The 112,909-nt window shown below is 47.7% G+C and overlaps 1 protein-coding gene across 2 annotated transcripts; it reads right to left on the bottom strand.

The window, feature by feature from the left end:
- Nucleotides 1-3,965: 3,965 nt before the first annotated feature.
- On the bottom strand, nt 3,966-110,508 carry SPTB (spectrin beta, erythrocytic). Of its 2 annotated transcripts, XM_036906051.2 has the most exons (37): nt 110,294-110,508; nt 71,853-71,997; nt 61,434-61,632; nt 47,404-47,555; nt 46,020-46,193; nt 44,908-44,999; nt 44,456-44,536; nt 44,106-44,221; nt 43,545-43,657; nt 42,560-42,747; nt 40,832-40,949; nt 40,028-40,186; nt 38,833-39,135; nt 37,953-38,103; nt 36,489-37,359; nt 35,311-35,448; nt 31,908-32,664; nt 31,255-31,457; nt 31,054-31,144; nt 29,664-29,810; nt 28,195-28,455; nt 27,606-27,812; nt 27,075-27,164; nt 23,710-23,988; nt 23,014-23,144; nt 21,829-22,033; nt 21,192-21,566; nt 19,521-19,765; nt 18,231-18,369; nt 17,688-17,772; nt 16,810-17,006; nt 16,488-16,537; nt 15,887-15,965; nt 6,881-7,131; nt 4,612-4,785; nt 4,283-4,325; nt 3,966-4,133 (listed from the first exon to the last, which is right to left on the bottom strand). In XM_036906051.2, exons 3-37 carry the CDS (start codon nt 61,579-61,581, stop codon nt 3,966-3,968), a joined length of 6,981 nt encoding a protein of 2,326 aa, XP_036761946.2. In that variant the 5' UTR covers nt 61,582-61,632; nt 71,853-71,997; nt 110,294-110,508. The 2 variants fall into 2 exon arrangements, with proteins under 2 accessions (XP_036761946.2, XP_036761947.2); XM_036906052.2 differs by lacking the exon at nt 71,853-71,997.
- Nucleotides 110,509-112,909: the final 2,401 nt, after the last annotated feature.

The following is a 112,909-nucleotide window of genomic DNA, read 5'->3' as shown; positions in this document are numbered from 1 at the left end:
TTCTGGGATGGGTCCTTAGTTTTCACCCCATTCTCAAAAGTGTCTTTGAGTCAAAAGTGCGAGGAATGCCTTTTTCTGGGTTTTCTGCCCTTTCTGGCAGACCAACTTGGGTTCATCCTGTTTCTCGTAGTGGGGTCTGGGAGGAGTGGGCCTGCAGGAACATCTAAGTGTTCCCCCAAGTCTGCTGGGTCAGTGCCTGAGTCTTGTGGCCCAGGAGGATGGACTCAACTTGAAGAGGGGTGTGCTGAGCCTAATGAGGTCAAAGGAGGATTGGAAGTGGGTGGAGGCCTCCTGGGCACAGGTGGACGGGGCAGATCTGCCCATGTTCTGCCAGCTGCCCTGAATGTTCTGTGGCTACTCCCACAGTCGCTGAGGAGAGAGCTGGCTCCTACCCGCCAAGTTTCAGGTTATGATGCTCAGCCATCATAGATGGAGTGGAGTGAGTCAGGAGACCTGGGTTCTCGTCCCAGCCCTGCCATTAACTACCTGGGTCACCTAAACTCCTACTTTTTCTTCTATAAATTGAAGGAGATGGATGAGTCACTGCTTCTTGAACTTCCTGACTCAGACTCTTCCAGGGGCAAGGCCTGGGAAGTTGTGAACATCTTCCTCAGGTCATGCTTATACAACCATCTAGGTATGTCTGAGAACCTTGGTTCAGCTCAGTGGTTCTCACTGGCTGCCTATTAAAATCATCAGCAGAGCCTTTTGAAAAATGGTGATGCCTGCAAACCATCCACCCGGATCAGATGGAACCGCCCTCAGGTTGAATCCCAGCCATGGGGTTTCTGGTGATTCTGATGTCCAGTGGGGGCTGAGATTTCTGTTCTGAGCTCTCTGGGGAAAGGCCCCCAAGATGGTTGAAGGCGTGAATGAGCAAGCTTTCCTCAGGGTCTCAGGTGGGGCACAAGACCTGGGTGCCAGCATGAGACTCCCGGGGACAGCCAGAGGGTCTGCATGTCTCCTGGTCTCCCTGGTGGGCCTGTGGACACAGATCCCTCTTCACTCATGCAACTAGTACTCCTCGGTCGGTTCAAAGGGAAACTAGTCAAATGAGAAACAGAGAAATAAGGAGTGTTACTGATTTATTAGAAAAACTAGTAAATGGGTTTCCTCTGGTTAGTGGAAGCACATTTGAGCAGGTGGAGGACAAGGCCTGCTGGCCCCAGGGCCTTCCCCAGATTGCATGGCCTGTGCCCAGCAGGCTCGCAGTCCTCTGCAGCTGCCTTCTCACTGGCGTCCTCCCTGAGCTTGCTTGTCCAAGGGACCAAGCCATGTGGTCTCTTGGGTCTCTGCCCCCCCACCACTAAAGGGAGGAGGGAGATGCAGGACCAGCCTCAGGGACCCTAGTTGCCCTCTGATAGGGGGAGTGGTATGGGGACACAGCCTTACACAGGCCTCCTGTTTTGAGTGCTGGCAGGGGGAGGGAAGCCTGAGGACCCTCCGTGCCCACCTCAGCCAGTTGAGGCCAGGAGCTGAAGGAGAGGAGGACCGCGTGACCATGTCCAGAAGGTACTTCCTCTAAACCGCCCTGGGCAGGAAGCCTGTATGCTGGTGTGGACTGGAGCTGTGTCAACCTAGTTTGGGAAAACTGTCAAAAGAAAAGTCTGCAAAGTAGAAAATGTAAGGAGAAAAAAACCCTTGCCCCAGGGCACCAGGAGCTTAGCTCCCACATGGCACAAATTTTCCCAAAGCTGAGCGTCTGCAGTTTCAGTCAAGTGTCTTGGGGCCTGTGTGACACGGGAGGGATGTTTGGGGAGCTGGTAATCGGTGGTGGATCACATGCAGGGGGCCACCCTGGCCCAGTCTGGGAGTCCTGAGGTGGTGGTGAAATCCTAGCTCCTTGGGGCCCTTTCATTCCTGGGACTGTGGAGTTGCTGGAAACTCCCCACTTAAGAAGTGCTACTCCGGCACACAGGGAAGGGAGAGGGTGGCCCTTCACTCCTAGAGACTGGCCCAGGGAAACACTTGAAGGAGGCTCTTGCCATCTGCTCTTCAGCAAGGAGCGTGCCATATGCCCTGGAGCGGGATGTGCTCAGGTGCACTGGGGCCTTCTTTATTGCTAGGGGAGTGTAGCTACCTCACTGCCTCCTGCCGTGGTTTCCCCAGGTGTAGAAAGAGGCTGGTGAATGGTATATGCTAGGTTCCCTGTGGATGCAAAGAGGGCTGCAGGGTTAGATGCAGAGGCCAAATGAAGACCCTGGCTATAGAGTTGGGACTCTGTGATGGGGGAAGTCAGGTTCTAGTCTGCTGAAGTTGGCTTCACCTTGACATGGTAGTGTTGGTCTCTGAGCTGTTCCTGCACCGAGGGCTCCTGGGATGCCTGCCCCTGTGGTTTCTACCTGAGTCTCACCCACTTTCAGAGGAAACATCTTGGGGTATCTAAGGCTCCTTCCCATGGGGAAGGTGATAGAAACAGCAGCCTTAGGCCCTAGGGACCTTTTTGGTCTCCCCAAGGGGAAATGCCTGCTGCCTCCAACCTGACCCCTTTTTTGGACCTGACCCAGTTGGATGCTGGGCTGGAGCTGTATTGCTCCCAGAGTGGCTGATAAAATCCCTGTTGGAATGAGCGCCCTCTTCCGCCTAGAAGTCCGACCTCAGCGCCATGGGGCACAGTATCCCTGGGGATATGCTGTGCAGGGCCTTTTTGGACTGTGCTCAGGGAAGGGGGGCTAGATGTGTGGGGATCTTTGCACCCATGTGCTGCCCCACCCACTAAGCCCAGGACCTTCAGGAGAAAGAGGAGCCATGCTGCCTCAGCTCGGGCCCCAGCGTCTGTCCCAGCCATCCGGGGCTTGTGTTGCATGGCTGGGTGGTAATACCCAGGTGTGGCCATGTTTGCCGCTCTGGCTGTCAGTCCGCCAGTCCCCTCAGATGGTACCCGCTGCAGACAGGACCCACTGGGCATTTAGTTGTAGGATGCTTTACTCCAAGTGTTAGGGTGTCTGTCTTGTATGTGGGGACCTGTGCTGTCTCCCGAAGGGGCCCTGGGTCTGAGGTGGGTATTGCTGGCTTGGTTGCTACTGGGAGTTGGTGAGGGTCCCAGAGTGGAGAGGTCAAGCCTTAGGCAGTGTCAAGACCTATCTACCTCCTTCAGGTCTCAGCCCTCAGCTCTCGCTGTAGTTCTCAAAGAGGAGCAGCTTGACAGCTTACTGATCCTCCCTTCTACCCTGTGGTGGTGGCTAAGGGTGCAGGAGGCTGCAGGACGTCCCCTGTACTTAGGACCCACGGACCTCGGTGTGCCCCCCCTATTCTTTTTGATAGGAGGAGGGAGAAAGGGATGTGGTGGCCCCTGAGTCAACAGTCCCAGTTCTGAGGAAGCCCAGTGGGGGAGGCCCACTGAGTCCCCTTAATCCCCAGCAGCCCCTTGCCCAGAGCTAGGCCCCATGTTCCTACCTGAAGGCCCCTTCCTCATGCCCTTAAAGGGCAGGTCAGGCATTTCCGGTGTCTTCTTTCCGTCCCCTGTCCCTGGCTGTGGCCAAGTGGGAGGTGACCCAAGCAAGACTTGCTTTGGGAGTAGGCAGCATCTGAGGAACCTCATTAGCCTCCTTCCTCAGTTTTTATGGGGCTTGGGGGGCTGGCGTGCCCTCAGCCCAGGAGCAGGGAATGGGGAGAGGTGGGTGTGTGCCTCGGAAAACCTTTTCCTGCCCCCCAGCTCAGAGGCTGAGGGTCCTGGCCTAGCTGGGAGCCTCTCCCTGTCCTGGCACTCGCCCTCAGTGAGGAGCCAGAGCTGCGTGGTGGTAGAGGGCGCAGAGGCAGGCGGCGGGCAAAGGCAGCTAATGCGGTGCAGTGTGGGCCGCGGGCCTGGTGCCTTGGAGCAGGCGGGCAGCAGGCAGCGGCTGGCCCAGGTGGCAGGTGGGAGGAGGGCCAGGCCGTGGCCAAGGTCAGGGCCAAGAGGGGTGCTCCCTGCACTTCCTGACACCCCGCGGTGCCCACCACCTGACCCCACACAGGCCCCAGAGAGGCTACTTCTTTTTGGGGAAGAAGCTGAATCTCTTCTCCTTGTCCTTCTTGCCAAGGCTGGCGTCAGGGCCGGCGATGGAGGGCAGAGGCAGGCTCTGGGCCTTGACACGGATGCTCTGGGACTCGTTGATGGCGGCGCTCAAGCCCTGCAGCCAAGAAAGCATCTCCTCCTGCAGGGTGGGGAAGGCCAGAGCTCCAGCAATGATACTGGGGCTGCCCCTGTGACTGACTGTTCTGGGGGAGCCTTGAGGTCAAGTGGCTTGGGTCTCCACCTGCCTCTTTGTTAGCAAGGGTCCAGGCTAATCCCCCCTCCACTTACCTCATCTTTGCCGTGGAAGAGCCACTCGCTGCCATTGCTCAACCTAGGAGGACAAAAAACTTTTGCCATGTGGCTCCCTCTGAAGTTGTCTGCCTGGGCAGAGGGCTGGTTCTGATCGTACAGCTCCCGAGCTTCCCTGTGACCAGAGCCCTCTCAGGCAGCACAGTCCCTCTGAGAGAGGTGAAAATCTGGACTCTTGCCTCTTTGATTTGAAAAATCCCTGAGGGTCAACCCAGGCCTGGAGCTGGTCCCATTCAGTGGGCTTCTGTCCAGCCACTGATGCCAAATCAGGCCACCAGGGAAGGGGCAGTGGACAGGAGGAGCCTCACCTCAGCTTGAAGACGTGTTTCTTCTTCTTATAGTTGGTAGCAATCTCACAGATGGCATGTCTCAGGGCCAGGGGATACTCCCCATGGTACGGCACCCCCAGAGCCAGGTTCTTGGCATCCTTGTAGAAGGTCAGCTCACTATTCCTGAGCACACAGTACAGGTTGTTCCAGGACCTGCAAAGATGCAGACAGGCAGGTCACCCACCGTCCTGATACAGCATTTCTGTAATCCCTATAGCTTCATCATTACTTTTTTTTTTTATAATACACCATTTTTGCCCTGTTAAGTGGTAACACATTTTACTGTAAAAACAACAAAACACCTGGAAGTAAAAATCAGCCACCAAAAAAAGTTAACGTTTTATGTATTTCCTTCTAGTCTTTTTTTCTATTTACATATTTGTATTTTTCTATTCACATTATAGCTAAATTGGGTTCTATTGTATATTCAATTTTGTGTTCTTCTAAGATAAATACTGTATTGTATTTCTATCAAGCATTTCTTGAAAATAATTTTGAATAGCTAATGGTATCTCATATATATAAAAATCCCTTTATTTGGTGGGTCTTACAATACTGGAGATTTAAGTTGTAAACATCAATGTAATGAACATTCTTGTGTATAAATTTTTGCCTCTAACCCTGATCTTACCTTGAGATACATTTCTAGAAGTCGAATTACTGAGTCTAAGACCAACAGTGCAAACTTTTCAAAACATTCCCCGTCCATTAGCATATTTGATTCTCACAGAACTGGGGAGTGAACAGAGTGGGGTTTTATTTGAGTGGTTATTTTTTGTTTTGTTGATGATATATGCCCAGAATACTGTACTAGCACTTTTTAAAGAAACCCAGTCGTGCAAATCAAGACTGAGCTAGTACGTTTGGTGACAACAATAAGCTTATAAGCTAACGTACCGGCCAACCTGAGCCCCTTCACTGACAGACTGGGATCACGTTGCATTTTCACAGTAATGAAACAGAAACATTAAGCTCTTCTTCCTCCTCCTTTCTTCTCTCCCACTCTTATCCTCGCCTCTTCCTCTTGGTCATCTTTCTTCCTTTCCCTCCCTCCCTTTGGGTGGCAGGAAGATGGAGGACCAGTTGGGCACACGGGGAGGAAGGACTGGAAGGTCCCAGAGAGAACTTGACCTGTACCAAGCCGGCTGCTGAGCCACTTTATGAGGCCCAGACTTTGGAGCCAAGCTCCGGGATCTTTCCTAGACCTCACCGCCTTTGAACGTGTAGTCCAAGAAAGGCGATTGCTAAGGAGCTGGTTCTTGGAGTGAAATACAGCTTTGAACAAATGCCTTGACCTCTCTCCAATCTGCTTCCCCGTCTGGAAGATGGAAACCTCAACATCACAGGGTGTTTGTGAGGATTTTGATCAGTCTTGACATAATGTCAGTACATAGTAGGTGCTCAGTTAATGGTAGTTTCCCCTTTCCTGGTAGACTCTCCATATAGGCAATAAATCTCTTCAGGGCAGTTGGGTCCCCAAGTTCATTTTTGGAATTTGAATGAGCTTTGGCATGTCCTCCAGGATGGCTCTGTGTGCCACCAGCTGGCCCTGGGGGTATGGCTGGCTTTGACCTTTTGATGCTGCACTGTTTTCTCAGGACCTTGGACTGCTGCCTGAAGGCAGAGGCCCCTGGAGACCTCGGGCAGAGACATCCCTGGATAGACTGAACCCAAAGACATGACTGTCTGGGGTCAGGAAAGGACACAGGCTCTGAATGAATTCCTCAGGGTCACAGACTCCCTGTATGACAGCACTGGGAGAGAATTCCAGAGGGCACCTATGCCAACCCACTCTTCCTCTATTTTACAGCTAGGGAAACAGGCCCAGATTGGTTAAGAAGTGGAACTTGGTCAAGGATTTGTTAGTGCTAAGATCTACCTACCTGTTACACGTCCCTGAGATCAGAATAACAGCAACTAGTGTTCATTGAGTCCCTACTCTGTGCCAGGTGTCTGTGCCAAAGAGGCATGCTGTTATCATCACCCTCATTTTACAAATGGGGAAACTGTCTGAGCTGAGAAACCTAAATCCACAAGTCATAGGATTTGCCTTGTGACAAGAACTGAAGATAGCCTTTTCCCATCAGGCCAAGTAGCCCCTGGACTGTTACAGAGGGGTGCCTGGGGCTCTCAGGCCAGTGGCGGAGCTGGGCACCCTCTCCTCCTGCGCCTCACCCTGCTGAGGCTCTCTTGGTGACGTGCCTGGGAGCTGTCCACCCCTCCCAGCCAGTGGCCCCTCCCTGCACACCTGTTGGACGCCTTCTTGTTGGGCCCCTCCAGGTCATGCTTGCGGCCCAGGTAGCCCTCCATCTGCACACCGTGTCCGTGGTCCTGCTGGGCTGGCAGCATTGTAGGCTCATCACCCTCGCTCAGAGGTGTGTCCAGGACCTTAAAGAGAGGCTCGGTGGCAAGCCTCTCATCTCTGCTGGATTTCTCCCCATGTGGCCCCAGAGGGGGTGGTGGCTGCAGGTCCTGAGGCCACTGCCTCTCTTCTTCCCCCTGCTCAGGTGCATATGGGAGGAGCACACTTTGCTGGGGGTTCAGACCCAGAGGTGGCTATGTGAGGCAGAACTGGGAAGTCAAAAGGCACCTCACCGGCGCCCCCACCCTCCACTTCCCCAGCCTGGTTCCTTTCTGCTGTGTGCCTCCTGGCCTGCCCTGCCTCTTCCTTGACCTGCTGTGGGTACCCACCTGGCCTGCTTCCCTAGACTCTGCCCATACCTCTGACTCTACCCCTCTACAAACACCCCCCTCACAAACTAACACAGCAACAGAAGGTTTTCAGAGTGAGCCGGGGGGCCTGAGGGTTTCATCCAGAGGGGTCCAATGCTGCTAGCAAGGCCCGGGATTGCTGGCAGGTTCAGGCCTCTACTGAGTGCCAGCCAGATACTCCAACTCCGACTGAGTTATACGTGGGCTCTGGCAAGATTTCATAGGAAGAAAGGGTTCTGCTGCTAAGACAGGTTTGAATGAAAAATCTGTTACTTCCGTTTGTGTCTAAAGCTCCAAAGCTAAGGACACCAGGCCCTGAGTCTCCCCCATCACCTTATAAAGGGAGAACCTGCAAACTCCTGGTCATGGTACAGGGCTAACTGGTCCTGAGCCCATTGTTTGACAGGGTTTGTTGGAATAGGGCAGTGGTTCCTAACCCTGGCTGCCTTTTACAATCACCTTAGGAGCTTTAATAGAATGTGCCCGGGGCCCACCCTGCAAGGTGTTGGGTTAACTGGCCTGGAGGGGGTCAGTGCACTGGTTTTTCTTGATCAGGCTTTTATGTCCTCTAATGTGCAGCAAGGGTGCAGATCACCAGGAGTCGCTGCCCTGGGAGAGGCTGTGGCTTTTCCCTCTCTGCACATCCCCCTCTGGAGGGCGGGGTGCTCCCAGCCCCTGCCCAAGCCAAGAAGGGGAAGCTGCTCTCCTGTTCCCCAGCTGGGCGCCTCCTTAGGCAGAGGCCTTGCTGATTTGCTCTGCCTGCTGCTGAAGAAAAGGAAGAGGGGCAGATTGGGGCAGCCAGCCTCCCACTGCCAAGGGTGTAAGAATAGGTCTCCTATGTGCCAAAGCAGCACTGAGGAAGGTGGCCCAGGTTGAGTCCTCAGGGTGGAACCCTGTCTCACTCCTGACTCCTGTAGACCTCACAGCACCAGGGGGAGAGGGCCCCGCAGGCCCCCAGGCAGGGTGGACACCTGAAGGACCAAGGGCATCATCAGCCCTGGAGGAACAGAGCCACCCCAGGCAGTAAAAGGCCTTCCCCCCTTTTCTACTCTCTGCCCCAACAGCTGAAGATGGAGACCAGAAGAGCGTTGGGAGGAGCCAGGAAAGAGGACCCTGTGTCCCCCAGTGTGGGTCCTTCAAACCATGGGTCAAACCTAAAATAGAAACACGGAGGATTGGGGGATGTGGGCACCATGTTGGACATCAGATGGAATTTTTAAGCTGGAATAGACTGGGCAGACTTTCTAACAGCTAAGAGTGTCCAAGGTCTTTCTAAGATGGCACTAAAGAGTGGGAAGGGGGTGCTCAGTGGAGATGTTTCAGTGGTTGGAAGGAAGGTAAAGCTGATCATGTTTGTATCCCCTCAAATTAGGGCTAGTCAATAAAAATAAACTGGGGTTTCAGCAAGAGCTCATTTAAGGAAAGGATATGACTGGAAAAGTAAAAACCACTATCCTAGTCTAACACCTTCAATCTCTAATGAGAAAACCTATTCTCAGAGACGTTAAGTGACTTACTCAGGGTCATGCAGCTAATGTAATGGAGGCAATTAAGAGCATGCACTGCAGAAGTGGACAGGCCTGAGTTTTGACCACACATCTTTAGGGCTCTCGTTTCTTCCTTAAGCCCTTTCAGCCAGGTCATACTCATCTATATGCATCTCCATATTGTATTTGTGTCTTCAAGTGTCTGCAGTGTGCCAGCATTGGTCACAAGGATCTGGAGACCCCAAAGCCCTGCCTGGATCATCCTCTCGCAGGGACGAAGGCTGGAAGGGATGGGGCTGGAAGGCTCAGTTTGGGGTCCTGCTGTGGTCCCAGTCTGGCCACCCTCTGACTTGAGTATAAAGGTTGGGGGTTAGTAATACAGAAAATGGATTAGCAATACAGAAAATGAAGCTTCTTTTTATCCCACCTCTGGGGATGGCTGGGCTGCTCTCCTGGTGATGGACCAGAGCCTGCCCCATGCCCACCTGGGCTCTCAGTGAAGATGCCATGGCAGCTGCTGGGAGGGAAGCCCAGTGGGCCCTCATGGCCATGTTTGCCCCACTCACCCAGCCTTTACCACTCTGGGAGGGCTTTTGCTAGAGACCTGTGTCCACATTTCTTCCTACACTTTCACTTCCATTCTCCTTCCTTTCTGGATCTGTCCAGGATTACCTCTCAACTTATCCCACCTTTCTTATGCCTCTTCCTAATGAGTGCCTGACCCACATTCCCTGGCAGGTACATTTAGATGCCATGGCCAGTCCAGTGTGAGCAAAAGTTAAATGGCCAGGCCATAGGTTGACTTTGGAAAATGAGAGTTTTCCAACACGTGCAAAGATTCATTCTGTGCTCTTAAGCATTCATGTGGAGGCCTTTAAGATCTGCCCTGCCCCCTCTATCTTGAAGGTCAAAGCCTGAGGAGGAGCCAAGAAGGTGGCTGGGAGGTGGATGTGTTTGGCAGCCGTGGCCTCTCTGCCCCATCCAGGGCCCAGAGCTGGCAGCCCTTCTCTTCCTTCTGGGCTGGGGAGGGGACACAGATGAGAAAGAGGAGGGCATGGTTCTGGCAGAAGGGTCTTCATTTCCCAGGCCCCAGGGGGAATTATGCTCTGTGCTGGTCTTCTAATAGAGATCCAGGGAAGGGCGGGGAGGTGGCGATAGTCCTGCCGCTCCGGAACCGGGCCATGCTCTTATATGGAGATTCTTGCCCTACAGGCAGAGGGTGCGTGGACAGCAGCACTCCAGGAGATGTGGCTGAGGAGCTGGGGCGCACAACTGGCTACTCCTGTGGCTGCAGGGACAGGCAGGTTCTGCCTAAAGGCCCTGGATAGGTGGGATGATCTAAGAGTCCCTCCTGTCCTCTGTGCTGAAGGCGGAAGGCTGCTGCTTGGCTCTCAGGTCCTTAGGAAGGGGCACCAATGACACCCACACTGTGGAGGTCACCCAGCACGGAACACCTCCCAGATGGGCTGGGGACACCTGAGGCGGGGGCTCCAGCTGCTTGGAGGGAATTCTGGGCATCATGCTGGGGTGGCTGGGGTGTCCAGAGTGACAGCAGGAGGGAGACTGGCCCAGGGTCAGAAAGAGGAGGCACTGCCCACCGTGCAGAGCCAGGCCCTTTGGCTTGGGGCAGTCGGGCCGGTACGGGTGCACTGGCTACTGGTTGGCAGACATTAGAGGAGGAAAGGGCGCAGTCAGGAGAGCCTCTCAGAACCTCACAGGAGTGTAGTCAAACAGGGGAGGCCCTAGCTCCTGGCGGGAAGGGAGAGCCACCTCAGAGTCTTCCAAACTTGACTTTTTAGGCTCCTGCCTTGCAAGGAAGGGTGGGGGTGGGGAAAGCAGGCAGACTTGAGGGTCATCTCCACAAAGGAAGTTCAAGAAGAGAGGAATTGGGGTAGGATGGGGGATGTTTCTTCTCAGGACTAGAGGAGTAGCAGGTGTACTTCCAGGCTCAACCAGCAGGTGGCAGAGGGCCCCCCCCACAGACACCCCTCAGCTCCCCGGAGAGCCTGAGTGGGACCACAGGGTGTTCTGAAGGTTCTAAAAGATGCTCAGTGAACCCAGATACATTAATAAGTAAGGAAACACAAGAGAGGGGGCTTCTCTCTAAAGGAAATGCTGGCAAGAGAGTACCAGGGCATGAGGATACACTCCAGAGACTCTACGGCCTTAGCCATGCAGTGGTCTTGCCCACCTATCTCACCACGAGGACTGAGACCAGAGTGTGTGTGCAGGGTTCTCAAGGGAGGGGCACTCCAGGAAGGTTGGTGTGGAAGGGCTTTGGCAATGGACGTTAGACTTCATATGGAGGATACGTTCTTTTACGTGACAAAGGACTTCAATGAGGAATGGAGAAATTATGAAAGGAAAAGTGAAGACTTAAAATAATCACCTACTAGGTGCCAGGTGTTCTACCTACAATCTCTCTTCCAATCCTCACTCCCTCTCTGCAAGGTGGGGATCATCACTAGCCCTATTTTACAGATGTAAGAAGTTGGGGGTTAGGGAGAGCAAGTAACTTGCTCCCAGTCACATTTCCTGAATGATAGGTTGAGGATACAGATTTGTCTGGTCCCCAACTCTGTGCTCTTACCACTAAATCCTGCAGCAAGACGTGGGGTGGTACTGTTGTTCCAGAGGAAAGTACCTATCTGATGGGGTTCATGGCCTGTATGAGACAAGCTTGGCTTAAGTAAAACTCGTGGCTGATTGGCTGAGGCAGCCTGATCATGTCAGAACCACACTGGAAGGGGCTGGAAGAGGGGCGTGGGGCCAGACAAGACCTTTGGCTGAATACCTTAGGCAACCAAATAGCACCTCAAGACCGGAGGGTGGGGGCAGCTGGCCACTTTGCAGTCAAGAATTTGTACCCTCTCCTAGTGTCTGATGTCTGGGCTCTTGTCCTCTGGGAGAGGAGTGGACGGGCTGGCAGAAGGCAGGTGGGAAGGCTGTTCAGTGGACAGTTGTTTGCAAGAGAAGAAAAAGATGGTTTGTTGGGTTGAGAGTAGCTAAAGAGATGGTAACTTACGGTGAGCAGAGACCGATGCCTCCAGAGAGTGACCAGTCGCTGAACAGGGGAAGGAGCTCGGGAGGAACAGGGGCTGGAGCAGACAGTGAGGGGCTCTCATGACGAGTGGGGTGAGGGAGCAGGGTGGCTCAACACTGTGCCCAGAGCCCTGCTTAGATGACAACTGGGGAACCAGAAGATGGCAGGAGGGCACAGAGAGCAGAAAGTCACGAGGTAAGGTGAGGGGAGAGGAGTGTGCAGGGTCCCCTTGCACGGAGATGGGGAGACTGGGCCACTGCCTCATGAGTGGGAGAAAGGCTTCCTTGACCCTTCTTCAGCATTCCCATCACTGGGGTGGGCACCTCCTGGAGGAGCTGGGGGGTCCCTCGGTGACTCGGGGCCAGCCATTCAGTTAGAAGAGTTAAAAGATGCTGATCCCTGTGCAGACCCGACACCAGAGGCCAAGTCGGCAGCTTCAGACCCATTTCTGAGAGGCCTCCAGTGTTAAGTGAGTCCTGTCCTGAGTCCATCAGGACCTGGGATGCTCTGAAGAAAGAACAGCTTGGAAGAATTTAGGATCCTCAGAGCAGCAGGGCTAGAAAGATCATGTCTGACCACAGCATAGAGAGCTGGGCACAGCCAGCTGTGAACAGCTGTCCAGAAAAAGCCAAGAGCAAGTTTCTCTGGGGAGCCAGGAGGCCCAGAGCGTGATGCCAGACTGCAGGCAGACATGCCCCTGTCACACTGATGCAGGCATCCTGGGGAGACAGGGACACTCCCAGGTTTAGGAGAAAGCTTACATTCTTTCCAGGCCAGTCTGCTGGCTCATTAGGAATACACACATGATTTGCATTTGCTCTAAAATGCCTGAAACAGCAGCTCAGTTCAGCCCCGTCAGGGGAGGGGGAAGGACTGGGAAAGCTTGCTCAGGCAAGAACCACAGCTGCTGCCTCCGCACCCACAGACCTTCTGGCCAAGGCTGTCAGAGCCCAGCCTCCGGCCACTGATTAAAGCCCCAGGCTGCCTGCCAGGGAGACCACTGCTGCTGGAGGGAGTTGCCCAGGTTGCCAAGGGGGCAATAGCAGCTGGAGCCAGCAGAGCACTGGCTGCTTCCCTGTGCCCGCTCAGCCCCTTGGGCACAGACCCTCGTGTTTGCAAGAGTTGGGGACTTCCCTGGAGCCACAGAAACCCCCAGCACTAGGGAAGGAAGGGGCAAGGGGCCCGGGAGTCTTGAGTCCCCATGTTCATCCCTAATGAGATGCCCGGTCCTCCCTCCAGGAAAGCCAGCTGCAGGCAGTCTTGGAAGGTCATGGCAAGAGTGACATCTGTACACTGTGCTTGGGAAAGAGCTTTCCCTGACAACTCTATGGAGGGGCCTGATAATGAATGGCACACAGCAGGTGCTCTCTGGAGGGGAGTCACACCCTAGAGGCCCCCCGCACTGCAGACAGGATCTAGCTAAACCCTTAAGGCAGACTTTTTCTTACTGTCAAAGCCCAGGAGCACCAACCCCTTGCAAGAATGTCACTCATGTCATTACAGTGCCGTTTCCAGAGCAGGCCCCACTTCCCACCCAGCCCGTCCATTTATTTAGGTGCATTGTTGACATTTAGGAATGTCCTGGACTTTTTATAATCCCACAGAGATAGCATGGAGACCCGTGAGAATTAGGCTGTTTGTGTAAAATCATACAAGAAATTTCCAGCAGAATTAAGGACGAGAACCCAACATCCCGACTTCTGCTTCAGGCATTTGGTTTTTATAGTATTTTCTTCCTTCTGCTTGGCCTCTCATACACCAGCATACTTCCTTGTATGAAGGGATTGGTTTTTGCCAGAACACTGTCTAATGAGGAAAGGTAAGAGGTGGGGGAGGTGATGTGTGTATAATGATGTGCTTGAGGAAAAGACTGGTGCGGGAATGGCAGCCTAGTCCCTGTGTGTACACGTGTGCATGCACACACCTGGGAAGGGAGGACTAGGCTCAGGCCTTCAGGCGGGCTGCCCTGGGGTGTGCAGTGCACTGGACAGGGGTTCAGGTGCCAAGTCCACTCGTGTATGCTCCCCCAGCAGGAAGCTGGCATGCACTAGGGATGGGTTCCACATGAAGCAACACCACACGGATCCACAGGACACTGATGCCGGACCACACACATGGACAGCAGGAGAGCCACTGTAACCCAGGCCTATCCCTGAAAGAAGGTTCAGAAGATAGCCAGCCCTTTCTGGGAGAGACCTGTGGTTTCTGTAAAGGTTTCCCACCTGCATGGGACCCATTCTCCTCTCTTCTCATATCAAAGTCCAACTGGGTATCAGATCAGGCCCACCCTTGGAGTTCGGTGATCCTCATGAAAACTCACCAGCAGCTGCCAGAAATCTGTTTCCATGAGGCCTTGGGCCTAGTGTTCATCGATTCAGCATTTGGTTTCTCCCTGGCCCCAGGCACAGGCCTGTGCTCCGTCTGGGGGGCGGGCTGGCTCTCGGGGAAGGCTCTCAAAAGCGGTCACACTCCTTCCCAGAGACACACTCAGGTCCAAGCAGGTTTTATTTCCCCCCAAACCCAGAGACACTCAGGTGTAGGGTGGAGGCAGCTCTGATACACATGTAATCACATTCCACAGACATACACGAGACAAACAGTGGATGGAGTCCCACAGGCGGTCCCAGAGGAGCCCGCAGACCCAGGACACCACTGCATGCAGACACACGAGGTGTACAGCTGAAGCGCAGGCGGTACAGGAGACAGGCACAGTCCGTACCCCCAGAGTTCTCTCTCCTTTCGGTGGGGGCTGTTTCTGGGAAAAGGGGGCTGGGACCTAGTCCACCAGAGACCCCACACGTGATGACAGGCGGTTTGGAGGGAACTCAGGGGAGAGACCCTCTAGCGCGGGCTCAGGATTGCCCTCTGCTGGACACGAAGGGCCGGTGCAGCTCAGAAAGTAAGGCCTCTGGCCAGGCTAGAGGCAGCAGAGGGAGCTCGGAGCGTGAGTGTGTGTCTCACAGACGTGTGGGGAGAGCTGAAATCTGGACCTGACAAGGTCCTCACAGGAAATGCTCACTCTATGTCCATTTTTTTTGTGGGGGGGGTCGTGTACCAGAAATTTCCACGTAGGATACCAATCTCCCTAAACCCCTGAAGGTTCAGGCAAGTTCGACTGGGCAGCTGGAGAAGTGGGGTCCATGCAGTGGTGGAGCCATGCAAGGCACATGCTGAATTCTTGCTTCCTTCTAAGCCGCTCCCCCGGGCATTTCCCCAAAAGCCGGCTTACCTGCTCCCTGCACAGAGCCCACTACCCCAGGTCCATTTAGTTAAGGGACCTATTCCAGGCAAGGTTCTGAAACTAGATGCCCCGGCCCCTGGGAGCTGCTCTGTCTTGTCCCACCTTCCTCCCCTTAGCCAGGACTCTGACACACCCTCCTTTTCTACAGGCTGTGCTGACTTGCCTGGGACCCACAGCCCTGGGGCTCTCCCTCATTCCACTAAGGCTCCATCAAGTCTGTTACTGCCTCAGAATCAGCTTGCTTTATATCCAAACTCATTGATCCACAGGCATCAGGCCTGGAAGGTGCAAAGGGGAGAGGGCCCTGCTGGGATGGAGGACTCTGCTGGAAGTGGGGGTGTCCCCATTTCACTGCCTTATGTGCCCATGGCTGGGACAGATGAGACCTGATGGTCCCTGGGAATGTGTGTGTGTAGAGGGTACTGTGCTAAGGATGGAGTGAGACGGAAAAATGGGGGAAGGAAGGTGTATAAAGATGAATCATCCCTGTGTAAACTGTTTCCCCGATGTAGAGGTGATGTATTTATACAATAAAATTTATTAGACTAGATAAAACCAAACTAAGAGTCATGTCAGTGGACTGGCATGTCAGTTTCTTCTGGGTTGAAAGGAGAAGGTGAATTATTCCAGGAATCAATAAAAACCTAAGGTCCGAAGGAGCTGGGGGAGGCAGCAGTGCATGTCTGTCCTCGCCCTCTGCCCCAGCAGAGCCTACTAGAGATAAGACTGCAAGGACTCCAAGGAGCCAGACATAAGGGACAGGACACTGACCGGGGACGTTCTCTTGGTGGCCGTGTGATGGGGGCCTTGGGGATCCTCCCCTGCTGTCTCGCCTTCCTCCTCTTGAGGCCTAAGGAAGACACAGCCCCTCTTTAGAAACAAGCACCTCCCGAGGCCAGTGCCCACCTCCAAGGCCTGGCTTCCCATTCTCTCCCACAGGGAACACGTAATGAGTAGCACCCTGTCCAGGCCTCCTGGCAGCCTGGCAGGTGTTTAGCAAGGAGTCACTTGATCTGCCTTACTGCAAAGGCAGATGCTTTAGAAATGGACACAGTTCCACACAGAATGGCCTCTGGGGCACATGTTCCGGTGGTTCCCGGGGCAGGGGGAGGAGATTCTGCAGCTCCCCACTGAGTCCTGCTTGTGCTGGGTCTTCAGGTCACCCGTGATTTGGGGGCAGCTTCTCTCTGCCTTCAGACTTTAAATACTTCATATTTCTCTGACTAGTGAGTGGCCCAGGTGTGAGAGGTCACAAGGGTACTGTTCAGACATCAGGGGGCCTGTTTCTGATTAAAAGTACTCTCTCCCTCCTCCTTCCCAGCCATCCCCCTTGGCAGAATGCTCAGTTAAGCCCGGTCCTCCCCTCACTTACCCCGTCTCCTCCTCGGGTCTCTCCGGGGTCTGGCGTTCCTTTAGCTCAAGCTAGGGGAGGAAAAGGCCCAGGGGTCAGAGCAGCTGTGGAGGGGAGCCTGCCTCAGACAAGCTTTCTCTAAAGACGGCTCCCCCCACAACAATACACATTTGGGTGCGGCATTTGCTCCTTTTGTCTTTTGCACTCAAAAGGCAATACTTCTACCTCTCCTGTTTCCTTCCCACTCCCCTCCCTTGCCAAGCTTCTGACACTGTCCGTAGGTGCCTGATCACTAAAAGTTTCTGACTGGAGGTACCCTACCACATGGCTGCCCTCAGCTCACCGTGGTGGGCTTCTCCAGGGCGGCAAAGCGCTCCGCCCAGCTGGCTGTGGATTTCTCAAAAGCCTCATGCCTCTTGAGGAGCTTCTGCACACCGTCCACTGTGTGTCCAAAGTCCTGGCTGGCCAGGTAGGGCTCCTGGGCGATCAGCCATGCTTCAGCCACGGAGGCGTCCCTTGAGAAGCGGCACACTTCCAGCACTGCCAAGAAGAAGCAGCCCCAGGCCCAGCACACATCAGTTCCCAGTCCAGTGCTCTGCTCCTGCCGGGACCTCAGGGACTGCTCAGCAGGCAAACATGTGGCTGGCATCAGGCACCATGCAGACACCCTGCACAGGGGTGACCTGCTGCCCGAGGCCACTCCTTCCTCATCTCCATTGAAAGTTATATATGAAAAACACATTAATTAAAATCAACTCTAGTTAGAAAACAAAATGTAGTTTAGCTGTCTCCCTTTGAGGAGTGGTTCTATGACCTGGACACTCTTTCCAGCCCTCGCCTGTCTCACGTAATCATGTTTAAGCAGCCAGAGCACCAGTTCAGGCTTTGACTTGCAACTCCTACCTGAGGGTGGGCTTTTCTCTCCTTAGTCTCCAGCTGTGGAGTGGAGCTGGGAGGCACTAGAGCCAGACCTGACCCCTCCCCAGGCCACAGCTCTATGGGGATACCAGCCTGGCATGAGGTGGGGGATGGGTGGAGCAGAGAAGGGTGCGCTGGGCTGGCTGGAGGCGGGCTTTCAACAGCGTGTCTTCTGTGTGGACCCTTGAGGCCCTTGGCTGATGAGTGGTGCAGATCACTGAGCTGTGACACCACCCCTCCCTGGTGCACCCCACAGGGGTCTGGCCCCTGCCCTCCCAGGTCCCGCCTCCAGGCCATACTCACACATGTAGAGATGCTCCTGACGGGCCTCCCACTTCTCGTTCATCTCCTTCCTCTTGGACACCACCTGCTCCAGTTTCCGCCTGATCTGTGGGGGCAGAATGGAGAAAAGCTCAGGCTCTGGTAACTCTCCCTGCTGTCTGAGGAAGTGCAGATGGGTCTTGCAAAGAATGCTGGGCTTGGTCACACAGACCAGGATTCAAGTCTTGGCCCTGCCACTGGTGAGCTGTGTAACTTCGGGCAAGTTATTTAACCTCTCTGAGGCACATGCGTCTGACCTAGGAAATAGGCTGTTGCCAACTTCAAAGCCTGCCCACAGGTAGGAGCCAGGTGGTTATGGACTTGCTTGCCCTGCCAACGCCTTGGATGGGTTTGGTGGGGCTTTGCTCCATGGGCCTAAGCACAGCCCGCTGCTCCATGAGGGAGACGGGTATGAGCTGTCTCAGAAAACCACAGTCCACAGCTCTCTCCCAGGAAGCTGTCTGGCCCAGCAAGAGTGGAGCTAGGACACAAAGGGGCTTGTCTCTGACTCACTGTCCCACTCACCTCCTCTGGGGCCTGGGGCTGCCGCCGCAGCAGGGACTCGCCAAGCTCTAGGCAGATGCTAAAGTTCTTGCTCCGGGTTTCAATCTCTGCCTTGATACCCTGGTGATACTTCATGAGCAGCTCCACCGAGGAGACATCCCTGTGGGGTAGAGGATGGGGGTGGGGGGAACGCGGGAGGGAGTTTGGGGAAGAAGGAAACTGAATGCCTCTGGCTTGCTTAATGCCAGGTCCTGACTAGGGGGCCTCTTGCCACCTGCCTGGAGTCTGACCAGCCAGGATGCCCTCTGCCAGCCCAGCCCTATAGCAGGAACACTGATGCTCTAGTGTTTTCTGTTGGTCAGCTGGCAGGGTGTGGACAGGGATGCAGGGACCCCAAAAGAAGCCTGGGAATATTATTTGGCAACTAAAAGGAATGAAGTACTGATACATACTGCAGCATGGATGAACCTTGTTGTGTGAGCCAGTCACCCAAGACCACAATTACATGATTTTATTTGTATGAAAAGCCCAGAATAGGCAAACCAGGGAGATAGAAAGCAGATTAGTGGCTGCCAGAGCTGGGGAAAGAGGGCAATGGAGAGGGATCTCTGCTAAGGGGTACAGGGTTTCTTTTTTGGGGTGAAGAAAAATCTTCTAAACTTCTATTATGGTGATAGTTGTACAATTGTGAATATACAAAAAAACCACTGATGGGACACTTTAAATGGCTAAATCTTAGGGCATGTTAATTACATTTCAATGAAGATGTTACATATAAAAGCTTGGCCATCAGGACAGGCATCCAGGGGCAAAGGGACAGAGATGGGCCAGCAATAATTGCTAACATGACACAAAGTACGCAGATAGCGGATCCCTGCTGAGGCTCTCACTGTCCCTGCGCCTGCCCCTACCGCTCATGCACAATAAGCTACTTTCTGAGTTTTGGGGGAGTAACCCCCCATATCCCAGGACTGGGAGAAAAGTAAACAGTTTTGGATCTGCCTAGCTTTGGATGCATGAACCGCTTATTTTCACTGACAGCCCTGGTCATTGCCCACTGCCAAATCTAAATGATGGAGGTCTTTCTCGCCATTCTCAGGGCTCCCTCCATTCTGAAATGGTCGGCTCTCCTAGCAGAAGCTGAGCCACTCAGTTTCTGCCTGGACCCAGCCTACGGTGGGCCCCTGAGGATTCCTGTGTCCCCACCAATCAGGGCTGTCCCTCTATGTCCCTCTAAGGAGGAGCCCCAGGGCAGCGCCCTAGCCCACCAGCATCTGGCACAAAGTAGCTGCCTTGAGGACACCCCCTCACCTGGGCTTCTCCTGGGTGTCCATCTGCCGGATGATGCTCTCCATCCAGGAAAGGAGGTCTCGGGCCATGCTGAAGAAGCGGAATGTATCAGCCGTGTCCACCAGCTGGGCGCGGCGTCCGGCACAGGCGTCGAGCAGCGCTTGCCAGGCAGCAGACACCTCCTGCTCCTTGCCCTGGATGGAGTCTGCCTTCTCCCCAGCATATGCCGCCTGCAGCCGGGTAGCCACGTCCTGGAACTGCTGCACCTGTGGTCAGGCAAAACAGGACGTTGTTCCCCAGAGAGATGTGTCTAAGGCTCCGATGGTGAGAGGGTCTGTCTGCTCCTGGTCTCCCACCTCAGGGCACTGCTGGAAGGCAGGACCTTCGGCCTCCTACCCACTCAGGGCTGGGGGAGAAGGCTCCTTGCTTTGGCTTTACCAACCCAAGCCACCACTTGGGCCTTGATGAGCATTTGGGAGTGACAGGGACTCCATGCCTTTTGGCCTCCTCAGAAGTACTGCGGTAAGAGTAACTATGTACCAGCCACTGCTCTAAACTCTATGTCTAATGCTCTCTTCATATCTCTAACAACCCTATGAAAGAGGTACTATCATCATTCCTATTTTTGAGATGAGGAAACTGAGGCATGGGGAGGCTAATCACTCACAGTAGTAGAGGGGTACAGCCAGGACCAGAGGGCTCCTGAATCCCTGTTCTTAACTGCTCTGCAGGTGGCCTTTCCAGGGAGGGACTGTACCAATCCGCCTGAGGCTGTCCCCATGGCAATGAGGCCTCATTCCTGAGACCTCAGTGGGGCTGCACCTGCCCCAGGGGCTCCTGCACAAGAGCAGCAGACCAGTCTCCACCGGTGGGAGGTCCCCTTCCAGAAAAACCAAGGGCCCAATCTACCTTGGTGTTCTATCCCCAAGCCCCGCTGATTGGGTGTGGGACTGCCCAGCCCAGCCCTCTCTCCTACTCCACAGAAGCCAGGGGAGCCCCCAGCAGCTGGGGCCCCTTGTCCCTGCCCTTTCTATCACACCAACTTTGGTGGAACCCTATGGACCTGTGGAGGTGCCTCTGGGGACCACCCCAGTGATGGGAGGAAGGGGTCTAAGCAGATCTTGGGGCCCCTCCAGCTCCCATGGGGACAGACTGAACAGCCTGGTGGCTGAGGGCACAGAGTCTGTAGCCAGACTGCCAGGACCTAATCCTGGCTCACTGCTTATCTGCATGTTTCCGTGCAACTTATTTTCCCTCTCTATGCCTTGCTTTCCTCGTCTTTTAAATGCAAACAATGTTTGCCTCAGAAGGTGGCTATGAGGACTAGGTGACCACCTGTAATGCTTAGACCAGTACCTGGTGCTACAAAAGTGCTACACATGTGTTCATGAACAATGCTGTTGTGCAGCCAGAGAAGGTGCATTTTCAGGTATTTTATACCTAGGGTTTTTGTGAGGTTTTAGTTTAAAGAACTACTTTAGAAGCTAAAAAATATGTCTGAAAGCCACTACTCCACGCTTTCCTGCCATGAGCTGTTGCCTCTCGAAGGAGGTGAAATCTCCCGGTGACCATCCTAGAGGTTTCACCTCCAGAAGCTGGGAGAGGACCTGACATCTCTGGGCCCCAGGGAGTTGGTCTTGGGAAAGACCAGGTCCTGGAGCCTGCAGGTGGGCAGCAAGGGACAGAAGGCACCTGCACGCCCAGCAGGTGAAGCTCCCGCTCAAAGGCAGTGTGCACCCGGTGGAAGGACTCGGCGGTGCTGGCGTCCAGTGCCACATCCTCAGGCAGTTCACGGTGCTTCTCATCAATAAGGCCCAGGATCTCGGTGCCTGTGTAGAAGTAGCGGTGCAGGTCGTAGGAGGTGGCCAGCAGCTGCATGCGTGTGTCAATAAGCTCCAGCAGGTCTGCCCACATCTCATTTAACCCATCCTTCCACTCGGCGATGGTGGCCGCCTCGCTGTGGCCTGCATCAATGAGCTGGTCAATGATGGCATTCACGTAGTCCACCCGCTCCTGTCCGATCGCCCCCGTCTCCCGGGCAAAGTCCCGGAACTTGTCCCGGAGCAGCTGCATAAACAGAAATGCACTTACTGGGGCTCAGCGGTGGGGTGGGGTAATCACCCTAGCTGAAGACTGTCCCAAGTGGAGCTGTGCCCTCACACACCTTCCTCAGGTGGCCTGCATTCACACTGGTGCACCCGTATCTCTTGGCAGCACTTTGCAACTGGCAGGGTGTGTGTGTGTGTGTGTGTGTGTGTGTGTGTCTGGAATGATGGCTCCTGTGTCTACTGCATTCGAGAATGACAAAGCAGTCACAGTGAGTACTTACAGTAACATGGTCAAAGTCTTGCCCCATTTCTTGGGAAGAGGCCACCAGCTCCTTTTCTGCAATCCACTGCTCCAAGTCATCTGTCTCCCTCTTCAGCTGGAACAGGTGGTACATGTTCTCCAGCTTCCGCTTGCGTTCCTCTGCCATGAATTTTAGCCCTGCGTAATGCTTTTCCACTTGCCCCTGAAGTCTGATGATCTGTTCCCTAGAATTCAAAACAGGAGGGCACTCAGAGACAGACAGAGAACAGGAGCAACCGCTCAGAGGAGCCAACCTACCGACTCCTCCCCAGCCCTGGGGCAGTGAAAGATAGGGAAGCGAGGTTAGAACAAATGGCTACAACTTCCCTGGAGAAGTGCTGGGGACAGAAAGAACCATCCCTTAGACTATGATGCCTCAGGGGATGACAGATATGTGTCCCCTTGTCCCCCCACCCCAGGTGGTGCCTCCTGCCATTGTCTCTCACTCTGGGAAGCTCAAAGAGACAAAGTGGAGGGCCTCCATGCTTCTTGCAAGGAGGCTGATGGGCAGCAGCATCTGAGCTGGGCTCCAGGAGCAAAAGGCCCTGCTTAGCTCCTTAGGGAGGGACCTGAAGTACCATGGGCTCATTCTTAGGGCTCCTTGGGAGATGTTGGGGTGGTTGCCTAGGGCCTACTGCTGTGGATGCCCTGAAAGTGGCTGAGGACAGGGCCATGTCTGTGCGGCAGCCTGGGAGTGTGGCTCAGTAGGCTCCCATTTACACACAACCACCGCAGCTGAATAGTTTAGACAGGTAGGGGTTTTCTACCTTCACTCCCATGTGAGGATTTTGTTAAGACACTGTGAGATCCTGAAGTACCTTCTGGGCCGTAAAGAGAAAAGCAAAGTTAGCCTTCAGTGTCTCTTAGCATAGTCTCACTCCTAAAAGAAGTGGAGCTCCTGGTTCACCAAGAGGGTAGTTTTGCTATTCCATTTTCTAATCATTTTGCAAAATAAGCCTTGGCTGGTCCTATTTGAAGTTAATCAGACAACACAAAGGCACAAAATGGAATTGGGACAATCAGCCATCCAGAAAGCAGCCTTCTCAAACCCATAGTTTTCATGAGAACTGTTCCTGTTTACCCACTTGGACCTGAAGGGATCCTGGTTGGTGGGTCCCTGGCCTGCTGCCCATGCCTGCCAAGCTGTCCCAGCAGGCACACTCACTCTTCGGGGTGGCCTGCAGACATCAGGCTCTGGGCCCTGCTGGCCAGCTGCTTGATGTTCCTCTCATACTCCTCCAACTTGCGCTTCTGCCGCAAGTGCCGCTTCAGCATCACAATGGCACCCTCTTCATCCTAGGGGACAGCGACTGTCAGTGACAATCCAGCTCCTAGCGATGCCCAAGAGGGGACAGAGCCAGTTGGCAGGACGCCCACAGGAGAACCGTGCCTTCCTATTACTCTGGTTCCCAGCAATGCCCACACTCTACTCCTCTTGACTCCCAATCCTGATCTGATACCCAGCTTCCCAAGCCTCACTCCAACCTTCTGCCCCATGCAATATTCCTATACCACTCAGCTTACAGAGACCCCCTCACCTCACCTCTCACCCCTTCCCACAGCAGTTCATCAGTACAGAATCAATGGCACAAAACAGGTGAAGAACTCGGGTTAGAGCAAATCTAAGATGGCAAACAGGGCACCGGCTGCAGTATGCATTGTAGGGGGTGTTCTCAAAAGGAGGGGTGCCTTGAGAAGGATGCACTGAGAGACAGCAAGGAGAGCTAGGGGGTTCCTCTTACACCCTCCCTGCCTTCACTCCCTGCACACCTGGACTTACACGGGATGGGACTGCTCACTGACTGCCCACCCTCAGCTCTCCCTCTCAGCACCCAGCCTGGCACTCCCTGCCGGAGCTGACCTCGGGAACCTCATCGGAGATGACGTAGTACTCCTGCTCGCTGATCCAGGCCTGGGCCTCGCCGGCGTCCAGGTAGTACTGCTGCGCCTCGTTGGTATCCCGCAGGCGCTGAAGCCGCCTGGCTGCTGCCTCCCGCAGCGTGTCCCATGAGCTCTGCAGGTGTTCCAGGTGCTCCTTGATGTCCTCGCAGTCAATCTCCCCTGCCTCCACCAGCTGCTGCCCTCTCTGCAGCACGTCCTCCACCCGTGGCGCATGGCCCAGGATCTCATTCTGCAGCGTCTGTGGTCAGTGGGGCAGGACTCAGAGGTGGGGCCTTCCCACCAACAGGACAGTGGACAGCACCTGGCACCTCTCGCCCCCTCCCTCCCACTCAGGGAAGCCAGAACAGAGCAGGTGGTGGCCATAAAAACTGCCAAGACAACGTGCCAGGTTCTGGCACCAGGCACTTCATATTATTCTCCCTTCTAGTTCCTGAAGCCTTCTGGGTTAAGAGGAAACTGCACAGTTAAGTACCGGGAGGGCAGCAAGTAGCAAAGCCAGGATTTGAGCACTGCTGTCCCTGACCCCAGAGCCTGTGCTCTTGACTGCAACCTATTCTTCTATGTTTCAGCAGAGCTTGAATTCTTAGCTCTATGTGTTGGAGGAAAGGAAAATAATTTTTCAACAGCCTTTTGATATCTTATTTTAGCGGCTTTCGCTCTATATGCATACAGTTTACAGTTGCCCCTGGTTCACAGTTTAGGGTTTTGTTTTGTTTCTCTCCATTTCTATTTCCCAAATCTTCTGTGAGCCTTGTATTATTTCCTGTTTGAGTCTTTGATCACCAACATGGCATTTCCCTCCCACTCTGGTGACTGGGTCCATGGCCCATGCATTACTGGCTTTCTGGGTCCTAGAGGCCTGAGCCCTGTTGCTTCTTGCAGGTGGGCTCTTGGCTCCTCACAACCTTTCCAAAATTTCTCCATGGCTTTTAAACCATCTGGAGGGCGGGGGCAAGAGCAGTACGAGTGGGCAGTATAGTGACTGTCAGCATTCACAGTATATAGAACTAGCAATTAGCACAAGTCACCTGACTTGCTGGGATGCTTTGTTCTCTTTATACCCCTGTGCAGCATGCTTATGGTGTACTCTTTCCTGATTTCACTCATTTGCCACATATTTAAGTAATTTCCTAGGTGCTGGACCCTGTCTATATTCTAGGACAAGCAGGAATAAGATAAGCAAAACCCCTGCCCTCATAGAGCTTACACTGTTACCGAGGAAACAGATGGTAAACCTGTCAATAAATGAATAAATGTAGATAATGGGCGCTGTGAGGAAAACACACCAACGAGATAAAGAATGTCTGCTGAGGTATGATGGTCACCTTTGCTGGGGAATGGGGAAGGGCCTTTCTGGGGAGACATCTGAGTGAGACCTGAGTGATGAGAAGGAGGCAGCCACATGGGATCTGGGGCGTGAGCGCTGCTGGGGAGAGGGAAGAGCAGGCACGAAGTTCCTGGGGTGTAAGTAAGCCTGGACTGTCTAAAGGCCAGAGAGAGGCCCAGAAAAACTAGGAGGCTGTGAAGGAGGCCCAGAGTGATGGGAGAGGAGGTTTAGAGAGAGCCAGGAGCCAGGCTGGGCAGGAGAGTGGTCCTAACCATGGCTGCACATTGAAGAATCTGCAGGGGCCCATTGCCAGAGATCCTAATTAATTGATCAGAGGTGGCACCTGGGCATTTGTACGTTTAAAAGATCCCCCAGGTGATTCTAACATCCAGGCAGCGTTGAGAAGCATTTATGTGGCACCCTGCAGGACCTAGTCAAGTTGCAATGGGTAGCCATTAGTGGTTCTCAAAGTAGGGTCCCAGACCATCAGCATCAGCCTCACCTAGGGTCTTGAGGGAAATATGAATTATCAGGCTCAACTCCCATAGGCTGAGATTCAGTAGATCTGGGATGCAGCCTGGTGAACAAGCCCTCTGGGTGAGTCTGATGCCCACTGAAGTTTGTGAACCATTGCAATTGAGTGCATGACTAAATGCGAGTTAAGCTTTAGCTGGGCTAGCCTAGAATAGTCTTTGCTACAGCAGCCAGGCTCTCTCAAGAGATTATCTTTCGCTTCTTGGTTAGGGAAACCCCACCCATATTTGTCTTGCCCTTTTCCTGCAATAACAACCGTCAGTCATAGGAGTCAAAAATCTTTCGGCAATAACACTTACTGAGGCTAGACAGAGTTGAAAGTCTCCAGTACTGGAAGGACTGAAGTTGGCTCACTTTAGTTGAGGACGCTGGGGCCCCAAGGATACTGTCTTCTACCAGCCTCCTTCCTTTGACTGAAGGTTGTAATGTTAACAGAACCCCCACCTACTACCTTCTAGACCGACTCCCTGCATGTGGCTACTGGAGCTTCTGTGACTAGATCCTGTCAACTGGAAGCAAATGGCCTAAAGGAACTTTTAAGAAACCTCTTTGAATATAATTCAGGCCAATGCACAGGCTCTATGAACAGATGTCAGCTGCTGCTACTTTGGGGAAGGAAGTACTGTGTGCCATGACCTTCCTTCCTTCCCCAAGGGACTGCAAGACCAACTGGCATTCTAGGGTACACTGCTCTTCTTTGGGGTACATTCCGAGGCTCTCCTTGCTCATGGCTGTGGCTGCCCCACTTCCTGACCCAGAGAGTGGACCAGGCAGGAGGAGGGACTCTCTACCCAGAGTCAGGGTCTGCAGTCAGCCTCCGGCCAGACATGGAGGCAGCCCAACCCCATGCAGCTGGCCTGTTTGGAAGATACAAGAGGAAGTGTGGCAATGCTCACTTCCAGGGTTCTGACCAGGTCCACGGAAGTTACCAATTAGGCCTCAGAGAGAGCAAAACAGCAAATGGACGTTGGCTTCAAAGGCTCCAAGTCCAAGTTTAGTGGCTTCTTAGTGGGGTTTGAGCCCAAGTACCCTCAAGTGTCCAGAGAAATGGGGCCTACTTACCCAGAGGACACCTAATGGTCTGAGCTCAGCCCTGGAAGAGGGGCAAGGCAATGCTGGGAGAGAAACCAGGAGCTCTTGGCCTCCTCTCAGGAAGGCCGTGGGATACAGAAGCTGTAATGCACATTACACCCCAGGGCCTCTGGATCCTGCACTCACCTGTGCCCTGATGGGTCTGAGTGGCCTTAAATCCCAAAGCACCTGGCTTCTCCCCCACCTGGGTTTGTCCCAGCATTCTCTCTGCCATCACCAAAGCTACTCTTTTCATGGGATCTGGGAACTGCAGAGCTACCAACAGGAGCAATTATCTGCTGTTGTTGGCCTTGTATAGGTCAGGGCAGGGCAGGGCAGGGGCAGGAGCAGGGAGCAGGCAGGGGGGATTGACCCGATGAGGCAAGACTCACCTGGTTCTTCTTCATGAACAGCTGCACAGTTTGCAGGTTAGTGCCGTAGTCATCCGACTGGGCCAGAGGCAGCCTCTCCTCCACCCAGAGCTGCAGAAACCAGAAGGGGACAGCTGATGACACTCACGGCCACCCTTTCCTGAGTACTCACTGTGGGCCAGAGCCTTGCCTGCCATGTCTCCCTCGTTTGTCCCAGTACTCCATCACAGTTTTGTCTCCATTTATAGATGGGGACATTTTGGTATTTTGAACTGAGGTTCCAAATAACTTGCTCCTGGTCACATGGGGGAAGGTAACATAGCTGGACCTTGAACATAAGTCTGTAGGGCCCTAAAGTCCATGAGTGAGTTCCTATTCAAAAACCACTGGCTTTACTTTTATATTTAATGCAATCAACACAACAAGCCTATGAGATAAGGGGGTAGGATGGCCAGACGTGTGCTACCAAGTATTTCCCTGGGTGACTGCCAGTCATCTGGATGGCAGCAGCTGGCTCAGCTGTTGGGTGGTTGAGGGCTGTGGCCCACTCACCGTCTCATCCTCTAAGTCCCGGCTGATCTGCAGCTTGTCTCTGGATGATTCCAGCTGCTTCTTCCTCCTCCCCAGGGGCTCCAGGAGGTCCAGGAACCTCTTCTCCATGTTCAAATCTGCATCTCCCACCTCCTCTCTCTGGGAGGGCGCCTCGGCAAACAGCTCCCCCAGCTCCTCCTTCCGCACATTCACTTGGTCCTCCACGCGCTGGGATGCAAGGGATGGTGTTGGCACCAGCCGTGGCACCCAGCAGCCCCTTGTCCTCTTCATCATTCATGTCCCACCTGCCCTAAAAGCTCAGTTTGAGCCCAGCCTCCCCCAGGAAGTCTCCTTGGATGACCCCACTCTTCTTTCTTTCCCCCCAGATGCCTGTCCTATACTTCTCCTGCATGCTTTCATTAACCAACTGGATCCCATTCTTACCCACCGCAAAGGGGTAGGAGATAGGTTATGAACCAGGGGACATGTTTGTATGATAAAGGCCAGCCCAGCTAAGAGGAACAGAAGGAATACTTACTTTAAGGTTCCAGATATGCTCCCCAAGATCTCCCCTATCACAACATTCCCAGTCTACAACCCGCTCACATGCCTTCAGCTTAGCCAACATCCGGTTGACACTGGTCAGGTCCTTTCCTGGGTCCGACTGCAGCTGGTCCTCCATGGCACTGATCCACTTACTGAGGTCAGCATGGATCTGCGAGCGCAGGTAGGAGTTCCAGGCAGCTGAGAGGTGTTGGGCCTTTTCCTGTGTGGTGGTCTGAAGCTCATTCCAGAGCTGGTGCAAGGCTTCCAGCTTCTGGGATACCTGGTCTTTGAACTGGGGCTTCTCCTCCATCAGCTGCTTTCCTTCCTGTGTGGGGAGGGAGGAGAGTTCACCCTTTGAGGCTGGTCAGCCTTGGAGCAGCCCTGCTCCATGTGGCTGTCAGAGGTTAACCAACCAGAGGTCAGTAAGGCAAAGAATCTGCCTAGAACTTGGGAGAGACTCAACTAAAAGACTATACACCCCTAGAGTTATTTGCAGTAAAAGGAGGGACAGGAAGGGCCATGTTTGGGGCAAATGACTCAGATTGTACTATGGGGAGCTGTAGACAAGGGTCAGGTTGTACTAAAATTTTTTTTTTATTAAAAAAAAGATTTAAGATTCATCCAGGTGCAACCAGGATAGAAACATCCCTAAGTTCCAGCCGCTCTTGTCTTCCCAGAGGCTGTGTGCTAACCTTTGGTGATGTCTTTTAGTTACTGAGTTTGTCTCATCTGGTTTCGCCTGCATAGATGTACCTTCTTTGGGTGGTACAGTATGATCTGACCCGGGCCTAGGAATACACGCTGCTAGTAAAGTTAATATTTATTGAGTGCCCAATAATTGCCAAATACTATTCTAATGCTTTAATGTAACAGTACCCTTGGTGGGTGCTGTTATTATCCTCCTTTCACAGATGGAGAAACTGAGGCATAGAGAAGTTAAAGAGTCAGACAGTCCAGCTCAGAGCCTGCACCCTTACCACTATGGACACAGCCCTGTATGGACCATAAGCCTGCCTCTTCCTGGATGACCACATGAGGAGGATTTGACTCTAGCCACACTTTGACTTGGGCCCCTGGGCGAGCTTGTTTAGAGGGGACTCTTGGTTCTCAATCTCCAAGGAGTGTGAATGACGGCTCCTTGGTGGTTCTGCCCACCACCAATGAGGGTCAGTGGTCCCCTGGACCACTCTGCTGCACGTGGGCAGGACACTGCTGGGGCCCTGGTGAGGCTAATGGAAGGTGAACAGAGATAACTGCTGTCCTGACACTGGATGCCAAAGCTCTAACGTGGGTGTCCTCAGTGTCCTGACTGTCTTCAAATTCAGGGGACCCAGAAGACACCAGTTCTGACCAGGCTTAACAAGACTAGATATGCCAGGAGTTATGAAGGCTTAACTACTATTTAGAGAAGTTTTTTCATTCCCAAGTTCTATTTCGCCCAACAAGCTTCAAGACGGTGTCTATGCTCTGTCTGAAGCCCCATTCAGGTGAGCACATCTGAGCAGAGAGCCCTGCACCTCTTGATTTACTTACTGCATCAATGATCTCTAGCTGCACTTGATGAGAAGCGAGCTCTGCCATAAATTCCCGGTGCTTCTGCCATTTGTTGTGAAGGTTTCGCACGTCATCATAGGAGACATCCTGAGGTGTCAGCAGCTTGTCATTGATCCAGAGACTGAGCTGTGGGCAGAAAGAATGGGTCCAGTGGTCCCTGAGTGTACTTTCTTGGCCAGGGGCTCAGGGCAGGACCTGCTGCCTGCCTCTAGCTGCAGGAGAAGACCAAGGGGAGGAGGTATGAACACAGCAGAGTAATACTCTCCAATTCTGGATCCCTAACTTCCAGTACAGGAAGTTGTTTCAGGGCTAAAACATGGGCCCTGGTGTGTCTTTCCCACTAGAGTGTGTGCTGTGGCACACCAGGCATATTTATGCTTCTCTCCATATTTCCAGGACCTAGGACAGGGCCTGGCCTATTGCAGGAATCCCTGAGTGCTTCCCAGATGGACAGATAAATCTACCTTTTGGCCATAGAGTGAGAAATCATTAATAAACACAGAGAAAATGTTATCTGAGGAAGATGCCAAGGGCAGAGCCTATAATTAACAATGAGGGAAGAAGTGTGATGAGCATCTAATATTTCCAGGAGGTCCTGGTGCCATACAAGCCTGGTCTGTACCTAGGGCAGAAGTAGATGAAAACAGTCATTAAGGGCTGAGAGGAAAGGGGTATGAGGATGGGAGCAAGAAAGAAGCCCAAGAAAGCCCCATTCCACATGGAAGTACTGTTCATGGAGGGACCTGGCATGCAGGTCAAAGGCCTTCCTTAGACAGCTCGCTCCAGGCTAAGCAGGGACCTTCTGGGCCAGCAGGTCTTCAATTGGGAAGCTTGTTGAAAACGCTGCTCTCTCTCACCCCTTAAAATTCTGATTCATCTGGGCCCCACTTGGGCTCAGGAACCTGCATTTAACTAGGGCCAGGACTGGCTCCATAATTTGCAGTGCAAAATGGAAACACTCAAAATTATTTAGAATTTCAAGATGGCAACAGCAAAGCATTAAACCGAGTATGGGGCCCTTCTAAGCATAGGGCCTCATGTAAATGCACAGGTCACATGCTCTGGAAGCTGGACCCAGGCCTTGAGCAACTCTAACATAGACAGTCCTCAGGCCCTTCTTTGAGAAACCCTGTCCCAGACTTGGCAAATTTAAAGATGACTTTTAAAAGATTCCAAAGAAATAAATAAAGAAAAAGAATTGTAGAACTAAAGATTCTAGAGGATGACATAAGCTATCAAATATTCAGAGTTCCCTACCCATGGAATCCCAGATTCCTGAGTTAGAAAGAGTCCCTCTGGACATTCCCTAGGGCACTTTGTCCCTAGAAAGGAATCTCTTGTACAGTGGCCCACCTTGCCGGTGACTCACCTCCTGGCAGTTCTGGAGGAACTGCTGGAGTTCTAGGTTGTTCTTCAGAAGAACCGCAACCTCCTTGGCCTTCATCTTGTTACTCTCATGCCTGCAAGAGAAGCCAGAGCCACAGCGGCAACAGTGCTGAGCCTGCAGCCCTCACACAGCAGCAGCAGCCCCTCCCGGCTCCAGCCCCCTGACCCTGGGGGCCGAGAGTACCTGTCCGCAATCAGCTGCACCTTCTCCTTGATCTTGTCTGAGTAGAAGCTTTCCTCAGCTACCAGCCTGCTTCCAGAGTCCATAGGACTCAAGACCTTATCCTGGGTGTTCTCCATAGATTCACAGAAATCCTCAAATTTCTGCATGCCAGCATTTGCAGCTTCTAGGGAGTTTGGAAGCTCCCAGTGAGCCAGAGTATATTCCTGTTGAAGCAAGTTTCCACAAGGCATGAAGACAAGCTGTGGAGGGGTGAGGGTACCTGCCAGGAAGGAGTGCCATGTGCAGTCATACAGGCTACAGCATGATGGTGCCCCCTGGAGTTGTGCAAGGAAGAGGGTCCTCAGGCCTCGGCCCCCACCCTCACTGCAGGGGCACCCAGTGGACAGTGTGTGCCTAAAGCCACATGGAGGAGTACCTGCTCGGGAGAAAATTCACTTCTCTAGCCTCTCACTGACCCAAGAACAATGCATACTTTGAGGCACAGGGCTGGAAAAGGCTTTTGATATGGAAAAAAAAGGATTTCACCCCCAATTAGTGGCTAGAGTCCAAGGAAAGTGTAATTTGGTTCCTGTGCCCTGTAGCACATCTGTAGATTCCCTAGTGCTGCTGCCCTGAGAGACTCCATACCCCCAGCCCTGACTGCCTCTCCCTACCTGGTTGCTGAGGATGGCTTCAGCCTGCTTGGCATCTCTCTGGAACTTCTGGAATTCAAGGCACTGGGCAAGGGAGTGGCTGCGGCTCTCCCACATCCGCTGTAGGGCATCCCAACCAGTATCCAGGCCCTCCAGCCGCTGGCCCAGCAGCTGATACTCTGGGTCTGTCTGGCCATGGATCACCTTCTCTCCAGATTCCTTGACATGCTGGTAGGATTTTTGGTGCCCTTCAATCTCTTTCTCAATGTTTTTATGCTGCGTTTGGAGCTCTTCAGCTTCTGGGAGGGACTCAGGCATGTGCTCAGAGGCCACGGCCTTCTGGGCCTTGGACAGCCAAGCCTGGAAGTCATCCAGTTCCCGCAGGAATTCCTGCAACTGGCTGGCTTTACCCAGTGAGACCTCCTGGTCCTCCAGCGCTTGCTGCAGTTCCTTCCACAGGTCCTCCACATACACCTGCCGCCGGCCAATGTCCTCCCTCTGCTCAGGGTGTGACTCCATCAGCCACTGTGACTCACATGCCAGGTCACCCACACGGGACTTGATGGTGTCCACATCACGCTCCAACCCTGACAGCTTCCGCTGGATGGCGATGATGCCTGCCAGATCCTGGCCCAGGTCCTTTGTGGATTTCACTACTTCTGTCTTGTCCACGATCCACTTGCTAATCTCCTCACAGTCCACGCAGAAGTTGTGCATCCGGAGGGCCGAGTTCACTTTCTGCCGTCGGTCTGACACAATGGTCTGGAATGCCTGCCACCTGCCATAGAGGACACGGTTGGGGGACAGAGACACCCTCTTCCTAAACACTTCCCACACTGCATCCCTTCCCAGATTTCCCACCAGAGTCTCTCCCCATTAACCTGGCATGCCGAAAACCATCTACCCAACAAACTGCAGTGAGTAAAATTCATTTATCCAATTTTACTCAAAACAATATAACTGCCAGTCAAATCTTTCCATCAGCAGGAGGCGAGCAGTGATGTGATCCTACCATAAGTAAAGGAATGTGACATTTAGTTAGGCTCTGCATATAGTTGAATTTCCCCAGATTTTTTGAAATGCTGAAAATAATTAAAAAGCCCACATTATCAACGTCAAAAAAGCTTCAGGCCATAGGGCTCCAGCTGCCCTAGAGGAACCAAGCAAATGCCTAAGACTACTTCTAAGTGCCCAGGGCCTATGAAAATTACTTTGGTTCTGAAGGAAAAGAGGCCTGGTGAAGAGGTGGAACAGGAAGAGGAAGGGGGGATGGGAAAAGCTGGGATTATAAATGAAATGAATAACAATCTTATCCTTCAAGTGCAGTGCTGGAATGAAACTGGCAGATGTCCTGGGGGCTAAAGGCTGGTCTGCAGCTCCCATCAGCCTGGGCCCAGGCAGCCAGGGACACTTCGCCTGGACCTAGATTTACTCATTCTGATCACTGTTATATATAATCACATGAGAGTATGTTGAATGTTCATTTGCTTTTTGAGTCCATCTTTCTTGAAAGCTACAAGGTATAAACATCATGTCAGCCTTTGGGAGAACACATTCTTAGCCAGACTTTGCCCTGTGGAATACATGATTTAGAGAGGAATTAAGACAAGCTCATAAAATAGCTACAGCATAAAGTACAATGTTACCTATCAAGCAGAGAGGACGGAGGGAGCTGTGAGGAGCGATGGAAGTGATGGCGGCGGGTTTGAGGTGGTCAGCTAAGCCGTAGCTCAAGGAAGAGATCTCCAGCGCCCCCAAGGGAGGAGGGATCTCTTTAAGGGCAGGCCCCTGAGTATCTGGGTTACCTTTGTATCCCCACCCCCTGGGGGTTGGGGGTTGGGGCACTAGGCAGATGGACGGAAAGATAGTGTTTCATCTTGGGAACTGGGAAGGAGAGGAGCCTTGACTGGCCTGAAGGATGGGCAGGATTTGAAACGTGTAGTTGGAGGAGAAGGCACTCTGGCCGAGAGAACAGCAGGGGAGTCGGGGCAGGGCTGTGGTAGAGGTAAAGAATGACGGTTGGTCGAAAAAATATGTGAAGAGCTATCACATGGACAAACAATCAGAATAGGTTTTGATCCCTCTAAAGTGCAGATCCAGAACCAATGTACATACATTTCAAGGCAGATTTCCACTCAATATGAGATCAAACTTTCTATTCAAAAGGAGTTGCCCTAAAATGGGACTGTTGTACCATGAGGGGGTGAGCTCCCCATCCCTGGAAGTGTTTGTGTACGACGCAGGCTGTCTGGGGTACATGGCTACACTGGAAGATTTCTCAGGTGTCTTTAACTCTCAGATTTAATGGAAAACCATCTTGCCATTTCATGTCTCAGGTTTTCTCTCACCTAAGGATGGAAGAACCTTGATGTATTTCACTTAGGATGGTGCTTGGCTTAGATCTTTCTCTGATGATAGCTCATTAAGGCAACAGATATATAGCAGACAAGTTCTTCCAGTCTGTCTCATACATGCACACACTCGCCCACACACACGCACACATACACACTTAACACCCTCATTACTTTCAAGCCTGAAGAAGAGCAAAGAAATACCCTCCTTCTCTGCATAAACTTCATATTACAGAGGAATCTCCATCTTTGGAAGCTGAGACAATCAGCCCCATTCTAGTGACTCCAAGCATCCCAGTCAGCCCTGGCCTCTCCTTAGGAGCCCGCCAGAGTCTCCACTGTGCTTGGCCCCTTTCCTTTACAGTTGAGCCTTCCCTAACCCCACTATTAGATGGCCTCAGGCAAAGCAAGGCTCAGGCACCATGTAGGGAAAGGGACTCGGGTGATGGAAAGGTGGTGAACAAGGGCACTGTGTGTGCAGGGCCCAGGGTAACAAACAGGGTCACAGGACTGTCCTCAGAGATCCTCGAGGAACTCCTGGGCAATTAGGCCCAGTACTGAAAGCACCCATCTCCAACGGCTCCTTGGGGCCTGTTCTTTGTTCTGGCCAAGAAATGTGCTCAAGGCTTCCTGTTAATTCTCTTCTTCATTCAAGCCAGCCTCATTACTAATACTGCAGTTTGGCACAGGCAGGAGCTTTTATGGACAGTGCTTAAGAGCTCTCCGGACACAATTTTCCCTGCCTAAGAATGCGCAGGGAAATGTGGCATGAGGACCATATGGCCTGATTCTAACTACGGGTGCACTCAGAATACCCCCTCCATCACACAGGACCCCCACCCCCACACCACACAGGGGGGAGAACACATCTCTGTCCCTCCTGGACCAGTCACCACACAGGTCCCTCCTCCCTGCTGCTACAGTTCCAGGGTCAGAGGGAGACTGGCTGAGAAAGACAGGTATTCTGAGGGTACAACCTGGCAGGGCACGGCACGTGTGCTAATTTTGGGGCTACATCCCAGGGTTGTGCCGGGTGCCCAGATATGATGCTCCCAGCCCTACCCACACCCCACCTGGAATTCAGGCCTTCCTGGCACTGCACCACTTCTCCACTACGAGGGTGGCCATTCTCTACCAGGCTGTTGGCTGCAGCATTCACACCATCAATCTGCATCTTCAAAGTCTCCATGTCCTCGTCCAGGATTTCAAACCTGATATGGACAGAGAAAATGAGGATTGGTAAGGCATCGGCAGCCACTTCATTGCCTACCACCCTGTCTCCAGAAATGTAGCTCTTGCTTTCTCTTTCCACCTCCTAAATATGTTTGACCAGGTAAAGGGGGAGAAAGAAGAAAGACATGGTGACACACCCTATGTCCTGATTCATGGGTCCAATTTTATGGTTGAGCATTACTTGGACTAGGCTAGGAAAGAGATGGTTACTTACTAGTACATAGGCCACTGACTCAACAAAGAGGCACAGGGGGGCAAAAAGAGGTGTGGGGGGTTAACTGCCACCGAGTCCACCTGCCATGCCTCCACTGCCCCAGCTGCTGCTCGTGGGCCATAATTCCACTGCCTTGACACCTTGGCCTGAAGGACTTCCCTCCTCAGTCAGAGGCTCCATCCCTGGGTAGAGAAGGACGAGCTGCTGAGGGAAGGGGCATTCTGTGGCTATGAAAGCTGACCCCTCTCGGATAAGGGCCCAGGTTCCTTCAGCATCAGCATGGGACCATGTCCTCTACTCCAGGGAGTGATTTCTCCTGCTCCTCAACTACCTCAATTTGTACTTGGGATGCTGGAGGGACACAGACTTGGGGCACACTTCCCCATGCCAGAGTGCTGCTGGAACTGGAATACTGGCCATGGCCTCGCAGGCCAGTGGTTTACAAACTGGTCCCTGTAGCTCCTCGGGGTTCTGTGGCTCAAGCCTCTCACCTCCCCCATCACCAAACAGCTCTCCTTTCCTCGGTGTTATATATCAGGGGCTCCATATATAAGTCATTTGAACAAACACTGCTGCAGTGAAAAGTAATCAAGTAACTGGACCAGAAAGATTCGCTTTGCTTATTTTGAGGAAGGCCCCATAGGGTCAAGTCCTTAAAGCCACAGAGGCAGATTAGAACCTGTGACTCTGGTCCCATAGCCTCCAGAAGAGATCTTTGCTGAACTCGAGGCTGTTCCACACTAAGTGGAGGCAGAACGCAGGCCGTGGGGCAGGGGGTGGTGGAAGAGAAGGCCTGGCTCTGACCTGTGCTGCACGACCTCCAGGTCCTCCAGCGTGTCTGGCATTTCCATCTTGTCCAGCCACTTCTCCTTCTCATCCATCCACAGTTTACAGGCGTCTGTCTCCCCAAATACCGTGTACAGGTCCAGGATGTCCTGCAGTCTCTGCCGACGCAGGTTGGCCTGGGCCACCACCTGCTGGTAGAGCTCCCGGAGGGCCTGCAGCCGATTCGTCACATCTGGGGAATCCCGAAACTCTTGGGGGAAGCTCTGGGCCTGCTCTTCCAGATGCTCCATCACTCGGCAGCTGGCCTCCAGTTCCTCTAGGAAGTCCCTGTGCTTCTTCTCCAGGGCCCGTATGGCCCCTTCACCCTGCGTTATGTCTTCGCCTGAGAGCAGCCGGTTGGCATCTTTCAGCCAAGCCTTCAGGTCATCTGCATCACCCTGGAACTGGAAGAAGTTCTCAGCATCCTGGAGGTTCTTCTTGCGGAAGGCAGCCAGCTCCTTCAGCTGGTTCCACTGGGTGGACACCTCCTCCCTCCGGGCCTTGATCTGCGGGTGCCTAAACTGCTTCCGTGCAACCATGCCATCAGCCTCCTCAAAGATCTTCTCCAGGTGGGCGTCCAGCCCACGGAGCTCATCCTCAAAGGCCTTGTGCTTGCGTTGCAAGATGAGTACGCTGGTCAGGTCCTTGCCATAGTCCAGGGAGGAATAGATCTGTTCCTTCTCCTTGATCCAGCTCTCGGCCTCATCCATCTCCCAGAAGAACTTCCAGAGCCTCTTGGATTGCTCCAGCTGTGCCTTCCGCCCAGCTGCCATGTTGCTCAACTCCTCGAAGCACTGCTCCAGGTGGCTGACACGGTCCTGGATAACCTGGGGGTCACAAGGCTGGTACCCTGGGAGGAATGGGAGGAGGGAGGACAAAAGGGGTAAGGGCTTTGTTTGTGGGCAAGCTCCAGATCAGCTGCTGGGCTAGAAGCACATGATACAGAGCTTGCCATCTCACTGGGACCTTGGGATTGGATTCAGGGGGTCCCCAGGTGCTCAGGGAGCAGGCCACATTCTAATCTGTTCCCACTGAAACTTCAGGAATAAGTCGGCTCATCTCTCAGTAGAAATACACAATGTGGAATTATTTTTAAAAAGCCCAGACACACATTTCAAGATGATACCCCAAGGATGCAGCAGGGACTCTTATTTAAGACCCAAAGCTAGAAACCTGAATTGTCTCTGCCATAACTTGAATTAGCAGAGAGAATGAAAGATGGATGATGCTTACAGACACCGCCTGGCTACAGATTACCAAAGCAGTTGCCTGCTTGCTGGAGGGTTTTGCTATCCCTTAAGCTTCTTTCTTGCACCATTAGTTGATGGAAGGAGCAGAATTCTAAAGCTTGGAGATTTATCCAAGCTGGGGGGCTGGAGTGCTGAGCTAGAGGATGGTGCTCTGGCTCCAGAGATCTCAACAGGGAGCCCTCCAAGGCCTCACCTTTCTCTTCAGTGAACTGCAGCGTGGCTGTGGTGATGGCTTTCACTTTGTCCCCTTGGATGGCGATGTCAGCCTCCATCAGCTTGTGCTTCTGTAGCAAGTCTTCGACCTCCAATAAGTGCTTCCCAAACTCGGCTGACAAGAGGTGAGCCTGCAGAGAGGACAGATAGGATAGAGGGAACAAGGAGAAGTGAAGGGACCTGCACATTAGAAGAGACCCCTCCAAAGGGAGTGTCCATGGTATCTGGGCCGGCGCAAATCAGCAGCTGCCAGAAAATGGCTCTGCTCACCCTGGAAGAAGCTATAGAGCAGTAATGCCTATGGGAGGGGCCGCAAGACTCACTCAGGGAATATCTTACAGAAGCTCAAATCCCCACACCGTCTCCTGCATCTGTCTTGAGGTTTGGGGTCTGGGCATATGTATTTTTAAAAAGCTCCATGCCATGATCAGTCTGCTGTGCCTCCTCAGGTGAGACCCGCTGTGGTGGAGGGAGAGGAGATTCAGACTTCTTGGTTGCCCCTGTGCTGGGAGATCTGGATTCTAACCAGAGTTAAATTGCGATTACTTAGAGCCTGACTCTGCAGGCTCCTGATTAGCATCTGTCTCTTCTAGCCCCTGTGGGTTGTAGGCTAAGCTACTATGAACACAGGATTTCTTGATTACTGGAGATACCGTAGACTTGGACTGGTAACTTGTCTGGACCAGAGTGAGCCAAGCAGTCAACAGGCAGATGCAGCCAGACACTCTACTGCCACTCCATTGTGACTCAGGGACATGATGGGCTGGGAGGCATGTAAGGAGGCATACCCTAACTGCAGGGCCAGCACTGAGGCCCAGGCGGGGTGCTAGGTGTGGGGGATGGGCAGCCCCGGGGCACACCTTGATCTCATCCATCCAGTCGATGCTGTGCAGCATGTCCTGGAAGAGCTTTTGCAGTTCTAGGGTCATTTCGAGCCTCTGGCGGCGGGACCTCAGCAGCTCCTGCAGATAGCTCCATAGGCGTAGGATGTTGTCCTTACGGGCCATGATACGCTTCTGGTCGTGGTAGTCCTCCTGCTCCAGCTCCTGGGCCAGGTCCTCCAGGGCCCTCACGCGCTCCTCGTAGGCAGCCGTGTCAGTCTCAATGGCCTCGTGCTTCTTCTTGGCTGCCTCCACAGCTGCCAGGTCATGCCCAAAATTATCCTGTCCCCCAGGAGAAAAGCATGCAGCTCAGTCAGGCTCTCCTGGGCTCGTCCCCACACACAGGGAAACCAGGTCCCTTCAGAACAACTGCTGAGTGGGAAGCCTATTCCCAAGGAGTTAGTTCTGCTGTCTTTTCCAGCCAGTCTTATCAGAGCCAAGTTCTAGAGACTAAATGTCTCACAAGAGCCTTTAAAAGCAGCTCATGATTTTACTCACCGTATGTGTGGGTATGCTGTACGTATGTTACTCACAGAGCCCTTTTGCGGCCTGCTGGCACTCACCACCCTGCCCTGAATGGGCCTGCCTGATTTGGGGTGGGAAGGCCCTGCTTTTCATGTGAACCGTGCAGCTGTACACAGATGGCCTGCCTCCATGCTGTCCAGGGTGCACACACACCCTCCCGTTCTCTCAGAATACTTGCTTTCCCCCTTCTGGATATTTAACTTGATTCCAAGCTCCAAGTGGGAAGGAACAGATGCTCTCATGGAGAATCAGCCCTGGGGTCAATTTTTAGCTAGTGAAATATGACACGCTTCTAGAGGCAGGAGTCCAAATGGCAGGCTGACATACACGAGGTGCACTCTGTTTCTGTCATGTCCCTGGAGGACCATTGCTTAAAGCCCACTCAAACCCTGGCTTTAGTTGATGCTACTGGCTCACAAAAGACAACTTTGGGGGCCATTTTGGGACTGTGAGGCTCTTCCCTAAAAATGAAGCTTAATGAACTCTGGAGAGTTCTTTCTCAGATGGGAATCTTGATCCACCTAGTTACAGGGAGCAGGGCTGCCAGGCCTGTGGAGAGGCTCATTCCACTGCCACCCAGAGGCAGCTGACTGCTGGGGGCTCTGGAGAACTTCCCCTCCCCTGCTCTCACCAGTGCATCCCCCCTTACCTGGGCCACGAGGCGCTGGTTTTCATTGAGCCATGTCTCTCTCATTGCAGCCTTCCTGTCAAAGCGGTGGGCCAACTGCTCCAGTTTCTCCTGCCGAATGAGCTCATTTCTCAGAGCCAGCTCCCGCTGATATTCGGCTTCCTCCAAGCTTTCCCAGGCCTGCACAAGATACAGAGGAGGATTCTTGGAACACAAGAGAAACATGGGTTTGGTGAGTCCATCTCTTTCACCCAACACTGAGCAATTTCAGGAATCTAGGTAGAACCTAGATTAAAGTTCAGTAACAGCCTGTTGGCATTCATACCAAAGATTAGGACGCCACTGGTCAGGATCTTCCATCTCTCTTCCCCCCTAAACATGCTTCAGACTCTTGGTCTAATATAATGTTATTCGCCTCTGTGGGAACTCCGTAAGTTCTTACTGACTAAATGACTACCTTCATTCTATTAGAACTTTGAAGTGGTGTTAAGACTCCAAACCTCTGAAATATCAGAAAACTTTCTTTCTGTTATAAGTAGTTAATATTCCATCCTCAAGGAAATTCAAGGTTCTATAGAGACTATGTAATAAAAAGGCCCCAAAGATGGACTGTCAGGATTTGAACAGGATGTTGAACTGATGGACAGTGGGGAGAGTTTGGTATCTTAGAAGTAGGCTCAGATAGCACCCCCAAATAGCCAGCATGTGTAGTTGATAACACCACAGAAAGTGACTTGGTTTAACTCTGTTCTGTGCCCAGTCCTGCATCTTTATCAGGAACTCAATCAGCCTGCTGGCAACATGTAATTGAAAACACTGCTGTACCCGGTTGATGTCAGAAACTAGTTTCCCATCATGCGGTGTGTACACTTTCTGATTGTTGGCTCTCATCTGGGACTGGATGGTAAAAAGCAGGACTTCCAGATTCCCCTTCTCCTGAAACCTGTAAAGAAAAGAGAGGTATGGAGATTAGTGTTGACATTCTCATAGCTAGGTTTTTGCTTAAGCCAACAGGGAACCGGAATCTTGAAGCTTGGATAGAAAAGCCTATTTCCCTTAAAAACAAAAAGTAAAGAGGATCTACAGGTTTACTTACCTGTTGAGACACCTAGCATATTCACCAACTGAGAGCTAATAAGAGCTGAGTCTTTATGATGCAAATCAGAGAAAACTCAACAGTAAACACTGTTTGCTTACCACTTGCTTCCACAGGGGAATGGCTAACTGGAGTATTCTGGTAATTCCTATAGGTACCAAATTTTACCAATTGACTCAAAGAAACTCTTCCTTGTTTTGCACATGATGAAGACTTCTGGTTTTTACTTAGGTTTTTATTGAGTCAGTAAAACCTTAGAAGAAACACAATCCACAAAAGAACATATTGCCCTGAAAGCAACTTTCACCTGACTACTAATGAGCCAGCTCTCCTGACAAGTCCTAAAGGCTGGATGCTTCAGAGGGGGAAAGAAAGGGTGGGTTTTGGGAGATCTCAGGTATAGGAGATGAGAATTGGAGCAGGAGGGATGTCTAGAACTGAGGTCCAGTCTCCAGGTAACTGGGTACTTTCACACTTCTGCATCCTCCATGTAGCAGTTGAGTAGCAGCTGTCAGCAGGGTCCCCATCTTGAAGCCAGTTTAATAGAACAGACGGCTCACAGGCACTTCGAGAGGGCTGTGGCCCCAATCACCATCTGTACAGCCATGAAATATCACCCCTATTTGCAGTGCTTGGTAGACTCACAGGGGATGTTACCTGTAGTGAATTTAGGACTTTAAAAATGGGTTAGCGTCAGACCAGAAATCAGATATTTGTTTATAGTACACTCTAGAGTCTGTCCCACCTTTCACTGTTTGAGAGCATGAATGAAGAGTGTGGGAGATGAAAGGGAGAAGAACAAGACAGAGGGGAACACCAATGAGCTAGAAATCTGTTTCAGGAGAGCTAGATAAGCTGGAATGCCCCTGTGCTTGTATGTGAATGTTTTTATGTATATGCATGTATGTGCTTGTGCACACACAGTTGTTTGTGTGTGTGCGTATGTGCGTGCACATGAACACAGGTCCTGCACACACTGGGGTGAGGCAGAGATCCCAAGAGGCAGGCTAAATGTTGTGCTGATGAATAATGACAGATGGGGGGAAAAAGAAGTAGAACCTAATGATCAGCAAGGCTCCACTCAGAGAGCTTGGTTGAACATACAGATGTTACCACCGCAACAAACCAGCAGCTCAGTGCACAGATGAGAGAACCTTCCAGCACAGGCTCTTTGAAGAGATTCAGAAACCTGAGATTTTACTCCTGCTCCCCCTCAGGGACCTGGGAAAGCACTTTCTCTAGCTCAGAGCTGGGGATTCCTCATCTATGTCCATTTCCCCTAGGCTGAAGGCTTGGGAACAGGGAGAAGGAGGGGATGAAGCAGGTGACAGATGTGAAGCGCTCTAGCTTCTAGGATATGCCTCCTGGATATTCTTCTCAAGGCCCAGAGCCTGGTCCTACCTTCTGACAATTTTTCAGTCACTGCTGCCCACCCTCCTGAGTGCCAGGGCCCTTACTTGGGTGGCTTCTCCACAGTGCGGTAGGTGCTGAAGGCCTGCAGTTGTTGCTGGACGCCCATCAGGGAGTTGGCAAAGTTGCGGCTGTTCAGGACAGTGATGGTCTGCTCGATCCAGATAAGCAGGTCCGAGGCCAGCCCACTGTACTTCTCAATCATCTTCTCGGTCTCAATGGCATGGTCAATTACCTAGGGAATCACCTTTTCACTCACCCTCATCGGAAGAGCAATGATGTCAAGGAGGCCAACAATGAGGACCACAACTGAGTGGTCCTCCCCGCTCAAGCTCTGGAGTATTCTATGTTGGGTTTATTCTCTCACACCCAAGACTGGTGCTAAAGCAGAAGTGGACTGGAAGTATACTGGCAACATCAGGAGGGAGCTGGCTCTGCTAGGGCTCAGGGTCAGCTCCCCTCTTCCTCTAATCCTATAAAAGGTTGGTAAGCTCACTGTGCCAGGACACCAGCCACTAGAGAGGCCAAGGTCTTATTTAAAAATGTGTATTAGGAACTGAGGGCATCTAGGCACTATCTTTGCTGAACACCAGGCACACAAAGATTGAATAAGAAATGGTCCTTACCCTTGGGGAGCTAAGGACCCAGCAGGGAAAAGGTATCTTGCATGAGGGTCTGTATAGAGGATGGGTTCCTGATATACTGTAGGTGCCTGAGAGGCCAGAAACCACAATAAACTAACAAATGAAAGCCCATCTTGTTGCTGTGGGAATGTTCATGAGACATGGGTTTGTGGGTGGGAGATGGGCTCAGAGTTGCAGGCTCTGACATTTTTCAGGACAGACCATCAAACTACTTTGGAATTCAGCTTGGTAGCCATTCAGTTGGCAATGGCATCAGAGAAAGTTGGTTGGCTGTGTTCCGCAAGCCCCATGCAGCTGAGCCCAGACCAGACACAAAACTCTTAGGATGGGAAGAGAACATCTCAGGCAGGGCCTGAGTGTCACCAACAAGGTGAAAACAGCTTGGTACCTTGCCGACGCGCTTGCCCTCCACTGCCAGCACCTTCATCTTGGAGAAGTAGTGGTAAAACGCCACCACGTAGGTAATAATGGATTTCTCATCTGGGTTTTCTGTGAAGACATCTGCAAGGGGGAAAGGTGAACTCTCAGGACCAAACTGGAAGCTGGAAATGTCAGGCTCATGGGATTTACCTCCCTGTTCCTCCAGCAGAAACTTCAACTACAAATACCAAGTGACAAACAGCAGGGTGAGAATGCAAGAGTGATGGGTCTGCAATTTTAGTGAGAGGATGAAACCCATATTCAGACTTCAAACTATGAAAGAAGGGAAAAGAAGGATCCAAAGGCTAGGGTGGGTGCCCAGTCGGCTGGGTGAAGTGTTGGGAACCAACCTGGATCTGAAGAGCAGGCCCAGAGCAGAGCCCTGGCCCGGCCACCATCCTTGCACTGTACCCATGGCTCTCCCAGCACCTCTCTAGACTCCTCCATGCGCCCTGTCAGTCTGGTGCTCCCCACAGCACGAGGCCACACCCACCCCAGCAGTGAAGGGCTGGAATGGGTGCTGGCTTACCTTCGGGGTCAAGGAGTGGGATGATGCCCAGCTGACGCTCAGCCACGTTGAATGCGTGCTCCAGGTTGTGTCGGGCATTGGAGTCCTTCAGCTTATTAAAGTCAATCAGGTCGGGCCTGGGGATGAAGTGAGACTGCTAAAAGGGGACGGCCACAGCATCCCACAAGCAAAGACACTGGGCAGAGGCAGGGAGGTAGCCCAGCAGGTAGACTGAAAGGAGGAGACAGAAGCAGAGGAGGGAGCAGCTGTGAGCCCCTGCACGTGGGGCAGAGGGCAGGGGGTGTGTCTGGAATCTAAGGGAAGCAGGGACATTAACATGCGTTCCTACAACCCTGCCCCCTCCCTCTTACCGGTGCTTGTGTATCAGGGCATTAAAGGCCAGGCCATCCTTCCAGCTGGAGGTAAAGTTGGTGACATTGACATGGGGGTAGCTGCATCCAAGAGAGACAAGAAGATTTAAGAAATAGATTCTTTTGAGACCCCAAACAAATATATGAACCAAGGGGTCAATACACCAGGAGATGAATGGACCTGTCCCTGCTCCAGCCCCTTCAACACAAAGAGGCTCCTCCAAAAGGTGGGCCAAGAGACCCCATGCCCAACAGGCCCCACAGTCTGACCCAGACCACTCTGGAAAGAAATCCTGCATCCCAGGCCTCAAAAAATCAGGATAGACTTGGCGTCAGTTATGCCACAGTGGCTATGGTTCTGGGTGATGACATCCATGTCCCCTGGCAATGGCAGTGGTCGGGGGAGCGGCGGGTAGGGGGAAGTGTGGTAGCAGCTGCTTCCCAGGACGTACCCTGCCGTCTTCATCTGGCACCATAAGAGCAATGCATCCTTGGCAGAGCGTGTCTCATGGCCTTCCTGAGTTTCGACAATGATGTCCTGAATCTGGGGGTGCAGGAACAAGAGGGGGGATTAGATCTGCATCTGGCTTGCTGTCCTCCTGCTCTTCAGGGGAAGCTCCCTCCCACACTGCTTCACAGTGGAGAATCCTCCTCTCTCATCCAGCTGGTTGCCAGCCCTGCAGCCACACCACAGCCTGAGGCCCTGGGTCCCAGGGGCCTGTTTCCCTGCCTCAGTCAGGGGGCTGCAGAGCAATGGCTTTCTCCTGTCAGAGGAGACAGCTCTGGCCTGATGACTCTAACAGGGTGCCGAGATAAACCAGAGGCCTTGCTTCTGCCTTGGGCGGTGCGATGCTGTGCAAGGCCGTGGCTTAACAGGAGCCCCGGAAGGTATATTTGCATTGGTAGCTCCTCTTGCCTTTTCATTCCCTCTAATTCTGCTGCTAGCACTGTTTAATCATGTGCCCCCATGGAGAATGAGATCGGACACCCCAAACCATGTCGATGAGGTCCTCCACCTGCAAGTTGTGTGCTGTGTTCCTCTTCCCTGTCTTTCCCTTCTCTGACTAGGTTCTTTCTGTCCCCCAGCAGGTAAAAGGCCCTGCTTTTCTTCCCTTGAGCTTCCTAAATTTCCTTACAAATAGTGGGCCTTGAATTTCAGGGTGGGGAGAGAAATTTCTGATAGAAAAACATAAAAGTAGATCATCTATACTGTTTTTGCAATTTCTGAATCCAACTATTTAAAAATAAATAAAGACTTTTTTTAACACATATGCAAGGTAGGTAAGGAGACAAAAGCAGATCTTCCAGATCTACTAATTTTTACCTTCTCTCTCAGAAGACTACACCATTGACTGAACAGCTCGCCCTGTGCTTCAGTGATTTGGCAAAGCAGAGGATGGTCATGCCTTCCTAGAAGCACTGTCCCCCAGGACAGGGTTCCAGTCTCCCACAATATGCATGAACACTCACACTTTATTCACCATTCTATAAGATTACCAAGCCCTTACAAGACTGTGCAGCCTAGAGAGGCTCCCTTGGCTCTCTGTGCCCCCTGGGAACCTACCTGGAAGCGGAGGATGATGGTCCAGATGAGGCCCAGGACCAGGCGGTGGTTGCCATCCACGATGTCATGGGAGCCCATGTTCTCCAGGTGCACACGCTGCTCCCTGAGGAACTGCAGGGCCTTGTCCACATTCTCTAGGCAGTGGATACGCATCTTCCCCTTGGTGGGCTTTGGCTGAGGAACAGCATCGGTCCCCGTGGGCATGGAGGGACATCATGGTCACCCCAGAAGTGGCTGCCGTCTAGACCAGTTCGGTCACCAGCATCTGCCCTCTACCCTCCTGGCTAAACTCTAGCTCCCACACTCACTTCTTGATACTTTACAACCCCATCCTTGCAGCAAAGTTCAGAGGTTCCCTCCCTTGAGCACTGAGAGCTCTGTACCTGCGTCTCAATAAAGCCTTGTGGCGAGGGGCGGGGAGGGTTGCCAAAGGCATTTAAACACAAAGCCACGAGAGATAGTTAGCTAAACATTTAGTATGTGCCAGGCAGTGTTTTAAAAACTATGTATTGCTGGGTGGTGACAAAGGTGGCTTTTGGCTTGGTGATTGGTAAAAGGTCCATCCTGCCATCCAACCTCCTCACTCCCCATCCCTAAAGGGCCCCAACCAAAACTCAAGGGGACCACTATTAATAAGGAACTGCATCATCTGAAGGGTTCCCAGGGGTAACTCTCTGGTGGGCTTTCTAGTGGGCAGGGTAAGAGGCAGAACTTCAGGCTGGAGTTGAAAAGCAACAGAAGAACACAGTATCTTTTCATTCAAACCTTGAGGGTCTTAGAGTACCTCATCAGGTACCACTATCACTTTATACAAGGGAGAAATGAGACAAGGTCCTGCCTGATAGGCGCAAGGTCACAATGGAAGTAATTAAGCACAACATGAACATTAATCTGATTCTCTCTCAGGGGCAACATTACTGCCAGAGGGCCTGTAATGAATCCCAACTTGTAAGAGTGATAGAACACACAGGAAAACATCGTCCACGCTTTCCTCTTGATTCCAAGAAGGATAATTTCTCCTCTTGGTAATAGAATCCATCTTAGCCTGTGTGAGGAGGCTGAGCAGATCTACTGCAGAACAGCCACAGATGCCTAGACCCCATGCAGAGAAAGTTAAGAGCTCTGCATGGCTTCTGGGAGAAGCACGAAGGGGCGGAAGTGGCCAGAAGGAGACACAAAACTCTGAGAAGAGGTCACAGAATCCAGTCAGCCACATGGACATCTTGTATCATTAAGAATTGAAACCCCCCAAAAGAACAGGAGAAAGCCTTGGTCATCTCCCTGAGAACTCGAGGTAACCCCAGAGCATGCCTTTCCTGAAGAGGGCACACAGCACCAGCCACAAGGCCCAGGGAAAGGGGCCACAGCACAGCAGGGACTTTACCAGCATCTCTCCAGACAGCACTTCCAACAGCTTGATAAGCATCCGCCCATCCCGCAGGTCCTTGTAGAGGTCAGTGATGCGGCAGGGCACACGAGCCAGGTTCGAGTTCACCCATTTTGTGAAGGTCTTCTTCTGAACAACTTCCCGTTCATCTGCGTGGAGAGAAGAGCCTTGGGTGAGATGCCCGAGGTTGGCAGGGTCAATGTGCAATGTGAAATGGGTTCGAAGGGTTTTATTGTAATCCCAAGATTACCCCACCCCTGGCAGAGGTTGATGTATCTATTCCATTCCCTTCCTAGGAGCATTTGTGATCAGAGCATAGCCTTTTGGCAACATGAATCCATGTGTCATGACTGGGAAAATGAAGAAATAACATCTACCACCACATTCTATGCACAGTATCAATACACCCCTAATTCAACTGTTTTTCTGTGCCCATCAGAAAGCTCTCTACCATGTGCCAGATACTCACCCATCCACCCATCCAACAAATATTTTCTCTGCCTAGAAGGATCTCTCTTGACCCCTCCACTCCACCCCACCCTCTTTGCCTAATTCCTATTCATTCTTTAGGAGTCAGTGTAAACAGTGCTTCTCTGGAAAGCTCTTCCTGACCCCTTGCCTAGGTTAGATCTCCCCCTGTGTGCCCTGACCCCTACATTTGCATTTCTCATTTATATCTCTCTTCACATTTGTATTATTTAAGTCATTTATCCTGCAAGACTGTAGGCTCCTTAAGCAGTGAAATGTGTCTTGCTCATCTCTAGATCCCCAAGGCCTGGAGCCTGGCACACAGTAGGTACTCCAGAGCTGTATTAGAACTGACTGTGCAGATATTTATCAGCTCCCATTGGTGGCAGGCCTGTGCTAGGCCTGATGAGACATAAAAACAAATTGCTCCTGGTAGGTAGAGGAGAATGGTGCACAAGGGAACAGTGAAGACTGGAATGTATGGCCTATATGGGGCTAGGGATAGTGGAAGCTTGGGCTGGCAGCTCTCCATCGCATTATGTTGCAATTCTCACCTGCAGAATGCCAGGCAAGGCTTCTTGGTTTTCAGATCTGGGAAGCTGACATGATACCCCTACCCTAAATTAGCATCATCCCAAACCAGGCTTGTGCCCAGGCTTCTGTATATGCCACCTCAGTAAAATAATGCTGGTAACCTATCCAGTCAGGGCTGGGAGACTAGAAGCAGATGCTGGATTCAGGAGAGAACTTGGGATAGCAGGAACAGTGGGGAAGGCATGAGAGATAAATAGAGAAGAATGACAGAAGAGAGAGAAATGAAGGGAGAGGACAGAGAAGGAGGAGTGAGCCCTCCTTCTGTTTGCTTTAGGAACAGTTTGTGGCAACTGCCTTCTGGGCCCCTTAGTTGAAGACTGCAGGCAGGAGCTGACTTGGCAGTGTGGCTGGGCCTAGGGCTACAGAGGATCCCTGGCGAGGCGTGTGGGGGCTGGTCACGGCCAGGGCAGACTCAGAGCAGCCCAGCCAGGGGGGAAAGTGAGCGCCATGGGAGCAGGTTGTCTGCTCAACTGAGCCCAAACCATGGAAGGGTTGGCTTCTTAAATTATTAAATATGTGATTTAGCAACAACAAAAAGAGGAGCCCAGCCCACACAGCCTCAAGGGTATAATTCTGGCAGTTCCTGAGGCTCACAGCATCAAATTCCTTCCTACTGCGAGGCTATTTTAGTGTTAGGAACTCAGACCCTTTAGTCACTTATTCATTCATTCAGCAAATGTTTACTGCACAACCATTAGGTGCCAGGCTCTGGGTGGAGGTGGGGAATTCAAGGACAGGAAAGAAAGTGCCATCCTTGCAGCAGACATACTCCATTGTAAATATGTTAAGTGTTGGAGTCCTATGTAAAGAATGCTATGACAGTCGTCTAAATATTAGACCTCCATGAAGAGGAAAACTACTACTCACTCAGAAGTCTTAAATAAACATGAAATTAAAATGGCATTCATTCATTCTGGGCTTCTGGGCAAAGTTTCAGGGGAAAAGTGCCTTTACTCTTTTGTCAGTAACAAACCACTTTCCTGATTTTAAGGACTGCTTCAGTAACATGTAACTAAATTTTGATGATATAGTGAATGGAAAGTGATCACATGTATTTATTCTATTGAATCCAAACTTTCAACAGTGCCAGCCACAGTCCCACAGTGCTTTCCCAGAAACCAGACCTGTTCTTTAGGAGGCTAGCCCTTCCAGTGGGTGGTATAGCTTTGACCAAAGGAGCTGGCATTTTTAGTCCCTTCAGAAGTAAGTGTCTCAAAAAACTGAAGTCCTTTCTCCCTTTCTCCTTTTCCCGTCTTTAAGAATCCAAAACTTTCACTACATGCTGATACCTGGTGGAGGGTAAGGAAGTGCCTGTAGCTGGGGACACAGAACTTAATTCTAGGTTGCTCGGCTGGCATACACATCAATGCAGATGTTTCCTAGACCATCCTCAGGGCTCCCCAGTTTTCAAAACACAAATCAAGCCTCCTGGACTCCACAAGGCTGATTCCACGGTTGAGAGCTCGGGCAGGCAGCTCCCCGGTTGCTTCTTCTTTTTTTATTACTTGAAGGCTGGGATGAAATTGCCCAGAATCCTCAGCACCTTGAAACACTTTGCAGTGTAGAGACATGAGAAAGACTCCGAGAGGCTAATGATGATCATAAGGAGAGAAAAGACCCAGGGGTGGGAATTAATCTTCACCAGCTCATTTGCTATGGCTGATCCACATCAGAACACCCAGCACACTCACTCCTAGCATAGCCCAGGAGCTCATCAGGAGCCTTCCGAGTGCAGGAGGGGTGGGGGGCCCAGAGCCAGTTGGGTGGGGAGCCCTGATGGTGTCGACAGACCATGGAGGCCAGCAGGCATCGGGCCTGCTGCCCCCAGGGGCCCTGGGCCATCCTGCAGGCACCTCTGTGGAAAGGAATCCTTCACAAGGCCCTGCCAGGGGCCAGGCCTTATTTCCAGAGCCCTAATACTGCCAGTGCAGGAAAGGGGACAAGTTCACCAGCACGGCCGCACTCACAGCCATCAGAGCCTCAGGAAATCCTTGTGCCTCGGCTGTCACCAAGCCCTGGCCTCTCCACTCCTATCTGTTCTCCTTCCTCTCCTTTTCCTTCCCAGGCTGTGGCCATCCTCAATCCTCCCTACATGTGAGGGCTTCTCCTAGAAAACTCATTCCTCTCTGATGATCTAGCTAGAATCATTGTCTGGGAATTGTGACTGGGTGCCCTTTCTTCCACACGTCCTTTAAAGGTTTAGCTTGCAGTCAAATAAACCTACAATACCAAAACTCAAATATTTAGCCATGAATGAGTGAGTTCATAGACAGAAAGTATTCAGAACAGTACCTGGCACATGGAAAGCTAGCTGTAACTGTTACTCTCACTGTTACCATTACTGCTACTACTGTTACCAAGTGCAGGGCCCTGCCCTGGATGCTGTGGGGTGCCCAAGGCAGGCTCACTCTCCCCACAGGTCTCACAATCCAGTTGAGGAAACAAGACATAAACCCACAAGCAGTTAATTTGCAGCCACACAAGAGATAAAGGGCAGTTCATTTTAATGATATAAAAGCTATCACTTGGCAATATTGGATTAATTATCAGATAAAAGGCACATACAATAAATGGTCAGGGGTCAAAGAGGAGAGATGTCATTTCTAACTGGAGCAGTTAAGGAGGCCTCATGAAAAGCCACTTTGGACAGGCAGAGCAGGGGAGCTAGGAGGACAGAATCCTTCCAGGCAGAGAGGCATAAAAAAGCAAAGCTTGTTCAGGGGTTGCTGCATAGCTACAGCCAGGAAGAAAACATGTGGAAAATAGATTTTTTAAATGGATGTGGAAAGCCTCGAATGAAAGGCTAAGAAGTTTAGATTAAATCCTAAAGGCAAAAGGGACTACTGAAGGTTTGGCAGGGTCACTTCCTGAAATATTAACTTGTAACGTCCCCCATAACAATAAAAAGACAATTCATTGGGAAAACAAAAATAGGTAGGAAAATTCCAAAACAGAAGAGTAATAAAAGGTGATCAGCCTTCCCAGGTGTTTCTTCTACTGAATAAATAACCGTAGTATAAGGCTATAATAATAAAATTGTGGCACTAGCATATGAATAGATAGATCTACTGATGGAAAAGAAATAGTCCCAAGCACATACAGGCATTTAATAAAACCTGATAAAGGTGGTATTTAAAATATGAAGGGGAGAGATGGATTACTGGGTAAAGGGGGTTGACAAAATGGCCATCCAGGAAAAATTAACTTAAATTCATACCTTATACTCCAGGATAAATTTCATTTGGGTCAAAACTTGAATGTAGAAAACAATGGTTTTTTTTAAGCCATAAAAGATTGAAAGTTCACATATGTTAAAAAATATTTTGTGTGGAATAAAATGACATAAGCAAGCCAAACAAGTGAGGAAAGACATTTGTAACTCACATTATAAGGGGCTAATTTACCTAGTATGTAAACAATATCTGCAAGTAAATAAGGAAAAAGGCCAATAATCCAACAGCAAAATGGACATAGGAATGTGAACAAAGAGTTGACAGAGAAAAACTAGTCTTTTAAATGGGTAAAAAGTTGTCCAAGATATTCATAATAGAAGTATAAAATAAAAGTATAACACATAGAAAATCTAATACATGGTCCTTAATTTGTTTGAACAAACTAATCATAAAAGACATTTTGAGACAACTGGGAAAATTTGAACATTAAATAGACATTAGGTTATATTAGGGAATTACTGTTAATTTTATGAAGTCTGCATTTTTATCAGCACATAGCTTTAAGCTATGGGTAAAGCTAGATATAATAATGGTATTATGGTTAAGTGAGAAATGTTCTTCTTTTTCAGTCATATACTAAAATATTAGGGGTAAAATGTCATGATGATTTTCAATTTCCTTAAAAAATACTTCAGCCCCAAAACAGATGAGCGAATTGGCAAAATATTCACAGTTGTTAAATCTAGGTGACAATTCATTATACTTTTCTCGCTACTTTTTTTGTAAGTTTGAAATTTTTCATACTAAAAGTCGAAAAGCAAAATGAAAGTACACCAAGGTACTATGTTTTACTTATCAGATGGGCAAAGATGGAAAAGTTTGATACAATATCTGTTCGGCAAGTATGTGGGGAAAAAAGCATTCATATGTTATTGGAGGAGGTGTGAAAGGCAATTTGGAAAGATTGATCAGAATTAGAAATGCACATAGTTTTGGACCCAGTAATTCTACTTTTAGGAATTTATCCTTCAGATAAACTTACACATGTGGGAAATAATCTAAATATAATGTTATTCATTGCATTTTTTGAAATAAACTTAAATGTCCACCAACAGGGAACTGGCTAAATTAAAATTATGTATCCATACAATAGAATACAATATAGCTGTAAAAAGAATGGGGAGGCTGTTTACCTATTAATATAAAACAATCTTCAAGATACATTGGGTAAAGACTGACTTTAAAATGATCAGAGTTGAACACAAAGATGCTGGTTAACTAGATTGGGGTACTTTAATACAAAGGAAGATTATACAACCATGAAAATCATAATCTGCTTGTTTACTGATATGAAAAGATATTTATAGTATATGCTCAGTGAAAAAGATTCTAGATAACACTTTAATATTTACACACATATACACACAGTCATATATCTATAGGCATCAAAATTTCTATATGGAACATTAACAATAGTTCTAGTTTTCTCTTTTTTATATGCTTTTCTAATCTTTTCTACAGAATATATAAAAATACATTCTTATTGATAAAAATGTTTAAAGATATAAGTCACCACCCTATTGCTTTTTAAGTAAAATAAGGTCTTTATATATTACAGGAAAAAAAACCCAAGTTACAGAGACCAGTTTAATCAGAAAAAAATTTTTTGAAAAAGGCTATTTTTGATGGGAGGTTTGTAGACGACAAGGGTTTTAGAATGGCAAGGAAAGGAAGGCGGATCTTGTTCAAAGCCCTTGGGTGGAAACTGGCAAATGTGTGGGTAATGTGTGGGTAACAAACAGTTGACTTACCCAGAGCAAAGACCTAGAAGCTCAGTCCAGGGCATGTGAACTTATACTTCAGGTACAGAGGGGCCTGGAAGTTCTTAAGTAAAGCAACACCTCACGAAAATTTGTTGGAGGACAACAATTTTAACTGCCCTGTGTAAGTGGAACTGAGGAGGCCAGAGCCAGGGAAAGTAGCTCAGGAGTGGCTGCAGAAGTCTCTGTGAGGTGACACGGCCCCACTGACATGTGAACTATGGACGTGAAATGACAGGAGCAGATCTGGACAGGGCCACAGAACAAGTAGAGGCTGTAAGACAGACGTAAAAATGAGTCCAGGGTTTGGGGTTTGATCAAAGAGGCTCAAGAGGCAGGTGGCAGAGGGAAAATGGGAAGGGGTGTCTCAGGTGGGGCATAAAGGAAGAGGATAATGCTGGTGTGAAGGACATTAGAGAAAATCCAAGTGCTGCCACCCAAATGGCAATGGGATGATTTTTAAAACCCTGGGATTTGAGTCCCTGGGATTTTAAAAACCTGGGATGTCCTGCTGTGTGACCTCTCTCATTTATAAAGGGGTGTGGTAATAGCTCTACCCTGCCTGCTTCGGAGTGGCTGAAGGGTCAGTGAGATCATCTGCATAAAATGCACCTAGCACACTAGACAGCTGTACAGACACCAAGCACTGTTGCCCTGCATTCACGGCAGCTGCATGGAGAGCTACACTCACTGAGAATGTGAGGCCACTGGAGTTGGGATGATCCAGGACTGTTTCAGCCTAGCCTTTCCTAAACAGAATTCTGGAGAATCCACTGATTTGCTAAAAAGGACTGATTCCTTTTCCCCAGGTCAGGAACCAAGGCTCCGTGATGCAGGGTAAAGAGTTCTGCTCCACAGGTAGCTTCCTCCCAGGCTGCCAGAGCTGGAGAGGCCTTGTGTATCATCTGGTTCCAGCCCCTTGTTTTCCAGGTGAGGAAGCTAAGGCCCTGAGGAGCATTAAAGTGACTTGATTAAAGTCACCTGACTAGGGAAAGCCCGTGATAGTAGCAGACCAGAAAAATGGTGCTGCAGAGGTGGACCACTTTCTCCTCCCCTAGGGCCCCTGAGCTGGCTTACGCTGACATCTTCCTGGGCCTTTTCACAGCCTCATCCCTTTCCACTGTTCCCCCCTCTGAGATTGGAGTGATCTTTAAAAATCCAAATGCAAGAGAGAACAAACTGGTGGCTGTCAGAGGTAAAATAGGTGAAGGGGATCAAGAGGTACAAACTTCCAGTTATAAAATAAGTCAGTTGTGGGATGAAAAATACAGCATGGGGAATATAGTCAGTAATACTGTTAATAACTTGGTATGGTGACAGATGATAAATAAATATGGTGAGCATTTTGTGATGTATAGAAATGTTGAATCATTATGTTGTACACCTGAAACTATTATGTTAACTATATTTTAAAAAAAAAAAGCACTCCACAGAACAAAAATAAAAATAAATATCAATATAAATAAAACCTCAAATGTAACCACATCAGTCTCCTGTAAAAAGCCCTTTGATGGGTTGGGAGTAGCTCGGTCCCTTCTACTGAAGGCCACAGCTCCTGTCCTGAGGGTCTAAAGCTCTCCCTGCTAAAGACTCCAACCCTTTGATCCTTCAACCCTGCCAACCCTCTGCAAATAATCTCCTCATTAAACTCCTCAGCCACCCCTTCTGAGGACCCTGCTGCTTCCTGCCAGGGTCCTGAAGATACCCATGGCCCAGGAGGCCTAGTGTGACGTGGCTCCTGCCTGCCCCCCATCTCCACCCACCATTCCTCTCATGCTCTCAAAGTAGCTCCTACCCATCCTCAGATGAGTTAAAAGCCACAGGGTATGTTATAAATTCAGTTCCCCTAAATCTTCACAGCATTTATCATGTGTCATTATGCATACATGTCTATGTATATGTTGGCACATGTGCGATTATTTGATCTACTTCCTCCTTACTAGACTATAAAATGAGATTCTGTGGCTGATCTTATTTCCAGAGCATGAAGGCCAAGGGGTTTGGAGGCAAGATGCTCCCAGAGACTCAGCTGCTACCAGCCTTCCTGTCATTCTTTCTCAGTGACAGGATAAAAAAGGGGAAAAGAGTGATTGTTACAGATGCTCTGGAAACAACACTGTTGGCATCTCTTCAGCCAAGCAGCATGCAGGAGGGCCCAGTGGAGGGTGGGGAGTAGATGCTGGCTGCTCCCAGGAGCCAGGAGCACAGGCACAGCCTGGCATCAGAGCCTGCCCTTCGGAATGAAGCTGACAGCCCACAGGAATGTCCCAAAGATGGAGGAGGCTATTAACATGCTCATTCAGACTATGCTGCATGGGGAGGGAACAGAGTCTTATTAATAACCTCAGTGTATTAATATTTGATAAAGCCTCTTCATGATGACAGACAACAGTCACCCAGAGAAGGGAACCAGCCTTGGTTCTGTGAAGTGTTCTCAAAAAAGGAAGAACAGCTTTTATCAAGGGCCGAGAGGGGACACTGGGAGAAGTTGTCATATCCTGGGCAGGGGAAATTGCCCTGGCCCACACAGTGCAGGGAGCATGGCTGGCCTCTCTGGGTTATCTGCACAGGTAACTGGCAGGTTTATCTGTGCAGTGGCCTGGCTGGCAGGGAGGGAGAGGAAGCTCATGGTGGCTGACCTCCAAGAGAAAGTTGCTGAGCTGAGCCAATTTTTTTCTTCTTCTGACAGTGCATCAAAATGATTGCTGATGATTATAGATATTTCTGTGAATAGTATATTTTCCCAATATATAGTCTCTAAATAGAGCTTCATTTCACGTTTTGAAATCTGAGAAGAAAACATTTTAAAAACCTCTCATCAGTGACACCGTCTTTGCTCTCACAGGGAGCCTACGAGAGACGTTCAGCCTGTCAACACCTGATGCCTTGGTCTCCAGCAGCTACAGCTGAAGCTGTCAGCTTAATAGGCTGCCAGGAAGCTGCTGACCACCCCCACTGGGGTAATCTCCTGCTTGGTGAAGGAAGTCTTTCACCCTCTGGACACAAAGCCCTTCTCAGGAGACTAGGGCACCTGGACTCAGCATCCTCTTGGTGCAGTAGGGAAAGGGGCCCGGGGAGAGGCCAAGCATGACCTTTCGCCTCCAAAGTCATGCAAGAGCCCTTACCACCTTCTCTGAGGAGTTCCTGGGGAGCCACGGCACCTGGGTGGGTAGGGGGCAGCAGGGCCTGAGGGCCACTGTCCTATGGCTCAGTCATAGAACCTAACTTTGGAGCCCGGGCACACAGGGTCTTTAAGATGTTCAAGGGTCCCAGCCTTTGTGTTTCAGTGGAAAGGCTCCTAGTGGAGCAACTGTGTGCTTCTGAGCACAGGGACGGAGCCTGCAGTGCGCCTGCTGCCCTGTTCGTTCCCTGAATCGTCCTCACCTAACCTCATCACTCAGCCTCATCTCATTTCTAGTAAGAATGCTACCAAGAGAGAATGCAGAAACAGAACAACACATCTCAAGTTTAAAACATCACTTAGATTCCAATTTAAAGGCAAAACCAGAGTGGGCTGCACAATTTTGTGGACTTTGTTTTAAAAGGGTAGCTCTATGTAGTTTATCCCTTAGTAATTGTTCAATAGGCCAAAGAAGAGGATGAAGGATATGTCAGGCCCTCTCATTCTCACAGGCCTTCTCAGGAGGCCCTGAACTGCTCTCTTGCCCTGCAACTGCCCAGATGCCTCTGTGCACCAAGAAGCTACAAGTCATGCAATGGGCAGCACGTGAGAGGCCAAGCCATGTGTCCATGTAAGGCAGGGGGAGGGGGAAGGAGGTGATGCACAGAGCTTCTCTGTTCAGGCCATCATTCTGTTAGGTTCCTCCTCCCCTCCTCTCCCAGCTGAGCAGACCTGCCCTGTGGTAGCATCTGTACCGAGTCTCTGGGGTACACACGGGCAAGGGGGTGTACAGGCAGGCAGAGGCCCTCTCTGGAAAGGGGTGAGAGCACAGACAGTGGGCTTTCTGGTCAGCAAATTCCCTGTAGCCTGTACTGCTTTGTCCCTAACCCAGAGGTCACAAATGTTTACCCACTGGCTCCCTGTCTGAAAAGGGGGAGGGCAGGAAACGGGGTGTGTGTGACAAGGAGGGTGGCTCTAGCAGACATTAGGAGCCTTTCCACTGAAACACAAAGGCTTGGACCTCTTGAATGAATAGGAACTTAGGCTCTTTATGCCCCTTCCTTTAATCTTTCAAAGTAGGTCCAAAAAGTAGGGAGGTACCAGAGGCAGTCATCAGAGAATGGCCTCTGCTCAGGAAGAAGCCTTGAGGCTGCCTACCACGCACCCTCATGGAGTAAAGCCAGCTTCCATGGCTGACACTGACAGCTAACAACTGCCCAGCGACCTACTGGGCAAATATTCCTGCTGGGCCCCCAGCCCTTCCCCTGGCATCACCCAGGTCAAAGAGAACCCCTTTCAGGAGCTTTCTGCGGTGTTTTCCTACCCACCTCCCCCTTCACTCCAGTCAGGCTGACCCAGTTTAAAATCCAGAGTGATTTATCCTGGAAAGAGTCAGAATTTGTATACCAATAAGGCAGTTTCCATGAAGAATAACCAGGTGACTTGTTTATCTTGGGCCAGGGAGGAATTGCTGGGAATGGTCTGAAAGGCAGAATAGGGAGTATTTCCTTTGGAGCTGAGAGGAAGTTGACATCAGAGGCAGAAGAGACAGAGTCCCAGGGAACCAAATGTGGGTCTTCTAACCAGGGGTCAGTAGATGGAAAAGGACCCACAAGAGCTGCCACAACACCAGGAAGAACATCTAACAAGGCCTCACTGTCCTTTGGTTCCTGGGTCTGCCAGGCCACCCACCAATGGAAGAGACGCAGCTGGGATCCTGGCTGGATGGCCTTAAGGGGAAGGATATGCACAGTCTGAGGTTTCATCCCCATGGGCGTCGGGTCTCTGGGGACCCAGCCAAGAGCTTCAAGCACAAGCATGGCCTAATTTCTCTGGCCCTTGGCTCCTCCTTCAACTCAGGCCTTCTAAGACAGCGGAGGATAGGTGATAAGAAGGAAGAAACTAGAAACTGACCCTTGGAACAGGCCACAGTAACTGGGCCAATGACTAAGCTAATGATCTTGAATATCTGAAGTTGGGAGAGATGGGACAGAAAAATATTATTACTAAGAAGATTTCCTGTAAATACTAACATGCACCTAGCATTTTATTACTAATAAAAACTTTTATAAGTTTTATCTTACTTGAAATTCACAACCTTGGGAAAGTACTACTGTCCCCATTTTACAAAACAGGACATTGATTCAAACATCCTCCATAGCAGTAGATTTAGGGGCAGAACCAAGACTTGAATGTGGGTCTTGTGTGACATTTTCCTCCTTAGCCCAGGACCTTCAATTTCAGAAAGAAAAGGCCATGGCAATCTCTCCATCCATGCCATATATACCTACAAGGCAGATCATCACCATCTTATATGAACCACAGGGCTGAACGTCTTTGTTGCCATCATACTCCTAGGAGCTGGGGAGTGGCCCTGGGCCTGCTGACACGATGGAGACCAAAGGCAGCTTCTGCTTCCTAAGCCTCTTTGGAAAGGCTGACCCCTGCCTAGACTGCCAAGGCAGCCCCAAAGACAATACTGAAGGTAAAAACATCAAGAAGTTAAAACTGGGTGAGACGGACACTCCCATTCTCTGCTCTGCCTACCCACCAGATGGGGCCATCTGGCTACCCTCAAAACATTAGCTTCTCCCACAGGTCACTCAGAATGGGCTCTCAAGAAAGTCATTAAGCTGCTAAAGTTTCTGTTTTTAAAAATCCTGAATGGACCCCAAAATTCCAAGTTTACTTGTTAGCCAGATGTTCTGAGTCATCAAGGTCCAGGCATGCCACTCTGCATTCTGCAGTTCTCCTCTTCCTGGGGGCATTTGGATTCTTTAGTAAGGAAGATGCACGCTCTTGATAAGAAATACACAAGGCTGGCAGAGGCTTTCCTGACCCACCTGATCAACTCATTTCTACCAGTTTCCCAGCTTGCTCATCAGACCTGGCTACCGCACATGTAGGCCAACTGGACAAACTCTTAGCCCATCTGCCTGTCAAGTTCATTTGCACCCTCCAATCCCCAGGCCCAAGGACCATCTCCCCCACAAACAAGTCCCTGATTCTCTCTTAGTCTCCTCCTTTGCTCTCTCATTGCTATTTAATTATAGGCCTTTTCTACAGTTCTTCTCTAGTTCTACTCATGCTAATTAATTCTGAACATTATTCATTTTCCCTAATAGATCATAAACTCCCTAGGGATAGTTAGTATGTTGAATTCATCTCTGTGGTTCCTGTTCCACTTTCATGTCTGGACAGTGGTTTAGCTTTACACACAGTAGGAGCACAACAGATAGTTATTAAAATGGAATTTGCTTTAAAAACTGGGCATCTGTGAAACAGATCAAAGTATCTCTGCATGAAAGACAGTCCACCCCTCACACTGTCCTTTGGCAAACTTTATGCAATATAGCACCTGACTCCCTCCAGTTGCATTACCAGGGCACTGCAGCCAGATCCAGCCAGCAAGGAGATACAGAGAAGATAAAACCAGATTGGCAAAGGCAAGGGGTCTTAGTTTGATCATTTAAAGAGGTTAAAATTACATATCCCAAAGTAGGGGTTACTGTTATCTGTCCCCAAGGAAAACCAAGGAAGGATTTTGTGGGGGCAGTGGGTGGTAAAGAGATGAAGGGCAGAAGAAAGGGAGTTTCCTGTAAAGAACAAGGACACAAAGGTTGATGCCTGAGAACAGAATGGATTCCCCATCACAACAAGTGAATCCACCTCCAAAGATCTACTGCTATGGAGGATGGTTGAATCTATTTCCTGTTTATAAAATTCCTTTCACAGGGATGGGAAGCCCAGACACTCCAGAGGTGAAAGACCATTATAATCTGAGAGGGATTTAGGGCCCTGCTCATGCCACAAGGCCAGCTGGGGCCCAGGCAGCTGGGAGCAGAGCAGAGGGAGAGAAGGCGGAAGAGTGGGAACTTCCAGACAGGGCGGTGAGCAGAGGGCTGGGAGAATCACTCCAGAGAGTGCTCATGGAAAAGGCTGCGCCCTTCTGACAAGGCAGCAGATGGGAACAACCAGTGATGGGGGAAATAAGCCCAATTTGTGCGAGTGACTGGTGGAGCAGGTGAAGGAATCCATTTCACTCCCTGCATGCCCACATACCATGCCATACAACTCAAACTTTGTTTATTGGCCAAAGACTTAGGCTCAAAATATAGCTACCCAGGTGCAGGCTGGCAATGGTCACAGGGGTTCGTGGGGGGAAAAATCCCAAGAATCAGATCTCAGCCAGCAGGGGAAGGAGAAGCCATTTCCACTGGAGATTTAAAATCTTTTTCTCTCTCCCTCTCTCTCACACACACACACACACACACACACACACACACACACACACACCCCTCCCCCCTCCTATTATGAACCTCCTAAATAAAAATCTAATTCCAGTTTAAGGATAAGAGGTTTAGTCCAGAAAATCCTCCTTCTCAAAGCAGTGTGGGGACTGTTATCTGTTCTCAATTTCCTGTCAAATCAGTCTTTTCTTTGGGGACCACAAAGAGGTCGATGATAATTTCTCTGTGCCAGGACCAGGCAGGAGATTGAGGTGCAGAGTAGGAACCCACGTGCCTCTGCCGGGCTGGCTAGTCCCTCAGGTCCTCCTTTACTGAGACCTTCTCTTACTCCTGACTTTGGCCACAGGTCATTTAGGACAGAGGCGGTGGGCAAGGCCCACCTGGCACCACCTCCCACCTGGGACAAACTGGGAGACGTGTGGGAACGGAGGATGCCTGAGCCTGTGCTTCCTCCCGAAGGACCTGGCCTCTCTGAGCCACGCAACTGTGTGGGCTCCATCACCACCTCCTGCAGTGCAAAGGGGGTTCAGCAAGGCAAGGAGGCAGTGAACCTCAGGATTGTGAGAATGGCTCCCCTAACCCCCGAGGCCCCAAATGGTACCTGCCAGGGCCTTGATCCGGGACCTCTCAAAGAGCCTGGCCGAGCTGTTGTCATTATCCAGCTCATCGTCTGGGGCATCCCAGCGGGCATTGATCCGGCTGTACGGTGGCTGGTTGCCCACGTTTTCAAACTCCGTGGCCGACGTCATGTCAGCAGGCTCTCAGCAGCCGCGCCTGCCTCAGTCTTCATGGAAGAGCCTCTGGGGGGACAGCAACACAGTCAGAGGGTTAGCTCCCATTCCTCAGACTCCTCCTCAGGGGAAACTTATTCGGAGAATCCAAGAGAAATCCGTCCCTGCGGGAGCAGCGCACGGTGCCCTCTGCCGGGCCATGCTCCCTAGCCAGGGTCTCTGGGTCCTCGGTCATAAATCGCTGCAGGAGCAGCAGCAGTAAGGCAGCCGCGGCGGCGGGACGGAGACCTGCACGCCTTGAAGGCAGGACGGCCAGCAGGTGGAGACGTCAGTCGCAGCAGCCGGCTTCTCCAAACCGGGCATCACCGAGGGAGCACAGAGAGGGGGGGCTCTCCTGGGGCCGGTGGCTGGTGGGGGGACCAGCTGGCAAGAGCAGCTCCACCCTGTTGTCTGCGGCAGGACCCAAACTGGTGGAGAAGGGGAAGGGAGAACCTGGAAGCTGGCTGAGTCTGACACAAACACAAATCAGTGGGGAGAGAGATGAATGAGGTTCAAGATGCCGCTGGTGTCCCAGCCCCAGCAGCAGCACTGGAGAAAGTTTACTCCTCCCACAGGCTCTCCGAGAGCCCTTTGAATTTTTTCCCAGCAGCAAATACTCAGAAAGCTGAACTCCTGGTTTTGCTTTTCTCTGAAGTGCCCCCAGGTGCTGAATCCCAGGACAGGCCAGAGCCCACATGAGCCTGCTGTCCTATCAAGGCTGTCAGTATGATGGGGGGTGGTTGTAGTGAGGGTATCAACAGACAATGGAATTGTGTGCATTCATCTATGCAATGCACACAGGTATCACAGACACTATGTTCTCACTCGCCCATTATTTATGTTTGCTTGCTCATTAATTCATTCATTTATGATTAATTCAAGTATGTACCAAGGCCCAAAGAGGTGGCAGGCACTGTGCTAGGCAATTATACATAAACTGGAAGGGCCCTGTCCTCATGGAGCTTATACTCTGGCAGCAAGACAGGTGATTAAATAAGCAATTACAGTAAGGCATGGTGTTTACCACCACTGGGCAAGAACTGGGGGATTCATGGTAGGCAATGGGAGTTGGGGAAGGGCAGTTTAAGCTGATACCTAAGGAAGACTGGAGGCACTCTGTGAAGGGATAAATGGAAAGAGCTGAGTCCAAACAAAGGGAATAAAGAGCAGGTGCGAAGTTCTGAAGGTGAGAAAGAACATAGCAAAATTTAGGAGCCTTACAATGTAACTGGGAGGTGAGGGCAGTGGTGGCGAGAAAAGTGGAATGGGAGGCTCATAGTGCCAGGCTAGGTCCTGAACGCCTTGGGTCTTTGCAAAATGACTAGCTTCCTTCAGCCTTGATTTCCTCACCTGCACCTGCCAGTCATCACCTCCCTAGGGAGCTTAAGGAGGCCAAGATCAAGTGTGTAAGAGAGAATAGGGAGTCCAGAGCTTTCACATCCAAGGGAGCAAAAGGGGGTGGTGGTGGGAGGCCACAAAGCAGAGAAATGAGGAGTGTGACAATGAGTATGCTGTGAGATGAACCACTCCCTCCATGAGTGTGCGCACGTGTACACCACATGTGCACACACACCCCAAACACACACACCCTCCAACACAAACATCCAATATACTCACATACCCAAGCTGGCATGCTCTTGAAGAAGAAATGAAGCAAGCTCACCCATCCACGCTTAACATGGTGCTGTAACCTTTATTTTTCAGACACAGAATCACTTCAGTCTCTTTTTTCCCCATCTGACTAATCAATCCCACCACATCCCTTTGAGGTAAGACAGGATCCAGAACTATCCACTCTAATTGCACCAGAGAGAAAAACAAGGTCTGATACCGGATGAGGCCTCCCCAAGGTCATCAAGGGGGTTACTGCTGGGGCTGGGACCAAAGGCCAGGCCACAGCCCTGTTTATCCCTTGACCCCTGGCTTCTAGGGAAGCAGGTTGGATTAAGGTGGGGCAAGAAGACGGCACATAGGGACATGGACATTCACCAGCTTCCAGGTAAAGGTATTTGCTACTTGGGGAAGAAAAGCTGAAAGAGGGAGGGGAGCTAACACAGACTGCCCTCAACGCCAGGCTTGTGTGCAAGGATGCCCTTTAGACAGCCTGTTGTCTTCCGCAAATGAACGTGCTACTACCAGGGCTGAGATTTCCCACCCACCTGGCTGGACAAAGATAGCTGGGAAGGACTCCCCACTCCCACATCTATTCCCATGTCCCTGAAGGGGAACTACTGCTGGCCTAGAGCTCTGACCCTGAGCAAGACAGGGGCTGACAGCCTTGCACTGGGCCACAGGCCTGTCCAGGCTCCCCTGAGAAGGGCTGAGCTGCCAGAGGTAGGAGGTGTGGTAAGATCGGATCCTGTGTGCTGGAGGTAACTGGATCCTGGCTGTCCTTGTCTTGGGCTATTTTTAAGAGCAGCCCAGAGAGGCCCAGGCCAAGGGGCTGGAGGGGAGTGAGATTACCTTTGCTGTGGCTCCATGAGCAAGTCTGCCCCAGAAAGATGAGCCTGAGCAGGCACACCAGCAGGCCTAGTGTTCAAGACAAGATTGATGGCTCTGGTGCAGAAGAGCAGCCTCTCGACAGCAATTCATCCTGCTTAAAAACGCCATGCCTCCTGCGACCGCGGCTCAGAGGAGGGAGCAGCCAGGCAGTGGTTCTGCCAGGAATGTGAAAAAACACATCTGTGTCTAAATACACAAGGCTAGGGTATGTTTTTTTTTAAAGGGTCAGGTTCTTGAAGACAAATACCAAGGAAAGAAGATTCAGAAACTAAACGGAGGCCCTCTTCTTCCTGCCCTGCAGCCATGCCCGCTGCAGCAGCCGGCCCAGATGGCAATCCATCAGAGCCAAGGGGTGGGGCAAGCCGGTGCGCTTAGCAGCAACGGGAGAACCTTGGAGAATCAGGTGTGAGAGACAAAAGAGAAGAAAACACGAAAACAGAAAAGCTACCGATGGTTATCCCAGAAAAACAAAACAAAAACAAAAAAATGCCAGTAATGCCTAAAACCAAATTCACCCCAGTGCCTTTCCAGTGTCACCCATGTCGATTTCTATTACTGTCATAATATCCCCTTAAAGGCCTGGCAATAAAGAAACTACCATGACTGGAAAGACCCTAACCACATGGGAGTCGTGGAAATGACATGTGACTGATGACTTGAGGGGAACTTGGCGATGAGGTGATCTGGACACATTTTTAAGGATGCAAGTCATCTATGCACCTAGAGTGGCCTCCACGAATATGGAGGACAACAGGGACACTGCTAACATTGGACCCTAAACTACACCTCACTCTCCTGCTGGCAAACCCAGGAAAAAAGGCATAAGCAGTTCCTTATCCATTCATTCCCCAGTTTACCCTCAAGCTCCCAACAAGTCCTGTTCATAACCCAAAGACCCTTGTCAAAAGTACAGCAGGTCTTCTCTGGCCTTGTGACCCGTCCTCAGGAAGGCCCACCTTCCCTGTCCATCTGCCTGCTCGTCTAGCAGCTGGGCAGGCCTGTCTCCAAATGCACAGGACAGAGGCTTACCCTCACCTGGTGAGCTTCTGCCACCCTCAGCCTCAGGTTGTATTTTGAGCAGAAAGGGCCCCTAGAAGACTCGCCCACAGCTCAGTACTGAAAGCTCTCTCTTTGCACAGAGCGCTCACTTGCAGGAGGACCTTCTTGGTAAATGGATTTCACAATATCACTGAGGCAAGCCACAGCTCCACCCGTTGCGCATGTGCTGAAGAAACTACCCACTTTGGAGATCAGGGGCTATGCCCAGTTAATCCGGGGAAGTCGGGGAACCCACAAAGTGGTGGCAGAGGCGGCAGCATCTTCCCGCCAGCAGGGGGCTGCTGGAGCCTAGCTGTAACTCACGTCAGCCCTCCCGCAGCACTGAGCACAAGAGGAGGGATGCACTACTCTTTTCTTCCCTGCCCCACTCATTTCCTCTTCCCTGGGCCATATAAATGTAAGTAGCAGCACAGAGCCCAAATAACTACTCCAGGAGGAGGAAATGGGGGGAAATGTAGGGCGGTGCGTTCTTCCTTAGCAGCTGTCACAAGACCTTGGACACAGTCTTCCTAAATAGAGAATTTGGACCCACTCTACCTTTATTTCATCTCTAGCTGTAAGGTGTGACCCTTCACCCACTTTCTAGTTTCTCCTGTTCTGTTATGCTACCCCAGACCTGCGTTTAACGTATTTTGGTAGTATGGCAACCAATCAGGAGATTAAATCCTGAGGTTTCCCTGGTAAATTTTCTGCTGAAGTATTTACCAAAACAGAACATCCTTCTACTCCCTTCTATTGTAATCTCATTGTATATTCACAGGCACCTTAAAGACTAGTCAAATACATACTCACTAAAACAGCATGAGAGTCAATGAGACACCCAGTGGAGAGTATCTCCAGCCCTCATCTCCTCCCCACCTCCAGCTCTAGTCCGGCACCTCCATCTGTCTACTGAACATCTCCACCTAGAAATTACAGCTCAGTCTCAATATCGCTGAGATAGCACATGGCTTTCAGGCTGGCAGAACAGGGGACTTTTAGGGGCATAGGGAAGACAGTAAGGTCCAGGTAAGCATGCTTGTGGCAGGCTGTGGTTCGGGTTCTTAAAGTCTCAAGATTCTAGTTTGTGGTTGCTGCCATCAAGGATACCCAAGAATCAAGGATTTGCAATATCCTGATAATTCTAGTCCACTGCTGTTTGGTAAGGCCCTGCCCAGACCCAGTGCTCCAGTTTCTGTCACCAAGCAGGGACTTCAGGCCCACATGTTACAACTTGTTCACTCTCATCATGGAAAAATCTCCTACTAAGAACTGGCTCCAGTTATGCTACAGCTGCTGGAATGGGTGGTGGGGGCAGAGTGGGATCATGACCCTAATAGTTCTTACAGGGATTTGGTTGGGGAACAGGTGCAGCTTAGCTCTGATATAAGGATGGCCCCATCAGCCCTCTATTTTAATAGCATCTATCAGCACCTCATGTCCACTGGGAATGATTAAAGGAGACAAGAGAGATGATGTACTTAATATACATAGTTTTCAAAGACTATCTTCTATTGGGATTCTTGGGCTTAATATCTATGTTTACAGAAAACCTTAAAACCCAGTCCTACCTCTTCTTAGCTCTCCCAACTTAGTTTTTTCAAGATAGCCACTGGCCTCCTTGCTCAGAATAAGTAACATTCTATGGTAATTGAACGGAAAAGCTGAAAGCCCAATTTCTTGTCTTCTATGAAGACTTTTCCAGAATACCCACGGTGGCCTCTCCTCTGATCAAAATTGTGCAGGGAGGTAGGGACTCAACATTGGAAGTGGTCAAGAATAGGTTGAAATGATGGTTCTGAAATAATCAATTGCAATATTTCTACTGAAGTAATTGATTCAGAAAAGACCATCAAGAATGTAAAATAAAATCATTACATCATGTAATACTGTGCGTCAACTACCCTTCAATAAAAAATAACTATCTAAAAATAAAAAAAATAAAAATAAAAATAAAATAAAAATCATTACATCAGTGGGGAACTACACAATGAGGTCAAGATCCCAGCACTTAAATTCACTGATGAATCTTAGCATCACTAAGAATATGACAACTAGATAATGTGTGTCTCCCAATACAATGCAGTATGAAGGACATGATGACCAATGACATTTGTGCCAAATAAGTGGAACCTCAATCCCATTGAGTCTTTAGAGCTAACTTCTCATTTACAGGAATTTTAGGAAATTCAGACATGCTTAATGACAACATGAGGAAGCAAAGAGATAGACCCATATGTAATATGGGACATTATGCAGACAATTGACTCCATTTATTCAGTAAGTCAATGGTATTAAAACAGACAATTAAAAGACAGTAGGGACTATTCTAGATCAAAAGAGATTTAGGAGATGTAAAAACCAAATGTAGTATGTACCCTTTTGGATCTTGAATCAAACAACTATCAAAACACATTTTTTGAGACAACCAGGGATATCTAAATTATAAACTCAGAACTGGACAGTGACCAGGAATTATAGTCAATTATGTTAGGCATGATAATAACATTGTAGCTACGTAAGAAAAAATTTTTTCTTACACATTTTTTAGAGATGCAGAAGACTATAGGGAAAGATATGATATGTTGTCTTTGGTTTACTTAAATATGCATCAGCAAAGTGGGGAGATGAAGCCAGTGGGAAACCCCTAGTAACTTTTGACTTGGAGTGGTCCATACATGGGGGGGATTCATGATACTATTCCATTTTTGGTATATGTTTGAAAATTTATATAATAAAATATAATCTTTACTAATGTTCACTTATTAGTAAAGTTAAATTTTATCAATTTTGTTAAAAAAAAGCAGTCATATGCGCCAGGTACAACTGAGACTTAGAATGAAAGTCAGTCCCTCATCATTGCCCTAATGGGCAGCATAGTCAGGCTTCTGCCTCCCTGTCCCCACTCATCTCCTCACAGTTGCTACATGCAGCCTGCAAGTTGCTTCTCAGTTCTTCCAACCGGCTATTTCTTCCGCCGCTCAGGCCCTTGTGCACGCTGTGGGTTAGGCTGGGACACTTCCTGGAGCGTCTCTGCATGTCTGGTTCATTCTCTTTCCTCAGGTCTCCCCTCAGATCTCTCTCCCTTGTGCGAGTCCTCCATGAGCACCCTATCTAAGGTAAGTCTTCTGTCATTCTCAATCTGGGCACCCTGCTTGACCCCTTCATAGCACCCATCCTAATTGTAATTACTCCTACATCTGTCATTTTGCTTTTATTTTTGCCTCTCCCTGCCTATAGGCTCCTTGAACGCAGCAGCCATGTCTGTCTTATTCATTGCTGTATTCCAGTGTCTAGCACTATGCTTGGGACTTACAGGTGATCAATTAATATTCTCCTCCTCCTAGACAACTAAACTCAAAAGCTGGAGCCTCTTTAAACTCATCTATCCCACCATATTCCTTGATCCATGCATTACTCATTCAATTATCCCACTTATGTGTACTGAGCACTTCTTCAATATCTATTCACTTCCAAGGCCTGTCATTAAATCTCTGTCAAGGGTCTTCCATTTGTCATTCCTTTATGTTCTAAAGCTTCCACTTCATTTCAGGCCCTTACCATTTCAGCCTGGACTTGTATAATGGCCTGTCTCTGTCTGTGCTCAGCCCTGTCAATCAATCCTACACAGCCGTTTTCAAAATGATCTCTACTCCATAAGCTTTTGGGGACTCTATCACACGCAGTCTAATCCAAAGCCCTATACCACTTGCTGCTGAGCTCATGCTCTCTTAAGCTAGTTCTGCTTATCCAGGAGGGTCCACATGTCCTCCACCACTGCTGTGTCCTATGCCTCTACAACTTTATTTGTGCCACATCTCATATGCTGAAGTTTAGGCAACTCTCCTCTGTCCTTGCAATTTAAAACAAATACAATTTTCAAACATTTGGAAACACAATCTACAACATTTCCCAGGATTCTGAGTGAGGTTGCCTTTCTCCTCCTATCCAACCTCAGGGGTCCTCCACTGCCTCTACACCCAAGTGGAAGGGGCAGTCAAGATGGCTCAGGAAAAGCTGGTGATGATCTGTGCAATGCCTCCGGCTCCTCAGCGCCTCTCCCTCCCCCAGTCTCATTGCTGTTGCCCAGTGAGGATGCCTCACCATCCTTCTGTCTTGCCAATCCTGGAAGGAAAATGAATCGTTAGCTATTTCTTCCTTGCATCTTCATTCTAATATGTGCATGTCTTTCCCATCTTAAGTAACACTCTTCCTTGCCATTCTTCCTCTTCTCCCTTTTCAGAGCCAAACGTCTTGACAAAGTCGCCATGAATATGAACAAGCAATTTCTAAAAGAGGACATCCAAAAGGCTAAAACCCTATGAAGAGATACACAAGGTCACTAGTAACTCACGAAATGCAGATTAAAACAAGAAAGAGACACCACAGTCAAACATAACAAGCAGATAATGTGAGGGGGAGAAGGTACAGCACAGGGACCTCATGTTCTGCTGCTTGGAGGGTGGACTGGCCTTGCCATCCTGGAGGACAGCCTGCCGGTTTGCAGGCAGGTTACATATCTGCAAATCCATTCCTGGGCATCGAGACCTAAGAAATCCGCACACAGGTCTAAAAGGGGACATATGCAAAGATGTTCACTGCAGCATTTATTGTGCTAGGTGGGAGGTAGAGATAACCTGTGTGTCCATCATTGGAGGAAAGATAAATGTGGTGATGTACACATGGAGGACACACGCAGCATTGGAGGATATTAAAAGCAGTGCTAGGTAAAATAAATCAACAGAATGAGATCTATAACACTCCACTGACATAATTGTAAATATATATGCATATAAAACAATACATACAAGACCATACACAAACAAGAGGAAAACTCTTAAACACATGAAAATGCTTGTCTCTGGATAGAGCAAGGGGAATGGAAAAGGAGATGGAGATAAAGGGAAATCAACCAACCAACCAGGAGACACCTTGCCTAGAAAATGATGGAACTGAAAAGTAGAATGATCTCTGCTCCTAAGATAAAAACAGTGTATTTTCCTATCTCACGAGAGCTTCACCATCCCACACCAAGCCCCTTCTCAGTTCACTGACATCTAGCTTCCCCATCACTTTATGAAACTATTCCTTCCACAGGACACTGATACCTCCCTTCCTCTTGCTTGAAACAACTGATGCTTTTCAGGTCTTATCTTGGCTTCTCAGCAGTATTCAACTCTGTTGGCCATTCCAAAATCTCTTGAAATCACTTCTTTTGTCTTCCAGGACATGGTCCTGTTTTCTCTCCCGACTTCCTGGCCTTTCCCCCTAGGCCTCGCCTGTGGCCCACTCTTCCTCCACCTGGCTCTTGAATGGTGATACTCCCCAGCGTTCCCTCCTGGGCCCCCACTGCTTCCTTGTCTATACACTCCTCTCAGGCTCCCTCCTTCACTCCCATGACTTCAGGTACCATCCCACGCTGGTGTGGCTTCCAAATCTATCTTCTCAACTCCCGTCCATCACACCCAACTGCCTTCTGAACATCTACCTGGAAGTCCACAGGCCCCTAATACTCAACATGACTCCTGATGAAATCCATCACCATCTCTGTCCCGGCCCTTCCTGTCATGTTCCTTAACCACCAGTATCCCCATGGCCCAAACCAAAACCTGGGGTCATGCTCCACTCCTCTCCTTCTCTCCCAAAAGTTCATCAACTCAGTCCTCTCAATGTCCCTTATATCTCTATTCTGTCTCTACTGCTCCTCCTCACTTTAGCCACCATCATCCCAAGTCTAGTGGTTTTCCACTGATTTCTTTGTATCCATATTTGCTCTTTTGTCTACCATCTAACCCATCTTCTCTACTGCAGCCAGAAAGATGGTCTTAGAATAAAAACATGATCTCTTCCATACTTCAGTAGTTCTTCTCTATCTCATAACAAGGTTTAAAAACCATAGTAAATCACAGTCAAAGCCCTTCATGATCTAATCCCTACCTGAACACTATTTCCATCCAATTCTTCCTCCCAACTTCCTCAGTCTTACATCCCCACTATAGTGAACTAATCCCTGGCTCTTTGCACATGCTGTTCCCTAAGTTTTTATACAGAAAACCCTGCCTCTTTTTCAGAATAATTTCTGGTCCTTCAGAACTCATCTTAGCCTTCATTTCCTTCAAGAAACCTCCCCATCTCACCATCCTCTGCAGCAGTGAGAGGTAGGGGTGCATCTTTTAGGTCCCCAACACACTCAACACTCATTTTCAACAAAGTGCTAACTACATCATAAGATAATTATCTATTTCTCTCTCTTTCCCAATAGACTGTAATCTACCTGGAACCAGGGACATCCTTATTCCCTTTTTTGTCCCAATTGTCCAGCATAAAGCCAGGTGCATGAAACGAGGCTACAAAATGTTGAACAAACTGATGAGAACTAAGAAATGCAGAGCACTGCATCTCCTTAAGAGGATGACAGTGGCTCCTGCAGAGGACACACTATCTGGAGGCCAGTTTGGAAGCCAAGGCAGTAAGGGAGCTAGAAATGTGGCATGTAGCAGTAGTGCTGTGGATTTGGCTGGGCATCAATGCCCTGATGTTATCACTGTTTCCCCTGCTGCTTCAACACATTCCTGCCACCTCTTCCTCTTTGGCTGGACTGTGGAAGCAGAAAGGATGGGTAGTGGCAACAAGGCCCAAGCTCCTATGAATGTTTACAAATCTTGAAACCCCTTGGAGCAACTCCGGCTAACCCATCTCTATTTCCTCACCTGAAACATTGATGAAAGCAGCAGCTTCTCACCCAGAACTCCTATAGACAGGGAAGCTCTACCCCGCTTAGCTGAGAAGTCTTCTATGTATTCTTTCTTGTGTCACAGAAATGTCAGTCATGGAGTGGCTTCTATCCACACATCTCTGCCACACAAATGAAAAGAGCTATTTTAAAAGTCAAACCTATAAATAATATGTAAGTTATGGGTGCCAATTTAGTTATTCACTCATGTTAGAGAGTTTAAAATAATTAAATAAAATTAATCTTTTAGAACTTGCTCAGGCCCAAAAGGACTCCTGTGGGAACAGGTGCTGGCAACAGAATTTTCCCATCCTTGTGCAGGTCAAGAGCCTGACACAGGGGGCTGCCCTCTGGAGACAGTGGGGAAGTTGCCTGCAAGAGGCAGTCCCTGTCGTGCAGCCAGGGCAAAGGCAGCTCTTCAGCTTGGCAGAGCCAGTTCCTGCTGTGCACAATCTCCCAGGCCTGCAGACAGAGCACCTCTTGGCCACTAGGCTCTTTTCAGCCTCCTTCCCTGGGTCCTCTGATGGGGAAGCACTAGCTACTGGCTCGTGCAGTCCCTCTGCTGCTCCCAGTCCTCAGGAAAAAGATTTGGCTCTTTATAGAAATATGTATCAAAGTCCAAGGCTAGGAAGAGGGCCTGGAATTTACTAAGACCTTTGTATATATTGCCCCTTTAACATACACCCACACATACCGTTAGATATTATTATTGTATTGCTGCTATTATTTTTATTATTATTGTCCCTGTTACTGCTATTATTATTATTATTGTTCCTGTTCTATCAAAATAGAAGACCTGAGTTGAAATTGTATTACCATGTATTTAATGGTTGTGTGTTCTATAAATCACTCTGTACCTCAGTTTCCCATTCTGTAAAATGAGGAAAACACATTGTGCTTCTGTGGCATAGGCTGCTTGGGCCTACCACTATCCAAATTCTACTTTTCCACACACAGCTCGGAGGCATCTTTCCACTTGCTCTTGTGGTTAGGTGTGACAGTGTGATTGAGTGAACGGAAGTGACATGCACCACTTCAAGGTATTAGCTGTAAAATCATCCCCATAATTCTCTTATTCTTTCCCTTAAATTCCTAGAACCTAGACTATGGGGCCAAGGTAGAAGGAAATCAGTTTCCTGGGTAACTGTCAGGGAGCAAAGCTTCCCCTCAATTTATACTCATTTATTCACCTATGATATGAGCAAGAAATAAAATGTTATTTTACAGTTCTTTATTAGAGCATTAGGGTATCCTAATCAATATACCTACTACTTATCACGTAAAGCTGTTGTACAGATTAAATGAAGTTATATAAAAATGATGAACTGTATAGTATCATACAGCCCCAAGGTATTTTTACGAATATATGTAGTATCTCTCAGGATCATGTCTGTGGGTCTGCTCTATATGCACGCTCTCATAACAAAAACGAAAGTGCACAGTAGGTGGAGTCTATTATTGCCCTATGGCCCCTTCTGCAACTGTCTTTCCTTTCACCCCTGCCTCTAGCATCCATGCTCTCCCAACCTCCCTTGTTACCAGGTTCCTCTAGGGAACCGAGTGACCCAAGTGGAAACCCTTCTTCAGACCTACTTCAAAACAAAATTGACCCTGAGAACCTAATTCCCTATCATTGTAAACTCAAAGGCAGGGATACCATTTTCACCTTGGGGGCCCTCGCACTTGGTAGGTACTCGGTCGGTACATAGAAATTGGGTGAAACACACATATTTACCTTCCCAAAGAGCTAATGTATTCACTCCAAAGAACACATCTTAAAAAGGGATTTATGGAAATATCATACCTTACTCAAAGGAGATGTATGAAAGAGAATGTAGGAGCCAACTAGCCAATGGGTGAGAAATGGCTGGTCAGACAGGCTACTCAGTTTGTTTAAATCATGCAAGGAAGGCCACTGAGTATTGAACCTACAGGGAAAGCCAACTCTGCCCAGACAGTCCCTGAAAAGTGTAGACTTAATGTGTAACTTATGCTTGGAGGCAGGAAGTAGGAACTGTCCAAGGTTAAAGAACATGCCAGTAAGGATGTCAGACTGAAACTCACATATGCTGCCTTCTAGAATTATACACAGACCTTTAGCCTCAATGGTGGACTAGCCTTAACCAAGGGCTTTGATGAATGTGCCAACCCTATTCTAGCATTTTGTATTTGACTACAGAATCAAGACAAGCATTCCCAAGTACGTTGGCACTGTTTATTCATTAATTCAACAAAATTTGTACAGATTAGTAGTACTCCCCCCCCACCAAAACCCATGAAATACTTAGGTATAAATAGAATAAAATATGTGCAAGATCTATAAGCTGAAAACTATGAAATACTGATAAAAGTGACTACAGATTTAAATAAATGGGGAGATACACCAAACCCGTAGGTTGAAGAGTCAATATTATTAAGATATCAATTTTCCCCAAATTGATCTTCAAATTCAATGAATGCCAATCAAAATCCCCAAAATATTTTTAAAAAATGAAATCAACAAATTGATTCTTAAATTTCTATGACAAGACAAAGAACATAAAATAGCAAAACCATTTTGAAAAAAAAGAAAACTGGAGGACTCATATTACCTAATTTCAAGATTTACCATAAAGCTACAGTCATTAAGATAGCATAGTATGGCAAAATGATAGACATACAGACCAATGGAATAGAGTAAAGTACAGAAATAGACTGATATATATGGCCAAATGATTTTCAAAGCTTTAGGAACAACTTTTTTTTAAGAAAGGACAGTCTTTTCAACAAATGGTGCTATCAGAGTATGTAGTACTCTGAGATTTCTATGGGGGGAAAAAAAGGAGAAATCTTTGTAATGTTGGGTTAAACAAATATTTTAGATATAACACCAAAAGTATGATCCATTAAAGACCATTAATGATACCATTAAAGGTAACATAAAATAAAATTTTGATAAATTTGACCACCAAAATAAAAATGTCTGCTCTTCAGAGACATTAAGAGAATGAAAATATAAGCCACAGACAGGCAAAAAAATATTTGCAAAACATGTATCTGATAAAGGGCTTGTATCTAGAATATATAAAGAATTCTTGAAACTCATTAATTAAAAAACAAAACCTCAATTTAAAATGAGCAAAAGATTTGTACAGATGTCTCATAAAAAAAAAAAGATATATGGATGGCAAATAAGCACATGAAAAGATGCTCAGTTGCATTTGTCATTAGGGAAATGCAAGTCAAAACCACAATAAAATACCACGCCACACCTATCGGAATGCCTTTTTTAAAATACTGACAGTAACAAGTGTTGGTCAGGATTCAGAACAACAAGATGTCTCAAACACTGCTGGTTGGAATGCAAAGTAGTATAGCCACTTTGGAAACAAGTTTCACAGTTTCTTGTAAAATTAAACACACATTTACAAGACGGCCTGCAATCCTATTCCTGAGTATTTTTACCCTACAGAAATTATAATGTAGGTTCATACAAAAACCTCTCTGCAAATGTGTATAGCAACTTTATTCATAATGACCAAAAACTGGAAATGACCTAAATGCTTATTAACTGGAAAACGGACCAACTGTGGTACATCCACACAATGGAATACTACTCAGTGATAAAAAAAAAAGAATTTATATAAACGCAGCATGAATGAATCACAAAAGCACTATGCTAAGTGATAAAAGCTGTCCTCAAAAGGCTGCACACTGTATGATTCAACTGATAGGACATTCTGGAAAAGACCAACTATAAGGACAGAACAAATCAGTGGTTGCCAGGAGTTAGACCTGGGGAAAGGGGCTGATAACAAAGGCACATGAGAACATTTTGGAGGGTGACTATGATGGTGGTTATACAACTGCATGCATTTGTCAATACCTATAGAAATATACACTGAATTGAATTTTACTGCATGTAAATTATATCTCAATAAATCTAAAAGCAAAATATTAAAACTAAAAACGTAAATAAAAAGACCAAAACCAAATATGTATTGAGTACCTACTATGTGCAGGCCCACTGTTTTGAACTGCTCTGATAATAATGATGTGAAATAATTTTTACAATTTATCTTAAAATGATGAGAGGGTTTTCCTGAGTAAGGCACCATGATGAAGGACATAAATACGGTACATGCATGGATTCTGCCAGGTTGCCTAAGACATGGATATAAGTAATGATATAGGAAAGAATTATCTAAGTGTCAAAAGAGAGGCATACATAAAGTGCTGTGGAATTTCAGAGTCAGGAAAGAATACTGAATGCTGGAGAAACCAGAGAAGTTTTCACGGAAGAAATGGCATTCCAGTTGGATGCTGATGACAGGGAGTGATGTTTATATCGTCCATGTAAACAATGTTTATCAAGAAGTTTCTCACCCAGTATCTCTTTGATCTTCCTAAGAGGAGACAGGTGTCTCCTGTGATCTGTGAGACAGGTGGGGTAGGTACTACTCGTCTCAGTTTCAGTTAAACAAACTAGGACTTGGCTCAAGGCTTGCCCAACACTTGGGTGGTTGAGCTCAGATGCTCTGAGAGTTTGGTTCATGTGCTGCTCCATGATACGCTCATCCAAAGAAAAGCTCTTCCCTCTTGTAAGACAGAAAGGGAATGTTAATGGTCTATTTTTGCCTGAGAATCTTTCCAAAGGCTACTTCTAGCCTTTCTGGCCATTGAGAATAAACTACAGAGCTAACATGTTTATTTGAGTCTTTCTTGCTTATGAAATGAGAGCCAGGAGAGGGGAGATTTTTTTGCAGCATCTGTTTATATTCACGGTTAAACATCTCTTAGTATCTTTCAGTGATACTAAAAAAGCAAATGCCTTGAAAGTCACAGGATAATATTGACTATTTGAAATGCACAGTCCTATACGTAATCCTAAAATTGTTTTAAGATGCAACACCAGACCTTGTAGGACAATTAGGAAAGCTGCACTTACTCTTGGAGGGGATCGGCTCCCCAAAAGAATTCTGAAGCTATTCCAAGATGCATCCTGAACCCTAAAGGAGAACACCAGCTCACACACCTCACCTGGCCAAGCTGTGACCCAGAGAGCCCTTTCTTCATCACTCCTGCATCTGGAGTTCACCTGGCACACACTGAGCTTCTTGCTTTGGAGCCTGTCTGCCTGCTAACCACTGGCCTAGAGATCACCTTTCTCTAGGGCAGAAGCATATTAGCAGGGAGATGTATATGACCTCTGCATTTTGCTGCTGTCTCCATCCTTTTGTCCATTGCCAACTTAAAAAATAACAAAACGATGCTGTTATGCATATCAATTTCATTAACCAAATACTTCCCAAATATATATTATATGTGTGCTCATAAAGAGATGGTTGTTGCCAAGATGTTTATATGCAGGCAATTAAGTTAAACATAAACATTCTTTATTGGCACAACTGGAGAAACTGCTTTCTCCTTTCCATGCTCTAGTTTTCTCACCTGGATAACAGGGAGTGAATTTCTCCAGCTATTAGGCTGTTGTCATCAAATATTTACCGAGAACTTACACTGTGCCAGGCACTGGACTCTGACAAACATCATCACATGGAATCCCCAGAGCAATGCTGTGATGCAGCCATGCTCATGGTCTCTGTTTTATAGGTGAGGAAACTGAGGCTTAGAGAGGGCCAGTGCTTTGCGCTGGTCCTCAGCCAGTAAATGATGAAGCCAGGATTCAAATCCAGACAGTGTGGCTTAGAGCCCCTGCCCTTAACCACTGTGGTCACAGCCCTGCTGGACCTGAGCCATTGGAGGAAGGAATGCAGAGATCAAAGGAGCAGGATGCTTATAAACAGTTTTAAATCATCTGAGACATATTCTTCCCCATCTCGCTCAACACCGGGCAACAAGAACATCAAGAAAGTCAACAGGAAAGAAAGATGATCTACGTTGGGAGGCCGAAGAGGCCCTTTACGGTCACTGTTAATCCAACCCTGAGATTTCAGAACCAAACACACTGGGTGTTGAGCCTGCATCAGACCCACATTTCCTCTGAGTATCTCCAAACATCTTGCCCCAGAGTTGTCACAGACACAGAAAAGATAGGAAAGCCAGGTAGGGTAACTTTTCCAGGACAGACAAGTGGCTGTCAGAAAGGAAATGTTTATGTCTAATCCCCCAGCTTTCCTCTAAAGTCCCACTCTATTTTTAGGTTCCTCTTTAACACAGCACATATCCATCTATTTACAGAAGGGAAACCCCAGTGTGTGGAACCAGAAGAGGGTTTCATACAGAAGGTTGTCCAAGGTGCTGCAGTTTGATAACACCCTTCTCCTATCTGTTAAAGAGCGCGGAAAATGTTATCATCTGAAAGCACCCAGGGCAAGGGTACCCCTGGTTCTGAGCACTGGGAATGGCTTACCCAGAAGCTCCCGGCCAGACAGCACATCAGCGCCTCACCCTGTAATCAGGCTGAGCTGCCTGCAAAGTTAACTGCTACCACATTCCTCTCTTACAGAGGCCTGACTCCAAATAGCTGGGCTAGGGCAAGCGGCGGCAAATGCTGCCAAGTGCCAGCTGTCCCCAGGGAGGCATGTGTGCATGGCTAGTGTGGTGGACACATAAGCCAGGGTAGGTCATCTGAAAGGTGCAGAGAAGTGAGTGGTCATTGCTAAAACAGTCTGTAAGCAACTCCAAAAAGCTTGCCATGCCTCAATGCTCCCTAGTACGTGATAGCAATACTCCTTCATTCAGCAAGGGCTTGAGTAAGCTTCCAGAAAGAGCCAGAGGGTAGCATGTAGGGGATTTAGTGCCAGAAATAGTAGACTAAGGTGACTTTGATTTGGAGAAGTGAACTGGACAGTACAGGACAGTGGTTAGAGGCATCTGCAGTTAGATGCCTGGGGATGACTCTGGACTTAGCTGCTCATTAGCTGTGCGACCTCAGGCCATCTATTTAAACTCTTTAAGTCTCTGTTTCTTCTTCTATAAGGAGGAGTTAATAATAGTCATCACCTCATAGCACTGCTGTTTGCATCAAATGAAATAACGTATTCAGAGTCCTTAACAGAATGCCTGGCTGGGGTACAACCCAGAATACATGTGGGCCACTAATACTGGGAAATGTCTGCTGCTTCCATAACTTAGAAGAATTGTCAGCCCCTCTCTGTGCTTCAGTTCCTCTAGTAATAAAACTATTAGCCCCCTCTACTTGTGGTACTTAAAAGCTGGGGACATATAAAAGTTGAGGGTTTTTAATCATCAGAAAAGCTATCCAGTGTTTACATGGCATCTCCACAGGTACTGGCTATCTCGCTCTTTTTAGGTATCTGTGTAGACACTCTAAATGTTGCATGACAGATTTCTGATTAAAACAAGCAGCCTATCCTTTTGTACTTCTCAAGGTTCTTCTGGTGCCAGGAGCAGACACGAGGAAGCGACCATCCCCTGTGCTACCCGAGACGTGTCTAGAAGAGATGTTCTGGGAAGGATGCACAACAGTCACACTATTGCTGCTCAAGGTCTGTCGTGTGCACCATGAAGGGGGGAAAAACAAATCAGTGTCTGAATGTTTGCTGCAATTCTTCACAACAAATCAGTAACTTCCTTACATCGTCCTTTCTACTTGGTCACAGCCCCATCGTAACCCATATCTTCTCATGCTAAATAAAAGGATGGGAGTGACATTCTGTTGAGAGTTAGTACAGGTTTTTGGCTGGGTCCAGTCACTGCCTTCTCTGGATAAAAGCATCCACTGTCAGGTCAACCTGAGGAACTGGGCTCTGAGAGAAGAGTGTATTTGCACAGAAGGAATGCTGTCTGGCTCACTCCAGTGGCTTAGCCCCTTCAGTTAGTCAGCAGGCTCAGAGAATATCAGCACTACCTTCCTCCCCTAGCATTGGCCCATGCAACCTGACCCAAACCATTCCACAGCCATTGCCAGCCTCTACCCCAGAGCACAGCTGTGTTTAGCTTAGACAAGACTACTATTACTTTAGTGTATTTCCTTTCAGCCAATATAACGTGTTCCATTAGATTGTTTTAAATTATAAAAGTGATGTATGCTAGGCCTTTAGGAAATCCCAACAAAAAAGGCAGCAGCTGAGATCCAGCAATAAAGGAACCTACCCATCCTCAAAATGGTGCATCCAAGCTGAGCAGAGGACCCTCGTGTGAATACGTGGTGGCTGTGCTTGCCAAGCGTTGCTTAGCAGGAGTCCCAGTGTAAAAATTCCAGGATAGAAAACCCAACCTTCCTTTATTTTTACAGTCACCCTTGATTACAAGTGAGTGAATGCCCTCAGGTGTGAGCTGGCCATGCCCCAGTCCATCCAAACCCTCTCCCCATGTCCCAGGTAGCCAAACCACATGTGAGGGGATCAGGACCCAACACACAGCAGGGATTTGTACCTCCAACAACAGTCACTTATAGAATACCATCAAAAAAACAACAGTAACAATCATAGCTCATGAGGACTTAGTACATGGGAGGCTCTACACTAAATAAATGCCTGGAAGACATAGCTCATTTCATTACCAGTACACTCCTGTGAGTGACTGCCACTTTCTCCATTCTATGGAGAAAACTGAAGAAACAGGAGCTTACAGAAGTTAAGGATCTTGCCCCAGGTCACACGTACCATGAGAAAAGCAAGGCGTGAAGTGAGAAGTACCCTGCCTGACACTGGTCTGACAGCTTGACTTTTGGATGTGTCACTAATGATAAATTTCAACTTTGTTAATAGTTCAGTAATTCACATTAACAGTCAACAGGGCTTCAGCTGAAAAGAAATATGAAGAAAGATACTAGAGCTCCCCATAAACATCTCCTATTTGTAAAATTCAGATTTACTGTTTTCCTCTACCACTCATCATTCCATTTCTACCAAAAATAACCAGACATTTCCAAAATACATCCAAATTGTGTTCCACGGATCCCACCTAATCTAAGACCTCAGTGTTTAGAAAGCTGTCTGGCTCCTGTGTTCCCTTTGTGACCACAGCATGTTGCTTCAGAGAGGGAAAGGAAGCTGCCCTTCCTAACAGGCTGAGCCTTTCGGGTCATAACCCAACCAGAGAGAAGACCCAGAAGTCCCAGGGAGTCCTTGAGCTGTTGCTCTCTCTACATATAAACCCCATTATTAAAGAGGGAGACTGACCAAGAGACAGATGTGGAAAATAAGCAAAACATTGGAAAGTGAAAGATCCAAAATAATCCATACCAAAACCAGCCCCAGGACTGACTGTATGAAATAAACTCCTCCTAAGCCCCCACCCATTATCTGGGCATGGCAGAACTGGCCAGCTCCTCTTGCTTATCTCTCTTTGTGCCCTACACAGTTTGCTACACCCACTGCATGTGGACAGCCTTATCAGAAATATCCACTTAACAAGTGTTTGCCTTTGAAAAGAAGTAGCTGTGTAGCCCGCCAAATGTTGATAACTCTGTGTATGCCTATTGGTACATATATTATGCACACATACACAAAGCTCATGAATACAGAACAGACACTGACTGCAGGGCACAAGTGGAGTGTGGCTTTGGGAACTGCCAACCCATTCACAAGCTATAGTCTTAGCCCTTCAACTAAAACACCTGCCACTCCCCTCCTCCCTGTCAACTAGAAAACAAGAACAAAACTAGATGCTCTGTGAGTAATCATTCCTTCAGCCCGCAAATATTTTCTGAGCACTGTGCTGTGCTCCCAAAAAGTTTTACTAAACTGTAGGATTTTAGAAAAGGTTGCCCTATAGTCCTTCTGTGACACTAGTATTAGGAGACAGCAGGATCACCCCTCTTACAGACTTGCTAAGATGTAACGGCTTTTGACAATATGAAATTACCATTTCTTTAGGGATCAGTGCTTCCCATGAATGTATCCAATATTGTGAAATGATGATGTCCACAAAAGGCTAATCTACTCTCTTCATTTAGAGTCCAATAATTTCTGCATCTTTTTAAAGTTTATTATTTTGGTTTTTAATATGTATGTGTTATTTGCTAAATATATTTTGTGGTCAGGCATTTTGAGTCAATACTGATTTCTTGAAAAAAATATACTCTACATTTTATGCATAAAGTAGGTAGACCATGGACCTGAGATAAAAATCTTCATGGCTTCATGGTTCTTAAAGACTGAAAACCGTCCCTGTAAAGCAATGTTGCAACCACGGCCCAAAGCACCTAGTGAAACACGAGCTGCTCCATTCCTGTATCACCTGCTGTGATCAGAATGAAAGCAGAGAACTGTTACTCCTGACTTGTGGTAACTTGATTATAAAGCATCAGGATGACTGGAATTCCCTTCTCCCTACACAGAGAAGCCTGATCTCCACAACAGAACAAAGCCTACACAGTAATTAAAAACCCTGCCCCAGAAGTGGAGTGGGGAGTGGACCTCATTCTCCTTAACCCCTTGAAAGAGTCAGAAAATACTGGGAGCAGGAGAGAAAGGGAAAGTTGTAAGGACCCTCAAAGCTGGGTGTCTGTATTACAGAGGCTATGTGCACAAGGACTAGCAGGTCTCATACTCTGCAGAGCATATTTGGCTAAAGGGCTCTAGAAGAATGCACAGCTGTAGAAAGCCTGTGCAGGTACAGCAGTGGGGGACCCACGCTCCTCCAAGGGCAGCCAAATGCACAGGTTATATTTATAACTAGATGAAAGCACAAGGCAGATAAATGTGTGCACCTGTGTGGTGGCAGCTGATTAATTCAATTAATATTTATTGAGCACCTGCAAGGCTCATGGCAGCATACTATGAAGAAAGACAGTATCTCCTGCCTTCAGGAACTCATGATCCCATTACAGTAAGACAGTGATAGGGAGAGGGCATAACTGAGTATACTCATGTACTGTATGAACCATATACATGCATGGCTTATTTAAACTGAGTCTAAATATGTGTCAGAAATGGCCTCTGTCTCACTGATCATTCATTCTTGGATGTCAGCAAAAGAGAACTCAACCACCAGATTCCAATCTCTAATAGTTTTGCTGATAAGGTGAAAATGAACATCAAGAGCTCCTGCCATAGCCTCAGAGCAGAGGAACTGTGTGTTTGGAGAGAGAAGCACTCACCACAAGCATGGATGTCAGAGTCGAGGATGGTCTGCAGCCAGCCCACTAAGCTATCAGGAACCAATCACCCACCAGTAGCACCTCTGGCCTTGTATTTCTTAAAAGCCACTCGTCTATGTGCAGAATCACCTCAGGGTGTGAGTTCCCCAGTTCTTTTTATTAAAGTATTACTGATATACAATCTTATGATGGTCTCACACACACAACACAGTGGTTCCACGTTCCCCCATATTATGAAGACCTCGCCCCCTCCATTGTAGTCACTGTCTATCAGCATAGTAAGATGTTATACAGTCATTAACTGTATTGGGAGTTCCCCAGTTTTTCACAATCTTTGCACTTTGAAACCAGTTTTTGGATAGGCATCCAGCCCTTAAAGCCCCAGAACACTAAAATAGAATTTCACTAAGAAACAGTGGTCCAACAGGCCTGTGAAGAGAGCCCAACTTGGGCACTACTATTCTCTCCTAACAACGTGAAAAGACAAAATCGTGGCCACATGAGAAGGTGTTCCATCCACATGAAGGAGAATGGGCAAAACATATCTGCAGATGGCCCTTTCCCCAGCAGAATATGGCATCTTGCCAAGAGCACCCTAATGTGGGCTTTCTAGGGGAGGCTTTTCCAACCTGGGTCCAGAGGGCATTGGGGGAAGGCTGGACGAGGGGGTAAAAGTCTATTCATGTGTCCTTCAGATGCCTTGCCAGCTCAGCTATAACTCCTTCAAGCCACATGGGCTTGGCATCAGAACATCAACTCAGAAATCCAGGGCTGAGAGGAACCACCAAACACCTAAGTCTAAATAGTAAGCAGGACTCAAGAGAATCATGACGAGAGCATTTCCCTCCCTAAGACAAGCCAGCTGGTGGGAAATGCTGACCTGTTATATTCCCTTCCTTTTCCAGCCAGATTCTAAATAAACCACTTGAAACTCACTGCAGTTTGTGCCTAACAGGACATCCCACCCTCTGCAGTCACAGCCAGCACAGACCAGCTCTTAAAAAGAAGAGTGCCTCCCTTCCCTCTGTGCAGCCCTGCATGGTTGGACGAAGGGAGGCACTCCACACCAACCTCATGCCTCCACTACCTCCACCAGCGAACCGCACGGATCCTTTACCCGTAAAGTGCATCATCCCTCTCATCTGTGTCCTCATTTTTCTGCTGATGAAGATAAGATATTTAAGGCCATCCCTGAGTATGTTCTGCAAACAGAGGCATCCATGATATTTCCTGATCATCTCCTCTGGTGACTCATAACATCAATTTATTAAGTTTTATGTTTTGCTTTCATTCTTTTACTGCCATTTCAGTCTACTTAAAAAATAACTAAATGATGGTTCCTTCAGTCTTACCTTCAACACAAAGATAGAAATCTGATTATAGGCACTCAATCCTCCTGCCCTTTTTTTTTTGAAGACTTTTTAGGCAGTTTTAGATCTACAATAAAATTGAGAGGCAGGTACAGAGACAGTCCATATTCTCCGGGCCCCGATGTAGGCATCCCCTTGCTTTTTAGTATCACAATCCAAATACCTTCAGCCTTTTATTGTGGATCCCATTTAAAAATCGTATTCTTTTCCTTTGCTTGTGGTAACGCCTACTCCCAGTTCCCCTCGTTTCTAAGAACTCCCAGATGAGACTCAGCCTTGCGTAAAGAGCAGGCCAGACGTTCTGAGAGGATGATCTCATTGTTCCTCTCCTGCTGATAGCAATGTTTTCAATATTGTTGGTAGGTCACTAAATCATTTTCAGTTCATGGTTTGAATAAGTAGTTAAGAATATGGCACAACAAACCTTCTCTAATATTTGATTTTCATCAATATTGCCAATATGCCAATTATTGTGCATATTAGTTACTGAGTTACAAAACTGCAAGACACAGCCACAGATTAGCTAGTCAATCATCCACTCCCCAACCAACATGTAGAGTCCAGCCGCTTTTACTTTATTTACTACTTTGCAACCTATGATCCACCCAGGCAGCTTTTAGTTTAATTACAGCTTTTAACTAACTATGTAGGTTAAAGGGAAATTCCAACACTTTTGAAAATACATTTTGAAATTATAAAAATGGAAAAGTAAGTAAAGACTAGTTATTAATAGCCATCCAACACTCTTAACTGATATCATCATGTTCATGTTAATTAAAAAAAAAATCAATTGACATTTAATGAGCATCTACTACATGCAGGCACCATGCTAAGCATTGTGGAGGATATACCCCCTGCACTCACAGAGCTTCCAGTTTAATGTAGGAGACACCATATGGATCATAAACCCTTATCTGCAACAATTCTGAATTTCAAAAACCTCTGAAAGCATAAGGATATTTAATATTCATTTGGTGACAAAAATCTGCCCTGAACTGGAGCTAACCTCAGGCTAACCTATAGTCTTCATTTATCCTCCTTCATGTTTTGCTACAAAGATAATAACATGTTTGACAATAGGACACTGCTCCAAACACTGTATAATGTTTCTAAATCTAAAAATTTGAATTTCAAACACATATTACCTAATGGCTTCAAATAAGTTGACCATGGACCTGAAAGCTGACATGAAAAAGGGAACAACACAAACCAAAGTTAGTCCGTTCACCGAGTGAGGTATTAGGCAAATGGTGGGTTAGCCCTCTTCCTCTTAGTTCTCAGTGCCTCTAAAACTTGATTCTATACATGACAAATGAGTGTCACGGCAACATTAAATTAACCTAGTCCCCTAAAAAAGATATGGACAGTGGTGACAATTGGAAAATTTGGCCCCATTTTATTAAGACTTGGACAGTTAAACCAAACTCAATCCAGACAAAGCAATATTTATTTGTGCATCTCCTCTTTAAGAACAGAACTTTGCATTTTTCACCTAGTGAATGGAATCTTGATCATTTCAGGTCATTCTCCAGCTCCCATGTCAAGGAGTCCCATCTCAGTCACTAAGATTAGACTTCATTCTTCGTATGAAGTCACCTTCAATGTAAAGCAGGACACTTGCTGTTTTAATTAATCAAAACACCTATGTTGCCATTGAAATCAGGAGGCCTGGAAGAGGGGTTTTTGTGGCCCGTAACCTTCTGCTCACCTTCAGCAATAATGAGAAGCCTCTAAATGAGTTCCAGATTTGCCTTGGGGTGCTGCGGTTTGCAGACCCTGGTTTACAGTATTGACCCATCTCATGTGATATGGGCTTTACTACTCAAAGACAACATTTAGCACAACCTGGGGTCTTCGGAGTGCTCACTTGGTACATGGCAGAGTCTGAAGCTATAAGGTGGGTTATAACTCTAGACCAGGAAAAATGAAGTGACAGTCCCCAGCCTGGTTTTACACAGCTCATGAACTAAGGAGTAGATCACACATTTTTAAAGGATTGTAAAACAAACAAGAATATATGATAGAGACTGTATGTGGCCCACAAAGTAAAAAATATTTACAGAAAAATTCTGTCATTTATAGAAAAAGTTTTCTGACCCCTGTTTTCTCACCTCTGGAGAGGGCAGGGAGAAGGATTTAATGTTCGAATGCCCACTAAACGGCAGACACCCTATTTGACCACATATGGAGGCAGGATAAGGGCCTCCCCAGACCTCATCCACAAGCAGCTATGGATGATTTCTTCAGAATTCCACCTTGGAACTCCCCAGCAGGATTTCAGAACTTGATTTAACTTCGTATTTACTTTAAAAACAGCCCATTTTTTCTTAGAGTTCCTTTCCTGCCATCACAAAAACACAGCTGCAAACCTCAGGTTTCAGGCCTCTCACCCAGGGTCTACTCACAAAACCAGGCTGCTTTCAGAGCCCAGATCTGAGCTGTCATCCAGCCTGGACTGAAGCACTCAATCCCCTCCTCTAAATGAAGTTCCAGTTGGGAGAAGCCAAACAGGTAGAGCACCAGCACTCTCCATATTTTCTTTTCATTCTTTAGGCTACCTGTCTATCTGAAACTGAGGTAAATGAAGTTATTTTTATGAGGACCCAGCCTTCCCTTCTCAATGGCCTCTGTTCTACATGGTGGCATAGCTATTTCTGCTCTTCCCCCACCCTTTCCTTTCCTTCTGGAAAGCTCTGTTCTGAGAGACTAATGACAGCCAGAGTTTAATGTATTCCTGCCTTATTTCAGCAGGGTAACAGTCAGAGGACCAGATGATTAAATGTGGTCTTTGAGACATTGGAGATAGACATATTAAACACAGGACTAAGCTGGCTCCTATCCAGTTATCTTTCTGTCAACCACATGTTATATTTTTCACAAACCTGATGCATTTCCCTGGCAATAACCTATTTCCCATAGAAATGTCCAGAGAGACCCACTGCTTGTCTTATTGGACACTTCTAGATTTTGTTTCCCCTCCATGGACAGAGACCTCTATTAGATGCACCAACAACACAAAGAATTAGATGCACAGTTTTTAAACATTTCTGTATGTTATCTCTGCTAGTAGAAAGGCAGTGCAGTGACAGGATTAAGAGCCAGAGCTCTGAAATAGACAGCTGGGGTTCAGATCCCAGCTCTGACACCTATTAACTATATAACCTGGTCAAAATAACCTCTCTGTGCCTTGGTTTCTTCATCTATAAAATGAGGGTACTAACATTACCTACTTTATGGGGTGGTTGTGAAGATTAAGGACTTTATTTATGTAAAATACCTAGAACAATGCTTGGCACCTAGAAAGGATGCAAAAAATACTTATTACTATCAGTAGTAGTAGTATACTGTTACTACTTGTACTGTACATACGTCTGTTCCTTACTCCCATTGCTTTGAATTCATTCATTCTTTTCTTTAAAAAGCATGATATATGCCTGGCAGTTTGCTAGGCATGGAGGTTACAAAGATGATTAAAACATGGTCCCTGCCCTCAGGAGCTGGCAGTTGACTATTTGAGGCAGCCATAAAAATAGGCTAGGTCCTAATGTAATGTAGAGAGCAATAATATGATGCGGAGAGAGAGAGAAACACCCAGGGATTTATGGGAGCACAGTAGAAGCACACACAGAAGGCCTTCTGCAAGGCAGGTAAGTGGGATCAGAGTTGAGTCTTACAGGAGGAATAGGAGTTATTCAGGTATAGTTGAGGGAATGGTGAAGAGGAGGTAAGCATGGCAGGCAAGGGCATTCCAACTAAGAAGAGAGCATACAGAAGGCATGGAGGAAAGTAAGAAAGAGCCTAGAGTTCATAGGAAACTGCCAGGGGTTTGGTAAGTGCTGAAGGACAGACAAGGGCCATATCACAGTAGGCCCTTATATGCCATGCTAAGGAACTTGAATAATGGGGAGTCAATGAAGGGTTCTAAATAGATAGAGTGGCTAGGTTTGCCTTCTAGAACGATCCTTTTGGCGGGTATATGAAGGGAGCAATTTAAAGGAGAAGGAACAAGACTATAGGCAGGGAAAAGGACTGGGATGTACTGCAGTAGTTGAGATAAGAGATGATGTGAATGTAAACTAGGGTTTTGGTAGGCAAGTTGGTGAGGAGATACCAGTTACAACACTGCTTAGGATATTGGTGGGTGAGCAGAAATGGCAAGTTAAAGGAAGGGAAAAGTCAAGAATAACTTCTCCACCTTAGGTGACTAAGTGGATGGTGGTTCTTTTAACCAGGATGGTGACTGAAAGGGAGGTAGTTTAGAGGAAAGAATGATGATTTCAGTGGGTCAGAAATATGTATCAAACCCATATTCTTTGTTAGCCATGGTGTTAGGTGTTGGATTTGCAATAATGAAATGAAATAGAGAAGCTCTCTGTTCTCATGGTGCTTTCAATCCAGTACAGAAGACAAATAGCTAATGAATTATTACAAATAATTTATTATTTATAAATTGCAGAGTGTTACAGAGGAGAAGTACAGGGTAGTAGGCAAATGTTAACAGGGAGGCCTCACCTAGCCTGGGAGATATGGGAAGGCTTCCCTGAGGAAGGGGCCTTTAAATTGATACCTAGGAAACAAGACTCAGGCAAAGAATGGGAAAGAACATGTAGAAGGCCAGCAGTAGGAGTCTCAGACATCCTGTTGGATTCCCAGGTGGAAATGCTTAGCCTGAGGCTGGGAATCCAAGTCCTGGGGAAACAGTCTGGGCTGGAAATACATAGAATCATCAGCAATAAACAGGTGGCAGCAGAAACACTGAAAATAGGCAAGATTATCCCAAAAGAGGGCAAAATGGGGGCAGAGGATGGATCGTGGGGAACCCTATTCATGGGGTATTCTGAGGAAGAGGAGCCAGCAAAGAACAAGATGAGTCAGGGGATAACCACATGTGGAAGTCTTGGGGGAGAAAATTTCCAGAAGCAAGTAGTGAACAATAGCATCTAATACCCCAGAGAGCTTCAATTATTCACAAATGGTGACCACAGTGAGAAGCATCTATAAAATCAGGGGATAGAAGCTCAGTGGGGAAGTGGGGAGTGAAATAAATGAAAACAAAATAACGCGTAGCCCAGTGTTTTGAAATGTTTGACAGGAGAGGGTATGGGGCTTTGAGGATAGGTAGACAGAGATGCAGGGCCAAAGGATAATTTTTTCCAATGGGAGAAACCTGAGCTTGACTATAGGCTCCATGAAAACAGCAAGATAGAGAAGGATTGAAGATTCAGAAGAGCTTAGGATCTCACACACTGTAGGAGTTTAACAAGCACTTAACCATTGGGCAAAAACAAGCAATAACTTTCTAGACTCTTGGCTGGATATGGCTCTTTCTCCCTCCATGAGAGGGCTCAACTCTGGACTTCCCACATCAGTTAGGCCTCAGCTGGTCTTGTAGAGTTTCCACTAACTGGGCCAAGCCCAGAAAGCCACACAGGTGTGAGGAAACCTCCTCAAATTACCTCCACTCCATCCTCTAGGATGCTGCCAGACTCAATCCCTGCTCCAAGCCTTGGTCTTGCCTTTCATTAAGGGGAAAACTGGAAAACTTGGTATTATTTCCTGGTGAACAAAGTAATAGTGTTATCTCACCATGGCAATGCCTACAAATGAGTCGTTGGTGCAGAGAGAGAGGCTGGCGAGAGGCGCTGCTGCCGCCCCTCTGCTGGGCCTGGCACTGTGATCACCCTTTTCAGGAAGTGACACCTGAGTGAGATCATCCTTGGGGCCCTGGCCTTTAATTTACAACAGAAATTAAGGCACCTTTCAGAACCACCCCATGGTCAAATGACAGCAGGGACACCTGGAACCAGTTGGCTCTGTGGAAGGGAATGGCAGCTCCTGTGTGCCACTGACTGGAAGGCTTCCCAATCAGCAGAATGCTTTGAGGAGGGATGAACAAAAAAGCAGCATCAGCAACTGCTTAGAAAAAGTGGAAAAAGAGGGAAAGAATGTAAGACAGCAAGAGCCAGCCAGCCAACAAGGTGCCTGGGAGAAGAAAAGTCTGGGTGATTCAATAAGGGTGCACCAATGTAGGGACTCTGGCCTATCACCAGAGGGGAGCTCATTCTAAACACTACTCTTCATAAAATACAAAAACACTCTTAAAGAGTTATTCTTTATAGTTTGGGGAGATGAAAAAATAAAGATAGATCATATTAGATAAGATATCTCTATCACAAGATGTCACTGGCCCTTGTGCTCTCATGCAACATAACTGGCTGAAGAGAAATGTGAGCTCTTCTTAGTGAGTGGCCTCCAAACTTGGATTTTCCACACAATCCTTCTTGCAGTCTCTGGGACCACGAAACCCACTAAAGACACACACAACAAAGCAATAAATCAGGGTGCTGAGGCGAACGTCTGAGTGCCAGCAGGGGAGGAAGCTCGATAGCTCCTTCACCACCATGACTACCTCAGAGGGAACAACTGGAGCCGCACCCCATCTCTTCTCTCAGCAACACTGCCCTGCCCAGCTAGGCAGGGCCATGGTAGAACCCCTGTGCAGTGCCTCCCAGAGGCTCACAGGGCTGGGCACTGGGCAGAGCTGCAGAAGCACTGGCTGAAGCTCAGGCTCCGGCCCGGGGAGTGAGGCCTGGCAGATGGCAAGGACACAGAGGGCCCAGCTGGCCTCAGCATCTCCTTGCCTGGTTCAGGGAGTGAAGAAAAGGAAGCAATGTGCTAATGCTGGGCTCTGTAGCTCCCACTGGTGTAAGCAGGCAAAATGCAGTAAAGCCTGAGAGGCTGTCTCTCCAGGCATCTTGCTTCAGGAGCAGACAGGACTGCTGCTGTTTTATAAGGCGGCTCACCTGAGAGAGGAGCTTCCTGATGCTCACATTACAAGGAGGCCAAGAAACCTTCCTGAACCTCCTCACCAGGACTGTCTCCACCTGCCACCTGAGAGGGAAGATCCGGTGGGAGTGAGGAACCCACCACCAAGCTCTTTCCTTCAGCATCAGACCGTCCAGCTTTCTCAGCACCGCTGACCTTCCTCTGAGCCATCTGCTAAGGAAGCTCAATGTGATGCCCCTCAAGAGGCTTAGCCAAGTTCAGCAAGAAAGGAAGAGCTGCTCGGTTTTGAAGGGATAATTCACTCCTGCTAATAACTTTGGGATGCTCTGGGCAAGTCATTTCTCTTACTCACAAAGACTTCTTCTGTTTGAGACAATCATACTGTTTAACTTTCCCCCAAAGGATTAGCAGGAGCAAACTTTGCAAAAAAAAAAAAATACCGTGTGTTTTCCAATCTCTCCATCCAGGGCAATGAAAGGTTCCTAGGGTGTATGCTGGTCCATATAGGAGTTCAAAACACCTTAAGAGAGGGCTCTGCTAAAAGGGTAGGAGCCCTCAGGAATTCATTCCCTGGTGGGCATCAGAGGAGGGACAACGTGACCCCCAGAGTGGGAGAGCCGCTGTTAAGAGGTCACAAGGATGGACAGCGATAGCCAGAGAGATAAAAAGCAAGCTGTAGGGGTTGTTGATATGCTGCAGGACCTTGGACAAGTTCATTACATCTGTGCGCAGGGAACAAAGTTCTGAGTTTTCTTTGGAGACTTAAAGAAAATTTGAGCCCCTGTCCTAATCATTTATCCATATCGTCCAGGATACCACCTTGAGAGATTAGCACCAGAAACCAGTAGGTGAAGGCTGGACTCCAAACTAAGTAACTCCGGAACACTGCTATGAAAGCCCAAAACACAGCATGCCTTCTGCAAGCAACCGGGGTACACAGATTTGATAGTGAGGGCACCAGAAAACCACCACCATCTAGGACAAACTTTCAAATGAACTGGCAAAAGTCTTTGCTTAGACACTCTTTGGTGCACTTGTGGCAATGAGCAAACCACAAAGAATATCACAGTTGCTGGACCTCAGAAAAAGAATCCAAATTCTGAGAACCATGTGGGGTAAATGGGAACAGCTATTCAAATTATTATTTTAATGGAAAATCTGAATTATTTCTAGCAGAAGGGACTTCAAGGAGATGTCTAAATTCTTGTCCTACATTTTTGTTTTCTGGGTTGTTTTATTTACTATTGCCAGGAATAGGAAAACCATTAGTTGGCAAAACTATTTATTCAAAATATTACATCATTATAAGATCCATTTTCTAGTAGGACTTTGGATGCATTGGTTCTTTGATCCCTTATAACATAATGAGATCAGCTAAAAAATTAAGATTTTCTAAAGAGAAACCAAGCTATAATGACAGTAGTAGCTATCGTTTTTGCTCATGGTGGCTATCATTCCCCGTTTTACTGAGGAAGAAAATGGAGATCAAAAAGATTAAATTACCTGCTGAGGCCACACAGCTAGTAAGTGTTGGAACCTAGATTCCAAGCCAGGTCAGACTGTTGCCAAAGCATACCTCTGTCCGCCACACCACAGGGCAGAAGTTTCCACTAGATATGAAGTTGCCTCGCAAGGAATGGAAATTTACTATTCACAGTCCAGTGACCAGAGAGTGAAGATAAGAACCAGGTGGCATCAGGCAAAGGGGCAGCTGGTTAAGATGGGTTTGTGGTTAAATCCTTTAAAGCATAGGGTAAGTGATTTGGGGAAGCAATAGACTTAATATATTTTTCAGATGAGACTACAGAGGAAGCCAGCAGATACTAACAAGGGCAGTACCTACAGAAACTGGAAACTCGAGTAGGAGATAAAGTGAGATCAAAGTCAGGAGCCTGGGAGGTCCTGCTGGGGAGGGGAAGGCCTGCAGAGCCTGGAAGAGGGAACTAGAGGGGAAGCTGCGGACCAGACACCAAGTTGGTGTCAGGAAGGAGGGAGGGAGGGAGGAAGGAAGGAAGGAAAGGTGAAAGCCCAAACAAAATGGCAGTGTAATTTGGGCTGAGTAAGGGGTGATGCCTGGGCCCAGCCTGGGAGAAGAGACAGGTGATTCCCACAGGGTGCAGGAGAGGTCCCCCCATTCCGTCTGTCAGGAGAAAATAGCCAGAGTCAGGGAGACCAGACTTTCATTTCCCCAACAAACTTGGTCTCATTTTACAAGTGCCCTTAGCTTGAACAGACTGCCAACCCTAGCAGTTTAAAATTATATTTTAATTACTGGTTAGCGCAAAATAAAAAATAAAAAACATCCAAGAATAAAAACAACCTGATTTATAATTTAAAAATTATTCAATAAAGTATGGTTCTTCCATAACAATGGAACAATTTTGAATGAGGAAAATCTAGAGGTATGTATGCATAGAAAGATGACCTTGTGTACTGATGAGTAAAACAATGTAAACTGTTAAATAGTATTTATACTGTAAATCTTTTCAGTAAAAAAAAATAGCAATCATGTATTTTATTAGGATATGTATTTCTTAAAACTTGGAAGTATATGCATTGAATTGTAGTGAATGATTATCTAGGGGAAAAGGAAGGTGGATGATAAGGAACTTTGATTTACTATGGTCTGTAGTTCTGCAGCACTTTACATTACCAAAGCTTTGTGTTGCATTTATAAATAGAAGGAAAAAAGAGAAAAATATAAGTGTCCCTGAAAAGACTGAGTAAAAAGTTGTCTCCCACCTCATCTCAATAACAAAAGGTATAATTGCCAAGAACATAAGTCAGATACTTCCCACTGAATAAAATAGTTCACATTCCTAGCATTGAAGAGAATTACAGCAAATATGGCCTGATCCTTGGGTTTCTGCCTTTCCCCCAAATAGAGCCTGAGATGGCAGGAGCTGGACTTCCTAGCAAAGAGCCCTCTTGTTCATGGGCATGAAGGAAATCCCCTGTGACATGAGCCTAGCAAAGAAAATGCATTCACACCCAGAGAGCTTTCAGGAAACAAGATCCTCTCTTATCACCACCACCAAGGAGACTCATCTTTCACCAACTTAATGAAGGAGCCCCTTTGTTTCCCCTACAGGATCATCATATATTCATTCCCTGCTTGTACGGAAAGTCCAGGTGCCCCAGAATTCGGCCCTGAGGGGCACAGGAGGAGTTCCAGCACACTCTGGCTTGTCCATATTTTCAAAAACAGGACCTGAGAGGGCAAGGTGCTGAGAAAATGGGAGGGGCATGCAAAGAGGTGTAGAAGTGTGAACACAGGAATGCTTTACAACTATGCTTCTAAACTGACGTGTATCACATACATCTCATGTCCCACAATGGAACATTGAAAAAGAAAAGAGAAAGAACGGAGTCTGCCTCAGGATGGTGGAGGACAGGTGTCTGCCAGTGTGTTGACAAACGTGCACTGAGGCATCACCCCCTGCGCCAGGTGTGCTCAAGGCATAGAGAAGAGTCAACAGAGGCTTCCTGTCCGGGAGGAGCACAGAGTCACCTCACTGTCTCATAGGCGTGTGGGTGGCCACTGTGCCACCTATCATGTCCCCTTGGCTGTGCAACTGTTCACGAACTCACCCCACTGACCTACGTCAGGGCACAGGCATGGCTGTGCTAATCGGCTACCCTACCACTTGCTGCTTCCCAGCCTCCCAGGGACTTCCACTGTCCACCAGTCCTTTCTCCATGCCTCAACTTCCTTTCCAAGAACTCCTCACTCTCTCAGCCTCAAAACCATGTTCTCCATCACACAAATTTTCCCCCAGCCCATCTCAAACCACCCTTTTTCCATCAAGTTCTCAGAAAAGCAGTCTGCATTCCCTGCCGTCTCCTCACCAGGGCTTCACTTTAATTCCTGGTAATTGAGTTTTGAACTTCCACTATACTGCTTTCTTGAGGGTCACTTGAGCCTCTTACGTGGCTAATGGCCTCCTGCCATCCTTTCCTCCTATCCCTCTCCTGCATTAGACATTACTAACCACCCTTTTCTTGAAGTTGGATTTCCAAGCTTTGGATTCCCTTGGGGCTTCATCCTCAGTATGTTGTTACATCCCAATTAAGTCTCTACAGCCTCTCCTTCCACCCATCCCTTAGATGTAGGGATTACTCAAAGTCAAGGCCTAATCTCTTCCCTCAGGCCAGCCTCTCCCCTTTCTGTGCTGACTTCGGATCACCAGATCGACACTTCCCAGTCCCAGCCCTTCCTACACTTCAGATTTGCTACAGCCACCAGAAGAGGCCACCGATACTTCCCACTTAACACAGTCAATACTGAACTCTTTCTTTGTCCCTCCTCCCCAACAGAGAGAGCAGAGAGCTGCGTCTTGGGCAGTCACCTGCCTTTCCCACGCAGCCTAGCACACAGCGATGATGTGTCCTTGAGAGCAGCCAGCTCTCCTCCCTCTTCCCTACGTCATTTTGGCTCTATTCCACTGCTACTTGGTCCTCCCTATCATCGCTGTGTGTGTGGTGGACTCTTAGGTAAGTCTAAACCAACAAGACTTGGCACTATAAAAAACACAGCTTCAAGCCCACCATACCATTCTTCCTAGTGTCCTGTATTTCAGATGGTGAGATAAAGCATAGGCTTGGGCATCAAGCAGATCTGTATTCACTTAACTGACTGTGTCCTTAAGCAAAATTGGCTTGGCTGGCCTCAACTTTCTCATCAGTAAAAGGGGAATTATATCTAACTCAGTAGACTGTTTTGAGAATTAAATGAGTTAGGGCCTTTAAAGACCTAAATATGGCACCTGACATATGACAGAGGCCCATTAGTAAGTAGCAGCAGGAAACAGAAGCAGGGTCTCAGATTTCTCAAACCATTTGACCTTGTCAAAAGTCATTCTCCTCCCTGGGTGCTCATAATAAAAGAGAATTCTTACATTGACATCATGCTTCCGGCCTCAAACTCCATGGTGCTGCTTATATGTCTTACAGTCATTGTGGAGAAATTGAAGGAGCATAAGATACCATGCAGCTGTTAAGAATGAAAGAGGCCAAGCTCCATGTCCTGCTATAGAAAGACATCTAAAGTGTTTCATCATTACGTAGAAAGGCAAGTTGCACTACTGTGTGAAAAATAAACCACCACAACATACATTCCTATACATATGTATGTATATGCTATATGTACATGTACCTACATATACCTGTACAGATACTTATACCTGTATTTACATGTATGTCTATATGTTCCTAGAAAATCTCTAGAGGGATATATGAGAAATTATTAATAGTAGTTACCTCTGGTAATGAGTCTAGGCCTGCCATTTATACTCTTTTGTACTGTTTAAATTATTTTTACCATGGGTGTGTGCTTATAATTTTTTAAGACCAGTTTTTAAAAGCTGAGGGAGACCAGGGAGGGAGGAAGGGTTAGGCCATGGATCAAGTGACCTGGGTTCCACTGAAAGTCCTGCAACTAACTGCAACCTCAAATCCCCTCCCCTCTGCAGACCTCACTTATTGATAAAATAGGGGAGTTGAACCAGACACTCTTTGGAGAGCATTTCTAGGTTATTAGATAATGTCTGTAAGGTGCTCTGAGTATATTTTATCCATAGAACATTTGTCTTTGAGATGTTTTGATGCTTCAAGCATCAGATTTTTAAAAAGGAAAACACATACACTAGTCCATTTTAACCTCCTTCACATTTCAATGAGAAAGCATTCTCATCATTTTATAGACAGAGAAACCAAGTACAGACTGCAATGATCACTTGCCAACCAAATACACTGCTCACTTGACTCTGCTGCTTGCAAAGAATTATGACACCAGGAGGTTTATAGCTCCCAGTTCATTTGTGCCTCTTCTGCAGAGGAGGCCCAAGGCTTATGCAAAACAAGCAGATAGCACTTTTTGCTGGTGGAAACAGGGTGAGATGTAAAGTGACTTCTTCTGGGCTGGAGCATAAACAAAGCTCAGTCCCAGCACATTTAGGAAGTCAGTATTGAACCCTTGGGGTCAACTCCGCATCCCTCCCCCACCTGGATTGGATACTTCACCTTGAAGATCTGTTTCACTGCAGTCATTTTCTGAGCTTTTTCTGGGTCAGAAGCAGTGAGAGCAACTACACCAGGGCTGCTGATGGGGTTGCTTCATTGAGGGCATGGAACCCAGTTACCTGTTCTACGCACCCACCCAGATTACCCAGCCACTCACTGGTGGAGTATTTTTCCAGTCTCCTGGGCAAAGTGATTTCACAGCTTTGAATGCAAACAATGGCCTTTGTCCTCACAGGTGGGTCTCTGCCTTGCAGAGCATGCTGACTTCCTACCCTAGGGCAGTTCACTTCAGATCTATCATAGTATCTCACTCTCTATGCCTACAGACCCCTCCATTCTTCTGACAGCTTCCCCTGTGAGTGACCTCCTGCTTCAGACTTTAAGTTGAATGGGTATCAAGATTTCCCAACAGTTGCAGAAAGCACATACAGAATGCACATATATATCTTGCAAAGAAAGGCAGAGACCCTACAAGAAGTAGCCTAGATTTTACATTAAAAAAAAAAAAACAAGACCAGACACAAATAAAATACTGCAAAGACAACCATCCCTGAAAAGTAAAAGGATTGTTCAAACCAAAAAGCATGCAGCCAGACCACTAGCCATTTGCTATGGCACCTAGTAATCCTTGAGATGGTATAATGATCACTGGTATTCCATTGCATTCCAGAGCTTCTAGAAGCTGCTATTAGTTGAACCCACTCTGTCACCTCTGATTCAAATTTGCTGACTTTCATCTGCTAACTACTGGCCTCATTACACCCCTGAGAACTCAGTAGGGCCTGCAGTTATCTTGGGTGAGCTCTTCCTTTGTCTCTCTACCCTAAGGTCCCATGCACAATGCCTAACTTTGTCCTCCGCCTGTCTTTATCCCAGGCACATCTTTCCAAGGTCTTCCTTTTGTCAGTTCATTGCAGACCCCTTCCATATATTTATAAAAGCCTAGCAGCTCCACTCATGGCCTTTGGAAGCTAAAAATCAGCTCCTGGCAATCACTGGGCACAGATCACAGCAAAAGAAGAGAGCAGTTGGATTGCAGTGGGAGTGTGTCCATGACAGAGAATTTTGTTGAAAGAAACAAAACATTCTCAAATGCCTGAGCAAGCAGGATTCTGGTGAGTCCAGCCACTGGTGAAGCCCACTTTTTGTCCAGGCGAGGCAAAAACGAGGACATAACAAACCAAGTAATGAGTGCCCTAACGTTTCACAAGGTAGTTTGTGCTTTGACATACCTTACAGACAAACAAACAAAAGAGGTTAAATGCACCCAGAAGAAAACAAAACCTCTATACAGGAATTTTTGGTCTTTTTCCTGAAATGTTTTTCTTAACTCTTCACCAGCATAAAACAAATCCTGTGTATATTGGTCTGAAACACCCACTCAAAGAGCCTTTCATAGCTGCATTCTGAGGGTCAGCCTCAAACATTCATTGAAAAATGACGTGGGAGTAACTGTATTTTGGATGAATAACTAAAGTTTTCTAGCAATAGACATATTCTGATGATGCAAGTTAAAAATCAGCTGTTTCTTTTCCCTTTGATTAATGGAAAGCATTTGGGAAATACAGAGGTGGGGTGAGAGCTTCCACTCAGATCTAAACTGTATCCTTCACTCCTTCCCCCTGCCCTGTCAACATGAGTGTCTTCCATTAGCCTTTCTTCATAATCTTCTATTGGTCAAAATACGTGCGATTATTTTCAGTGCTGAATATTCTTGAAAGTTCCCCTATCACTTATTTCAACCAGTATTTCTTGAGAACCACACATAAGCCAGATGCTGAGTTAGGTACCAGTGTCCCCACGGGTACCAGACAAATGTCCCTTCTTCAAGGAACTTATAAGCTAGACATGAGTCAGACCTGTACACGACCAACTAGGGTACAGTGTGAAAAGTGACAGCTTAAGAACTCAGAGGAGAGAGAGTCTTCCTGGGTTAGGGAAGAGGGAAGCACCTGAGGGATTACATTTGAGCAGTGCCTTACAGGATATATGTGTAAGAGTTTGGCTGAGGAGAGGGGTGAAGATGCTCCAGGCCTGGAAAACAGTAGAAGCAAAGTCATAGAGGCATGGAAATGTACCCCAGGTTTAAATAGTCACAAGCATCGGTACGGGTAACAGAGAGGGGACGAAGCTGGGAAGGGAGGTTGGAATGGATTGAAAGGTTCCTGCTTGAGTGCTTAAACTTTATTTGGGGGGAACAGGGAACCACTGAGGATTTTAAGGCAGTTGAATTACTCAACCAGACTCATGTTTTTAAAAATGAATCTGACGTCAGGGTGTAAGATAGGTTAGAAAAGTAGAGACTGAAGGCCAATTATTCAAACATAAGATAAGAATAGGGACAGTGGAGAGTAAAAAAAAAATCATAGAGAAAAACTGAACAGGAGTGGCAGTCAACTGGATGTGAAAGTGTGAAAAGAAGACAACTGAAAAAGTCCTGGAGGTTCTTACTTGGGGGTTTGGTGACAACATGAACCCAGCTACAACAACAGTCAGAGAGCAGGTCTCGGGGGCAAGGGAGGAGCCGAGCGGTCCTATTGCTACATGGGGAGTTTGAGACATCTTGTTACAACCAAATGAAGACAGCTAGCAGACTGCTATAAAGCAGATCTAAACCTGAGTGGGGAGTCAGAGGCTGGAGATAAGGATTTAGATATCCTGGAAACCCCAACAACTAAAAGCTGGTGGATTAATGAATGAACATAAGAAGAAGAAAGAAACAGTGGCAAGCAAGTTAGGAGGAAAAAAAGGGGAGGCCGGGTCCCAGAAGCCAAGAGAGGGCATAGTTTCCAAGCAAGAGTGGTTCACAAAGTTAAAACATGGCAGAGAATTTGGAATTTGGATCTGGAAGGAGGCCATCACATTTGACATCAGACCTCTTCTAAAGCAGTTTTAGTACAGTGGCATAGAGAGCTGTCTTAACGACAGTGGGTATATTGTGTAGTACTAATTAGCATCTTCATCCTCAGATGTCAAAGAACTATGTTGGAAGTAGGATTCAGAACATTAATTATTTATTAAAAGCTAATAAGAAGATTCAAGTGTATTAGGTTAAATCATTGCAAATATAAAGCAACATATGAAGGTATACAACTAATTAGTTCTCTAATTTCAGATCATTAAAGATGCAGGATAGAAGCAAAAAATAAACTCTTAGAGTTAAGAGCCATGGAAAGTGGACCTCCATCCAAATATTGTGGACAGTGATTCTAAGCAAGCACTCTAGAATAAATAAATCAGGGTTCAAATCTAGCTTTGCTCTTCTAGGTGTATAATACTGGGTACATAAACTCCTCTAAGCCCTATTTTTTCATGCTAGGATAATAGAAATTATTAGGATAATAACAGAAATCAGGATAATAGAAATAATAAATACATATAAAAACTCTCAGCATAGTACCTAGCAAATAATAAATGTTGACTTATAATTCATTATTATAATGCTTCATTTCCAAGGTATATGTACATATATATATACATATGTGTGTATATATATATATGTGTGTGTGTGTATGTGTATATATATATCAACTCAATTATATATAATCTCAAACAATCATTGTCTAATTTTTAGTAAATAACTATTTTGAGCCCCTTGCCTCCAAGAATGTCCCAAGAATGGCTCTAGGTGCTGGGGGGTTAAAAAAAAAGCAGACCCAGTTCCCCATGACAGGCAGCATGGTCTAATGGTGTAGAAGGCAAGCTGGCAATTACAAAAGAAGATGATCTGTCTTGTAACAAAGGAATGAGAAAGGTGCTGCAAAATTACACAGAAGGAAGCACTCATTGGTATCCCAGGACCTGGTGGGGGGAGAGGGGCTGTCAGGTAAGGCTACAAAGATAGGGGCAACTTAGGCATTACAAGGAAATATGCAAAAATACATTTAAAGATAATAATAAATATTAAGATGCCATCACATGCCATCACACACAAAAACCCTTAAAAAAAAAAAGTCAGGGAAAGAGGAAGTTCTTTGCCCAAGGGCAAATAGCAAGAGAAAAGGAGCTGGAAGCAACCCAGACTCGTGTCATCCAGCTCAAGGAGATATTTTGGCTGAAATACATCATCATGTGATATTTACACCCTTCCCCTCCTGAGTTTGGGCTATATGCTCTACAAAGCAAATTAAACATCTCCTGCCTGTCCTCTAAGAGCCTACGATTTAAAAACAGACAAACAAATACATGGACTAATTCAAGAACTTTGATGACGAACTATAATGCCAAAGAGTGTCCTCAGATAAACAATTCTCAAGTTCCATTTGGTTGCAAAGGTGAAGATGTTATATTTTGTCCTTCCCTTTGGAGACATTAAATAACAGGGACAAATATTAAAACTGCACAGTTTGGCTCCTCAAAAAATTAAAAATAGAATTATGTATGATCCAGCAGTATACAGAAGCACAGACTTCTGAGTATATACCCAAAAGAAATGAAAGCAGAATCTTGAAGAGCTATTTATAAACCCACGTTATAGCAGCATTGTTCACAATAGCCAAGGAGCGGAAGCAACCCAATGGTCCATCAATGGATGAATGGAAAAACAAAATATGAAAAATACATACAATGGAATACTGTTCAGCCTTCAAAAGGAAGGAAATTCTGACACGTGGTACATGGATGAATCTTGAAAACATTATGGTAAGTGAAATAAGCCAGTTACGAAAGGACAAATACTACCTGATTCCACTTACATGAAGTCCCAGAGTTAGTCAAATCCATAAAGACAGAAAGTAGAGTGGTGGTTGCCAGGTGCTGGGAGATTGGAGGAGTTAGTGTTTAATGGGTACAGGGATTGAGTTTTGGAAGATGAAAAAGTTTTGGAGATGGATGGTGATGATGGCTACACAACAATGGATATATACTTATGTCATTGAACACTTAAAAAGTTAAAATGGTCAATTTAATTATATATTCATAACTTGAAAGTTTTAAATCACACGGTTGCCTTGCCCATTCTTTATCACTTAGGAGCAAAGGAAACACCTTGTTTCTTACATTTAGATATGCAATACCATCTGAAGGGGGGACAAGAGCATGAGACGAGGCACATTAGGAAGTTCTTTATCCAAAGGAGCAGCATCCAGTTACCATTACCTGGGGATGGACACCTATGAAACCCACTGGAAAGGTGGCTTTGTTGGCAGCTATCACCTGACCATTTTTAATTAATATAATCCCCATGTACCAGCACCACCACATTAGGGGATGATTGTCAAAGGGCACACTCCAAAAATTACTAACTGAACTTCCATGTTCAAAAGCATTAGGCAGGGCATTATGTAAGATCCACAACTGTAATTCATAAGTCAGTTTTTTCCCTTAAGAGTTGTCTAGCTGAGCAAATAATAGATGGTCCCAAGAAAAGTTAAATAATAATAATAAAAGAACTCTGTGACTACATTCAATTAAGTAGTACATGTAACTATCCCTTTAATAAACTTGTAAACATTACTAGAGGTAGGATTATTCCAGGAAGACTGGCGGAAACTCCTCCAAATCTGGGAGAAATGTTCAGGACTCAGCAGAAACAGAATGATTCAAATAGAAGGTCTGTGATGGAAAGTGGTAACAGATAAGGATAGAAAAGGAGATTGGAGCCAGATTACAATGGCTCTTAAAAGTTGGATTTCCATCTCTACTTGCGGAAGGGCAGCGGGAGGTACCACTGGCAGTTTTTTAGAAGGGCCATTATATGATGAACACAGTGTTTTCAGTGTACAACAGTTTGGAGAGGGAGACCCTCAGCTGATAGAAAGCTGGACTTACAGGCCACTTACGCATATACCTGAGGGCTAAAAATGAAGTGAAATATGTCACAAAAAATGAAACCAAATGTGTGTTTTTGCTAGGTGAAAGCTCTGACTTTAAAATATGTCAGGCCATTTGCTTATATATCATCAAATTTATCTTGAAGGATACATAGGAAACTGTGGACATTACTAACTTCTTAGGAGCAGGACTGGAGATAGGGGAAGAAGACTTAATTTGTGTTGCATACCTTTGTACAATGTGGATACATTTCTCAACCATGCGTATGAATTCATTTTATTCTTTAAAAAGTTCTTTGTAATATGACAACCAGAAAGTGTTAAAAAAGTGGGCTCTGACCAGAAAATGCAAAACATTCTAATAATAAAGTGAAATATATTTCCATCTTATTTGTACCATATCTTAATCTCTTTCACAAAGTGCAGATGTCGTGTGAATGACCTGTAAGTAATATTCAAAGTATGTAGAACTAACTGCACATCTCAGACTCTATTTCAAAACAGATGTCATGAGTCACTCACAATAGAACACCTCCTTTTTGTTGTACTTAAGTGAAAAGTCTGCCTGATTCTATTCAAATCAACTCTTCTATAAAAAATATTTTAAAAATACTAGCCCACAACAGTACACTTGATAAGATATATCCCTATCTCCGTAAATGGTTTTTTTATTATTCAACTTGCTCAAGCCAAAACCAATTGAGTCATCCTTAACTCACTCTCCTCTCATGCTCTATCTCCAAATCCCATGAACTCCATCCTCAAAGAGACCCAGAAGCAGCTGCATCTCACCACCCTCACTGCCGCCATCACCCTGGTCCATCATCTCTAAACTGGACCACTACAGTAGCTTTCATTGCCTCCCTGTTTCCACTCTTGTCCCCTACTAATCAATCTTCCATAGGACAGCCAGAAAGATCCTCCTGAAGCACAAATCTGAACAAGTCACTCCCCTGCCCACAGCTTCTGTGGCTTTCTTTCATGTGACTAAAACCCAAAGTCCTTACATGGCTGCAAACCCTGCATGATTCAAACCCCATTTCCTCTCCAATGCCATGTCCTGCACTTGCCCTTTGTCCTGCCACTCTGGTCATGATGTCTTCCTACCCATTCCTTGGACACAGCAGTGACCCCCACCTCATGGCTTTTGCACTTAACTGGAAATCTCTTCCCCGAAACATCCCCATTCCCCTCCTCACTTCATCTGGGTCTCTGCTCAACTGCAACCTCATCAGAGATGCCCTTCCTGACTATCCTATCCCAATAGAACCACCTCTCTATCCCTTCACACTGATTTATTTTTTCTTTATATCACCTGAAATCATGATATCTACTCATCTGTTTGCTATTGTTGTTTACTACCTGTCTCACCCAACTAGACTGTGTGCTCCATGGTGTCAGACTTTTTTTTTTGCCATCTTCACTGCTGTCCCTGGGCCTAGAATATGTCTGGCAAATAAATAAAAGTTAACAAATACCTGTTGAAGACTGAAGTAAGTATAAATCAAGGCACCCGAGATCACTGGACAAAAGGAAGTTTTTGAAGCCCAAAATGAGGCAAAAGCATAATATTGCTTATGATAAATTTGGGATAAGGGAACGAAAAAGCCAAAACATCACCTGACAGGTATATAAACCCATCATTTATTTATAGCAAGCTGGGGATCCACATGCATGTTTGACATTAATTCATACTTTGCAACATTATCTGTACACAGCTGGAGGGCCATTCTTGAGGGTTTGTGGCTAAAGAGTAAATAGTGTAACAAGTTTCCTCCTTACTGTCTCTGAGAGCCAATGAACCTAGAGTGAAAGTTCTGCTGAAGAAAGAAAGCAATCACTGTCTCAAACAGAAGGCCTAGAATATTCAGTTACTCCACTGAGAAGATTTGAACAAAGCCGCAGCCTTGGAACTAGGAAACAGGGTCAAAGTCAGGTAATGCCATAAACTACTAGAGGGACTTTGGGCAAATCAATGTATGTTTCTAATCCTGTTTTCTTGACCATAAAGCAGGAATAATGAGATCTTTGCTGCTTCTTCATGTGGTTGTTATAAAATAAAATGAGATGATGCACATACAAAAGCATCCTGAGAACTGAGTGGACTGCACATCATCTATGTGATATCATCTTGTACTAGCTGATCTCTAGTTCACATTCTGTTCACTGCCACTGGGGAGTTTTGTCTAAACAAGGATCTGATCAAGTGCCTCCCTTGCTCAAAAACCTTCACTGGTTTCAACTTGAACCTTCAGTTGTTCAAACTGCTTCCCACACTAAACCCAAACCATCTTTCTGGTCGTATCTTCAGCCCATCCCTGGGCTGTGCCCTACACTCGGGCAACATGGAACCACTCGTCATTCCCTAATCTAACCATGCTCTGTTGCACTCTGTGCCAGACTATGCATGTAGGCCCCCACCCCACCCATCCTCTCTTCTTCCATTAGGGAAAACCTAGGTAGCCCCCAACCTGAATTCAGACACATACGTCCTCCTGTGGACCCATTCTCAGATGACCTGCTGCTTGTTTGCAAGTCCATTTCCCCCACCAGACCAGCGGGTCTCCATCTGATCCCTTTTTGTGTCTTCAGCAAATAACACTATACTGTATACAGTAGGTACTCAATTCTTGCTCTTTTTGAATATTTCTCAAATGGCTCTCTCAAACCTTTCCCGCTCTCACTCTTTAGGACTTGCGGCTTGGAGTCAGTATTATGGAAGAACTTTTCTTACTTTTCCACCCATGAGGAAATACGCTGGAAGGTGAGGCTCACTGACCGCTCCTAGGGGGCCTCTGGAAACAGGCAAGAACTGAGCAGAGGGACAGAATGAGGCTAGGGACCTCTTTCCAGTCTTCATAAGTTAAGTCTTTAGTGGCTTTCTTTTGTTTGAAGTGCTATGAATTCTCAAATGAGACACACCCATATTTAAGTCTGGTCCAAATGGAAATGATTTTCAATTTATTCATTTTCAGGATTATCCAAGTTTCTGCTCATTTCTCATGTTGGTGGAAACTCCTGAACTGACTATAATTCAAAGCAATTATCATTCTTTAACTGTCAAGGTGCCCCGTTATTCTTTTCATAAATATCCTGGATGATTTGAGCCCAGTTCAAAGCAAAGTCTATTTTTTCCCTAGCCTTGTACCTTTTCACTTGCTAAATTTATAGCATTCAAATGAAAGAAAGAAAGGAAGCCCCATTTTGCCACTACTGCTAACGTGATATGTTTGGGTTTTAATTGCCCTTGTAATTATACCCTTGGCCGGGTCTGCACAGGTATAGTGCAGAAATTAAACATTATGGCAAAGCCCGTAAAGCCCTTGCTTAGGTAGGAAGATGATGGCTTTGCAATATTTCCTGCCACCAGGAGAAGGAAAGAGAAAACTGAAAGGTGATCTGGAAAGTCAGAAGCTAACCAGCAATCCATTGGGAAGCATTTTCTGACCATGCCTGCCTCTACGACTGACTGTGTGAGCTGTAAGGCAGGGGATCCCCAGGTGGTTTGATATTGAGCTAAGGCTGGCTGGAAATGGAAGAATTTGGATCACTCAGCTGTGAATTAAGAAATAAGCACAGCAGCAAAGGGAAACATGCTATGACATTTTCTAAATATTTACCAGGGGTAGTTTCCAATTCAGTGACTAAAGCCAAAACTGCCAGTGAATTCTCCCACCTGCCTCCTGCACCTTCCCTCCATCACCATCTCCATGCCCAAAACCAGGTGACCTCCACCTCTTGGGGCTGTCAGAGGAATGAAGCCTCTCTGTGGTAAATGCCCCGTGATGATTCCAGCATACAGGCCACTGCATTTACTTTACCCCCGCAGACTTCTTATCTAAAGTAGAGGAGTAACCAAAGAGCTATCTGTAAAAAACAATGGAGTCAGTACAAACTACTTTTAAGGTAAAACACCTTTCCAGAGTAATTTTCAAGTAGTAATATTCATATGGTTTCAGAATCCAGTATCCATGAACTTCATTATAAAAGCAAATTTCTCATGAGCACACACAGCTTTTATTTCCATTCTTGCTCCTCCCAAGTCAATGGATGAATGGTAATATGGAGGTCAGAGGTTGTAAAAAAAATTATGAATAATGAAAAAATGCACCTTATGTCACTTTAAACCTTCCACTAATCATGTTTCCTTCCTTCTCAGGTCTTGCGCAGAGAGTATAGTTTTGTGTTTGATTTTGAAAATTTGAAATAACACTTTAAGATCAGTTTGGTAATTGGGTTTAGATTAAAACAGATATCTAACAGTACCAACAATTCCCTAAAGTCTTTTCTTTCCCCACTGACCCAGAAATGCTACATAATTATTTGTCTTAGACTTGTACTATCTCAAGATAGTAATACACATATCTATTGTGTAATAATGCACATATCTGTATGCCCAACAGGCAATAGGGAGATTGTGGAGCAGTTTAGAGTTTAATGCTCACTAGTGTCTTCCCTACTGCTTATCTCTAATACTTTTTAAGATGAAAGTACTGGACATTAAAATACATCCTCTCACAATCTCCCTCAAAGGAAAGAAAACATCAGTGGTTTGCTTAGGCAGAAGTTCAGGAAATAAACCCAATATTGGCCTTGAGAGAGAGAGACAAGAAAGAAATGGGCTATAATGTAAAAAGCATGATAAGGCATGTACCATAGCTGCATATAAACTGCACACAGGTCTCACCTTTAAGTAAGTAGTATACAAACAGAAGGTTGGACTCAGTGACCTCCAAAGTCCCTTCCTACTCTAATAGTGTTTGCCTATGAATTTTTTATAGTCATTCCCTGTCCTATCACACTCTCCCCATGCATCATCAAGCCCTCCTGGCTACTTCCAGGACTGAAAGGAAAATCTGTTCTCAAAAATCCCTGCTTTGACTAGTGCCAAAATTAGAGTTCTGTCCTTGAAACATTTGCCTGAACATAATGGACAAGGCTAAATACCTCTGAAAAAATAAGTGCCCAATGCCATCCTCAGGCAATGTTTTTAAAGCTTCTCTGATATATGCAGAATTACTACCCAAAGTCTTGAGAATGAAAGATTGTGAAGCTAATAGGCAATGCTATATATAACCAAAGCTTCTCAGTGTGTACTTCTGTATCCCCTGCAGAATGTTTAACCTTAAAGAGAGGGTGGAACTGAAGAGCTGAGGTTGAATCCTGGCCCCACCTCTCATCAGTTGTGTGGTGAGCAAATTATTTAATCTCCTTGAACCTGTTTCCTCACTTGTAAAATGCTGACAATATGAGCTACCTTGCAGAATTACTGTGACAATTAAAGTGTGTAATGTAAAAAGAAAAAATTTTGAGCATTCATTTATTCATTCCCTGATTCATTCAACAAAGATTAACTGCCTGTCCACAACCAGCCAGGCACCAAGCTAGGCACTGGCATGTAAAAAATAGAAAAAAAATTGAAAGCTATTATTACTTTCATTTACCAAAAACAATCTGTTTCCTGAACTGTGACAGAACTTTCATTCACAACTAGTTTGCCTAAAATAGTTATTTTTAGTTTGTCAGATATGATCCCAGGAGGAAGACTGCTCCCTGCCATCCCTTTACCTACCCCAAAGCTAATCATCTAGTAGGTGTTCCGCTAAACTGACACCTTCAGAACCCTTGGAAGAAGCAATGATCAGAGCAAAAGGTAGTATCTCAGCTCTCAGCGGGGCAAGCCACTCAGGAAAACCTGATATGCCTGTGCTATGAGGTCCACCCTAGATGCCTGAGAGTTTTGGGGTGCTTTCAATTCCACAAGTGAACTTGGAGTCTTCTGAGAACTCAGGATTAACAGGACTGGCTCATCCCCAATCATTGTGACTGGGCCGCTGATAAAGTTAAGAGCAACAGCGAAGTGATCTAAAGGCCATATTTTCACAATGCAGGGTTTATGTCTTTCACCTGTGCTTTATTCTAGAGTTGATAAAGCTCTACACAAATGACCCACCTCTGAAAAGTCAGTTGTTTTCAAGGATGGTGGGCTCTACCGCAATGTGAGCCTAATATTCCTTTTCCTGACTTGCCCACAACCTCCTGACAGATACAAGCCTACCTGTGTTGGATTCTGGGCATTCAGTACACTTAAACATTTTGCACTTACAAAAAAGTTTTCAAATACAGTCTGGAACCTAGGACTCCTGGCAGAAGAGTAAAGTTCAATTCAGAAAGAGGAAATGACCTGCCCTGGGTCAGAGGGTGGTCAAAGAGGGATTTCTAGAATAAAATTTGGAACCATCCGTGAAGCCAAGGACAGGTTAGTGGAGAGTACAGAGGTGCCTCAAATTTATTTACAGATGCCTCTCAATCAGGAGCCACCTGAATCACTTTCCTTAGAAGCTGAAATATAGATACCACTATCTCAAGGCTATGGATTTTGCATGGCTGCCTCCTACCTGGAGGTAACAACTTAGCCTCTCCTCACAGTTCTCTGTATGAAAATACTGTCACTATATTCCTCCCATCCCCATCTGATGCATCTAATTTAAGTGACTTTTCATTTCTCTTCAGCCAGTTAACCGTGTTATTATTAACTCCTGGCGCCTCTAATTGCTCACTGAAAACAGTGATTTGGATATTAATAGGCTATAAATCAAGACCGTACCTGGGGCTGGTTGTCACAGAAACAGTACTCAGCCCCGCAGCTACTTCCCCACCCTTGGAAGTCTGGGCGAGTTGGTGGGAGCTGGGAATTGTTTTAAAGATCCTGTTATTCTTGAACTTTATGTTATTTCTCATGGCCAAATTGTTGAAGAAATAGGAGCTGGTGAGGCCGGTGAGGGTAGAAAGGACTGTAGCAGCTTAAAGGAGAACTCTGGGAGAGGAAAGGTTGGGGGTCCTTGAAGTATGGCTTGGGCACTCATCTTTCCTCTTTGGGTCTGCACCTGGCCATTCTTTCCGCGTCGTGCCCATCGCCCAGAGGGGCCGGGCCCCTTCCGCTGCTCTGCCCTCCCTCCCTGGCTCTGGGCTGCCCGGGGAGCGCGCGGACAAGTTCCCCAGAAGAGAATCTGAGCGGACAGGGCTGAGAAAACTGGCAGCGGGAGGCAGAGGGAGCAGGGTGAGGTCCCACGGGCTAGAAGCAGAACCCATATCCCCTGCGCCGGGGTTCTGGAGGAGGCAGTCCGGGACCAGAACACGCACCCTCCCGCACCCCAACCGTCCTCTCAGCGCCCCCGGGCGACGCTCCAGGATCTGGCTCCCCAAAGCAAACGCCCAGCTCTCCAAGCGCCCCCGAAGACCGACGGATTCCCGCGCCCCGGGATGTTTGCTGCCGCAGCCGCCAGGGCCTCCGGGCCCCACGCCCAGCACCTGCGGCTGGCCCTCTCCCGGTCCCCCGGGCCTCGCGCGTCACGCGCCCCCTGGGCCCAGCGCCTCCTCGGCGCGCCGTGCGCCCCAGTCTCTCGCGTCCGCACCCGCACCCAGCACCCTCGGGCCGCCGGGCCCTGCCGGGACTCACCTGCCCTGGGGCTGTAGCAGCGGCCACCCCGAGCCCAGGGGCGGCAACGGCGGCGGCGCAGGGGAAAGAGGGCAGCGCGGGGCTCCTGGCACAGCGGCCGCCGGGCGCCTGGTGCTGCCGAGCCGCGGACCCGCCCAGAGATATAAATAACATTATCTGAGGAGGGACATTCCTGCCGGGGGACATCGCTGCTGCCGAGACCAGATAGTCCCGCGGCGGGGGCGGGGAGGCGGGGCTGCAGCCTCCCGCAGCGCCAGGCCCAGCCCCCGCCTTCCCCACCCACTCCCGCACCTGCCAATCAGCCTCCGTGCTCGGGGACACCTGCCAGGCCTCCGCCAGGCTCCCTGGACCGGCCTCCGTCTCCTGCCTGGACGCCTGGGCCCGGGACGCCAAAAGCCCAAGCCGTCCGCAGCGCCCTCATCGTCGATCACCTCTCCTAACCATTCGCTACCCCGAGGTCCCTGCGGCAGGAGAAGGGTTTGACTCTGCTGCTCGGGCCTAATTTGTGCGCCCGGAGCAAGTAGCCTGCTACGAAAATGGGCTCCCCAGTCTTTCCCGCCCTGAGTCCCCACTGTGCGGTCAGTTTTTAATACGTTAAAAGGCACGCTTAGGCCATAGCGTGGGAGAGGCCAGCGTCGGGTAGTGCGCCCCCACTCCCGCGGGTTCGGGAAGAACAGATTGTTCCCGGGGCTGGTGTGTTGGAAAGCACGCTCCCGGGTGGGCTTCGCCTAGCGGGCGGTCATTGCAGACGCTAGGAGGGCGTGGGTGGGTATTGGGTCGGAGGCCTCTGCCCCCAGTCTGCGGACTCGGTGTCACTATTTCTGTCTGCAAACCTCGTACTGTCGGGGCAGACTCGGCAATGCTGGCTGGGTGCAGCCCGCAGTTCCACGGCTCTCACACATTGCAGGGGGTCTGTATTCAAAAGTCAAGCTGCCTCACCAGCCCACCCGCACCTTCTGGCGCTCCTGGCTTCCAGGCGGGCAGGGGCTTCCTCACTGCATGCCTGGGTAGGGTAGGACGCAGTAGGCCATAGAAAACACTAGGACCAATGGTGCCAAACAGAAAAGACAGGCACCTCCAAGTCACCTCGAGAGAGACTCACAGAACATGGACAGCTTGCAAGGGTATTTTCTTGACTTCTTACAATACACGGTCATTGTCCAATAAGGCTTGGGGTTATGCCTTGCTGTAGCTCTTTCATCTCTTTTCTCCACCCACCGTGCACGGGATGGTTTCTCACCAGTCATAAGCCCAGGTATTATGGTAATCTCAGAGATGGCAGAGGAGATTAAAAGGGCAAAGATGTAGGAAAGAGTTTTAACTTTGATGCTGCCTGGTATTCTTAGCAACAGCAGTCTTACTCCTGAGTTATTTGCTTGGGAGTATAATTATGCAGTTTTCCAGGATTCACCAGGAAAAGGGGATTTAATTGCCAGATGTACGCGCTTAGTTTACATATTGAGCATATGCAAAGATATTTCACTTCCTGCTGCAGCCACACTTCTGGAGAGTGGGCATTTAGACCCTGAGATGTGCTAAGTGGGGCAGACTGCAGATACTACAAAGTCACAGAACTCACCCCACTCTGGTGTTGCCTTCGTCCTTACTAAGTTCAGTCTAAGAGACACCAGAATATAGGGAAGATGATAGAAGATTATTCGAGGTCATCCATTAGATTAGCAGTGATCCATCCCTTGTGCCGCCCTGTCTAATAACATTTAAACATCCATTTATCACTGAGTTAGAAACAGAAACGTCTTTTTCATTTAAAAAATTATTTAAGAACCAAATTCTGGCAAGGAAAACCCAAGAAAAACAGACCAACTTCAAAATCTGGGACTATCATATGTTTAAAGTAGAAATCCATGATTTATTTTTGAAAGAAAAAAATAGGGAGAAATTATATATTTATTTTTTAAACACCTTGTATGAATAAACTTATTAAATAAATTCATGATTCCCTAGAATTGCAGCTCTGCAGCTACATAATTACATGCTATGTGAAACAGGGAATTCCTTAGCTATAGGTTTGTGGCACTGGACTGAAAAGTTGCACATGTATTTCCTTGTAGTCTAAAAATTTACAATTTCAACCACAAGAAATTTATAATTTTAACCATATGATAAAAGCACCAAATCAGTGGACAGATTACCCCAGGATTTTACAAACCAGCTCAGCTGCTTTAGTTATCTCCACTTCAGCTGGAAGCTAAATAATTCAATATAGCCTCATTTGCTACAGAGCCTGTTATCCTGACAGCATCCCCAAATGCTTTACAGCTAATAGAGTTACAGTAAGATGATAAATCAGAACTGAGGGATAGAGGAAGTTTAGAAGTACAGAGGAAAAGAGCACTGTCAAATAAAGAGGAAAAAATGGAGAGTGGAATGAGAAATTGGGGACAGTGAAATAGACAATAAGAAGGAAAAGCTGATACAAGGGTTCATAATTAAGGTTATTGTTGTGGGCAACAAAGATTAAGTCTGCAGGGATTTCCTGAGAAGAGGATGAATGCCTCCCAGAATTGTCTGAAAAGTGGGAGATTGACCCTGATCCTGGTTGATCAAGAAGGTTGCCTTCCCCTTCCACGTCCCATCCACGTTGACATTCCACAC

Source organism: Manis pentadactyla, chromosome 11 (assembly GCF_030020395.1).
Source record: "Manis pentadactyla isolate mManPen7 chromosome 11, mManPen7.hap1, whole genome shotgun sequence".
Lineage (NCBI taxonomy): Eukaryota > Metazoa > Chordata > Mammalia > Pholidota > Manidae > Manis > Manis pentadactyla.
The sequence above is the reverse complement of the archived record's forward strand: the minus strand, read 5'-3'. Positions and strand labels throughout refer to the sequence as shown.

What these genes read in the sequence shown, in the direction of transcription:
- SPTB (XM_036906051.2), bottom strand. Translation starts at nt 61,581, where the DNA reads ATGACGTCGGCCACGGAGTTTGAAAACGTGGGCAACCAGCCACCGTAC. An exon ending in CTGGAGGTCGTGCAGCACAG is followed by an intron (nt 35,449 to 36,488) that starts GTCAGAGCCAGG and finishes TGTCCATATCAG; the next exon opens with GTTTGAAATCCTGGACGAGG. An exon ending in TCAGGAGCATCTCTACATGT is followed by an intron (nt 17,007 to 17,687) that starts GTGAGTATGGCC and finishes TCTTCTTGGCAG; the next exon opens with TGCTGGAAGTGTGCCGCTTC.